Here is a 144,179-nt window from a genome sequence, read left to right as displayed (position 1 = left end):
AGGAAATCCAAACAAGAATACATACTATTCCCAAACATTTATGTTATCTGCGATGAAAATATGGTTTTTCCAAATTCATTTACAATTCCCTCGTGAAATTTTACCATCCAACCATCACATGGTTATTTGTTTTGTAGTTTGTTGTAAAAAATCCATGCGACAAACATATTACATTTTACATGCATATATCGTTATTTGTTTTGTAGTTTTGTTGTAAAAAAATCCATGTTATTAACATGTTACATGCATATTGTGATGACTTACTTCACCAAAGCAATGGATGGCTTCCTCCCTCCTTGTTCACGTTTGCAAAGTTTTCACTTTTGTTTTCCACTTAAAAGTGAAACTCTTCATAGATTCTTTATCTTTTCATCTATTTGGCACCATTTTTTTGTCAATATTATAAAATATTGTGTCAAAAAATTGAGATGGCAGAAAGTAATTAATCAGATCGCTGGAATTCAAAGGAATCTCCATCCCCCAGTCTCCAAAGATGTTGTAGACTTTGGCTGCGAATCTCCATCCCCCATTCTCAAAAGATTTGGTAGACTTTGCCTGCGAATCCACACGATTCAAATAGGCTTCTTGGGTTTTTGTTGTTTGAGAGAAATTCCCTGTTTTTATTCTTTTTAAATTTTAATCTTTATTAGTGTATTTATTATATTAGTTATAATTCACGTCATCATTCATGTCATTTGATAACTAAAAGTCTTCACAACACTCTTAATTAGAATCTTTGGATATTGTAAAATCTAAACACTCATAAGAAATTGTTTGGGCCCAAAATATTATTGTTGGGCCGAGCAGCAGGATGTGCTCGGCCCAAGGTGATGACAAATACTATGGGCCGAATAATAAATCCCGGGCCAGCTGGCAGGGTCGGCCAAATCCTATCCTAAGTAGTCCGGATGAATAGAAAAGGTCGAGGAAGTCCTGGTGCGACCAGGATTCTCGACCGGCAAGGAATGGAGTCCCGAAAAGAAGGAAAATTCAGAATCCCAGTAGGAGTAGGTTTGTTCGAGTTAGAGGCGAAATGGGACAAGGACTCCCAATCCAAATCAGAATTGGTTTCAAGGAATGGGGCACTATAAATACAAGAAATCATGCAACAGAAAAACCCCTTCAAATCAGCATACAATTGCCCTGCGCAAAACCTCTCAAACACCTTGAGATTTTTCCTTTTCTTTTCCCGCCGACACACCTTCAGTTTGGATAAACAGCACTGTGGAAGCACCCGGCGAGCACCTTCAGTTTGGATAAACAGCATTGCTGCCGCAAAATCAGCAGACCGAGAAGCACCTTCAGTTTGGATAAACAGCACTGCGTCGAGGTCGACCGGTTATCTATCTAAGTCTCGGCCGAGAAGGGTTTTCAAACCTTTGTTGGCAGAGGTCACCTTGCTAGCTCTCTCGGCATAGTTAGGTGTTACGAATTACATTGCTCGGCGTACTGGACGCCGAGTGGTTTTATGATTGGATACTCGCAAGTGAGTTTCAGGGTTCGGCATTCCGACGGCCGAACTACGTTTACCATCAAGACATACATCACGTTTGAGTACCTGTGCCCATACAGTTTGGTCTCGATTCGACGTGCTTATACTCTTACGAATATAATCACAGTGACCGAATCGGGCTCCGACGATTTGTGAACTCCGCAGAATTAGCAGCCTTGTCTTCAGGCTGTAGAACCCAGAGACCGAGAGTGTTCCTTCCTCGGTCGCAATTGCAAGATAGAGAAGTCAACGACGCGCTCAGAGTTACATCAACAAATTTTACTCCTCGGCCAAGCTCGGCCGATGAGTTGGCACGCCCCGCATTCGACCGAAGGACGTAGTTAGCTTATTAGTTACTCGGCCTGCGCGCCACGTAGGTTTTGTAATTTTTAGAGTCAACAGAAATGTAAAAGTACTTGTCAAAAATATTTGGACATAAAAGACTGACATATCTGTTGATATCCTCGCTAATATATTTGGTGATGGTTTATTTGAATATTTTATTAATTAACAGGTGGTAGTACTTGGACATGTAAATCTAATGCCTTTCTTAATTTTCGGCACTTTGATCGAATGAATCAGAGAATATCAAATGATAGAAATATAACAAAGAGTTTGTAAGAGGTAAAAATGAGTGTATAGATAGCACCACCCTATTTTCAAATACAGACTCACATACAATGGTTTAGATCCACCTGTTTTTTGAGAATGTTTCAATAAATGCATTAGAAACAGTCTAAATCAACATCTTAAATTAATTTCAAATTTGTTGCCCTCGATCGTCAATTTAGAAATTTAGGAGTTGCCTTGAATCTGAAAGTCACCAAAAGCATTACAAACGAGAAACTTTGGGGGGTTTCTTCATTTATTTTTTTACCTAACAGTGAGAAGGCGTGTTAGAACATACGTCTAGTACCTTTTCACATTAGAGTTTAAGATTTTGATACAAATGCATAAGTAGTTCTAGAAAACTAATTATTGTTACTGATCACTGTGCACAGACTTTAAATAAACCCTAAAGTTTGTAACATTAAAATGCGGGTAAAACATCTAACATTCCGAAAAAGAAAAACGTTAAATTGCGAATGAGTATTGTGGAGTAAAAAATAATCTAAAAAATTATGGAGTTGACACGTAGATTACTTCCCAATAAAGACAAGACTGCTCTTATTAAATGAGCAGTGAGCATTCTCTTTCACCACGTGCATCTGAGATAGAGCAGGCAAAGAACCACGACTACTCAAAACACCCATGCCCATTTTGCTATACATAAAAACTAAACACTCATTCTCTTAAAGTTTATGACTAAGCATCGGAGTTCCTTTGACCAAACCCCCCTCTCATAGTGGGCGTGTGAGGCTTTTGGTCTTTAATCAAATGTGTTGATTGTTTTGTAGGTGCAGTTTCGTCAATCAAGGGAAGGCGGAAGTTTGCATTGACAAGTATGATCACATGTCCCTCTATGCCCACATCCATGTCAATTTGAGTTTTTACGATTTGTGAATGAGTTACTTTAGTGTTATTTCTATTTATTTATAAGTGAGAGATTTTAAGTTCGACTTTTATAAATAGTGAGTTTAATGTCAATTTATTCGTCATCCCATGACATAATTCACAGCAGAAAATTATCTCCTTAACTCTGAATAACAACTTGTACTAACGTTGGCCAGAAATGAACTTGAACAATAAAAACAAACCTTAAAAAAATATATATATAAAAATTAACATGGACTACCGTCGCGAGAGATCCTTAAGAAAATAAATTTAATCTTTGGCTCTATCTAGCTGGTGAAAAACGTTTACAGCGATTATATTCATTTCAAAATGATTGGACTAAATATTTTGGCCATGTGCAAACATGACGCCCACAAAAATTTACTCAAACAAAATTCTTATTTTAATTAGTAAGCATATATCAATTACAACTCCAAGCGTTCTAACGCATGTTTTGATACACATTTTGACACTTAGTTTCAAGGATTCACTTCCTAATGTGTTTTAAAGATCTAAATTGTCTATATTTTAGCACATTATTCATAGACAATCCTTGCAAAAAATTAGACAAATCCACAAACATTATGACATTCATTAGTAGTGAAGCAAATGGACGAATACGGTTTTACAAATAAACACTAATTTTAATCTAACGGTTATATGATTTTGAATTTAGGTGATTTTTTATTATATAAACATGATTTTTGAGATAAAACATAAAAGATAAACAATTTGATCATTGAAATACATAACAGTTTAAACCCCACAAAAATGTGTGCCAAAACTTTGACACTGGAATCAAAAGGCACCACGAGCGAAAAGTGTGTTTTAAGGAACTTGTTCCCTGTTAAAATAGAAAAAAAAAAAAAAAAAAACAAATCGTTTGAATTGAGTGGTTTTAGGGTTCCGGAGAGTGAATGGCAAAGGACCTTTATTTCCGTCGTCCTCCATATTACTTTGTTTTATAAATTTTTTGTTAATCCATATGCTCTTTGTATTCTATAGCCAAATTATATTATGTGTTTGATTGTTTTTGTTTTGTGGGATGCTTACAGCGCACGCAAGGAGTTGGAGAACATGCGGAAGGAAGAGGACATGCAACGCAAGTGGGAGTTGGAGAAAATGCAGAAGGAAGAGAAGAGGCAGCGAGAAGAGGAGAAGGCAAAGCAGGCAGCTGCCGCTGTCGCAAGCTTGTGGGTTGAGGAAAAGGTACAACCACTAGTATAAAAACATGTCTGCGCGACAGAAATTTGTGCGACGAAATTTGTGCGACGAAATTTGCTCCGTCGCGCTTTGCGTGACATAGATCCTGTGTCGCGCAAAACCACCTTGTGCGACATAGGTTACTTCTTCGTCGCTCCAAGGTTCTAAAAGTCGATAGGCGTTAGTCTGGTGGCGGGTTAGTGCCTAGCGCCTAGACGGCTAGGCAGGATCTAGGCGGGCGCCTAGACGGCTTAGGCGGATTTAGGTAAATTTCTTATATATTTTATGAACTAATTAAATTTACTATATCAAATGTAAATAATTATTGACTAATATGTTATTTCTTATAGAAGAACATACATATGTGAATGTTTTATGTACATATATAATATGCTTGCCTAGGATAAAAAAAACAAAATATTATCTAAATAATTTATATAACATATATATATATATATATCCCAAACTTTTAAAAATATAAAAAACCCACATAGTGGGTGGTCTTCATTATTAAAACCATTAGCACCTCACCCGTCCACCACCTTGGGTCCATGGTTTCAATATAAAATATATATTTGAGATCCCAGTCCATCAAAACCATCAGCGTCCATGGTTTTGATAATTAAAACCAGTGTTCTAAAAATCGGCCTAGGCAGCCGCCTAGGCGCTGGGCGGAGGAGCTCCGGCCCGATTTAGACCAAAATGTTCAGTTAGGCGGCCACCTAGGCGTCTGAGATGGGCTAGGCGGCAATCTAGGCGGTTTAAATCTCGCTGCAAATCCCAAACTTGTTGCAATTTTCGCAACGGATCTACAACTTTCGATCTCGTACGTAGCAGCAGAGCCCTGGCAAATTTTCCTTGATTTGAGATCCCAGTCCTCACCCTCACATATTGAAATGTTTCAGACTTTCAATCTCTCTCTCTCTCTCTTCCCTCATCTTCACAGATGAGCTGCAGAACAGACCACAAATTGAAATGTTTAATTGTCTCTTTCTCTCTCTTTTCGCACTCTCTTCCCTCATTTTCACAGAGACGAGTTGCATAAATTCGCCGGTAATCTCTCTCTCTCTCTCTTTTCGCACTTTCTCTTCCCTCATCTTCACACAGACAAGCTGTAGAAATTTGTCGTGGCTCTGCTTCTACGTATGAGATTGGAAGTTATAGATTCGTTGCGAAAATTGCAGCAAGTTTAGGATTTGCAACGAGATTCAAACCGCCTAGACTGCCGCCTAGCCCGCCTCAGACGCCTAGCAAGCGCCTAGGCAACTGCTTAAGTCCACCTCGCCTAACTGAACGTTTTGGTCTAAATTGAGTTAGAGCTCCTCCGCCCAGCGCCTAGGCCAATTTTTAGAACATTGCGTCATGTAAACCCAACTTTCACTGCCTTGTTGCAACGAAAGTTTGTTGGGCTAATTTTTGTGCGACGTTTTTTAACTTTGCGCGACGAAGGATCCGCGTTGCGCAAAGTGTTTTTAGTACTTGTGAACTGAAGAAGGTGATATATATTGATTTGTTGTTGAAGAAATCAGAAGCATTTGCGAAGGAAGCACATAGATTTAAGGAACAATTGCAATATCAGATTAGAAGTCTCAGAAGGTTTTTTTGTGGCTAGTACAATTTTTGTTTAGGTTGGCCAAGGTATAACCCATCGCACCATTTGATAACGAGACCTCTTGATTAGAAGTAGATGGATGAACAAATTCTGGTTCAACAATGGATGAACCATTTTGACACAGAAGAATTGGTTTGCAGAATCTGGAAATATTGTATTTTCCAGTAAAAAAGTTTGACATTTCAATCAAAGACCAAAGATTGTCTGAGGAGATGCAACTGTTTGACAATTCCATATACATGTTCCCATGGGAATTTGGGAAATTATGTCGCGAAGTTTTGGAATAAGAGCATATTACGGGACTGTGGTGTCTCGACATGCTGATGCAAATTCATGTACTGTAAGAATTGCTAGGTTTGGTATGCTATCAAACTTCACTCATTCATTCTTCTAACGTGGTACAAATAGTGAAATAATACAAAACGTTGAAGAATTGCATCAAGCTTTTCTCCACGATAGTGTGATGGTTTATTCTTGTATCTTTCCATATATTTTAAAAGGTTATATGGACATGATTCATTCATTTGTACAGTCGTCCAAATTTAAAAGAAGTGAGCGATGTTGTGGACACTAAAAGTATTTGAGTAAGTGTAGAAATGCATTTGTCCCTTTTAGGACTAATCTGTATTACGTACACTACAAACGTATTTGAAATGTGTCTACAAGGCAATAGCCATGAGAACTTGGAGAGTTTAAAGTGCTAAGAACCATGAAGGTGCCTCTAAATAAAGTGCCAAGTTTTCCTAATTAGAAGGGCTGATGAGGCTAAAAGGCTTGGCAAGTGAAGATAGACGGAGAACTTATCTATCACATGTTCTTACTTCTTAAAGTATGAAAGTGAATTATTAATAGCATTAAAAAGCAACCACAAAGTGAGTGAATTGTGGGGGAGTGACATAGTTATCTTTGGATTATATGTCAATTTAAGTAGAATGAAAAAGTAATTTGCTTCTAGAAAGAGATAAAGATTATCTCTTGCAATTAATGGTATTTTTAAGGTATTGAAGGGTTATAGGCTTTTCAATAATAAATACCTTAAATGTGGGGGGAGTTTACCCAAGCATAGGCAAATTACTTAGTAAGTCCCAATATATGTTTGAAAAACTTAACATTGGAAAACAACTACTCTCAAAGGAAATAATTTCCATGCATGGATATAAAGTTTGTAATGGCCATAGAATGAGTAGTCAACCTAGTGGTACCAATTTTTAAAGGTTTGACTAGAGAGTAAGTTGTATCATCGAGGGGAATGGGTGAAAGCCTACGTCTTAAAAATTTCCATAATGGCAACCCAACCTAGCTGATTGGAGATCCCAAGATCTAGGTTCAAAGGGACAACCGAATTGTGGATGATTCAATGGGAGCGCTGCGAAGATAATCTCCTACCATATCTTATGATGAAACAGTGTTATTTGCAGCATATTTAGGATAAGCTTTGATTTTAATGATTCATATACTTGGAAATAACAAGTGGGATATTGCAGGGCTTAGTTCTCTAAAAGCATTAATGAGAAACCAAGAATTATTCAGGGCCAAAATGAACACAACCGAGCAACCACGGGGTGTCTAAAAGGGTATTGTATGATTACTATTGTCTTGGTTTACACAAATGGTTGAGCAGTTCAAGACATCGCGTTCACTGATTAGCCAAGTGAATCCAATAGTAATCAGTACAGAAGGTTCAAAGACAAAAGCCACATATCCCAATGCAGTACTTTTCCTACTGAATTCTCTCTCTAGTGTCTACATTGTCATTTGGTTGGTATTGAGTCAATTTCCATTCATGTAGGGAATTGTTGGAAAATTTAATAATAATATTATTATATTAAATTTATTAATTGAATGGAAATTAGAAGTGGATCCATTTGGTAAAAAGATGTGTCTACTCAAATAAAGAGTTGCAACTTTTGACTCTTTACAAATAGTCACATGCTTTCCAAAGAGGTATTTCACATTCTATAAATAGGGAAGTCCCCTATAATCACAAAAAAAACCTTTCATTTGTTTTAAATAATTATACATAGAATGCACTAAATATTAGAGAGTCTCATTGAGTCCATTTGAGAGGGTTTTCAACACAATTGTGGTACATGGAGCCTTGTGATTTGGAGTGCTATTATTATAAGGATGTGGTCGTTGTATCTTGGGAGACATGCGCCGATTAACCATGAGCACCATAATGGGACATAAACTTGTGTTAAGGATAAAGTGTCCAACACTTACCTCGACCATATTTCCAAGTTTTTTTAATCCATTATGTCATGTTCATTCAACATTGATTACTCATGTGCATGCATTAATTTTGATATATAATTGCATGAATTATTTCTTAGTTTTCTATGTGATTTAATATAGCAATTAGACCATATTTTTCTAACAACAACAACCCCAACGTTTCAAGAATGGTACGTACCCACACACACACACACACGAGATACCGACGGGCAATTGGTCGGTTGATCAGTCCGACACGAATCAGCTGTCGTTTTAATTGGACCAAGAATAAATGTATCAACTAGTCTTTGCTGACTGCCGCAACAACCAAAGCAGAATCGCCTTCAGTTTCCACCTTCCACCTTCTCCAAATAACTCCTCCATCGATTGCCCAGCTCATCTAGCAACCTATACATACCAGCATGTAAAGGGGACTATATAATATAATCCGTTATTGTTTCTAGTCAAAGCAGGAACATAAAATAAAAGGTGGAAGAAAAAAAAAGGAAAATAGAGTCATGGAAAAAGTAAGGGTTAAGCAAGATAGTTTTCCCAACGAAATCAGGAGTAGACTCGTATAAATAAATCTTCGGCTCTTCAAACTACCAAAACATTCACCCAACCTGCCTATACACTCAAACGAATACTAAAACCCCAATTTGCATGCCTTAGCTAGTTATCACACAAAAAATCCTCATACCTAGCCGCTGCAATGGCAGGCCAGGATTACGAAACATCCAAAGCGGCCTCTGATTCGACACTGGAATCGGAAGCAACTATGAGCAAAATGTACGTTTCAAAGAAATCATTTTTGGTGTTGTTAGAGAATAGAGCTTTGCGTCATAGATATAACAAAATAATATACAATTTATATATAAGAAAGATTCACTACTAATATCGCGGAGACCTTTTACTAGTTGGTTAAGTTGAAGACATGGTGGTTTTCCATTTCTAAAATAAAAATATAAGTTTTTATGCAATTGTTTGTAGTATAAAAAGGTAAAACCAAGAAAAGTATAATATGGCTATTTTAGAATAGGATTTTTATTACAAATGGTCCTTGAAATTGACCCACACCATCAAGATAGTCTTTGAAATTGAAAATCGATCAAGAGTATAGCATCAAAACGCGTTGATGGTCAGTCGGTGCAGATCCAAAAATATATGGAGTCGAGGACTGTTGGAACCAGGTGGGAAGGGTCGGAAAAGGAGAGGGAAGAAAACCATGGATATGGCAATAATGCTATTCTTACCACAATTTTATACCACATTTATTTACCATCTTAGGTGGCAAATGAGTTGATTAAGCTACATCATTTAATTTCAGTCTTTTTATTAATTAAAATACTTAAATAATCTTAGGTGGAAGAATGAGACTCCTTATATACCACAATCATCATTTAATTAACAATATTTTTATTAATTATTGTTTAACATTTTGATTAAATGCTAATTAATTTAGATGATATGACTGTCTAACTCATTTGGCACCTAAGATGGTAAATAAATGTGGTATAAAATTGTGGTAAGAATAGCATTATTGTGGATATGGAGGATGACTGTAACCACAAACGATTATTTAATCAATAGGGCTTGACTTGAAACACTAATAACTGAAAATCCTTGGTTTATTACTTTATTTCTTAATAAAAATACTGACAGAATTAGGGTTAGCACAATCTTCATCTCCAAAGAGATTAAAGCGGCTGAAATACTATTGGCAATCCATAGGAAGGCCTCATTGTCAGCATAATACAAGGAGAATGGCAATATGTCGGAGAGATGGTAAAAGAAAACCTAGATAGAATTAGGGTTAGGACAACCTTCATCTCCAAAAGGTTAAATTTCGACCAGTGCACATTCTTCCTCCAAACCCAAAAGATAAGTACCCCATCTTGTGCTTGCAACCTCCATGGATGCCGTCCTTGAACCTCTCTGGCTTGAACTTGTTGACGTCGTCGCCCCATAGGGCTGGGTCGTGGATCATGCCGACTATGTCGATCCACATATATGTTGGTTCCAATGGGGTCTGTTAGGTCATCATTCACTCGGATGTTTCCTCTTGCTTGCCGTTGGGAATTTGGTGCTGAGGGATACAGTCTAAGTACCTCACTTTTCACCCATCCCAACTGCAAGTTAATTACACGATAAATAAACAGATAGAAGCGATTTTATTGAATCAAATCGGAAAGAAAATAAAAGAGGGAGCAAAAATTGTCTTGGGTTACTTCAACTCTATCACTATACGAGGAGAAAACTCAAAATAGCTGTCGACACTAGTTGTGCAGAAAAAGGTGAGTAAAAGGCGTATCAGTAGGTAATGGTTCAGAGTAAAGGCATATCAGCAGCTAATGAAGTTGTTGAGAATGAATCCTATATTGATGTGGGAAGGAATTTTGCATGAGCTTATAGGTAAGTTGGGGTAGTTCCATATTGCCAATTGGTTATATGGTCGAACTTCAATTTTTCTTATGGTATTGGAGCAAGTTGTTCCGTGCATGAAGCTCAACTGCCATGCACACGTGCCCCACATTACCCGATTTGTGTTGTTCACATTCTAGGCTTGAGTGTGTTGAGAATGAATATCACCCTAATATCACCTTAATGGAAGACCTTGTATAAGCTTAGAAGTAAATTAGGTTACTTCCCATATTTTTAGTTGATTTTATAATGAAACCTCTACTTTTTCCGAAGTTATTAGCCAACGATGAGTGTTCTACCCATCTCATTTTGCATTTAATATCTTTGCCTAATAATTGTCTAGTTTTTATTAGTATATTTCATAGATGGTCCCTAGTCTTTACACCAGAGACTCGCATGCATACACGCACCGTAGAGCTCTGGTACATGACACAACTAGCAAGTACTGATGCATTGATGCATGCATGTAAACAATTGATTCGATATAATTAATCGTTAATTAATTAGTTATGGAATACCTTCTTTAGTCCAGCAAGCCTGTCCACGTCAACTTCAATATCTCCAATCACTTCCCTAATATCTTGTCTCAATTGGTTTTGCCACTCCGGATGCATAGCCAGAAGTAGCATCGACCATGTGATTGCCAATGCTGTTGTGTCATGACCACCAAAGAAGAAGGTCTTGCACTCATCCACCAGTTCCTCCGTCGTTAAACCCTTGTTCCTAAAGACGGCGCTTCCTATTGATTCTTCTTCACTACTCTCTTTAAGCAATAACCCAAGCAAATTGGAACGCGGCTGAGACTCAGATGATTCTCTTATCAACTATTACAAGTAGAGTTGTGAGTGTAATGTCTTTGTCCAGTGGTTATTTTGATATAAAGAATATAAATACAAAAGCAGCTTTGCTTCTACTTCCTCTTCTTCCATAGCCATTTCTATTACTGCTTGCAGGTTGAATAGGGTCCTGAGATTTGTGATCCTATCAACGGCGGATTCTTTCTCGGGTAAGTCCGATTCAAATTTTACAAAATTTGAGATTCTGAAACCCTAGTTTCTACTGTATTTGGTATTTGGGGCATGTGTGGGATTGGATTGCAATGTCAACGTCAAACCCCTGCGAATTTAGGGTTTTAGGTGGATTAGCTTGCAATTTTTTCTTAATTGTGTTGTTAGTGTGTTTATGTGCAATTACTAGCACTAATATGAAAAAATGAATTGGTTTAGTTGTTTTTCTTTTAGGGTTTTGGTTGAAATTGTGTGTGAAGCACTCTCTTATTGCAAAAGAAAAAAGCTTGAATTGGATTTTTGGTAATTCAGTTTGATTGTTGGTTAAGTCAATCGAATTGGGTTCGGGGTTAATTGTGATTTGTTTATAGCTCTCTTATTTTTAAGTGGATTCGTTGACTTGTGTTGATTTTGTGTTTTACATCTGGACTGGATCCAGGATCATTTCGTTACTAGGCTTTCCAGTATCTGCTCCTGATGTAAGCACATCAGGCAAATCAGAAATAATAGTAATAATTATTATGTTTGTTAGTTTGAAGGCTTTAGGGTTTTGATGGATTCTCCCGAACGTAGTTGAAGTCATGTGAAACGAGAGTTGGCGGATAGCTCAGATTTGAGGAGTGATAAGGCTGGAGACGATGAAGAGTGGGAGGGCAGTGATAAGAGGGAGCACAGGTCAAGCCGATGAATAAAGTCTGGCAATGCATAAGACACGGGAGGAATAGAGAGCGGTGGAAGAAGGAGAAGTTATGGGGACAGAAGTGAGAGCCGAAAGAGATCAGGCGGCTCTAGCATTGTAGATAGTGATGAAGATGATTATGACTCAAGGAAAGAGTCGCGTTCTAAGAAGATGAAGCAAAACAAGAGAGCAGTTTAGAAAAGTTCAGCAGTTGGTATCAGGACGGCGGATTAGAGAACAGGCAAGATGGCGGAGATAAGTCGGGAAGTAGAGGGTCAATTCGAGCTGAAGAAGGTGATAGAAGGAAAACGAGCTCAAAGCTTACACATCATGAGGATACTCAGAGTGAAAGTAGGAGTAAAGAGGAAAACCCCATGAAGAAGAGCCCGAAAAGACACTTGGTAGAGATTCCAGGCATTCAGAGAGCAAGGAAAGCGGGGCGAGAGGACGCATGGTTCTTCTGAACAGGTGAAAACCTCAAGAAGAAGATGGGATGAATCAGAAGTTGGGAGAAAGGCAGAAGAAAGTCATTATGAAAAATCTGATTCAAGAAGCAGTATGCCTTCTGATCCTAAGTATGAGAGTTCTAAAGAGAAGAGTGTCTCTGCGAGAAATGAACCCAGTGACAGGAGAATCCGTGGTGTGGATTCAAACAGTGATAGGCCTACCAAATCTAACAGGGAAGAGAGAAAACCTGATGTGCAAAAGAGTAAGAGCAAAAGCAGGACAGAAACACTGGAAGAAGACAACAGGGATAGTCCTGCCACCTGTGAAGATAGATCAGGCAGGGAGAAAACTGAAGGGCATAGACAGCAGAGAACTCCAACTGGTCGGGATGTTGCTGAAAGCAAGGAGAGGTCTTTGAATGCAGATGAAGAAACAAATGGGGGGACGAAAGACAAGGGTCCTAGAGAAGTAGGAAGTACCACCAGGTTGAGGACATCTGATAGGAGTGGGATGTTGGAAATTCAAATCAAAACAAGTTGCTATTGTTGAAAATCAATGTCAAAGTTAGGCATTGAAAGTTAGGCAATGTTAGGTATGGTTGAATAAAAATTATTAGGTGCAATTAATGTGTTTTGTGTGGTAATAAATAATTTTAGTTTAATCATTTGGTTTGCTATAAATACCCAAGTTCTCAAGCATTGTAAATCATCCCATCCAAATCCCACTTCCAATTGTGAAGAAGCTTGTAAGCTTTTTTATTCCAACAATTTGTAAACCTTTTCATATATCAAAGTCCAAGTGTTTTGCCAAAGCTTTTGCTTCCCTCCTTTCTCTATTTCTTTCTTTGTCCAATTTTATTTGAGAGTGCAAAGTGAAAGAGGTGTGATAGAGTTTGTAAACTTATCACCCACATATTTTGGTATTGAGTTAGTAAACTGTCAAATACTAACAATTGGTATCAGAGCCAGAATACCATTCTGGCAGGTGCAGCAGTTATGGCGTCCAACTTAGTGCAACTCCAAGTTCCCACATTGAAGAAAGAAAATTATGAAAGATGGTGCATCCAATTCAAAGCATTGTTTGGATCACAGGAGCTATGGGAAGTTGTCAGTAGTGGGTATGTTGTACCCACTGCCGAGCAAGAAGCCGTATATACTGCGGATCAAAGGAACACTCTCAAGGACTTACGAAAGAAGGACCAAAAGGCGATGTATCTTCTATACCAGGGTTTGGAAGATTCAACGTTCGAGAAGGTTGCAGAAGCAACAACGAGCAAGCAAGTATGGGATACACTCAGTACAATCTACAAAGGAGTAGATCGAGTCAAGAAAGTGAGGTTACAATCACTTCGAGCAGATTTTGAAACTGCTCATATGAATGAAGGGGAGAGTATCTCCGACTATCACTCAAGGCTCATTGTGATAGTAAATCAGATGAGGAGAAATGGCGAGAGACTCGATGAAGTACGAGTTGTGGAGAAGATACTCCGGTCACTCACATCTAAGTTTGAGCATGTGGTGACTGCCATTGAGGAATCCAAGGATTTGGAGGTGATGAGCGCAGAAGAGCTACTAGGATCCCTCCTAGTTCACGAGCAACGCATTCAGAAGAATGCAAGCCCCACAACGCTAGAGCAAGCTTTGGAGTCAAAGTTGAATATTGACAAACCAAATAAAGGTCGTGGGCAGTGGAACTCACGTCGTGGGAGCTCATCCAACCGTAGCCGAGGACGAGCCCGAGGAAGAGGTCGAGGCTATGCACAAAATCAAGGTCAGTCTCAGGAGTGGAGATCTACTCGAGGAAAGGCGCATATCCAGTGTCACAACTGTAAGCAATATGGACATTATGCCAATGAATGTTCACATAAAAATGGTGAGCATGTCAACATGGCAGAATCAAGTGGAAATACTGATGAAGAACTTACAGTCTTACTAGCACACCATGATTCCAGTAGCCAACAAGATGTTTGGTATTTGGACTCTGGTGCAAGCAATCACATGTGTGGAAAGAATGAGTTTTTTGCCGAACTCAAAAAAGGGGCCTATGGATCTGTAAGTCTTGGTGACTCCTCAAAGTTGCCAGTTGAAGGCAAAGGGAAGATCAAGATCATCCAGAAGGATGGAAGAGAAGAATACATCTCCGATACCTACTACATACCAGGTATGAAGAGCAACATTCTGAGCATTGGTCAACTGCTCCAGAAAGGGTACATTATACATATGGAGAACATGCTTCTCACTCTCAGGAATGCAAGGAGAAAGCTTATTGCACGTGTTCGAATGTCAAAGAACCGGATGTTTCCGTTGAATTTGAACACAAAGATTGGAAGCTGCAACATCGGTGTAATGGAAGATGAGTCATGGAAATGGCATCTTCGATTTGGCCATCTTAATTTCAATGGCCTAAAGTTGCTGTCAAGTGGAGGAATGGTTCGTGGTCTACCCCAGATTGAAGCCACACGCCAAGTATGTGAAGGTTGTGTGCTTGGTAAGCAAGCACGACTATCGTTCCCTGTTGGTGATACATGGAGAGCAAAGGCACCACTGCAGTTGGTGCACACAGATATATGTGGTCGATTGGATCCCATGTCTTATGGAGGTAATATGTATTTTATTACCTTCATTGATGATTTCAGTAGAAAGACTTGGGTCTATTTTCTCAAGGAGAAGTCAGCTGCCCTAAAAATTTTCAAGGAGTTCAAGGCACTCACAGAGGCAGAAAGTAACCACAAGCTTGTGGCTGTGAGATCAGATAGAGGTGGAGAGTACACCTCCAATGCTTTCCAAGCATACTGCAAGGAGCAAGGAATTAGGCATCAACTTACTGCTGCCTATACCCCACAGCAAAATGGGATAGTCGAAAGAAAGAATCGAACCATCCTTGACATGACAAGGTCCATGCTTAAGGAGAAGAATTTGCCAAAAGAGTTATGGGCAGAAGCTGTAGCTTGTTCGATTTATTTGTTGAATCGATGTCCAACAAAGAGTGTCAAGAGGATGACACCACAAGAGGCTTGGAGTGGATACAAGCCGAATGTTACACACCTAAGAATTTTTGGGTGTGTTGCATATGCTCAAGTTCCAGAAGCCAAGAGGAGGAAACTTGATGATAGAGGTGAGAAGTGTGTGTTTGTGGGCTATAGTGAAGAGTCCAAGGCATACAAGCTTTACAACCCACTAACTGGCAAACTAGTGGTTAGTAGAGATGTCATCTTCAGTGAGGAAGAGACATAGACGTGGAACAACAAAGAAGTCAGTAAAGAGAAGATCGTCTCCACTGATTTTGAAGAACCAGAAGTTGTACCACCGATTGAGCAACAGCCGGCTCAAACAATCACAACAACTCCAGTGCACAGAATTGCAAGGAGTGGTCCTACATCTAGTGAGGAAAGCAGCTCCTCAACTCCAGTGAGGTTAAGGAGTCTCACAGAGATTTATGGACAAGAAGAAGAAGAAGAAACCAACCTTTTCTGCTTGTATGCAGACCACGAGCCTTTCTCATTCAATGAAGCTGTGGAAGAAGATTGTTGGAAGAAAGCCATGGAAGAAGAGATCCATGCCATCGAGAAGAATGACACTTGGGAGCTGACAAAGCTCCCACCAAATCAGAAGGCTATTGGTGTCAAGTGGGTTTACAAGATCAAACGCACTGCAGATGGGAGTGTGGATCGATACAAATCAAGGCTTGTAGCAAAGGGCTACAAACAGAAGTATGGAGTGGACTATGATGAAGTCTATGCTCCAGTTGCGAGACTTGACACGGTAAGATTGTTAATCTCTCTTGCCGCACATCATAAATGGAAAATTTATCAACTAGATGTCAAGTCAGCCTTCCTTAATGGAGTACTTGAGGAAGAAGTGTACGTGGAACAACCGGAAGGCTTCCAAGTACAAGGAGAAGAAGATAAGGTGTATCGTTTGAAGAAGGCTTTGTACGGCCTCAAGCAAGCACCACGAGCTTGGAACTCAAGGATCGACAACTACCTTCACCAAAATGGATTTCAGAAATGTCCATACGAGCATTCAGTTTACATGAAGAATGGTGAAAAAGGGGAGTTCTTAATTATTTGTCTCTATGTAGATGATTTATTGTTTACAGGAAACAATAAGGCAATGTTCCATGAGTTCAAGCAATCCATGTTCAGTGAATTTGAGATGACTGACAATGGATTAATGTCATACTTTCTTGGCATAGAAGTGAAGCAAGAAAGTGATGGTATCTACATCTCTCAACAAAGGTACATGAGAGACATATTGAAGAAGTTCAATATGGACAAGTGCAACACTGTCAATACCCCAGTCGCAACTGGATTGAAGCTGTCCAAAGGAGGAGAGGGTGAGTTTGTAAACTCAACAGTGTACAAAAGCCTCGTTGGAAGCCTAAGGTACCTTACAATCACAAGACCTGATATAGTTTATGGTGTTGGACTCGTGAGTCGATACATGGAAACACCAAGGGAGTCTCATTGGCTGGCCGCCAAGAGAATTTTGAGGTACATAAGAGGTACTCTAAACTATGGTCTATTTTATAATTTTGGTGAAGATGCAAAATTATTTGGTTATTCAGATAGTGATTGGGGAGGTGACCAAGATGAAAGGAAAAGCACAACTGGCTATGTGTTTTTTCTAGGATCAACAGCTTTCTCATGGACTTCAAAGAAGCAATCAATTGTTGCTTTGTCATCATGTGAAGCCGAGTATGTTGTTGTAGCCTCAACCGTGTGTGAGGCAATTTGGTTAAGAAATCTGTTGAAGTTAGTGTGTCATCCACAAGTGGAATCGACTGTGATTCACGTAGATAACGTGTCTGCAATCAAACTTGCAAAAAATCCTGTTCAACATGGAAGGAGCAAGCACATTGATATTAGGTTCCATTTTCTAAGGGACCATGTGAAGCAAAAGACAATTGAACTTATCTACTGTCACACCAAGGAACAAGTGGCAGACATCTTCACAAAGCCATTGCCAATTGAAACATTCCGGCTACTGCGTGAAATGCTAGGAATGAAGGCGTTTTGATTTGAGGAGGTGTGTTGGAAATTCAAATCAAAACAAGTTGCTATTGTTGAAAATCAATGTCAAAGTTAGGCATTGAAAGTTAGGCAATGTTAGGTATGGTTGAATAAAAATTATTAGGTGCAATTAATGTGTTTTGTGTGGTAATAAATAATCTTAGTTTAATCATTTGGTTTGCTATAAATACCCAAGTTCTCAAGCATTGTAAATCATCCCATCCAAATCCCACTTCCAATTGTGAAGAAGCTTGTAAGCTTTCTTATTCCAACAATTTGTAAACCTTTTCATATATCAAAGTCCAAGTGTTTTGCCAAAGCTTGTTGCTTCCCTCCTTTCTCTATTTCTTTCTTTGTCCAATTTTATTTGAGAGTGCAAAGTGAAAGAGGTGTGATAGAGTTTGTAAACTTATCACCCACATATTTTGATATTGAGTTAGTAAACTGTCAAATACCAACATGGGAGGCGTTATCAGGATTCGGAATACTTTAAGATGGATTATGACAGGAATTTTAATCTTAAGCGGAAGGAACTGGAAAAAGATGGTTATAGGAATGATCGACCTAAAGGCAGAGATGATAAGTGGACTGGCAGGAGTAAGGACCAGGAAGGTTCCAAAAATGGGGACATCAATTATGATCATGGTAGGGAGTGAGAGCTGCCACGACGCGGTCGTGAGAGGACTGACAATGAAAGGCCTCACGGTTGGTCTAGTAATAGGAAAGATGGAAGATATGGTGGAGCTGTGAAGACCTCATCAAATTTTGGAATTTTAAATGAAAGTTACGATGTGAATGAGATCCAAACTACACCTATAGATTAAGGAAGAGCAGAATCAGTATCCTACTTTGCTAGGAGGACCGAAGCTGGTCAGCAGTCTGATGGGAAATCAGCACCGAGTGATGAAGAGTTGGCATATCTGCAGGATGACAGGACAAGGAGTGATGTATGGATCCGGGCCACCTAGGGAAGATTCAAAGGAAAGATATACAGATGATATTAACTCCTTGCGAGATCAGAATTCATGGAGGAAGGACTCTGATGCCCATGGAGGCAAAGGAAGAGGACAGAAAGGTTCCATGCCTGGGTACGGTACTGGTGGCCAAAGTTCTGGGGGGTAGTTCACAGCCTCCATATGGAAATGCGGAGCCAGGTTCCTTCAATAGAAATGTTTCGCAAGGGATGAAAGTGGGGAGAGTTGGTAGAGGAGGAAGGGGTAGGCTTACTGGAAGAGATAGCCAACCGGTAGGAATCCCACTTCCAATAATGGGATCGCCGTTTGGCCCTCTTGGAATGCCACCACCTGGACCTATGCAGCCACTTACACCTAGCATGTCACCTGTTCCAGGTCCACCGATGTCCCATGGTGTCTTCATTCCTTCATTTTCTCCCACCGTGTGGCCTGGGGCTCGGGGAGTTGACATGAATATGTTAGGTGTCCCACCTGGTCTCTCCTCAGTCCCTCCTGGATCATCAGGCCCAAGATTTCCTCCTAACAGGGGTACTCTGACAAACCCTGCCATGTTTTTTAACCAATCTGGCCATGGAAGGGGAGTTCCTCCAAACATATGTGGCCCTGGTTTTAATCCTGCAGGACCAATGGGACCAGGAACTCCGGCTGATAAAAATCAAGGTGGGTGGGTTCCTCATAAAAGTGGTGGACCTCCTGGTAAAGCTCCATCCAGAGGAGAGCAGAATGATCACTCTCAAAATTTTGTCGATACTGGTATGCGACCCCAGAATTTCGTCAGGGAGCTAGAGCTTACAAATGTTGTGGAGGATTACCCCAAGCCGAGGGATCTTATACAGAAAAAGGATGAGATTGTGACCAACTCTGCTTCACATCCCATGTATTACGAGTGTGACCTGAATTTCTTATTCAGGAGGTCAAGGAATGTGCTATATCTTGCATGGGTCTAGTTGTGTCAACATTCGGGGATAACCTTGATGTTGAGTTACCTGTATGCCTTCCTGTGCTTGTTGATCGAATGGGAAACGAGATCACTCGACTTTGAGCTGTGAAGGTAATTATTTTGCTCACTTTTGTGATTCTGCGCATGTTCATTTTTTTTTGGGCTTTCTTTTCTCAAGGCAAAAACACGGGACTCTCTATTTCAATGTTTATGTGTTTAGTTTTTAAGGTCTTAAGTGCTTTGCTTCCAGGCATTTTCCGTCATTGCTGCTTCTCCACTGAAAATAGATCTGTCCTGTGTGTTGGAGCAATTGATTGTGGAGTTGACTGCATTCCTAAGGAAGGTGCGGTAATTTGCTTAATTTGATGTTGAATTGATACTTTGTACAAATATTTTTTATGACATTTGTTTTAGAACCCCTCAAACATGTATGGAATTTTTTCTAACATTCTTTGCCTTTGTGGAAATCAGGCCAATCGGCCCTTAAGACAGGCCAAATTGGGGACCTTGAATTCCCTAATTATTGCTTACGGCAACAAAATTGGTTCAGCAGCTTATGAAGTTATTATTGTAGAGCTTGCTACACTGATAAGGTTCTTTTGCTGCTTCAACCTTTTTTTCTTTTTGTTCTATTCATAGTATTGTCTGATCAGTAGCTGGGTGGTTTAGTTTCTGAACCCTAATTTCCTTTCAATACCCCTTTACAGTGATTCGGACTTGCATATGACGGCCCTTGCCCTGGAACTCTGTTGCACCTTGATGGCTGACAGGTCAAGCCCAGTTGTTGGTTTGGCTCTTAGAAGCAAAGTTCTTCTGCAAGCACTAACGTTAATTAGAAGCTCATTGCTGCAGGGGCAAGCCCCTTCGGTAAAAAATTTCTATCTAGCGGGTGTTTTGTTATGATATTGAAACTTTGCACATGTTTGAGAACATACTTTGTTGAATAATGCAGGCTTTGCAAAACTTTTTTGCTTCCTTGGTGTATTCTGCAAATACAAGTTTTGATGCCTTGCTAGACTCTCTTCTTTTGAGTGCTAAACCATCTCCTCAGCTGGGTGGGATTGCAAAGCAAGCTTTGTATTCAATAGCTCAATGTGTGGCCGTCCTTTGCCTTGCTGCTGGTGACCAGCAATGTTCATCTACCGTGAAAACGCTCACTGAAATTCTCAAAGATGACAGCACTACAAATTCAGTAAGTCGTCCTGTTCGGAAAAAAGATGAAATCAACCCAATTATGATTATATTCACGGATGACAGGATTTGGTGGTGTAAGCAAACTGTCATTGTACAGTTGAGGTAGCCTAATAGATTTTAGAAGAGATTAAATCCACTACCACGACCATATAGAGAATCAACGTTAGTTCTTAGGCTGAAAAAAAATAAATAAATAAATAAAAGTTGCATGTAGGGTTGATGTTTTTATTCTTAACACATTAATACATCAATGTTAATTGTATAAATATAAAGTCTTCTACGATAATATTTTCTACATTAACCTCTACTTCTTCAAGAAAAATATATGAGTGAGGTTTCGCAATGCAGACTTGTGTACATATCTTTTTCACCAAAGTGAAAAGACTTTAGGAATTGGATTATGTAAATTATGGTTTTAAAAATTCATAACATGTCAATATTCTTTTCCAAAGAGAGGAATGTATGAATGGGTTGAGATGGGTATAACATTTTTAAGAGAATTAAGTTGACTGTTTTCTTGTCCAAAGACTTGAAATCTCGGTTGTTTTCTTAATCTTTTACATGACTGTTATACGATAAGGTTACATAATCTATTATCAAATTATGGCTGTTTATGTTTCTTGCCCAAAGGTGTAACATAATCATGCATGAATAATGAAAATTAATATATAGTGGAGCAGATGAAGAAGGCGAAATTCATAGTTTTTGGGTATGTTTTCTGTACCAATGATTCTGCTGTTTTGGGGATCAATTTTATTGGAAGCATGACATAGAAACTGCATTCGGTATGATACTAGATACCGACCCCTGAAATATGTTTGCATCTAGTTTTCACTCAATGATTCATGGTAATAATATGTTTTGACCCTGTGTGCCATGAGTTTTCAGTAGAACTCCACACCCCTGTTCCATTTGGGTACAAACTCTTCCAAAACTCAGTGTAGCTCTTGACAATGTGTTACCACTGGTGCAAGTTTTTTCAGCACCGTACTTCCTGCTACTCTCTGATAATTTAGTACCTATTGAATATGTATTTCATGAGTAATTTTGGTGAAGGAGTGTTTTCCCAAGTGGGAGAATAAAAGTAAAAAGTTTTGGGCTACATACTCATTAAATTGTTCCATAGGCATTGTGTTCTAATTGTATGTGGGAGTTGTTTTTGTATCGTCCTAACACATGAAAATGAACTAAAGTTTTACCATATGTATTAAGGTTTCCTTCTATGTTGAATGTATGTGTAATACATTAGCAACTAATTGTTGATAGCAACTGATTGTTGAAAGAATTACCGTTAAATCATGCTTCTGACAATGACAACATGATTAAGTTGCATAAGTATATGATGTATGTGTGCATTGTCAAACTTCTGTCTCTTGCATATGGTTGCCTTGGATGGTTGCATGTTGATCTTTAATAACGAGTATGATGTTAATAAGACCTAAAATTAATACCTATATCTCTGTAGGTCTAATTATCCCTTACTGTTTGATTATATATTTTGGGTATCCATCGTACATGTTGAAACGAATGCCAACAAATAGATGAGATATCTTGTGAAGGACAGACCGTGATATTCTTTTATTGAGATTGTGATTAATTTGCATGCTTAGGAAATTTTATGGTAATATGCTTATGTATAAACTGATTGACGTAGTAAAGTGGCTAGTAAAGCGTACATGTTTCAAAATTTTATCAAAAGTGTTGTTCTGCAATCAAGTTATGATGTTGTAGATTAAGATAATTCTATATTGTTTTGCATTATATCTTGCATATTAACCTAATGTACGCTTATGCAGTAAGGATTCCTTTGGTTTATTTAAAGGATGTGTGCAATAAAGAATCATTGTGGCTAACCAGTTAGAAATTGGCTAATTCTACTGCTATAAGAAAGTCTTTTAGACATTAAGTTGTTGATATGCTAAATTAGTGGGAGTGTTGTTTGCCCTATGTTATTTCTGTTTAAGACTATTGTGTTTTCAATTCAATTCATAGTTGCATGTCACGGTTATTCGTTGAATAACTAGTTTAATTGTGTATGGAAGAATTTGTTCTTCACTGGAAGTATATTGGCAAACTCATTGGAGTTTGATAAAGGACCAAAGTAACAATGTTTAAAGAGCACGTTGCAAAGATGGGAGTACCGGAATCATTTGATTTAGTATATATGTGGGAGTGAACTTCCAATCTTGTTTGTTTACTTTATAGCTGTTTGCTGCCAATGAATGGAACTTGGTGTTTGTTTCTCATATAACAAAATATTCGTTAATTTTTTTTAATCAAATTAGAAGTTATTTATAATTGAACAAAAGTGAGGACGAAAGAAGGTCTACTTCTTTTTTAGAGTTGAAAAAGCACTTCTGGAACCATGAAGTAAAAGAAGAAAAGGTAGACAACTCATACTAAGAACCTAACATAACAAGTAATGCCCCATGCCTTTCTTTGAGAGAGTTTTTTTTTTAATCCAATTAGATGTCTTAAATATTTTCGATTTGGTTAATGTTTTACAAGAATGATCTATAAGGTACAATTTGAAAAATAAACGGTTCGGGTAGTTAAAATTCAATATGATGTGTATCCCACAACTAATCCCCATTAAAAAAAAAAAAAAAAAATTAGAAATCTCCTCCCTTAAAGGTTTCCTTTCGTCACGTTTTCTGCAGTCAGCACCAAACCAGTCTATTATGGGGTGACGACGGAGGCATATTGAAGCAGCAACAATCGATCGGGAGGCGCTAATCTGGCTATAACGAGTGAGTTTTCTGATCAGAGTGAGTTTGTCCGTTTTCATGATACACACATTGCTGCTACAATTTTGGGAGATCAGTTATGAAATAAGAACTTTGCTTTTTATGCGATCCAATTTGGAATGGATCAAAAGTGTTCTTTAACAACTAAAAACGCTTTTGATTAAGTCATGTTTTCGAGTCATATTAATAAGAGTTACAATTAGTGTAGAATCAGAAGTCATGGAAGAGCATGATAGCATCATCAATCTTCAATTGGGATGCGTGCATAACATAAACCACATTTCTAAATCTTTGCCATTGTTTCCCCAATGGCCCCGTTCGCTTGTGCGCTGGGAGAAGTTGTACCTGCAAATATGAGACAACTTCGATTGTTCAGAATCCGAACGTGAGCCGTTTCCGAACTGAACATACTAGAACCATAACATTGTGTGTTTTTACGAACCTCTTTAATCTGTTCGTCCTCGTATGCCAGTCGAAGACTCAGATTCAGCGCTGCGTGGAACATCTCATCTAAAACATGTTTCCAAACAATGGGCCTGTCTACCTTCCACACCAAGAACTGTGCCTGTCTGGCTCCCGTCACAGCTAATCTCTGCAACGAGATGACACATTGTCGTAGAGAGCAAAAGTAAGAACACTAGCACGGCTGCGTGTGCGTGTGCATGTGGTACATATAACAGGGAAGTGCTTTACCTCCATAAGCAAGTACTCATCCTTCCACAGCTTATAGAGAATTGTAGGAGTTTCCTTCTTTTCAACAAGTGTCATATCTGAAATCTATAAAGTATTGGGGTAAGTATTCGAAATATCAAATGTGCTATTCTAACAACAACAAAAACCTTGACTTGCTCCAAACACGTTAAATTCTGTGGTCATGCTACCAACGCTCATGATAAACTGAATAATTCATCGTACAGATGCGAGCGGTGGAACTCATAACAAAGTTATTACCTTATCCGTCTCAAGTGCACGACTTGAAGTCGACAGTAGCCTAAACATTTTATAAGCATCTCTCCCATATCTTTTCAAAACAATTGACTCCACCTGCAGAAAAGAAAAGGTACTTAGACATCGGTCCTGGTGAATAAAAATGATTGAAAGAACAAAATCAGATAAAACCTCATCATTCTGAGCCAGCTCCAGAATTTTCTTCAAGTCTGTACAAGAAATAAATGCGTCAATGAAAACTCAGTGCAAATCTGTTACTATGTTATCCATAAGAAAGATAAAGGAAAAATAAAAACCAGAAATCAATTGTATGAGAAGAAGCGAATTGTACCAACACTATAGGACTCATCCTCATCTACATCTCTTTCATCGCACAACAGGCTGAGGGAAGCTTTGACGCGATCACATGTCAAATTACGACCAGCTTCACTGTTTATCACCTCCTCATAAATAGTACTGAATGATACAGGAACTGCAAAATCAATCAGCAAAACAATCAACGAAACTATTCCTTCGTTTCATTTATTAAGGTTTCACGTTATTTCTAAAATAATTATTATTTGTATTTGTTGGTTTAATTTATTAAGGTTATTCCTTGGCTAATTTTCGAACTTTTCTTTTTTGTTTGATCATACTCCTCCCCAATTACTATTGTTAAATTGTTTGTATTTTAAGTAGTTCTGAATCAACACTGTCTTGGCCTATAGAAATTATTAACGTATCATGTTATTTCTAAATTCATCAACATTTTCTTGGCCGAATAATTGAACTGAAAATAACCAATTCACCACGCAATAATCCACACTTCAAGTTTACCTGAATTTTCCATCTTTACTTTCTTCTCTGCAGTTCTAGTTGACTTAAGCATTGCTCTTAAGACAAGTGCAGCTCCGTCATCCAGACGTGCTCTCACATTCTCGACGCAAGCCTAGACCACAAAACAAAAATTTACTTTCACCTCAGGCAGACCATGCAGAACCATATCAAAAGATAAAGGAATGCATCTCGTAAAATGATAAGGTTACGTATAGGAACACAATTAATAATGCAGAGAAAGAACTCAGGTAGTATTTGGACATTCCACGGAGGATTTCCCTTTCCCTTGCATAATTAATTCTTTTTTGTCAACCAAGCAATGCCCATTTGGATGTTCAGTCTACTCTAAGGTTCATTTCAATGAACCAAACTCTATACTTACAAAAGAGGGAAATGTTTGAACTTTGAACTCAAATGGAAACCCAACATGTAGTTTCTGAAAAGCATGGCAATATTTAACTCACTCTTGACCTTCTTCTAGTCATCGAAAACTGAACTATCTCTACCAGTTAGTATCAATAGAGCATACAGAGCATCCGCATAAACAAATCCAGATTATGCCAAAACATACGCAACATATAATGTTTAACCAGAAAATCCAACTGCTCTCATTAGTATGAATGGATAATTATAATTCAAAAGAAAGCAGACAGAAAACTGACCTTGTGCCTTAGGCAGCGAATGAATTCCTCAAAATTAGCACGCCAAATAACCACTTCATTATTAGCAAATTCTTCATCCAACTCCAAAGCATCATGCTTTCGCTGTAAATGCAGAAAATAGCACATTAGGATAGAGTAGCTTTTCAAGAACTTCTATATTAGAACAAACTATCCCTGGTGTCTAAAAATGACCATACTTATACCAACCTTGTCCCCAGTACTCATACTAGAAGAACTACCCCCATGAGCATCGCTTTCAGAATCAGTCAGGATTGAAAATCTCATAGCTGCTGAAGGTGCTGCTGCTGCTACAACACGTTGTTCTATAGTCTCCGGTACTTCAACAATCTGTTAAAATTCCAAAAATGATTTATAAAGATACACTTTTGAAAAAACAAAGTAAAAAATGTGCAACTTAAGGAGGTGCATAACTAAAGATCTCTTTTCTTAATTTTCAAGCATACAAGTGGAGTCTTTACCTTGGAAGACTTAGGACCTCGCTTCTTTGGAGCATCTTTACTTGCTTCTTCAAGAACTGCTTCAGGAGCAGGGCAGCGTTCCACAAAATGAGCGTTCACAAGTTTAAGAAAGCTTTTCTCAACAGTATCCTTAACTGCATATTCTCCTGCTTTGAAAAATAAAACAAAAACCTATAATTTACAAAACAAAAACATAGCAAGTTATGGGAACTGATACTAGTTGTACGCTCAAACGCAAGAACCCAAATAGCTGTAAATTCAAGCAAAACCAGTCAACAAAAAATGCAATCAAACGCTGAGAAAAGGGTTACCTTCAGTTATTTGTTTTAGTGTAAGCCTACCATTCTCAAGCAAATCCTTAATAATTAGTTCACACTGCAAAACAATGAGCAAAAGGAAGTAATCTGAGAATTGATCAATTAAAAACAACAAACCAAAGTCAAAACCAAAAGAGGCAAAAAACTAGCCTCTTTATCGAATTCCTGGGAAACAACCGTCATGAATTTGGCAAACCTCCATCGATGGAGTATGTTATCGAACAGCGCTACATACTGAGTGACTTTCGGGCCCTCTGAATCACATTCACAAACCAAGTCACTCACTTTATCATGCACATTGATCAAATCAATCAAATCCCAAAAGGGGTCACAAAATTTTCAACAAACACTAAGATTGTTAGGGTTAGGGTGTGAGAGAAGTACCTGCTTGGTCGACGGAGAAGGGCTGAACGCAATTGTGCTGGATTAGGATGAGGAGGGAGTTCTTGCCTTGCTGAGGGGTGAGCTCCGTGAACCCAATTAGGAGTCTCAGTGTTAGGGGTCCTCGTTTCAAAAGATTTTCACACACATTCTGCATCCGTAAACACATTAATTAGTAATCATTACAGAAAAATTAGGAAAAAAGAGGGGGGAAAGGTGGAAGCTTTAGAGAGAGAGAGAGAGAGTACAGCGACAAGATTGCCGAAGTGGGAGGTGATGATGTGTACGGCGTACTTGACGCCGAAGTGGGTCGCCGGCATCTTCTTCTTCTCAGTTGAGGAGCGGCAAAGATAGGCGGGAAATGATCAGAAAACTGCACAGGCGAGAGTTGCAGGCTCTCAGGGTTTTTTTTTTTTTTTTTTTTTTTTTTTTTTCTTTAATTCAAACACAGCCGATTGAACCCTATTAAGCTAATACGGGCCGATTAACAAGGACCAAATTTTAGCCCTTAGTAGGCCTGGTCCATAATTTGGGCCGAATGGCAACCTCTAGACTGGATTTGTTAAGAGAAACATCATCTCTTTGTTTGAAACAGGAGAAACATCACCTCAATCCGTTAAATTTAAAAATGATATTATCCGGTAAAGAGTTTGTAACTCAATTGGTTAAGAGCATTCGTGCCTAAATATGAGATTTTTAGATTCTCCCTTCATTCAATATCGATTGTAAGAAAGAAAAAAACTACCGATCACCTTGAGAATTGTTGAAAAGTTCAATTGGTTTACTTCAAGGAACGTATTGAGATTACGTCGTTTATATATTTTTATTTTACTTGACACACTAAAACTTGTGTATACGATCAAAAATATATATAATTTTCCGTATTTATGAATGATTGAAACGAAAATATGTCATATTCAATGTTGAGACTTGAGAGGGGTATGGTCATGGTTAAGCTGCAAATTAAACTATGCACTTGCTAGTGGTAGTTGGCTTCCTTAATTTTGTCTTAATATAAATGTCTTTTCGATCACATTCAAATCAACCCCAATGCAATTAAACATTTGTTCATGTGACATCTAGGTTAACAACATTAATTTCTTTTACTATAAATAAAGTCGTGTATGTATACGTGTGAACATGCGTGGACAATGTTAAATATACTAAAATAATTAAAACTCTCTATATATGAAGGGAGAAGGCAAATTGGTAACTCATTCATAGTACCAAAATGCCCCTCCCTTCTTACAACTCTGAACAAGAATAGTTTAATTAAATAAGACAAATTAGTAAAATAATCAAAAGAAAACAACCCGACGTAAAGAGAGTTACTAACCTTTATTTTTCAAATTATAGACAGTAAATTAATTTTTTAATACAATTAAATATTTAAAATAATAAAAATTAAATTTAAAAAGAGAAAATTACACGCGTGTAAAGCAAAATGTCATTTTCTATATAGGGAATAATGCTGAGTTTTTTGGTGGCAAGAATAGATATTTGATTACAACTTTTACCTGCTTTATATGAACATGCAAATGCAATTATGCAGTTGCCCCCATATTATCTTGTCGGTTCCCTTTACTACTACTATACCCCGTTTAGAGATTGATTACTTTTGAACCGATTGAATGCCGTAGGCCACATATGTTCATATATGATGTGGTATTCATTCGTTATTACATACATAATACCCCCCATTAATTAATTGCCCAAATAATCGATACATACAACTTACTTATGGTATATGAAGAAATATTTGAAAAGAAAGTATTAGCGAGATCATATTTTTGTATTGCATGGCATTGTCGCTATATGTCATATTATTTAAGAAAAACTAATCAAAAGGTTTTGAAAATTTTGAGTTTTAACGATAAAGACAAAAAAAATGATAAGGTGAATAGTACCAGAATTGACATTTTAGTGTAACAATGTGATTTTTCGTTAAAGTAAATAATACCAGGAGTTTTTTGTTAAGTTCCCTATTATTTAAGAGGAACGGATACATGACACCATTTCTTTACACATATTTTTGTAGGACCCACTTCGTAATGTATTTAAATGATCCGAATCGTCTATCGTTTAGATATTTCCTAAAATATCATGTCTACAAAAAATCACATAAATCTAAAACTCTTAAGAGTTTAGGGTTTCTTTGTAGAACTGTATTCGTCTATTTTTTTTACTACAAATGAATATCTAAATGGTAATGAATTTGTCTAATTTTTTTCAAGGATGACCTAGGCTATGAATGATCTTCTAAAAGATAAAAGACTCAGATCGTTAAAATACATTACGAAGTAAGTTCCATAAAAACTTATATAAAAAAATGATATCATGGATCCGTCCTCTTATTTAAGAGGATTTATCTCTTTAAATATTAATTGTATGCATCATTGATCACGTACGTAGCTAATATATTATTGAAATGTGGTTTGAAAGCGTGTGGATTCTGACAGTACTTGTTGAGAAAAGTAGTTGGCTGACCTTTAGTAACTAGGTAGATTGGAAAAGATAGACTGATAGGAAAATAAGCATCTCGATTCTCATGACTCATACGCAAATGAACTTTCCCATCACACGAAATGCATGAACAGAACAAAAAGGGCTTAGCTTGTGCATTTAAAAGACAGCTAACCTTCTCATCAAGAACCCAAATAACCAGTTCCTGAGACTTGAATCACCATATACGCCATATGCATATTTCTTTTGAGAGCTAGGATTTTGAAGAATATATATCTAGTGCAGGTGGAGGCTTCCAAAGGGATCGCATTGATCTAATTGATCATATATGTCAAACATCGTCAATACAGACATGGCGGGTTATGTTTTCGTCTATGTAAATAGTTGGATCATGCAATCCCTTCGGACGTTTCCATCATCTGCTCTAAACTTCTAACTCATGTGATAATCGGTTTATCCAGGTATGAAATCAAAAGTAAACCCTCGTTACTTTGCGAATTAATTTGATGAATTTTTTTAGAGCTTATTAACTTCATGATTATAATTTAGTTAATTTAGTTAATTCGCAGCTGGTTATTATAGGGTGAAGCATGAAATGTTTGCAGAAACTTCACTGGCTAGGTTTTTTTTAACTGGAAAATAGTTGCAAATAATATATCCACCTAAGTGCTAGATTGATCATAAGCATATAGCTGATGAGTATATCACTCGTCAATATTATTTATGGAATTATATGTGTGTGTGTGTGTGTGTGTGTGGTTACTTGTTCTTGTGCTAATTTCTTGATAGGGTTCGTTCTTAGTTTGATAATGGTTGTTCCATTATCATCGGAGTCTCCGTGCAATTCAGTTCACCATGCGCCTGCTGTGATCACGCAGGGCAAAAAGATGGATCATTTCATCATCCATTTTTTTTGTAGAAATTCATCCATATTTTTATAGAAATTCATAGCCATGCATATTATCATTGTCAAGAAACTGTGATGTTTTAAATCACTGGATTCAAATAAAATAAGATTAAGAACAGTCTTCTTACACTACAAAATCCTGCACGAGATATTTTATCAGACAAATGTCGAAGTCAACGTCTCATCAAGAAATTTAGTATCAAAGCAGTAATTATTGTCGGATATTTTCTTGCCTCATGGAGCCATGGGGCCTCGCTGATCGACACACACACACATATGTTATTTATGCGTATGCATGAGAGCTGAACTACTACTCTGATCCCTTCATTTTTTTTGTTTCATTTTTTTTGTCGTTCTGGAATCAGGGCCACATATATGAACATGTACTCAAAGACATGGCAGGTGTGAAGGAACCCCGCATGATTAATGAACGAATAATCATCAATAAAAAAACAAGTTAAAGCAACAGGAACACCATTATACTGGATATTTATTTATCACTGTCTTTCGCTAGCTACTAGTTTCTACCAATCCGTACAGAGCATCATATTCCCATGTTCGAATTGCTGAGCTATAAGCTCTGTTGGTGCAAGATCGAAGAATTGAAGCTTTGAAGAATCAGTTTCTGGGTTCTTAGTTAGAAATGTTCTTAAGTTTTTATGTTTGTTCTTATTTGTAATGGATGCCCAAGATTAAAACATTAAAGGGTGTATATTGTGTCATCTGTCAAATTAATTGATGTAAGTAAGTGGTCATGTCTCTAGCACATCATCAAAGCTCACGCTGAAAGTGTGAAGGATTGGAATGGTGGCTAATTCCCTCATGCTTGCAGTGTGAGGTTTAATCGATTCAGATCAAATCTAAGGGAGCAACGTACTCACTTTTCTTCATCCACGGTCTCTGATAGTAATTTGTGTAGAAATGTTAATATATATGGTTATTTAAAACATTCATAAAGTAAATACTTTTATATATACACATCATAAGCCTTGGACGTCAAGAAATAGAATCTCGGAGAGTAAGAAGGCGATGCATGATCACTCTTGAGGATCCATAGATTTGTAACCTAATGTTCATTGCAATAATGGATATTATAACTGCCTGCTACTAACCAGGGGTGCGTATTTCATTTTTCTTGTTTTTGAGAATAAAGAGAAATGCATATTTATTGGAAAAAAATAATTACAAAAATGTTTGAAAAATTGCAATTGGATCTCATGGAAAATGAAATGGTTAAGAAGCCCAAAGTCCCCAAACCCTCTTAACGATAGCTCTTAACAGAAGCCCAAACCATGTCTAAAAGTCACAGACTCACAGTTCGATGCATGGAAGTCAATTACGATTCAATACCTCAAGTCCCATGCATGGAAATCCTCTTCCGCACATCATTTTTAACGAGTGAGCGTTTAGATTTAACCAAATGAACAGGAGAGCATGTTTCATGTCATGCAAACAAAGGCGAAATATTAAGTCTTCCAAATCAATTATCATATCTTATTAAATTAAATTGAGACTAAAGTCCAAAGCAATTTAATATTACTCAGTACTACAATCTATTAGTATTCCTCTTATAAGTTAAAGGTCTTAAGTCTGAATCTCGTAAATGATGAGTTTGATACCAATTTATTCTATCCACCCTTTAATTAAAAATATCATTTGTATTAAAAACAAAGCCAAATTTTTTTTTCTTGATCCCTGTGGTGACACGGCACTTTCAATGTGACTCTTGTGGTGAAAAAGTTATTAATTAAACCTCCGTGGTGAGCCCTGTTAGCAATTGAGGTCCAAATCCAAACTTTTGTTAATGATCCGTTAAATAAACTCATGTGACTATCATGTGGATGAATCAAATTCATCATTTCAATTCAAATTACATCCTATTCCATGGACATCTAGCATGACTTAGGTATACCGTATACATGTGCTCTTTCTGGGTGAGTTATGACATGCACTTGTTTCTCTTGTGAGTTGGCATTTGATTCCAATGTACAAAGCAAATTGAAACAAAGGGGAGATAATTTACATTAACCATTCATGAAAGTCATCATTTCTCATACCATAATGTATTTTGCACACTAATGACAAAAGCATATATCCAACCCAAAAAAAAAACACACACACACACACACACAAAGACAAAAGTATGTCTTCCACAATATATTGTGGTTCATCATAACAAAAAGTCATTAAAAATATTTTCCACAAAATAAACAAATAAAAAGTCAATCCTAGTATTATTCATTTTACCCTTTATTTTGTCCTTATTATTAAAACTCAAAGTTTTCAAGCATTTTTTATTAGTTTTCCTTTTATTTGAATGAAGAATAATGGAAGTTTGAATTGGACCTCAATTGCTAACAAGGCTCACTACGAGGGTTTAATTAACAACTTTTTCACCACAAGAGTCACATTAAAAGTATCGTGTCACCACATGAATCATGAAAAAAATTTGGCCTAAAAACAATGTCCGAATCAATAAATGTGCAATATACTATATATTGTGTCGCATACAGTACATTCCACTTCGTCCGCAAACGCAGAAACTAGGAGCTACTGTTTGTGGGACAATTTTTCTCGTTCCCATGAGTTAATTATGACTTAATACTTAACGTAATCATTTGAGTTTAAGTGCTTGACAAGAAATTCAAAAGAAAGTTAGGTCTAATCACACTTTTGTTCCGACACCCGGAGTTAATTTCGGGGTAACAAAAATTCAAAGAATTGAGGAAAGCATGGCTCCCCAGACATTAAAATGGGCATGGAATTAATAGGCAAAAAGGAATTCAGACTTGAATGTCTAAACTGATGTCTCAGTCGGTTAACAACTATTTCTGCGCCTTAGTCCATGCCCTAACAACAGCAATCTCAAACCATTGTTTAGTCAAAGCTTTGACTCCGCAAACCACGGGGGAGAGCATTCCATGTTATATGGAGGTAGTTTTTCGTCAACATTTATAATAAATTTATTTTCATGTAACTGGAATCACGTCATATTAGTATACTACTCAAATTATAATATGGATATTTATGAATCAGTAATGTTATTCATACCATATTTTTATATCATATTTTTATACCATCTTATGTCGCATTTGATGTGAACAGCCACATCATTTAAATTAATCAGAATTTAATTTAAATTAAAAACATTTAATAAACCAATAATTAAAAAAAAAAAAGCTAGAATTAAATGGTGATTGTGGCATGCGAGGAGTCTTCTCCTTCCTTCTCCGTTCAATCCTGCTTCTTCTCCCGTTTCTTCTTCCACTATTGAATCAAAGAACTTGCTGGAATGATCTTCCATTTTTTTTCCTTGGTGGGGTGGTCTCTGCTCTGTGAATAGCTCTGGTGTGGTGAGTCTACTTATTTATATATTTAGGTGAATAAGAATAATATTTCTTACTGTTTTAGACACTTTGTACTGTTTGATTTGATCTTTTTGGCGCCAAGTTAACTTCTTTTCCAGTTAAGTTAAGGGAAGTAGATTACTTGTTGCAAAGTTTCAATCTTTGGTTAAAACGATGGAGATTGGATATATCTGCCTAAAGGGTTGAAAAGTCAGAATTTTTAAATGTGATTTTGTTTCTGGTGTACCGTCGTTTCTTTATTTGGGGTTTAGTGAAAGCTTTTTGTGATGTTTAATGTTGTAGAGTTTGATCAAAACTAGTTTATTATGGTGTTGTTAGAAAGCCATCGATATAAATCTTCAATATTTAATTTGGAAAATAAAGATTTGATTAATCCTGAAAGAAAAGAAGGAACTTGGGATTTATCTACAATATGAAAAATTCGCATTTTTGAATGCCATTCTGATTTTGGTGTTTTGTTTAGTTGGGGTTTAATGTAAGATTTTTGTGATGTTTGATGTGGTAGGGTTTCAATGAAGGTCATAGAAAGAGAAAAGCTTTTCAAAGGTGGGGAAGTAAGCACGTCGGAGAAGTTTCTTCCAATGGAGGTGAAGTTGTACTGGAAGTTCGAAGCGAAGAGATAAATGCAGCAAAAGGATCTCCCTCCAAAGGCTCAGAATATGCAGCTCCCAAGCAAAGCAAAGTGGACTCACCCGCCAAAGCATCGGCTGAGTCCAGCTTTTTTTTTTTTTTTTTTTTTTTAATTATTGATTTATTAAATGATTCTTAATTTAAATTAAGTTCTAATTAATTTAAATGATGTGGCTGTCTCCGTCAAATGCCACATAAGATGATATATAACTGTAGTATAAAAACATGTTGAATATTCGAGACGTACAACCAACGGTTTTTACATGTATAAAATTCTAACAGACCACCTTATTGTGTTAAAAAAATAAAAATAAAAATTAAAGATTGTAGTTTTTCTTGTATATAATGTTCAACAAGGTCTTACGGAAGCCGGTCTACGTTTTACTTTTCAATAATTTCTTCCAAATACCAGTAATTGCCATGGCCCATGAAATAGGGAAACGTATGTTTTATTCCGATATAATGTGTTAGTTTTCTCTCCACCAAGCTGACCAAGAATTGACGAAAGACCGGCTTTAAGATCTGTCCATAAAACATAGACCTGCTGCCCTATGAAATATGAATCATCTGAAATTAATCAGGACAAAAACAAGAATCATCATTTTAAATGAGATGTTTTAGATGCGATTCTCATTAAAAACGAATTTAAACCATATTATTATTATCTAATTGTGAGGTTTAGCCTACTTCCTTGCTCTCTTAATGTAGATAATATTGTTAGTAAAAAAAAATTAAAAAAAAAAAAAAAAGAATCATCACAGAAATCAACATCAAATCAAATGTAATATGTTTATGACATTGCGCATATGCGTACAACGTGGTAGATCATGCAATTTCGTACACAACTTTGCATGCATACGCCTAATTAATTAAGACTTTTCGTTAATTAATCCATATATAATATTGTCATATTTGTAAAATGGTCGAGATTTGTGGGTTGGCGCCATAACTTTTAGCCATGCATATTATATTTATACGGTACAACTGAAAGTTGGGCTGATAGATCGAACTAAATTATTAATTGGTTTACCATACATCATAACGTTTAAGACAAACTTTATGCCTTTTCTTGTTTATTTGTTGGTATAAAATTTCGTTTTTAATTAGTACTTTTTTGTTAGTTAGTAGTATTGTCTAGTTGTGTTTTTCTTCACTTGTAATTGAGAAGTCTTATATTTGATTTTTGTCATAGGCGAAGTTAAATCATATTATTATGACAAGTTCATTGTAAGGCTTAACTCACTCTCCTACTTCCTTAATGTAGATACTATGTTTGTTAAAAAAAAATAATAATAATAAAATACTCTTTTTTGTGATTGTGTTCGTTGGAACTGGAACTATTGCTGAAAGGAAAAGAAAGTATCGATTGGTTTTACATGGGATGCCTTTTGCCATTTAGGCGTCGTTATCAAATAGTGTGGAACGTTAGCTCCATTGACTTCACTAATACAATCATAGAAACCTTTTCGTCAAAATGAATTTTGAAATTGCATAACTCTTTATTTTAGTTAGTAGTATTTAAAATCGATAGAAGGGTTTTTTATTTTGTTCACCATAAATTATTTTGATCTGTCTGTGAAAAATCTGTCAATATCATCGTTAAGTGAATGGGTTAGTTTGACAAAAATAATCTTAAAAATGTGGTCATGTCGTTCATGTGACAATTTAAAATAATCACATAGTCCTTCATGTGATAATTTAACGAGAATATTAACAGATTTTTCACAGACAAATCAAAATGATTTACAGTGGACAAACTCAGCGACCACTTTTACTGATTTTCATTATCAAGGATCAGAATGAGGAGTTATACGAATCTCAAATAGCATTTTGACGAAAAAGCCTTTGAAATATAAAATTATGTTGAGGTGAATTTCTTCGTTACATTGAAAATGAGGTTGGTTAAGTTGATAAAATAACATGCATTAGTTTTGAACCAAAATTCAAAGAAAATGAGTGTGTAATGGAGGACAAAATTTTGGGGTGTAATTAGAGTATAATAGACAAAAGGAAAAGTCACTTAGTACTACGGTATAGTAGTATTTCTCTCTACTTGTATGTGAGAAGTCTTACGTTCGATTCTCAAAGACGAAGTTGAACCACATTATTATGGCAAACTCATTGTAAGGCTTAGCCTGCTCTGTCGCATCCCGGCCCAGGGCGGATCACTTCCCGGGCCCGCTCTACCACCGTAGCACGATATTGTCCGCTTTGGGCCCCTACCACGCCCTCACGGTTTTGTTTCTGGGAACTCACACAATAAATTCCCGATGGGTCACCCGTCTTGAGAATGCTATTGCGCGCTACTTGCTTAACTTTGGAGTTCCTACGGAACCCAAAGCCAGTGAGCTCCCAAAAGGCATCGTGCTAGGTAGGGATGGAAATATACATATAAGGATCACTACCCTGGACGATGTGGGATGTTATATACTCTCTCACTTTCTTAGGGTAGATACTATTATTTGTTCAAAAAACAAAAAAATAGACAGAAAGAGAGAGATACGTCTGATTACATGGTGGAATTTTTTTTATTTTTTTTTAATACCATAATTTTTTACTTTTTGGATTGACTGATGTTATTTGAACAAATAATTCATTTTGTTGTTTTCCATTAAATGACCATAATGATTAGCAAAGTAGGTTAAGTAAAACAGCATAAATTAATTTGGTTTTTTTTTTCCACTAGAAGAAGCATAACATAGATTATATCACCAGCATAACTGATTAACTTAAAAAACAACAGAGCGTTCAATTAATTAGCATTTCCAATCATGAGTCATGCTACATGTACCAATAGTATAAGTATATTTATGGGTACAAAATATGGCATATATAATATACACTAGTGATTATGAAACTCTGTGTTAAGCGAGAGATTTTTTAGTGTGCCAGGAATATTGTTTGGGACATTATTTGTCATAATATAAGTGGTTGAATATTTGAAAAAGAATTTTTAACCACTTGTATTATGACATTTGGTGTATTAGCCTGTATTTCCGGCACACTGAAAAATTATCTTATGTTAATTAAGGATATACCTACACAATCTCTCATGACCTGACTACAGCAACTGGTATATTGATATACATATATACAAAACCATGCATTTACGCCACTGATAACGGAGGAAAGAAGTTGCGACATATACAATTTGACTTGTAAGTTAAAATTGTTGTTAAGGTCAATATAGAGAAACCCCTCGAACACGGGGTTCGCTCGTGGAGTCCTCTATCTCACCACTAAAATCTAAAGTAGGGTTCACGTGTATTTTTTCACATATTCAAAGTCGACCACCATCTGTAAATTAATATTTTAACTATATATTTCTCTTCCTATATACTACAGTAAACATACGATTATATAAAATGGCTCTCCCCACCATGCATTTTTACAACATACAATACAAGTTTCTCCTCCTCTTCATCTCTCTAGCTCAAGTTCACAAACCCTAGCTTCTTCTGTTCTAATTATAGATGGCTTCTACCATGTGCTTGAAGAACATCGCAGTGTTGGCTCTTTCCCTTGCCGTTTGTGTCCAAGCCACTCTAGGTTTGTTTGTGTTAATTACTAGATCATTTTTTTTTTTTGGTAAAAATTACTAGATCGTTTGATATTAATTTGTTTTCAGTTTTCAATTTTGTTTTTTTTGAAAATTGAAAACTTGTTTAGTAAATATTGTCGGTTTTTAACTTTCTTGAAAACCAACAATATTTATCAAACATGCTGTTATCTATCGAATATTTATCGAGATAACTAGCCAATTATGTGCAAAAAATATGTAATACATTGCATGCTTGCAGGAGGAATAACATGTGAGAATCTAGACCACGATGCATGCGCATTCGCGGTGTCATCGTCCGGCAAACGCTGTGTGCTTGAGAAGCACGTGAGAAGAAGCGGGGAGGAAGCATACACGTGCCGAACATCGGAAATTGAGGCCGATAAGTTAAAGGACTGGATCGAGAGCGAGACGTGCATCAAGTCTTGTGGGCTTGACCGCAAATCCTACGGCATCTCATCAGACTCTCTCCTGGAGTCTCGCTTCACACAAAAACTTTGCTCCCCTCAGTGCTACGGCAGTTGCCCCAACATTGTTGACCTTTACTTCAATCTTGCTGCTGGTGAAGGTAACTATATATTGTTAATTAAGACTGTAAATTCAAACTGCGTATTCGTACATATCAACGTGAATAATTTTTCAATTCACAATCTAATAACATAAGTCAAGCAACGAAACATTTTCGAAAAATCTTAATAGGAATAACATTTTGGTTGTAGGTGTATTTCTACCAACACTATGTGCAGCACAAGGATCAAATGCTCGTCGAGAGTTGTCGGAGATTCGTAGCTCTGGATATGTCGCACCAGGACCAATCAATGCGAAATTGACAGCACCAGGACCAATCAACTCAGGGAAGTTGGCAACTGCTTATCCACCAGTGGAGGTTGCCCCAGCACAGGCTCCTTGCTAAGTACACCAGCATGCATGCACTAAGGGCTCTGAGTTTCCGGCCGGGCTTGATAATTTACACCAGAATATCATTATGTGTTATTTAAATTATATATACGGAACTCAGAATTCAGAAATACAACTTAGATTAATTAGGTGAGATATATATGTGTGTATGTGTGTATTTGTGTATGCAAGACTGTGTTCTAGCTTGTGTATGCTTTAATATCCGGATGGATTTGATAATAAAGATATTTTTCTACAACTTTTATGTGCTTTGTTTGTTCCTTGAGTTGGCGTCATTTTTGGGAGGACAAAATGTAATTTTTAGTTTGGTATATGGAAAGCTAAAACTTAAAAATAAAATACAGTACTGAGGCATAAGTCAACATTTAAATTTAATTTGAAAACGGCAAGTGATAGACTACCTTGATGGTTAGAACATTTTTTTACTATGACTCTGGTTCAAATTCTTCCTCTCCCTTTAGAGTATTTAAGAAGTAGAGCGATAGTATGTATTTAAGAAAAATTAATTTGAAAACTAAAAGTATTCAAAAGAAAATATGTATCGATTAACTTAGCGGACACACCAATAGCTTTGTAGTTTGATCGTCCTAAACGTTGGACAAATTGATATCACAATATTATTAAGAGGTGGAGATGATTCGAAATTATTGTAATAATTTAAAGCAAAGAAAATTTTAAATCCGTTAACTGTTACAATAATTTAGTGAATTTTACTGGTTTAATTTTCTCTTCTACAATCGTTCTCTTATTTTTTTCATTAATGCCTCCTCGAATGTAATTTTAAAATAAAAATCAAGAGTACAAAAATCACCCCTTCATAAAAATAGTCCATCAGAGCCCAAGAGACTAAGTTGTGAAGAAAATTAGCCCACCAAATTCCATGTAGGTACACACCTTAAATAAAAAAATAATTCAACTATTTGTATTATGATATTTGGTGTATTAAATCGTATTTTATGCTCACTGAATAAGACATTGCCCAAGCATATGCTTTTGAGCACGTCAGTTTGTCTGTCAAATTGTGTTCATTGATAAGCATTGGCATTTTGGTGGGTTTAGGGTTTGGCCCCCAGGGACCCGGACGATAGAGACATCCAACTGAAAGCACACATTAGTATTTAGTATGATGGCTTTAATTTTAACTTACTCCTCCATCACCACTCAGACTCCATTCAAAGGAGGACCACTCAGATTCAACCATCCAAAGGAGCAACAGTCCACAATAAATTAATTAACGTTGACGAGGAAATAGAAAGTATGGCTGAATGACTATGACAACGCTGGCGTTGAGTAAAATCACATGGCACCAGACCAATAAGAATTTTTTTTTTTGTGCCAAAATGTTGGACGAAGTAGGTTGACCTCGGTTTAGGTACATACCATAATGCAAATGCTAGACCGTCTGTTGTGGTTTGAAGTTTGAACAGTCTACTTGATCCGACCATCACGAAAAATTTTTCCAAGTGACGGGAACACCATGACACGTGGTGTTCCCTCACACATTAGGATTTAGTTTTATTTATTTATTGAAATATAAAATTGAAAAATATTCAAGATGTCAAATCCTAATGTGTGAGGGAACACCACGTGTCATGGTGTTCCCATCACTTGTAAAAATTTCTCGACCATCACACACAAAATTTTATTGACACCAAAGTATAAAAAAGTTTCGTACTTTTTTGAAAAATGTATGTAATCTGAAAACCCTATCTAGAAGGAACCCAGCAGCCTTTCTTTCATCCCACAGCACCCGCTTGCCTCAGTGAGCACATGCAAACAAATCCGGAAATTAGTACTTTTCCAGAATTTCACATGTTGTCTATCTTTTTCTTTTTGCTTTTCGTACTTTCTATCAATTCATGAATACAATGCAAAATATGGTACTAATAAATGCATGATAAATAGGTCGTGTTCGTATTATTTTTGTGTTATATTTATTATTTGAACCGGTTGTATCGTGTCAAACTAGTTATCTTAACAAATGATTTAATAACAACTCGATTCATTAATAAATCGTATCGTTTTGTGTCCGATTACGGATCCTGCAAAAAATTATCATACCTAATGTCAAAATCTGATAAGATATCGTTTGTAGATTTTTAATGAATGACCTAATAACAATCCAACTGATTAACAGTTTTTTAACAAGTGGCTCAATAATGACCAAACTTATTAACAAATTGACCCCAAACCTGTTACATTATGTCATTTTGTGGCGAGTTAACTGAGTCATCAAGAAATTTTGAAGCCCTTAAATGTAAAACAAAGATTAAAAGAGGCCATGAAATAAACCCACCATCAAACAAAATGCACTTTTAATCATCACAATGTTTACTTAACACCAACCTCATATCACAGACTCGATTAACAGATTCAATAAACATATTTTCAGACCACTGAACTGCTACCATCTAAAAACTAAGAAAAATGAAAAAAACCAAACAGGTGAATAATGGCCGAAGAACTGACGAGAATCCAGCAATCCAAACCCCAAATAAGGAATTAAGAAACAAAACCATAATTAAATCCACAACATAACTGAAGCAAAACAGAGAACAGATGAGAATCGAGATCCGAGATCAAGCCTCCTCCTGAACTTCCTCCTCTTCTTCATAGTCGTACCCCTCCTCATCGGCTGTAGCATCCTGGTACTGCTGGTACTCTGAAACGAGGTCGTTCATGTTGCTCTCTGCCTCGGTGAACTCCATCTCATCCATTCCCTCTCCGGTGTACCAATGCAAGAAAGCCTTTCTTCGGAACATAGCAGTGAACTGCTCACTCACCCTCCTGAACATTTCCTGAATGGAGGTGGAGTTGCCAATGAAGGTCGAGGCCATCTTCAGACCGGTTGGTGGAATATCACAAACAGTGGACTTGACATTGTTTGGGATCCACTCAACAAAGTAGGATGAGTTCTTGTTTTGCACATTGATCATCTGTTCGTCAACTTCCTTGGTGCTCATCTTGCCACGGAACATGGCTGAAGCAGTCAAATACCGTCCATGACGTGGATCAGCAGCGCACATCATGTTCTTTGCATCCCACATCTGTTGAGTGAGCTCTGGAACAGTAAGGGCCCTGTACTGCTGTGATCCACGGGATGTGAGTGGAGCAAACCCAACCATGAAGAAGTGCAGTCGGGGGAATGGGACGAGATTAACAGCAAGCTTGCGAAGATCTGAGTTGAGTTGACCAGGGAAACGAAGGCAGCAAGTTACGCCGCTCATGGTAGCAGATATAAGATGATTGAGGTCGCCAACTGAACCAAGAAGGAATCATTGGTTAGATTATGTAATGTTTCACAATTTAGCAGCAGGAACAAAAAAATACAAACATTTATAGGATATAAATGTAACAACAGAGCCATTTTAAGGCCAATTTCAAAAGGCATTTGAAAAATGGTGCATCAAAGAGTGAAACAGTGCCTAAGAAGTTACGGAATACAAGTGAAGGAAAATTTCAAAGGCGCCAAGTAATTAGTGTTCCACCTATAAGCACAAGGCTACAGGCTTCTGTGTTTATAAGCAGGACCAATTAGTCCAATTGCATAACTTATAAAATGGTGACCCGAAAGAAAAGGACCAGCAAGATAACCTTACCAATGCAAGGGGACTCAACCACAATTTGTCAATATAAAAAAAAGGGCAACCCCTAGCCAACAATGCTTCTTGCTCTGCAAGGGTCAGGGGGAATGTCTATCTTACGCAGCCTTACTCTTACTTTGCAAAGAGTGTCTCAAAGACTCGAACCTATGACCTTTTTGTCACAAAAGGAGCAACCTTTTGGTTGCGCCATGTGCATAACTATTGCTGCATACAATTTGAATCTTCTGCACTTTGGATACGGATACAAACAAAGATAATATGAACAATTCACTCTCGAAACCCAAAGTAATAATCACTATTCAACCAAGTCAAAATTCAACTCCTTTTTACTTGACATAAGCATACTAAACACAATATCGAATCCCACATACTAATGCCGAATCCAAGATAGTATAGCATAAACATATTCAAATTCAACTAGGTAAATTTCAATTACGATTCAACAGGATATATTATACAAACAAAAGAAAAGAAAACTCACAGCTGGGAGTAGTGAGCTTCAGTGTCCGGAAGCAAATGTCGTAGAGAGCTTCGTTGTCCAAAACCATACACTCATCTGCATTTTCAACAAGCTGGTGAACAGAGAGAGTTGCATTGTATGGCTCAACGACGGTGTCAGACACCTTTGGCGACGGAAACACGGAGAATGTGAGCATCATTCGGTCCGGATACTCCTCTCGGATCTTGGAAATGAGAAGAGTTCCCATTCCGGACCCGGTCCCGCCTCCCAAAGAGTGACAAACCTGAAATCCTGTTGCCAAACAAGTCATAAACCTCACAATTCGGACACTGTAACGCAGAAATTGTATCCAAAAACTCGAAATTTTGGAAAATGCACACTGATCTAATGATCTAGCAACTAAAATCGAACTCGAATTATACCTTGCAAGCAATCACAGTTCTCGGCCTCCTTCCTGACGACGTCGAGAACGGAGTCGATCAACTCGGCGCCTTCGGTGTAGTGACCCTTGGCCCAGTTGTTTCCGGCGCCGGACTGGCCGAAAACGAAGTTATCTGGGCGGAAAATCTGGCCGTATGGCCCAGATCTGACGCTGTCCATGGTTCCCGGCTCGAGATCCATGAGGACGGCGCGTGGGACAAACCTCCCACAACTGGCCTCGTTGTAGTAGACATTGACGCGCTCGAGCTGGAGCTCGTTGTCGCCCTGGTATCGGCCGGTGGAGTCGATGCCGTGCTCGGCGCAGACGACCTCCCAGAACTTGGCGCCGATCTGGTTGCCGCACTGGCCTCCCTGGATGTGGAGAATCTCACGCATTTTGGAGAGCGGTGGAGGAGAGAGAGAGACTGCAGAGAGAGAGAGGGGGAGAGAGAGAAGAATGTTCTCGTCGAGAGAAACGGTCAGGGAAGAAGACGAAGGGTTTGGGGAAGTGAGGGACTGTCGTCTGGGGATTTATAGCGGGGTGAGATGACGGACGAGTTTGACGGCGCCGTTTGGTTTGAGTGGGAATTTAAATTTTGAAAAGCGAACCTGTAATTTTGGGAGGCAGAAGTCTGCCACACTCTTGCATTCATGATAGGTACATGATTTTATGTAAGCCGTTGATATGGTTGGTTATGTGGGAGTCAACTGTGATTGACGGTTTAGATGATAGGAAATACGGATGGATTGGTGTGGTTGCAGGGACGCGGTGTTTAACGCTTGAGAAACGACTGCAGAGATTGCTATCTACGCGCTGAGGTGGATGACGGGTACGCGCCAGCGGTAGTGTGGGGTATGTCGGATTGGTTTGGATGGTGCACAGAGAAAGTCTTGCGGAGTCGCACATGAGTCTCTCACCGGGACACGTGACTGGAAGTAATAGGCCATGTGAGTGGCACCTTCTTCTTCTTCTTCTTCTTCTTTTTTTTTTTTTTTTTTTTTTTTTTTTTTTAACGAAAACTATTAGCGACAAGTTACAGATTATTCATTCTTTTCGGAGATTAGGAAGACTCGTAAAAGCATTTCAACTTCTCCATAGCCACAAGCCTGACTTCCACATCAGCAGCGGACTTCGAACCTGAAACCTCTAATTTTTAGTTTTTTGTTTTTAGTTTTAAGAAAATTTAGTATGTGTTTATGTTGTTAAACTTGGAGAGGGTGCTTTTTAAGTAAGTGTTTTTCTCTTTTTTCTCAAAACTTTGGATACATCACAAAGCATGTGTTTATATTTATAGGATCATGTCTTAGTTCTTAGATTGACTTATATTATGTGGTTATTGGGTCACACATACAAGACATATTTTTTTTTTTTTTTTCATATTATGGTTTCATCCTCCTTTCTTTTATATCTCACTCTTAGTGACCGTTACACTTATACGGTCATCTGAGCACAAGAAATTGTGTTCTCTTCTTTATAAGGTGTTATCATTTGTGATATTAGTACTAGAACATATCTTTGATGGTAACCACTTATAAACTAACTCTAAGAAAGTCTAATCATATTACTCATTCTAAAATTGTACTAGGTTTTAAGTTCGAATCTCTCTTCTTATTAATAATAAATAACAATAGGTATTTAAAAAAATTTAGAACAAATCGTGGATAACTATATGAATCGTGATTCGGACTCTCACATCATCTATTAGATATAAAATCAATTACATTAAGTGTGGTCTATGCTTGTTTATCAACACTTCAACAACTTTGGGATGTTATATGGTTTAGATGTCACATATCAAGCTTTTTCCTTAATATATCTTTGGGCCACAAGTGACGTGAGATACTTAGTTGGAGACGAAAATAATGATGGCCTATACCAACTGCACATTTCACTCAATGTTAGATTAGTGAAAAGTGGCCCAAAAGAGAAAGAAGCAATGTCGTCATCATCGTAATCATAGCAAGATCGAGTATACCCATCACTCAACCCTTCGTGCCAAAGCTAAAAAACTCCATCATTTCTAATTTTATAGGTCAAGCTACTAATAAGATATGGCAAACCCATCAAACCAACTTACTTGTCACATGTTTCATCTCCATGTGTTCTACGTGATGAAAGACGCAGAGAGATGAAGTTGTAAAACTTGTTATATGCATGTTATTCCTTACAATTTGAGGCATATGTGTGTTTAAGTGATGAAAAATGTAAAGGGATGAGGTTGTAAAACTCGTTACATGCAAATTATTCTTTATAATTTGATGACAAAAATTTATAACAATATTCAAAATTCAATTATGTCTTGTCATCCATTTTAACTTTATCGCATTACATTGTGTGATTGATTTGAGATACCAAAAAAGTAATTGACTACTGAGGAGAGGTTGACCTATAATGAGAATACCACAATCATCGTATTCGAGCGAGTCCTACATTAATCATGCGTTTTAACTTTTCAACTCTAACAACAATATAAACTTAATTTGCGATCATGTAAAACTGCCAAAATGACACTATCGTTTCATAAAGGTATTCGCCGGTTTTAGAGAGGGCTTATTGGCTTAGCAGGAGGTCAGTGGCAGAGAGCAGAAAAGTTATGACTCCGACAAGGATTCAGTTTGCGACAACCTTACGCTTTAGTTTGCTGACATTCCAAGCAAACCCAACATTCATGTTCTTGAGTTTAGTATAATGTAACTGCTTTTGGTGGGGGAGGGGGTCGTCACGTAAGTTGATCAATATCTATAAGGATCCTCGCGGATCCTCTTCCTGGAGATTTGGGGGATCCCATGATCGTGTCCGTTTATCGTATATCATGCGGTCAATTTTCGTTAGGTACTATTTATATTTGAAGTTAAAATTTTAAATAATTTATTATCGCATGATGTACAATGAACGAACATGATTATGGAATCCTCCGGATCCCCAGAAAAATGATCATTTTCCAATCAATATGATAGGATGGTCTTTATACTTGAGATTGACCAAGGCTGAAACTGTATTGGACCATAAGCCCAATAGAAATGTTCTGAAGTTCGAATTCTCGGCCCATTTAGTGATCATCCCTATCGGGCTAACACGAACGCCTCAAAGCCCATGAGGCAATGAGACCATGAGGCCTGGAGCCCAAGTCAATAACTCATTACGATGAATTCCATATTGCACATTGAAATGTCGGCCTTAATTTACAATTAATGTTTGTTTAGTTGTTTAATACTCCAATTAAATTAGCAACGTGAATAACGTGAGAGTCGTTTATGAAAGTGCATAAAACTCACACTTGCACATAAGGATGGGCAATGGTTATGGCGGGTAGGTAACCGCGGTTATTTACCAATAATCATTTAAGCTCTTACCTGCGTAATCCTTTACTCATTAGGTAATTGTATAAACGGTTATACCTATACCCATAACCGTTTATAAACAGTTAACCATACACATAACCGCGTACCCATTTAACCGTAACTATTTACCCGTTTTAAACTCGTTTACCCTTTTTTACTCATTTTACCCCTTTTTTTTTTCACCCGTCACATTTTTTTAACAACTTGAAAATTAAAATAGAAATTTGTCATAATTTTTTTTTCCTGACAATTAAACACCGTTATTGGTATATTTAACATGTATTTTCGCATTTTAATATTTTAAGTCCTCAAAAAACTTATACTTATTGTTGTATCATTGATGAAAAATGTTACGATTGCCGTATGCTCACGTCATGCAAGTCGTTCTCGTTACCAAACTTGTGTGGTTGGCAATCAATTAATATTATAAGAAAAAAAGAAAATAAAACAAATACAGAGACATTCAAAATAGCAACTCGGTGTCCATGAAAATAAATTAGGAAGCAGTCTAGGACTCCCGCATGGAGATTAGTCAGCGGCACCACAAACAATTGCTTCCCTTCCTCAATTATTTATCACATGTCAGACCAATCCAAATCTCCAATCGAATTAATCCAAAATATAAATCATGGAATTTTGAATAAAAATAAAAAGAGAAAACTGGGTTTTGTAGTTGATGGAAGTCAGAACGAGGCGGAGATGTGAGACAGAGAGAGAGAGAGAGAGAGAGATGAGCGGCAGAAGTATGGGAGAGGTCGAACTATTTAGAGTTTTTAGTTTTTTTTCATTTACATATATTAAAATGAACGGTTAAATGGGTACCCGTGGGTAATAATCATATTCACTCACTGAAATTTCACAAGTAAATGGTTATACCCATAAGTATTTATTTGTTTTAAACAGTTACCTATAACCATAACCGTGAGTTTCAAATGAACGGGTAACCACGCTTACCCATGCCTGAGGTTATTTTGCCCATCCCTACTTGCACTATTAGAATTTTAATTGCCGCATCCATAGTCTAGCTAGGCGAATTTTATGCATCATTGTTTGATACAGTAATATACTACACTAAGAGATGATAAATTTGATTAAGTTTCACAACCGGCGAGTCATTATAAATAAGAATCGAACTCTTACTAGTCGATTGGTTGTAATTTTCTACAAGTGGAGCCACTGACTTTCCTTTAGGAGGCTATCTTGTGTAAGGAGGCAAAAGCCATGTTGGTTTTTATTGTGTATTCCTTGCGGATGTTTTAAACACCCACACACTCCATCCAAGGATGATACTATAGGAGAGTCCAAGCTGCTCAGAGAAAAAACAGGCACAAATAGTAATAATATAGCAGATCAAAAGTAAATGATTGGTGCAGCAAATCTTGATGGGGACCAACCTCACAACAAAGTACCAGTAGTTCTGGCAAATGGCAATAGCCATAGCAACTGATGATGCTTTCATTGCTTTGGATGATGATTTTTTAATTACTGCAGCTGCAGGTTAATGAATTTACTCTTTCTTCTTTCTTGTTTGCTGCAGCTGGAATCCATCAATCCAGTTGGATTTTATCATTTGAAGATTTTCTTTTAAACTTGATATAACAACATATTACATTTAAGCGTGGAGCGGTTTAAGTTAAGTTATGTAATGGACGAGTAGTAGTGAATCAGAATTGATCTCGTCATTTATAAAAGTCGTATATAAAGTTTCTCATTTACTAGTTTAGGAATACCACTAAAAATACTTAAAAGGGTATTTGGTCGATTATAAGAATCGAGAGGGACATTCGTTTCACTTCCGAGAGATGTCTACTTTCTAGACTTAAGAGCAAAGAACCCAAGGTTATGATTGTCTTACATGCATGGTTTGTTTGTGGGTGGGTGGTTGCATTGGGTGTGTGTAAATAGAGAACAATTAAATTGGATGAGAACAAATAAATTACATTTGGTATAATATTTTGGTGGGTATGAGTGTTAGGTTTCTACCCATACGTCTCGTCTCGTGCTTGAAACTCTCTTTTCTTTTAAATTATTGTAATAGTTTCAACATTGAACATTCACACTTGGTTATAATTTGTAGAAAATTTATGTTTATTTCAAGGGTAACAATCTTCCTAAAATCACTTGTTTGTTGGAAAATTAACTAATCTCATTGTCAACGAGCTCAGCTAGTAATGTCTATATGGTATTATAAAAAATTATAAAAAAAAAGATCAGATGATCGCTAAGCCACGATTGTTCACTATTTTGGAGACGGAAAAGACTCCAATAGGCATATACATGTGGTACTTGGTGACATTAGTTTAAAGGGTGTGATATTCACACACCTTTTTTTACTTCTCACACACCTTTTTAATTTTCCGCAGTCGGATCGATTGAATTGAAGAAGATCAATGGACAGAAATTAATAAAGGGTGTGAGAAGTAAAAAGGGATATGTGGATAGCACATTACTACTAGGCTTTACTTTACTTGTACATAGCAACAGTACTTAATTATGTGGACTGCACTCTGAAATTTTATTTATCACAAATGAAGATTACACATGATATATGGACCCTTTATGAAATGCTCATTTCACTTAACGATTCCCTAAAAGAAAAACAAAAAACTTAACCTAATTAATAATTTTTTATAATGCTTAATTAATGATGTTTTTATGCATGGTTGAGGTGCCTAACCAAAACAAGCTTTACCATGTTTGTAATGACTAGTGCACCCAAAATATCAATTCGTGAATTGTGAAGCAAAACAAAAACATTATACACTATCGGACATATATGATATGCACATTTGTTGCCACAAAACCAATGAAGCAATGAGAATATGAGGCCCGGTGCCCAAGTCAATAACTCATTACGATGAAATCCGTTGACTTTTAGTTAAACGTAAGAACTAACTCCATTTTACTCCCTCTTTAGTTTTAATTTTCTCCATATTGCACATTGAAATATCCACCTTAATTTATGATTAATGTTTGTTTAGTTGTTTAATACTGCAATTAAATTAGCAACGTGACATATGTAAGAGTCGTTTATGAAAGTACATAAAAATCACACTTGCACCGATATAATTTTAATTACCGCATAAAAATCATACTTCCCACCTTAATTTTAATTACCGTCATTGTTTGATACAATGATATATTGCACATAGTGATAAATTTGAGTAAGTTGCAAACCGAGTGAGTCATTATAAATTAGAATTAAATTCGTGTCATCTACAAGAGTCAAAAATAAAATATTTTATTAAAAAAATATTACTGGTAATAGATTATCACATAATCTTATTCTTATTAGAAGATTTTTTGTAAAAATATATATATATATATTATTGGTAGAATGGTTTTAATTTTCTACAAGTGGGTCACCTAAGACTTCTAACTTATCAATAAAGAAGAATATCACTAGATTGTTATACTAAGTGATATTCCTTGCGAATGTTAGTATCTCTGAACATCTTGAACTCATCCTGATCTTGAACTCATCCTAACTAGGGTGTGATTCAAACATTCCTCAAGATGAGTTCAATACGTTCAAAGATACTTGGTACTGTCAAAGAACGAGCCTTGGACCTAATATAATGATTCATATTAGTGCAGCAAATTTGGAGGGACCTACCTCACAACAATGTATATGGTTCAGCTTGGGGATTTTCATCGTTGTTTCGGAGTATGATACTTTTGTTTTTTTTTCACTGTTAAATCTTTAATAAAAAAACATAGATTATGCTTCGACGGTTAAAACGCACGAAATATAAAATGCTTGAAGCACCATGGAATTTTTGCTCAGCTTGTTCTTGCAATAGGCATATCGGATTTTAACTAGCAAGTGATACTATTTCGAAACATTCGTTTGGGAGAAGGTGCTTCTTGGATTAGGATAGCAAACCTCTGGTGATACATACTAATGTATCTACAGAACCTCATACCTTATTTATATTATATATAAATTTGCAGAGCATATTGTTACAATATGCATCATTATACTTTCAATTTCAGTTGATATAATTCCGTTCGCCCTAAGGCATTCACTTAAATTCAAGAACGACATTGATCGTAGTTGAACTGAATGACCAAAGTAAGCGAACGGGTCAATTTTAGAAACTATTTGTAATAAAAAATCCTTAAAGAATAAAAACATCGAACAAACTTGATGTCAGTAACATAAGTTGAGGGAAGTTTCATTTTTCAAGTGTTCGTCCACTTATATAATAACGTATGTTGTACCACCCGGTATTCCGGGTACTTGAAAAATATCTCCATTCCTTACGGATGTTTTAAACACCCACACACTCCACCGAGGGATGATAATATAGGAGTGATCAAGCTGTTTAGAGAAAAAGACTGGTACAAGCAACAATAATATAGCAGATAAAAAATAAATGATTTCTGAAGCAAATCTTGAAGGGGACCAACCTCACACAAACTACCTGTTCTGGCAAAGTGGCAATAGCCTTAGCAAGTAATGATGCTTTGGGTGCTGATCTTTTAATTACTGCAGGTTAATGAATTCACTCTTTCTTCTGTTCTTGCTTGCTGCAGAGCTGGAGGACACAATGTATTACTGCATCCATAATTTAGGTGGATTTTCTCATTTGAAGATTTTCTTTTTAGCTCGATACAATAATATATTTCATTTAAGTGTGAGCTATTTAGGTTAAGTTATGTAATGGAATTATTGTAGTGAATTAAAATTAATTTAGTCACTTATAAAAGTCATATATCAAAATTTTCATTTACAAGTTTAGGATATCACAAAAAATAATTAAAGGGTATTTTGGTCGATTACAAAAATCGAAAGCGACATTCATTTCACTTTCAAGAGACATCTACTTCCTAGACTTAAGAGCAAAGAACCCAAGGTTATGATTATATGCATGCTTTGTGGGTAGGTGGTTGCATTGGTTGTGTGTAAATAGAGAGTTAATAAATTTGAAGAGAACAAATAAATTGTAGATGGTCTAATATCTTAATAGATAAGGTGTTAATTTTTCACTCATACGTCTCGAATTCGAAACTCTCATTTTTCCTAAATTATTGCAATAGTTTCAACTCTTCTCTCCCCCTCTTAATAATAAGAATAATTTATAAAAATAAAATAAAATGGATGAGAACAACATTGAACTTTCACACTTAATTATAATTTACAGAATGTATATGTCTATTTAAGGGTAACGATCTTCCTAAAATCACTTGTTAGAAATTAACTATTGGCATTGTCAATGAACTCAGCTAGTAATGTATGTATCCTAGTTTTTTTTAAAAATATTAGCAGATGGTTATGCCATGATAATTCACTCATTTGAAAACCGGAAATACTCAAGCCATAATATTTATATGGTAGGTTGGACATATAAATACTTAATTATGGGACTGCGCTATGATACTTTATTTATTACAAAAGTCGTTTTTCATTCCATTTTGGATATATATTTTATTTTTTTTACATTTTTTCCAAGTATCCTTGCCCTATAAAAATATACCTCCATCTCTCCATGTACTCTAAGTCCCTCGATCTGTTTTCTTTACCCTAAAAGAAACTCCTTTGTTCTAGTTTCTCTCTCCCAAAACTCTAAATTTTATACGTCCAAAATGTCTCAAACATTTCGTTGCCATGGCTGTACCAATCAAAGCAAGATCTTCGGAACAATTGAAGGCTTGAGGATCCATGTTCATGACAGGCACCTTGCAACACATTGCGTTTGCTCTAAGAAACCGGTGTGTGCTTACCCAGTGTACTCCAAGCACCACACACACGAATGTGTTGCCACGCATGTACGGAATCCAACCAAGAACGAGCTGAAGAAGAAGAGGAGGTCAAAGGAGGAGGAGGGCGTAGGTACTTCTGAAGCGTAGATCCGCCAGGTCGTAGAGACTCCGAGTGTGTAGGAACCTCTTATTCTAGGTACAAGTAATAATTCCCCAGCACTTGTGGTCACTCGGTGAGGCAGGCATGGCTCGTAAAGTTGTGGAATCCAGAGGCTCTAAGTTATTTAGGAAATGCTATAAAGCTTGCTGAAGCTCATGATCGACGTAACAATATGTAGCTCCACAGTATCTTAGATAATTACTCCATATATATATTTAAACTGCAGTTTTTAAGTGTGTTGCTTTGTTGTGTGTTGCACTTATGCTGTGATTAAACATGTTACGAGAAGTGGCAACGCTCGCATTAGAACATAGATAGAGTACTGGAGGGTTCACTTAGTATTTGAAACTCACACCCTGCCCCCTTGCACTCACCACCACCTCTCTTTCGGCTTCCCTGCTCTCTCTTTTCATGTTATTTTTGTAATCTTCCTGGGGTTCACAAACCAACACATATGCAAGCACCCAGAGATAGATTCTCATCAGGTTCATAAAACTAGACACGTGCACGCGCACAGGTAGTTTACAGCAGGTGACCACATATGCATAGCTGCATATATTTTAGTATCTAGTAACGTGAATTCGACGCAATAGGCGGACTGACAGTTTGATGAATCAACCATTCGGTTGGAACGCACAACGCAGTGAGGAGTGCATTCTATTCCTGGAACTCAGTTGCTTTCAGTTATGAGTTGCTGCAAGCGCTATATATCTTGTTTAATTTCCCTTCGCATGTAATTGTTTCCTAGGACAGTAAGCTCTTTACTCTTCTAGATCAGCTATATATATTGATAAATTGACAGACAAGTCTCCACCAAAGAGGAACCTTACAATGGATGCCATTTCCTGAACTCATTTTCCCCCTTTCTAATTCATCCACTGAACCTCCCGACCCCTCCCTCCCTCCCCAACATCTTGTAATTTATCAGCTGATTATCTTGAATTGTACTTCATCTTGTAATTTTTTTAACAAACAAAAAATATATATCAACTATCAACTAGGTCCTGTAGCTATATACGTTCCAAACAAGACCTCATATATTAACTTTAAAATAATAGTCTGAGGGACAAATAATAAATTGTTACATGTAAACAATTGGTTGAAACATAAATGGAGGGTACCTCGTCCTCTTCACTGGGTTCCTCAAACATGTAGGTTTTGTAACACTTTGACTTTTGACATTATACACCCCGAAATCATCAAATGTATGCCAACAATGTATACCTTCATTGTCATTAACGAAGTATATGCAGTTTGACTGACATCCATAATGCATTGAAGCAACCACGGATACTGAATCATTATCACCCACAAACAAAGCAATATCACCTAAGTCGTTGTTCTCAATCCATTCGTCATTAGAATTCAATTCAAAAATGCTGAACTTCCTCGACTCGCGGGTAAACCGTCGATACTCACTAAATCTGTAAATCATCAGTAGTCCTTTCTTCTTTGAACCGACAAGATAAATCTTCTGAGGTCGATCTACTATTCCAGTAGCAACCAATTGTACATCTACGGTGGATTTGGACGTAGATTCAAAAGCCCAAAGTTTGCTCTGACTATCGACAGCGTAAATCTTATCTTCAATTAGAACAACATCTTTAATCCATGGATAGATTTCATCACCATGCTTATCAATATAAGTCCATCTTGTGTCTTTACCAAGTCTAATAAAAGCCAATTGACTAAGAGGCTCATACAGAACCATAACAATGCAATCTTTGGAGTTTGAGATCGGGTCTGCTGACATCGTAACCTTGACGACAAAATAGTCAGAATGAGCTTTAGCATAACCTCGTATTTTGTAATTAATTTGAGGTTTTAGCGGAGGAAGACGAATGATTGAAGGCCTCCTTGTCCTCCCTTTAACATCATATTGTGGATTCCTTAGGGTTACAACAAAGTTCTCCACTGTTATTATCCATCCGTTGGAAGCCCCACAAAATCGCGTCTTTGGTAATTTTAATTGAAAACCGAGGACTTGATTGTTCACGATATCATATGCATTCCATGTATTTTCTTTCCTCTCAGAAACGAAGACCATTGGAGTTGTCAACCTAGCACGTTTATATTTTCTGTCTTTTTTCATACAACCCCATGACCTGCAAACGGCCATGAATTGTACGCAATCTGATGCAACAGACAACCTGTCGTAAATCAAAGACAAAACATCTGTTGGCAAGTTCGCCCAATCTGACAAGCAAAAAAGAAAAAACATCAGAGATCAGTTGACGATGATAAAAAAAGTTACAGTTTTTTTGTGGAATGATATAATAAGAAACTAGGAAAAGATTGAGCGTTTTAGCCTATGTAAAAAAACGTAAGAACAACATAAAATAGCATATACCTGATCGCATGATGTCAAAAGTAGAAGAGGTGTATTTTTTTACAGAAGAATTGAAAAGTTTGATGTTTTCTGGTTTTCTGGGTTGAGACTTGAGATAGAGAAGATATCGATACTTTATCAGAAGACCAATTGAAGGTTGAAAAGATGTGCCTTAGAAAACAGGTCAAACCCTTTTATTTATAGGTGTACCGTATGCTCAATTACTTGTTCCTATTTCCCAAGGGAAATAAGGAAATAGGAATATATGTTCCAACTTCCATGAAGAATGAGGAAACTAATGAGTGGTTTTCCTAAATGACGAGAAATTTTGGAATTGAAAACATGATGGGATTTTAGGAACTACCATAATAGGTAACTGCAATTTATTTTTGGATTTGATTCTTCACCGATGGGATGTTGTGGGGGCGTGATTTGGGGGAGATAGGGGAGGGGGTTGGGTGCAGAGAGAGCGTGAGGGCAGGTGCACGATTAGGGGGACAGAAAGAGAGTTGATTGGGTCCACCATGAGCGGAGCTCCTTTGAAGTTCGGAAGCCCGATCCGAGATGCAATTTCCATAATCCGGTTCGCCCTGAAATCCGACAACGTCCTCATCTCCTCTCGCGACCTGTAAGTGTTACACCACTTTGGTTCTCGGCAATTTGGAATTTGTAGCACTTTTGGCTTTTCAATCGTAAAAATTGATTCTTTAAATATTCTTTTTGCAGATCTTAAGATTGTACGACCCAGAAGCGACGGGCAGACCAAATGGAAGAAGACTCATGTCAGCCGCCAAGCTACCCGAAAAGTAAGGCTTCAAATTTGAGTTGTCTTGCATATCTGTGTGATTTTGATTTCTTTGGTTCTGGATGGGTTTTGATTTCTTTGATTCTGGGTGGATTTTGATTTCCTTGATTTCTGGTTTGGCTAATTTACATGAAGTGTGGCGGTGTTTCGACATTAGTAAAAGTGAAACCTAGGCATTTCCTTAGAGCTAGGAAGCAACGAGATGGTTAATTTTTACCTTGAGTAATGGATATTCTTTTCTTTGGTTTTGAATTATTGTTCTAACTTCGTGTTTTTCAAATAATTCATGCAGGTTTTCGAAAGACCTGAATTTGGATTTAAACAATTGTGCAGATTTTTGGTATGATAGATGAGGAGATGGAATACAGGGTTGAGTTGTCCAACGAGCAAGTTTTTTGCATGCCATTGTTAATTTGTTGTATGACTATGTTTACTTTTCGTTTTAATTATTCACTTCAACATCATTAATATGGTTAAAAGTTATAATACTAGACTAAAATAGGTTTCATATACAACTTTCATTTGATCCCATAAGGAACTGTAGAGTTCAATTTGGTGGAATTAGAGTTTAACAACTTAACTGCGATTAATATGTAAACATTTTAAATTCAATCAGGTGCATAGACTTGAATTGCAAGTTTACATTTCCACTGTAATTTATAATTGCACCATAGAGAACCACTATAATTGTTAATGTTGTTATGTTAATTAAATGCTTAATAAAATTTGTAAAATAAAATAATCTGTATATGGTTCCCACAAATTTAGAATGTGCAAGAAGCTAGGAAAAGGAATTTGTATACATTGTTTGTTCATTTGATTTTGCTAAATATTAATTTTACTGTAATTGTTTGCTTTGTGTTTTAGGTTTTTGGAATTTTGATTTTTGGTGGTTATTTTATGTTTCGATTAAAACCTTTGGAGTTTAAGATCGTGTCTGCAGATATCGTAGCGTGGAAGACAAAATGGTCATGATTTGTAGCCCAACAACCAGTTTTAGGCTTCAGTGAAGGAGCCCTTCTTCTACGTTGAACCCAAATTAATAAATTTATTAGAGTTACTACAGAATTTTCATCTATTGTTATTAACCATCCTCTTGAAAATCCACAAAATCGCTTTTCTAGAAAGTCTTAAATGCATGGACTTTATTCCGTGTATCCTTTTTATTGTCTGAAATCTATGAGAGATTTTTCAATGTGACCGTCATATGAGGTAGTACACTATGTGTCCTTATATAAATGGTGTGTTATGTGTGTTAAAAGGTTAATAACTTAAAAATTAAAATTTTCCACCATTTGCATAAAAACACGTTGTGTATCATCCGTATTTCTGTCACAAGTAAAAAATTCTCAAAACCTAGAGCAATGGAGTCGTCAACTTAGCACGTTTACATTTTCCGTTCTTTATCAGACAATGCCATGACTTATGCAAATGGCCATGAATCGTCTACAGACGGTCAAAATTAATCATATACAAGTAACATATTCCTTAAGGGGGTAAATTCAGAGGGAAGAACAACAAGACCCCTTATTCCATAAGTCCAAGTAACTTAACTCTAAAATAATATTCTAAGGGACATAATAAATTGTTACATGTAAACAGTTGGTTGAAACATAAATGGAGGTACCTCGTCCTCTTCACTGGGTTCCTCAAACGTGCAAATTTTGTAACGTTTTGATTTTTGACATTATACATTACAAAATCATCAAATGTATGCTGACAATGTATACCATCGTTGTCATTGACAAGGTATATGGAGTTTGACTGACATCTTGAATGCATTGAAGCAACCACAGATACTGAATCGTTATCACCCACAAACAAAGCAATATCACCTAAGTCATTTTTCTCAATCTACTCGTCATTAGAATTCAATTAAAAAATTCTATACTTCCTTGACTCGCGGGTAAACCGTCGATACTCACTAAATTTGTAAATCATCAATCGTCCCTTCTTCTTTTGAGGTCGATCTGCTATTCCAGTAGCAACCAATTGTACATCTACGGTGGATTTGGACGTAGATTCAAAAGCCCAAAGTTTGCTCCGACTATCGACGGGTTAAATCTTATCTTCAATTAGAACAACATCTTTAATCCATGGATAGATTTCATCACCATGCTTATCAATATAAGTCCACCTTGTGTCTTTACCAAGTCTAATAAAAGCCAATTGACTAAGAGGCTCATACAGAACCATAACAATGCAATCGTTGGAGTTTGAGATCGGGTCTGCTGACATCGTAGCCTTGACGACAAAATAGTCAGAATGAGCTTTAGCATAACCTCGTATTTTGTAATTAATTTGTGGTTTTAGTGGAGGAAGGTGAATGATTGAAGGCCTCTTTGTCCTCCCTTTAACATCATACTGTGGATTCCTTAGGGTTACAACAAAATTCTCCACTGTTATTATCCATCTGTCGGAAGACCCACAAAATCGCGTCTTTGGTAATTTTAATTGAAAACCAAGGAATCGTTCACAAAATCATTTGCATTCCATGTATTTTCTTTCCTCTTAGAAACAAAGACCATTGGAGTTGTCAACCTGGCACGTTTATATTTTCTGTCCTTTTTCATACAACGCCATGACCTGCAAATGGCCATGAATTGTACGCAATCTGATGCAACAGACAACCTGTCGTAAATCAAAGACAAAACATCTGTTAGCAAGTTCACCCAATCTGACAAGAAAATAAAGAAAAAACATCAGAGATCAGTTGCCGATGATAATAAAAGTTATAGTTTTTTTTGTGGAATGGTATAACAAGAAACTAGGAAAAAATTTGAGCTTTTTAGCCTTTGTGTATATAACTAGTGCACAATTCGATAATTTTGGTAAAAAAGCATAAGAACAACATAAAAAAGCACATACCTGATTGCATGATGCCAAAAATAGAAGAGGTGTATTTTTACAGAAGAATTTAAAAGATTGATGTTTTCTGGGTTGAGACTTGAGATAGAGAAGATTGAATAGATGTGCCTTAGAAAATAGGCTAAACCCTTTTATTTATAGGTGTACCGTGTACTCAATATATTTGTGAATCCAGGAGCTCTTGCAGAGAAAATGCATGCATGTGTTAAATCTTTGATTTTTCCATGAAAATAAACCCAATAGAACTAAATAGTAGCCATGAGAGATTTTTACCTTCGGGATTTAATTTTAGTCCCAAACCTCTCGTCAACCATGGCAACACTTATGCATTTGTTGGCAAATTGGAAGATTATAATATGCAAAACCCCAACAAAATAATTATAAAAAAAAAAAAAAAAAAAAACCCATTTTAATTCAGAAAATCACAATATAAATCATATTCATTTTGATTCAAAAATTACCTGTGAGATATCGAAAAATCCGGATTAGAATCTCCCAATTCGGAGGGGTTCCGATTTGAAAGGGGGGGGAGGGAAAATCATGGTTTGGAAGAAGGAATCCATGAGGAGGACAGGAGAAGATTGGAGAGAGTGATTTGGAGGAAGAGAGAGAGAGAGAGATTGAAGAAGCAAAGGCAGAGACTCAGGGAGGGAGGAAGCAGCGGAGGGGAGAGAGAGTTTGAGAAAATGTGAAAAACTGAAATGGGAGTGTAAGTGACGATTTGGGTTTGTAACTTAAGAAATTTTATGAAGTGTTAAATATTAGAAACCTATAAATATATTACCGGTACAATCATAACAACACAAAGATTATAGTCAAGTTGGCGTCAAGCAACTACCCAACCTGGAGGTCAAGGGTTCAGACCCTAACGCCAACATTTTATTGATTATTTGTATATGATTTTTCTTTTCGGTTATGTACCTTAAAAATTGAAACCGAGCTGGCCAGATTTGATTTGGTTCGGTTTTGGCAGTTTTAGTTTCATTTTTTTCGGGTTCGGTTAGGTGCGGTTTTCGATTTTTTTCAATTTTCAGTTTTTTGAACCTAGCCCTAACCAAAATTCCCAAATAAAGTCAAGATTCTCACACCCAGTTTGTTGGTGTGTAACCTCTTCAGCCGAAACCTGGAGCCAAAGAAACAATTCAAATGTTTATTTTAATGGTTGTTTTCAGTTTAAATGTAGACCCTTGGATCATAATCCATATGGCACACTCACTTGTATCTAGCTTAAGTGATAAATTAAGACATGTGGCATCATCTCATAGGATGATAGCAATTAAGGGTTGAGATTGTATCTTGGTTTGGTGAGGAAGGATCTCCATTCCTTTCCATGTATAACGGTAACAAGCACACACATGTTTTTTAGTGTGAAAAAAATCAGAAATATATTCCATCATCTTCTCTCTGAAATTCTCTATACATTTTCTGCCATTTTCAAAGGTTGCAGAAAACCTCCATTGAAATACACAGTGAACACACAAACACTAACACAGTTGGGCACCAGCCTTAGAGATTCTCACACCGACGGCTGATGGTGTGACTGACTGAAGCTGCAGTTTTGAGAGAGAGATTTGTGCCGGGCACCAGCGTGATTACAAGGGTGGCTGCTGCTGCTGCGGTGGTAGTGTGGATAGCAAGTATGTTAGTTGGATTGCCATTATCCAAATGTGTTGAATGTTACCTTAGTGGAATACTCATCAATTTCGCCTTCTTCAAGTGTGATATAACTAAATATGAGAAATTTGTGCCCAGTTTCAATGCTCCTCCCGTCCACGAAAATTTAACCAGAAATATTTGTAGTCCATTTGCTAGCTAGGGTTGCAAACTTCATTCGACAATATAAAGATATTAATGTGAAATTTTGAATGGTGTACCGGTGTTTGCCTTTTGTAGATGTACTTATAATAATAAATTAGAACAACCAAAGGATGATTTACTTGAACTTATATGATGTTAGAGGTGAATGTATTGCTAGTAGTTTCATTTGCTTTCAGAGTAAACTATCAATTCCCCCCTGAAATTTTACTTAACTTTCAATTTCCTCTCTAAACTTTTCAATTGGAAAATAAAGCACTCAAACTAATTTTTTTTGGCTGATTTTCCCCTGATGTTAGTTTTTATTCATTTCATCTGAATTTTTGCTCATTGGAAGTCTGTCCACAACATGTAACGATAGTTCAATCACTTCATTTTTAAAATTAATTGGAAACCCTAGATTTCTACAATGTCAACCTGTGCAAATATATGTGTGATTATATAGTTTTGTGTCTGAAAGTCTAGTGAAGTGATGCTTTTATCCACAAATAAGTGTCACGTGGTGTGCTTGTGATAAGAGTTAACATTTTTGGATGGAATCTATGGAAAACTAACGGTTGGGGGAAATCGGCCAAAAAAATTAGTTTAAGTCCATAATTTTACAATTAAAAAGTTTAGGAGAAAAATCGAAAGTTAAGTGAAAGTTTATGGGGGAAATTGGCAGTTTACTCTTTGCCTTAATAATAGGTGAATTAGGTTCCGTTAAGGGCTTGAGTGATATTGCAAAAAATAAAGCTATGGGTGAGTTATGATTGATTGTCCTTGTAAACAAATAAAAATCTCATGTTGCGAGAATAATTTTTCAAACCGTGATGCCACATGTTCCGAACATACATCAAATTAATTTTTTGAGTGACAAGTCAAAAGATATGATAAATTCTTTCTGCATGTTACATGTAAAAAAACTGATAGGGTCTTAACAGGTGAGTCATTGTAAGTCTTTGACATTAACATTATACCTCCCGAAATCCTTAAAATGAATACCAAGCACCTATCGCGTCGTTATCATTTTTTCGACCCATATATGGAATGCATTGACGCCACAACACATATTGAGTCGTCATCACCAAGAAATAGAGCAATTCACTATCACACCACATGCATAACCATAACAATGCAAATCTGTCGAGTTTAAGATCGGATCTGCTGATATCGCAGCGTTGAAGACAATTGGTCATAATGTGTAGCCCAACAACCAGTTTTAGTCTTCAGTGAAGGAGCCTTTCTTGTGACATCCCACATCGCCCAGGGGAGTGATCCTTAAATGTATATTCTCATTCCTACCTAGCACGAGGCCTTTTGGGAGCTCAGTGGCTTCGGGTTCCGTAGGAACTTCGAAGTTAAGCGAGAAGGGGGCTAGAGCAATCCCATGATGGGTGACCTACTGGGAAGTTGCTCGTAAGTTCCCAAAAACAAAACCATGAGGGAATGGTAAGCCCAAAGCGGACAATATCGTGCTACGGTGGAGTCGGGCCCGGGAAGTGGTCCCGCCCGGGTCGGGATGTGACAATTTGGTATCAGAGCCTAACCTTGGTGGCGTGTGTGCCGACGAGGACGTCGGGCCCCTAAGGGGGGTGGATTGTGACATTCCCATGATGGGTGACCCACTGGGAAGTTGCTCGTGAGTTCCCAAAAACAAAACCGTGAGGGAATGGTAAGCCCAAAGCGGACAATATCGTGCTACGGTGGAGTCGGGCCCGGGAAGTGGTCCCGCCCGGGCCGGGATGTGACAATTTGGTATCAGAGCCTAACCCTGGTCGTGTGTGTGCCGACGAGGACGTCGGGCCCCTAAGGGGGGGTGGATTGTTACATCCCACATCGCCCAGGGGAGTGATCCTTAAATGTATATTCTCATCCCTACCTAGCACGAGGCATTTTGGGAGCTCACTGGCTTCGGGTTCCGTAGGAACTCCGAAGTTAAGCGAGAAGGGGGCTAGAGCAATCCCATGATGGGTGACCCATTGGGAAGTTGCTCGTGAGTTCCCAAAAACAAAACCGTGAGGGAATGGTAAGCCCAAAGCGGACAATATCGTGCTACGGTGGTGGAGTCGGCCCGGGAAGTGATCCGCTCCGGGTCGGGATGTGACATTTCTTCTAATTTGAACCCAAATTAATAAATTTAGGCTTATTATATTAACACCCTATAAATTATTAAATAAATCTCACATACTTAATACATCTCACATTTACTTTTTCACTTAAAAATATCTTAATACACCCCACGTATTTTCCCATAATACTCGCACACCCCACATTCTCAATATACACCTTATATTTTGTACATACACCCCACATTTTCTATACATTCTACATTTCTCAAATCTTATAACACTCATTTTTAATTTTCAAGAACTGAATCTAACCATTTGAACATTTAGTTTGCCGAAAGATTTCAAATCATGTGAACGTTTAGTTTGCCAAATGATTTCAAAATGATGATTTGAAATCATCTTAGTATAGTTTGCGTCGACATATGTCTACCTTCGTTAAGTAGGGTAACATCAACAATGGCTTCATTGGGTATTATTGATTGATTTGTCATTGTTCTCTTATGTTGAGCTGCTTAGAGGTCAAAAAGCAGATAAAGTGGAGGTCACTATACAACCTGAAGAATTGGATGATATGGAGACTGTTTTGCCTGCAAAGTAAGTCCGAGACATGAAAAAATTGTACGTTACTTTAACAATGTACCTTATCAGCAGTAGATAGCTTATAACTAGTGTGTCGCATTTAACAAGTACGAAGAAGCAAGGGAGGAGGAGAAGCTGCGAAGTCAGACGGAAGATTTCAGTGACATGGTCGCAGAGAATGAGAAGAAGAGGAAACGTAAGCAAGACAAGGAAGGGAAAAACAAGAAGAGGGGACTTCAAGTTTTAGGCTCTATCTGTATTGTTATTACCAATTTATTGCTGGATGGGAAGCCACCCACCCTCCTGACGTTGAGATTTTGGTGCCGGTGTTTTTCCGAGAAATATGATATTTTTGCTCTGCTTGTACAGCTTTGATACACACTTAGTGATCTATGTCGTAATACAAATACTCACTTTTTGTCATGTTAATTTGTAACCCTTCAGAGTAAATCAATTCCAAAATAAATCTAGGAAGGACTCATAAAAAGTTCCTCACAAAACTTATTTTACCGAAAAACATTTTAGACAACTTTTTTTCAATATACATGAAAAATATGAAGTCTTACCTCATGTGAAACTTCCAAAACATAGATTTTGTGTTCCATTCGTCAAAAACAATTTTTCTCAATCAACATGTTTGTAGTTTTGTTCAACAATGGAGGTTGGGATGATGTTGATAGTTGAGAAGATAAATAATACGCTAAAAGTGATTTAGGGTGTATTTAGAAATTTTTATTTTTATTGTAAACCTAGTAAGGTCAAAATTGTCATTGCATAGTGGGGTAAATAAGTCATTTAATATTAAATTTTAATATGGGGTGCATTCAACATTTTTTAGGATGCTAATATAAAAAGCCTAAATTTATTAGGGTTACTAAAGAATTTTCATCTATTGTTAATAACCATCCTCTTGAAAATCCACAAAATCGGTTTTTTAGAAAGTCATAAATGCATGGACTTTATTCCGTGTATCCTTTTTATTGTCTGAAACCAAGAGCAATGGAGTCGTCAACTTAGCACGTTTACATTTTCCGTTCTTTATCAGACAACGCCATGACATGCAAATGACCATAAATCATCTACAAACTGTCAAAATTATTCATATAAAAAAGTTCAATCGCAAAGTCGCCCAATCTGATAAGACAAAGGGGGTAAACTCAGAGAGAAGAAAAACAAGACCCCTTATTCCTTAAGTCACAGTAACTTAACTTTAAAATAATTCTAAGGGACATAATAAATTGTTACATGTAAACGGTTGGTTGAAACATAAATGGAGGGTACCTCGTCCTCTTCACTGGGTTCCTCAAACGAGCATATTTTGTAACGCTTTGTCTTTTGACATTATACACCCCAAAATCGTCAAACGTATGCCGACATTGTATACCATCATTGTCATTGACAAAGTATACGCAATTTGACTGACATCCTGAATGCATTGAAGCAACCACAGATACTGAATCGTTATCACCCACAAACAAAGCAATATCACCTAAATCATTTTTCTCAATCCACTCGTCATTAGAATTCAATTCAAAAATTCTAAACTTCCTCGACTCACGAGTAAACCATTGATACTCACTAAATCTGTAAATCATCAATAGTCCTTTCTTCTTTGAACCGACAAGATACATCTTCTGAGGTCGTTCTGCTATTCCAGTAGCAACCAATTGTACATCTACGGTGGATTTGGATGTAGATTCAAAAGCCCAAAGTCTGCTCCGACTATCGACGGCGTAAATCTTATCTTCAATTAGAACAACATCTTTAATCCATGGATAGATTTCATCACCATGCTTATCAATATAAGTCCACCTTGTGTCTTTACCAAGCTGAATAAAAGCCAATTGACTAAGAGGCTCATACAGAACCATAACAATGCAATCTTTGAAGTTTGAGATCGGGTCTGCCGACATCGTAGCCTTGACAACAAAATAGTCAGAATGAGCTTTAGCATAACCTCGTATTTTGTAATTAATTTGAGGTTTTAGCGGAGGAAGACGAATGATTGAAGGCCTCTTTGTCCTCCCTTTAACATCATATTGTGGATTCCTCAGGGTTACAACAAAGTTCTCCACTGTTATTATCCATCCGTTGGAAGACCCACAAAATCGCGTCTTTGGTAATTTTAATTGAAAACCAAGGACTTGATTGTTCACGAAATCATATGCATTCCATGTATTTTCTTTCCTCTCAGAAACGAAGACCATTGGAGTTGTCAACCTAGCACGTTTATATTTTCTGTCTTTTTTCATACAACGCCATGACCTGCAAACGGCCATGAATTGTACGCAATCTGATGCAGCAGACAACCTATCGTAAATCAAAGATAAAACATCTGTTGGCAAGTTCGCCCAATCTGACAAGCAAAAAAGAAAAAACATCAAAGATCAGTTGACGATGATAAAAAAAAGTTATAGTTTTTTGGTGGAATGGTATAATAAGAAACTAGGAAAAGATTGAGCGTTTTAGCCTTTGTAAAAAAACGTAAGAACAACATAAAATAGCATATGCCTGATTGCATGATGTCAAAAGTAGAAGATATCGATGCTTTATCAGAAGACCAATTGAAGGTTGAATAGATGTGCCTTAGAAAATAGGCTAAACCCTTTTATTTATGGGTGCACCGTATACTCAATTACTTGTTCCTATTTCCTAAAGGAAATAAGGAAATAGGAATGTATGTTCCAACTTCCAAGAAGAATGAGGAAACTAATTAGGTGCACAGTACGGGTAGACAGGCTTAGTGGCTTTCCTAAATGACGAGAAATTTTGGAATTGAAAACATGATGAGATTTACTTTAGGAACTACCATAATAGTTAACTGCAATTTACTTTTGGATTTGATTCTTCACTGATGGGATGTTGTGGGGGCGTGATTTGGGAGGGAGTTGGGTGCAGAGAGAGGGTGAGGGCAGCTGCACGATTGCGGGGACAGAAAGAGAGTTGACTGGGTCCACCATGAGCGGAGCTCCCTTGAAGTTCAAAAGCCCGATCCGAGATGCAATTTCCATACTCCGGTTCGCCCTGAAATCCGACAACGTCCTCATCTCCTCTCGCGACCTGTAAGTGTTACTCCACTTTGGTTCTCGGTAATTTGGAGTTTGTAGCATTTTTGGCTTTTCAATCGTAAAAATTGATTCTTTAAATTCTTTTTGCAGATCTTAAGATTGTACGACCCAGAAGCGACGCTCAGACCAAATGGATCCATGGATGGATGAAACTCCGAAGAAGACTCATGTCAGATTTGAGTTGTCTTGCATATTTGTGTGTGATTTTGATTTCTGGGTAGCCTAATTTATGTGCTTATTTATTTCTTTATGCAGCTTTGAAATCTTGGGTGAGTTTTTCAATGACTTGCACACCTCGATTCGGTTGTTGCGGTTGAGGGGATTGAAGCCCAGTTTCAGCAACATTTACTCCCAAATCGAGTGTTTAACGGATAGGTATTTTCTTTTGCTTGGTTGTTGAGAAATGAAAGGCTGTTATGTAAATTGATCGTTTTTATCTTGATTTTTTTGTATTAATTGGACGACAGTGATCCTGACATGGCAGATCCTCTTCTTGATGTTGCCTGTTCCTCGGTTTGAATTGATTGAATAGCGAATGACTGAAAAATACTGTCCCATCACTGCAGAAAATGAGCTGTTCATTGTGAGCATAGTTCATGGAGGTAATCTCGCTGTCGAACATTTTATGAATGACTCTCCCAGTGCTAAAATTGAAAACCTGAAATATAGATGTAGAAGTTCCACCAATCAAATACAATCACTTAAATTGATAATATCCTTGCAACCCTATAACGTTATTGGAATAAAAATAAAAAATTAACTCCCTCATGCTTCAGGAAAAGGGTAAGGAAAAATCAAAGTAGCAATAAAAACTTTATTGTGTGGGGATGTCTACTGAGATGTTCCATTGTCATTGTAATGCAATGCATGCGATAAATGGCGTTTTGTTCATCTTATCATGAGCAGTAAGATCTTTAGTTATAAAGTATGAATCTGTATTCATATTAATTTGAGATCCAAGATGTTTTTTAGACTAAAAGAAAGAGTTATAAAGTAAATATGGCTGCAGGACCATTGGACCAGAGGACCACATACTCTAACAATATATGATGAAAAGTACTCATTGTTCTCTTATTCATTTTCTAATTCTTCTCTTTAAGGTATACTATGAAAATCTTATTTCAAAATTGTGTTTTTTCCCTTCAGAGAAAATTTGGGCTATAAGAGCTCGGTGCAAAGCTTCCTGTAAGCATGGGAAAAAACCAAGGCACAGTTCCACGCAAGGTAGTTCAATCTTTCATTTTCGTCTGATTAGTACTTGCCCTCCAAGTATTAGATTTCTTGTAATTTTACTTTTACAGTGTTCTTATAGTTTGCCATTTTGTTTTGAGATGCTTTTAATTCTTATCACATAGGGGAGCAGTAGTTCATGTGTGTGAATTTTTGTTTCGTTGTGTTTGGGGTTCAGAAGTGAATGCATTACGTAGGGATTGCTGGCTGTCAGCTTATCCCACGTATCCTTTATGTTTTCGCTTTATTCATGTGCTGAATTATGGTTCCTCTCTAAATTGAAAAACTAAAAATGGAAAGCAATCTAAAAAGCAATTGGTTTCTCATCGTTTCTTTGTTCTGTAATTTTCATTTATTCATCTTCTTTTGACAGTAGTTTATTCAATTGTATTTTTGGTTTTCCCTGCTTTGTTTATTTTATGCTTGCGTGTTCTTTTATATGCCTGATGTCTTTCTGTACAAGCGATGCATGAATATTTGTTGTTGTTCTTAGCTAACAGATATAATTTCACGGATTATGTTTTTAAAGTCAGACAAAATACTTCTTGAGGATAACTGGGGTTGTCGGGACCTGTTTTCACTACAAATAGGATGTATCTTTTATATAAAAGAAGAAAATGGTGAGTTGCCAAAATTTCATTCTTCATCTTGATTTCTTTCATGATGCTTTTTCTTTCATTTTGATTCTTCGATTAGCTTTGCTAATTGCTACCACTGAATTTGAAATTGAACATCAATTAAATGCTAAATGAACTTTAGAGATCAAGGAGGGAGTGGAATGAGAGGAGAAGTCGTCACTTTCTCTCAGGTCTCTCTTGACAAGGTTTCCAAATAGTTTTCCCTTATTTTTTGTAATTGGTATTTTTTTTAGTTTAATGAGATGGAATTAAATAGTTAAGTTACCATACTAATGAATGTACTTTATTGAATTTTTAGTAATAAGAATGTGACAAAATGAACACCTTTTTGTGTTTTTAATTTTTCTCACCTTTTCGAATTTAGTCCCACGCTGCCATGTCCAGCTCACTCGGTTACCATAACCGACACAAAAATTGCAAGTGCCATATACCCAGTCACATACACTTAGGATATGATGTTAGGTTTTCACTCATACGTCTCGAGTTCGAAATTCCTCATTTTTTTAAATTATTGCAATAATTTCAAATTCTCTCTCATCCTCTTAATAATAAGAACAATTTATTAAAAAAAAATTGGATATTATAATTTACAGAAAGTATATGTTTATTTTAAGGGTAACGATCTCCCTAAATAAAGTCACTTGGTTAGAAATTAACTAATGTCATTGTCAATGAGCTCAGCTAGTAATGTATGTATGGTAGTTTAAAAAAAAGATATTAGTTGATGGCTAAGTCACGATAGTTCACTTATCTGAAGACTGAAAAAGACTCAGAGCCATAATATTTATATGATAATTGGTGATTTATAAACACTTAATTATGGGATTGCACACTGAAAATTTATTTATCACAAAAAGTCGTATCACAAAGAAAGTTTACACGAGATATATGGACGATTAATGAAATGCTCGTTTCACTTAACGACACCCTAAAAGAAAAAGAAAATACGAGCAGTGCTGAAACATAATAGTATCATTGGAGAAAGAAAAAAACACTGCTTTTAGGTTTTGCTTTTACCATCTAAATTAAATTGTGTTTTTCTAGTTTGATTAATTAATTAGAAATATAAGTTGCAAAAGAAACTCACGTGGATATTAGCCTAGACGCTCCAATATGAAACGCACGTTTCATTTAACGCTTAAAAATAAGTGAAACGCGAATAATAAAGTCATGGGTGAGTTATGGTTGATTGTTCTTATAAAAAAATTAAAAAAAAATCACATGTTGCGAGACTAATATATCTATCAAACCGTGATGCCACATGTTCCCAACATAGCTCAAATTAATTTTTTTGAGTGACAAGTCAAGAAATATGATAAATTCTTTCTGCATGTTGTATGTAAACAATTGACAGAATATTAACAAGTGAGGCTTTGAAACTTTTTGACTTTAAACATTATAAATCTCAATTCCTTATATGAAATACCAACCACTTGCTGTGTCATGTCATTTTTTCGACGCACATCTGTAATCCATTGAAGCCATAACAGATATTGAATCGTTATCATCAAGAAATAGAGCAATTCACTATCACGCACATACATAACCTGTTAGAAATCAGAAACGCAACTACACAAAACAATCTAACAGAGTTCCAGAGCAATATTTTGTAAAGTTGAGAAGATGAAATGAGAGAGAGGAAAAACACTCAGAGCACATTCTGAAACAACTATCTTTGTATTTCTTACAGAGCAGTGTAGCTCGAAGAGTCACTTAACTGGTAAGAGAGAGAGAGAGAGACATATCCTCAATTCAATCTCAACCAACCATTACAACCTATCTTAAGATCAAGACACTTGTCAAATGATAAGCCCTATGAGACTTAATCAACACATCACAGATTTACACAATAGCTCAGCCTATGAGCTGAGACAACACACATAACAAACTTGTAACATTTTCTAATTAGCTCAACAACTTATATACTAACACTCCCCTTTAAGTTGTGAACTGATTTCACCCCAAGAAGATTTCTCAAATAAGTGAACTGCTCCCTTGCCAATGCTTTTGTAAAGATATCTGCTATTTGCTCCTTAGTAGGACAGTGAATCAAATCAATTACTCCTTGCTGCAGTGCTTCCTTTATGAAGTGATATCTTCTGTTTATATGTTTGGTTTTCTGATGAAAGATGGGATTCTTGGTGATGGCAATGGTTGATGTATTGTCACAATTCATTGGTGTTGCAACTATTTGCATCTCACCAAAATCCTCTAGAACAAATCTCAACCAAGTAGCCTGTGCTGTTGCTTCAGAAGCACTGATATACTCTGCTTCAGCTGTTGATAATGCAACACATTGTTGCTTGACTGAAGACCAAGAGAAAATCCCATTTCCAAATGTAAAAGCATACCCGGACGTGCTTTTCATATCATCATCTGAGCCACTCCAGTCACTGTCACAGTATCCCATTAAGAGTGTTCCTTCACCTTTCTTGTATTCCAACCCGAAATCGAGAGTTCCTTGAACATATCTCAATACTCTCTTTGCTGTTCCATAGTGCTTGTTAGTGGGGCAATGCATAAACCGAGCTAAGAGACAGGCAACATACATTATATCAGGTCTAGTTGCTGTGAGATACAACAGACTACCTACAATCTGTCTATACTGAGCTTCATCTGCATTTCCACTTCCATCTTCTTTTCTCAGTTTATCACTTGGAACCAAAGGAGTATGTACTGATTTGCAATTCTGTAATCCGAATTTCTTCAGAAGAGATAAGGCATAATTTCTCTGATGAATAAAGATACACTCCTCAGTTTGGATCACTCCCATTCCAAGAAAGTGATGTAACAGACCAAGATCTGTCATCTCATACTTATGCATCATCTCAGCTTTAAAACCATCCATTAACTCTTGACAATTTCCAGTGTATATAATGTCATCGACATAGATGGATACTATGATCAAATATGTGTCTCCCTTGTACTTGGTGTACAGAGTTGCCTCACTGATGCTTTTCTTAAATCCACAGAGCATTAGATATGAATCTATTTCACCATACCAGGCCCTAGGTGCCTGTTTTAGACCATACAAGGCTTTATGTAATCTGTAAACCTTTTCTTCCTCTCCTTGCACCACAAACCCATATGGTTGTTCAACATATACTTCCTCTTCTAATACTCCATTCAGAAAAGCTGACTTCACATCTAGTTGAAATAACTTCCATTTATTCTTTGCTGCCAGTGCAATCAAAGTTCTAACAGTGTCTAACCTTGCAACAGGTGCAAAAGTCTCATTAAAATCAATCTCAGGCTTTTGTGCATAGCCTTTTGCAACAAGTCTAGCCTTGTTCTTCTGCACTGTTCCATCCAAATTCAGCTTTGTTTTATACACCCATTTTACCCTAATCACAGGCTTATTTGAAGGTCTTCTCACCAACTCCCATGTCTGATTTTTCTCAATCATATTCATTTCATCCTGCATTGCCTTTTTCCAAGCTGCATCCTGTGCAGCTTCATCAAATGATTCAGGTTCAACAATACATAAGTGACACCTCTCATAGATCTCACTCAAGTTCCTATACTTCAGTGGAGTATTATCATACTGAGGTGAGACCAGTGAACTACTTGACTCACAAATAGCAGTACCTGAATGACTTCCAGCTTGAATTTGAGACCCATCAGATTCTTCTTGTGCATGAACATCAGTCAACTCATCAATTCTATGAAACTCTGAAGATTCAGCTGCAGATAAAGGAATACAAACTTCCTTGACTTTGTTTTTCTCCCAGTCTCATCTACCATTCTCATCAAAAATTACATCTCGAGATAACAGAACCTTTTAAGTTAAAGGATTCAGTATCCTATACCCCTTTTCACAAGTGCCATATCCAATAAAAACACCCATGACACTTGTTTCTTCTAATTTGTGTCTTAGATTCCCTGGAATAAGTGAATAACAAACTGAACCAAACACTTTCAAGTGTTTAACCCCAGGTTTTCTTCCACTAAACTTCTCAAAAGGTGTAGTGTTCTTCACTGCTTTTGTAGGACTCCTGTTTAGCAGATAAACAGATATGTTTACTGCTTCACACCAGAGACTGTATGGAAGTTCTTTCTCAAAGATCATGCATTTTGCCATCTCCACAATTGTCCTGTTTTTCCTTTCTGCTACTCCATTTTGCTGTGGAGAGTATGCAATTGTGAGCTGTCTTTCTATCCCCAAGTCTTCACAGAATTTTCCAAACTCGTTTGAGTTGAACTCTCCTCCTCTATCTGTTCTTAGCTTCTTAACATGATATCCACTTTGAAGCTCAACCATGGCTTTAAATTTCTTAAACACATAGAAAGCCTCAGATTTGTTTCTCAAGAAGTATACCCAGCACATTCTTGAATAGTCCTCTATAAATGTAATGAAGTATCGATTGCCACTCAAACTTGATGTTTGCATGGGACCACACACATCTGAGTGTATTAGCTCAAGTGGTTCCTTTGCTCTCCACATTGATTCTTTGGGAAATGGTTCCCTGTGATTTTTCCCCAGTGCACAACTTTGACACACAGTTTCACTGTCTTGGATTTCAGGCAGCCCCAAAACCATCTCTTGACTCTGTAACAATTTGAGACTTCTGAAATTTAAGTGACCAAACCTCTTGTGCCAAATTCTAACACACTCCTGCACATTTGTCCTCAATGCAAGCTCCTTGTTTGTGTTGAGAAATAAAGGAAAACATCTGTTTCCTTTCTGCTTCACACTGACCACCAGATTTTGTAAGGATCTATCATCAAACACATCCACTTTGTAATCTCCAAATAAAAGAAAGTAACCGTGCTCAGTCATTTGTCCCACACTTAACGGATTTTCTGCAAGACCAGGTACTAACATAATTTCTTTTATATATCTTCGACCCTTTACAGTTTCAATGATCAGTGTACCCTTCCCTTCAACTTCAACCAAAACTCCAGTGCCAACTTGGACTTTGGCTTTCACTTTCCTATCAATATCAACAAGTAAGTCTTCTCTGGATGTCATATGATTACTACATCCACTATCTATATACCATTCATCACTTATCTTCCTCACTTCTCCAGAATGATTTGCATAAAACAAATTTCCAGTTTCTTCAACCTGATTAGCAAAGTTCACATGCTGCACAGCCTTGTTCATATTACAATACCTTGCAATATGCCCAATTTTGTTGCACTTGTGACACTTAACTTTGTTTTTAAGCCAACACTCTCCATAGTGAAGTTTATCACAAAATTTACACTTATCCCCAGTGTTGTTTGCCTCATTCTTCACAGTGAATCCACCCTTATTACTCCAATCACCCTTGTTACTCCATTGTTTCTCTTTTGGCTTAAAATTCTTGTGATATTTGTTACTGTTTGGCTGACCACATAATCTATTAGACTTCTGGACAAGTTTCAAACTAGTGAATGCTTTCTCCATACTACTCTCTCCATGCCTATCCAACCTTTGTTCATACCCCTTCAAGATAGCTACAACATCTTGTGCATCTATGGTGTCTAAATCCTTAGTATTCTCTATCACAGCTGCTATACTATCATAGGACTTAGGTAAACTGATTAATAATTTCTGAACAACTCTTTGATTACTCAGATCCTCACCATAGCTCTTCATTTGATTAATCAGATCAAACAATTTAGCAATATACACAGAAAGAGATTCACTATCATTCATGCGAGTGTATTCAAAATCTCGCCTAAGACCTTGAAGTTTCACAGATCTTACTTGTTTATCACCAACAAACTCTTGTTTCAGAATGTCCTACGCAGCCTTCGCACTTTCCTGAGTTGCAATCCTCGGGAAAATTTGATCTGAAACCGCACCTTGAATAATACCGAGTGCTCTAGCATCCTTAACGACATTCTCACGCAGCAGCTTCCTCTCCGCCTCTGTGAGTTCCTCGTCCTTCGCCGGAGCTCTGTACCCACTCTCGACCATATTCCACAGCTCATACGATCGAAAAATGGTCTTCATTTTGATTTGCCAGAAATCAAAATTCTCGCCATTAAAAATTGGAGCCCGAAGCTCTCCTCCTCCAGATCCAGCCATACTAGACACTCAAATCACTGCAATAAGCTTTTGCTGTGATTCCGAGCTCACCCACTCGTAGAAACAACGCCCAGAAGTTTTAGATCGAACTCGGCTCTGAGGCCATGTTAGAAATCAGAAACGCAACTACACAAAACAATCTAACAGAGTTCCAGAGCAATATTTTGTAAAGTTGAGAAGATGAAATGAGAGAGAGGAAAAACACTCAGAGCACATTCTGAAACAACTATCTTTGTATTTCTTACAGAGCAGTGTAGCTCGAAGAGTCACTTAACTGGTAAGAGAGAGAGAGAGAGAGACATATCCTCAATTCAATCTCAACCAACCATTACAACCTATCTTAAGATCAAGACACTTGTCAAATGATAAGCCCTATGAGACTTAATCAACACATCACAGCTTTACACAATAGCTCAGCCTATGAGCTGAGACAACACACATAACAAACTTGTAACATTTTCTAATCAGCTCAACAACTTATATACTAACATAACCATCACAATGCTGTCATTGGAGTTTAAGATTGGGTCTGCTGAAATCGTAGCCCTGACCACAAAGCAGTCACGATGTTAAGCCCAACCACCAGTTTTAGGCTTCAGTGAAGGACCTTCTCTTTTACCTTGAACCCCAATTAATAAATTTATTAGGGTTCCTGCAGAATTTTCATCCGTTGTTATTAACCATCCTCTTGAAGATCCAAAAATTGCTTTTTTGAACTTAATTGCATGAATTGTATTCCGTGTATCCTTTTCATTGTCCGAAACTAAGAGCAATGGAGTTGTAAACTTAGCACGTTTACATTTTCTGTCATTATCATACAACGCCATGACATGCAAACGGTCATGAATCGTCTAAAATCTGATGTCCTCAACAATCTGCAGAAAATCATATACAAAAATTCCATCACAAAGTCGCCCGATCTGATAAGACCCCCGCCGGGGGGGGGTTGTGGGTGGGTGGGGTGGGGTGAGGGTGCGGGGGTAAGGTAAATTCACAGAGATTACAGAACCCTTATTCCTTAATTAGGTCCAAGTAATAATTTCCCCAGCACTTCTGGTGAGGCAGGCATGGCTAGGAAAGTTGTGGAATTCAGAGGCTGTAATCCAAATTTCACTGTGTACAGCACCTAGTAAGTTATTTACAAAATGCCGGAAAGCTTGTTGAAGCTCATGAAGCAACAATATGTAGCTCTAGGGTATCTCAGTTACACCATGTACCCACACCTTGTATCAGTTGTCTCTGAAGGTGAAGGAGAAGACCTCATATTTTTATCTAATTTATCTAGTGCGAAATGATCCTATATATAAACAGCTGTTTTTAAGTGTTTTGCTTTGTTGTGTGTTGCACTTATGCTGTGATTATACTGGTTACGAGAAGTGGCAACGCTCGCATTAGAACATAGACAGAGCACTGCAGGTTTCACTAAGACTTAGTATTCGAAACACACTCCCTGTCCCTTTGCACCCACTCGCCACCTCTCTTTTGGGCTTCCTGGTCTCTCTTTTCATGTCATTTTTGTAATCTTTCTCGGACACACGCGTACCTGCATATATATTTCATTAATAGTTACATGAAGCAATGGGCGGACAGTTTCACAGATCAAATCGTTGTTTTCCTTTCCATTTCCCACGCGTATTCTATATATTTTATATACTCTGCATTTAACTGAAACCATATTCTATTTTCTGCAGTAGTCACTCATATTTTATACAATTTAACTAAGATGATCACCACCACTCTTTTGGGCCTATTTTATTACATATAATTTTGTACGTTTCCTATTCCAGCATACGGGTAAGTATTTTATTTCCAAAAGCAAGAATCTATGGCATTGGACATGGCTGGCCACCTGCTGTTTGTAGTTATCGCATGTTACGCATCACACCGCAACAACAATGACAAACGAATACAACCCTAAAGAGTTGTTGAATTTTCGCACTATACTGCTCTCAATAACAGGATTATACACTTTTCACCTGCCCTCTTTAACAAAACCAAATATCCAAATGTATTACCTTAATTAATCAAACGCAAAACCTTTTGGCACTGGTCGTATGAAACAGGTCTCGCGTATTTGCTACAACTATAAAAATAGCGTACTCATTACTGTATGAGACTCGTTTCATGCAAGCGGTACAAAAATCGACAAACAAAATAGGCATGGCGCATGACTTCATTTCCAGCTCAACAATGATGTAAATTATATAATTCAATGCTTAATTCCACCGAAAGATTTTTCAGTGTGACCGTCACACGATGTGATACACTACGTGTCCTTATATAAATGATGGGTTATGTGTGTTAAAAGGTTAATAACTTAAAAATTAAAAATTTTTAAAATACGTGATGTACTCATGATTGTATGAGACTTGTTTCATTCAACCGGTACAAAAATCGTCAAACAAAATAGGCATGGCGCATGACTTCATTTCCAGCTCAACAATGATGTAAATTATATAATTCAATGCTTAATTCCGCCAAACCCATCTCAATAATTAATATAGCAAATAAAATACGTGCAAAACTCAGTTTTGTGCAATAATCAAATCACATTCATGCACCAAAAACAATAATTAAGTCAAATTCATGTAATTCCTTTCCAAGTGAGTGCACGGGGCGTGTACTCATGGCTTGGTAGCCGCCACAAAATATGACGCCAGCCATCATATTCTTTGCACCTTTTTCTTAATTTCAAACGCGACAAATTTGAAAATCGTATCAACTCCTTCATTGTCAGACGTGGACATAACCACATTGTTAGACCACATTTTCTTTTTTGGTCACTTGAGTTCAAATCAGAAACTACTCTCACCGTACAAATATTAAATTGAAGTAGAATATCGCTCCAAAAAATTATCCCTCCACCAAAGCCATTTGCTTCAATGCTACATTGTTTGCTTGATAATATCCAATTACATGCGTTTGCCCTTTTTATTTACAACCCCTAAATTAAACTAGCCTATTGCCACACACGGTCTGTGAAAATTGGTTTTTTTTATTTTTTTTATTTTAAAAAAAAAACAGAAAAACAAAATAATAATATATTTTTTCAAAAGATAAAGTTAGTTACGGGAATGGATTTTTTATGAATTCTTATTTTATTTAAAAATTTAATGAGAAATGGCAATTTTGGGATTATTAATGTTTCACCATTTTCACCATCTCCCTATATAGATAGATAGACAAACCATCGTACATAACTGCTAATTTACTAGAAGGAGAAAATATTACCATGAGAGATAAAATTTGGTAACTCTTTATTTACTTTTTGTCCTCCTTCTTTTCTTCTTTTTTCTCCTCCTTCTTTTCCTCTTTCTTCTCCTCTTTCTTTTCCTCTTTCTTTTCTTCTTTCTTCTCTTCCTTGGCTGGTCCGATAGATATTATGTCTACTTTCCCGACCTTCTTCAACTTCTTCACTACAGCCACTGGATCCATCATTCCTACAACTGTCAGCTTCTGGTCCTTTAGATCTGCCGCGATTGAATCAATCCCTGTTCACGAAATAACCCAAAAACAAAATAAATAAGAGAGAAATAAAGAAGCTTTAATTAGGTTTAATAACAAAAGCGCTTCGGTAATGTTTGGCAGAAAAAAGTTAAAAGTAGTTTTAGTTATTTTTTTAAATTAAAAAAAAAACCCTTGTTTTCAATGAAAGCGTTTGTGAATATAAGTGCTTTAAAGAAGAATATCCAAACAGAACCGTATAATTTTGAGAATTTCATTTTATATTATTGAACTATTGAAGATGTAAACAAAACTGAGTAAAGATAAATGAAAAGAAATACCAAAAATATCAGCGACAGCTTCAATGGCTTTCTGCTTTGTTTTGTCATCAGTCATGGTCAGGACCTTCAGGACCGCCTTCTGCTACAAAATTCACACAAAAATTACAGAAAACAAAAAGAAGGGTTATGATCTATGTTCTGAGGTGCTTGTGTATATGCATATGCTTGAAGGGTTTGTAAGCATGATAGGTGAAGTTAAATTGAATAAGAAAAAGCAAGTTAAAGTCAGAAAAGCACCTGAGCCATATTGCTGAGAGAGGAGGAATGGAAGAACACAAACAAAAAGGGGAGAGAGAGAGAGAGAGAGAGAGATTTTGTGATTTTGTGGCTTTACCCTTTTTATAAAGGTTGAAAATGTGAGGTTCAAGTGGGCTTGGACATGGGTTGGGTTTGGGTCTGAATTTGGGTGTGTCATGCATGTGGGTGAGAAGTTACATCCAACAGATATGGTTTCGGTTTGGGTCTGAATTTATGTGGGTCATGCATGTAAGAGCATTTTCAAGAGAATTTTTGAACTTTCTGTTAAACTAGTTAGTAAATGGCATCAAAAAATTATTATGTTTACTTTTTTTACTTCGAACAACAGTCTATTTTAACAAATTTTAAATGGTTTATTATTAACAATTCAAACTCAATCCGCAAATTTTTTTAAAACATCAGTCTCTCTCTTTCTTTTCTTCTTACTTAACGGTCAACTTTTGAGTTTTATTACTTTTTCAATATTTAGTTGATGAATAGTTGCTCTGTAAATTTAAAGATCGGTTTTTCATTTTATTGTTATAGAGAATCTTTTACAACATTTCGTAGAGATGAAGTTTTTGAGTTTGGCTCTTTAAAATAGAGTTTTGTTTGTTTTAGAGCATCTCTTGAAGGTGCTCTAACGTATCTTTCTTTACCATTTAAGTGGTAGGTATTTTTTTTTCTTACGATTCTCTTTGTCATAAATTGTTAATTTGAATCGTTGGATAGGTCAAAATATTTACTCACTAAAAGTGTTTTGCATTTGTTCTTTCTATTAAGTGCATTCTAAATTACTATAATTGATTGAACTACCGAACTTGAGTGTAATGAGAAGACATTACCTTGATCGCGGGAGCAAAAGTTAAGCCTCAAGTAACAAGTTAAGGCAAGATAAGAAACACGGGGTTTGGAGCCCTAGACTTCATTACTTATAAAAGAACAATTAACATTGTACAAGAAAACCTACGATATTGTTCTACTTTTTTTAAGTATATATATTTAAGCTTATGAGTGTTTTTTTTTTTTTTTTTTTTTTTTTTTTTTTTTTTTGCGCATAAACAACTTAAAATGCTATTCTCATAGTTGGGACACTTACAAATTTGAACTTTTATTCTGACTAATTAACCTAACTTACATTTGTCTCGTAGTCTTAACAATTACTTTACCATAGAGCTTATAGATGAACAATTGGTTATGTAACATCACTCTCAATAATTTGGGGCTACCGGACCCCATTTTCAAATTCATGCTTCTCCTCCCACGTTCCCATAAAGACGAAATGTTCAATCAGATTCCACTTTGGCTCGGGCACACCTACTGAAAAAAAACGATAGACTTTGGTGTTACTCTTTTTCAAGATTGTCTTCATACGCAGAACTTTTTGCTTGCTCTCAATTATCCAACTTTACTATTTCCTAGTGGTGTCGTGAATGTTCAAATTGCAAGTTGGAAGCTCAATATGTTTCTCCAAGTAATAACGTTTAATTAATCTAACTGAAATCCAGGACTTAATTACTTCGAACATATTTAGGTGGTTTAATTAGTACTACAGTATTTGTTTTTTCTTAAAAAAAAAATAGTACTACAGTAGTGATATTCATCTTCATTTGTAAATGAGAGATGTTACGTTCGATTTTTGCTAAAACCTATTCTCTTTAATTGTAGATAATATCGATTTCAAAAACGAAATTGTGCGAGTGTATATTGAATTTACTCTTGTTTTTTTTCACTTGACCGATTGAGATTAACTTTTCATATTGGGTCAAAATCCTATTGTGCCCATTATTTTCTTTACAAAACCATTGGGCCCTTTCTGACATGATACTTTGTTACTCTGTTATTCGTATAGGCTATTGTTCACACTTCAGCCCAAGAATAAAAGATAATGACCACAACATCCCAAAATTACCCTCCTACTCCACCAAGAGCATTTTCAAATAAAATGTCAAATCTTAGATGACATGTCACACAATTATTTAGGCACGAAGAAATTTTAACGGATAAGTCAAAACTACGTGGATTGATATAAGAACTTTTCGCTACCAATTTTGACTTATGAGCCGTCAATTATTTTTCTAATTGTTTTGTTGTGTGTGTCCCACTAATGCATCAATTGCAAATCATGAAAATTTATCTTTCTTGATTTCCTATTAAAAGTAGGAGATACAAATATTATCATAACAAAAACTGGAATAAGAGAAAATTTGATCATCCCAATTATTAAATTAACATTTGAAATCTCCATTAGAGATGCTCTTGCAACCTCACAAGAACATGCCTATCAAACTATGGTTACTACCCTACCATTTATCAATCCCGATGGTGCATCACCACCCCCCACGTGTCCAGGATATTTTTGTTGGATATACGAGAATATTAGGTCGTGGACCCACACAAGGATGACGAGAGACATGATAGAGATGACCAAGCAGCCCGGCTGTAGAAGGAAGATTCTCTTCTTTTTCTTATTTTTTTCATGCTCCTTTCTTTTCTCTTATTTGAACGATTACGATTAAATTACATTAATATTTTATATTAATTTTTTCTTATAGAGACAAAAGACAAAAAACAAAGTGTGAGAGGAAGAAAAGAAATGGAGGAATAGGACTTATATTTGACTACGATTAGGGCATCCATATTGGAGTGGTCTGTGTTACCATTTTTCCTTTTTTTTTTTTAAATCGAGTTTTGAACTTTTTTTTTTTAATAAATGATATTGTTTATACTAAAGGGGATGAGTGGGCTTAGCCTCATAAGGGGTTATGAATAATGTAGTTCAAATTTGTTTTTGGCAAGAATCGAACTTAAGATTTCTCACTTACAAGTGAAGACGAATAATTCAAAAATTCATGATGCATTGAAAAAGATAAAGATAGACCAGTATGCATGTGCTAAGTATCTAGTATATATGTATACATGGAATGATTAGCAAAGGAGATCTTTATGTTCCCCATTTACTTGTTTAACTAATTTGTAAAAAATAATTGTCGTTTTCCTTACCTACAATTATTTGTGATTAATATAGAAAGAACCAATATAATAAGAAGAAAAAAATGAAATAGTTGACACAGCTGGTGAAAGGCATGACGAATGTGGATGAAATCAAGGTAAAAGGAGTTGATCGTTGTGTGGATAGAATTGAGAGCAAATAGCATTCGATATTTTCCTTCAACTTTCCATAACCATGGAAATCAGACACTGTCAACGTTGAGAGCACACGGAACCTGTCGAGTATATATACGATGCATCCTTGATGTTTCAATTCACACCCACATAAAATTCTTCAAACCAACAAGCAATAGCTAGCATGAATTTGTTCACAAGAAATCTAGTGCTAGCGCTGTTTTTGCTTACAATAACCCTATGCGATGCAGGTATAAGTATTCATCGGAAAAGAAGACATGTAAGAGTAAAAAATTTATTGCAACTGAACGGAACTCTGTTCACGCTTACCCTTCACTGCAAATCCAAGAACGATGATCTTGGTGAGAAAGTGATCCCCTTCAATAGTTCATGGGAATTCGATTTTATTCCTCATTTCCTTGGCGCAACATTATACTACTGCGGTTTTACATGGCCAGGTCAATTTAAGTGGTTTAACGTATATAACGACGACAGAGATATTGACCGTGCTAGTAAGTTCCAGTGGAGTATATATCCTCCAGGCCCATGTAGGGTTAATTGGTTCAACGAGTCAATTGTCGAGGGAACATGCTACCATTGGAATGGTGAAGCTCTTTAGACGCAAAGCATGTAAACTTGACACTCTAATATGGGTGGGTTCTACTATTGTACGGAGGACCTATTTATCTGTAGTAGAGAGGGGAATGTGATCAGTTTGCGTGTCTAAATATATATCGTACAAGTATCTTCAACGAATAATCAAAAGTACGATAGTGTCCCTATTTTTGTTTTTTTTTTTCCTTTCTTTTCTTTGGTTTAATGATTCTGGATGTGTTGGATGCCGCGATAACATATTTGATGAGAACTGAAAAGATAAGATAGCTGGGGAGGATGAACGAGGAAAAGGAAGGGAGAAGAAAGAGTTGAATAGGAAAGATAGAATTAATGAAAAAGAATTAGTGAGATAGGATAGAGAATTAAAAATCTTAATTACAAGAGGTTTTTAGAATTTTGTTGCCAAACCAAAATTATTTAAATAAATTAAATTAGTTGGACTAATTAGATTGCATCTAAACCATTAAATTTGTTAGATAAAAACATTTACAATGATTTCTGACTGCATAATGTACGATGAATGAATGTGATTGGAGAATTACCCGGATTCGATGATGCTCTCTCGATAAAGACCTTTTGACTGTTTCCATAGAAGGATATATATTTATCAAGATCAAACAAATTTGATTTTGGAAATTAAACATCAAATAATTATCATACGCTCTTAAAATTTAAACTACTTAAAATAAGTAGTGAACAACTCAGACCAAAGTGTGAGATTAAGAAGCACTAAAAAACAAGTACAAAATTAACAAATTAAATAAGAACAAAATTTAAAAAAAATAATAATAATCACATGATTGCGCAAGCATGCGGATTGTCGTCGCTGAAAAGTGAAGCAATGGCCTCATCGGATGCCACGGCGACGGAATGCGACGGAGTGTGGAAGAAGGTGTGCACGCCGCTGCTGGTTTCGTTCTTGTAAGTGTCTTAGTAACGGTTGACAATGTAGGTAGGGTACTTGTAAAACGAGGCAAAAAATTATGCCTGTAAGAGCATTTTCAAGCCTATCTACTTGTAGGTAGGGTACTTGTAAAACGAGGCAAAGGGAGACCTGGTTTGGTACTGAGGTGATTTTGAAAAAAACTGGTATAAAAAAAAGCTGAGAGCTGTTTTTGTGTTTGGTAAACATTTAGCTTCAGCTTTTTTTCACAGTTTTGGGTGAAAAAAAAGTCAAAAACAAGAAGCTGCAAAACCTAGATTTGAAAAGCCAAGTTTTTTTCACATATGTTTTATATAAAAGTTTACTAAACACTATAATACTGTTTTTTTTTTTTTTTTTTTATAAAAGCACTTTTACAAAAAAGTTTATCAAACATTATGCTGCTTTATTTCACAGCTGCTTATTCTTACAGCACAACAAAAACAGTTTTTTTTCAAAGCACATCAATACCAAACCAGCCCGGAGGGTATCCAGGAAAAGGCCATGGCTCTGCTGCTTTTCCAGCTCCCTTAATTGCCTTCACCACTTTATTTTCCTCCAATGCATAACCCCTCACTATTATTTTCTGGATCTCCATTTCTACTTCCACTTTTTCTACACCTGTTCAAATAGAAAATTGCATTTTTAATAATTTGAAATTTCTGGTTTGAAATGTTGGGTGCCATCTAATATTTCAAGGAAAATATATACGAATAAAACTAGTTACGAACTTTTAATTAAAATAAAAAAATTAAGGAAGACTAAGACGTTATGAAATAGATACTAAACTGCGATTTATGTACAATACGACTTATTCTTTATTTAATGTATTTGCAGTGGAAAGAATTACATAATATGGGGCTCAAAAGCAATGAAGAAAAATACCCTGTTTATTAGTTTGTGTACCTTTGAGTTTGGAGAGAGCTTGCTTCAACTTGGAAGCACATCCTTCACAATCAAGGTTTGCAACTCTCACCTCCACAATCTGCAAAACATCCACACTTTGTCAATATATTTTGTTGTGAAATTTTTACATCTAATCACGGATATGTATCAGTATCACCCTATTTCACTAATCACGTATTGAGTGAGATAAGTTAATCATGACAACGATTCTTTTCAGAAAGAAAAGGCTTTTGGTGCTAGCCCTGCTAGCTTCCATATGCAGATTCTTACATATTACCGAGGTATATTTTGTGTAAGTATAACTCTCATCATGTGACTCAAGTACGATATAACCCGTGACGGCCAAGTGCTTCCAGGCATCCCAAAGTTGCAGAAAATAAGCGTGGTTCTGGTAAAGCCAGCCCCATGTTCTGTACTATCTAGTTTCAAGACAAGGATGGTACTGTAATTTGATGAATGGCTTTATGATAATGTATTAAAAGGAGACAACTTTTGGATCCACATGTACGAAATAAAGTCCAATTTAAAAGGTGAAGAGTTTTTTTTCTTTTGGTCAAAGCTTCAGAGAGTAATATTTATTATAAAACAAAAACACAAACTTTACAAACAAAAAAAACAAACACAAACCAAGGGCCCAAAGCTAGTATATGAACAAGCAAAAAATGGGCCAAAGAAAAACAAACAAAAGCACAGCTCAAGCAACAATTTGAGCCCATAACAGGAAAAAAAAAAAAAAAAAAAAAACAGTTTGAGAAATTGACTGCAGCCACGGTTGCAACATTCTAGCACAATCCGTCCAATTTCACTGCTCCAACCTCACGTTAGCTCATCGATCGTAACATCCAACTCCAAGCACCACCAGTTACGCAACCTCAATTAAAGAAACCCAACAGCTAGATGAAGAAATCCAGCTGCTAGAAGAAAGAAGTCTGTGGGAACCCACGAACAACACAGCTGGTGAAGGCAAACAAAGATGAGAAGGTGGTGGTGTTAGGAACACCCGAGCATGTGCAAGCACTGAAGCTCTACACACCATCTCAGTAAAGCAGGATTGCAGATAGGAGTAAGGATGAACGAGGAAGAGGGACGCATGTGGGATGGGAAGAAAAGGGCAAATCGAAATAGAGAGCATGGGAAAACGCAGTTGAAGGGTGGAAAATGAGACAATGAGAGGGGAAGGGGAGAACGGCTAACCAACTTTAGCCGAAGTTAGGATTAGCGCCATTAGATCTGTACAAATTTGGAGTTCTCACATAGACAATGACAAAAACTCTCAAACTGAGAGAAAGTCTCTTACAAGGAGAGAGTCTCAACGTTCATTAAAAGGTGAAGAGTTTGCCAAAAGGCCCGTTACGCCATTTGTCTTAAGTCCGTTTTCATTTAATGTAATAATAATGGATCATAATTTATGTTTTGCCAGAATTGAAATAAAACAAATAATTGAGACTGTCAATTACCATCACACAACTAAAATTCCTAAAACAAGAACAAGATATATGTTAAAGCAAACCAACTTTTGTTTGGATTTGAAAAATTGCACTAAGAAAATAAATTTCAAGCAAACCAACTTTGTTTTGTAGCCAAAAAATGAAAATTTTCAAATAAATTAAGGGAATGTTTGGAAATACCTTTAAAATAGTTAAAAACGTTTTTTGTATAAATGTTTTTGGAATTAATAAATAGTAAAAATGTAAATAAATCATAAAATAACACTTGAAATGAATGCTTATTGTAAAGAACATTTCAAGTGCTTTTAAAATCCAAAAATATTTTATCTAAAAACGTTTTTAATCATTTTTAAAAACACTTTCAAACGAGCTTTAAAACAAATTGCATAAACGGTTTGCAAAATGATTTATGCATAATTTTTTTTCTTTTTCTTCTACCCTTTATTTATTTACCCTACAAATTATGGTGAAAAATGAAAATAGATACTAATAGAGAGTTGGGTACTAAATTGGTAAATTTAGAAAGTTTTGTAAATGGATCCTAATGTTGGTAAAAGAAGAATAATATGAAGCACCAAAAGAGGAGCCACATTCTACTTTGTAAAATGTATTGACCCTTCACCTTGTGTGTTCTTATTCCCCCATCTCTCCCTTTCGTCCTTTTCCGATCCAACTTTCCTTTTCTTCTCTCAGTCTCCGATCTACTATTACCAAAACAATCCTTTTCAATTTGGTCATTTTCTCCATTTTCTTAGGCAACTTCTCTCACTCCTCACGATCTACAAGACTAGATCTCATTTCATTTTCTTAGGCAAGTTCTCTGCCTCCTCCTTCTACTTCTTCTGGTATTATTTCAAATTCCACACACAGTTACCCAACAAAAACTCAACCTTTTTCCATTAGCTCCAAACCAGATGCGCCAACTTCATCTGCTCCATACCGCTTCAACCAGCCAAAATTAAACCCGACCCATTTCAGGAAACCAGCTCCTCCACCTGCCCAGTAGATCAAATCCCTGGAATCTGATTCCAACTTGGGATAAGAATCATGGTTCTCGGAGAACAAGAGGGAGGGCAAAAGAGTAATTAAGAGTGTATGCAGAGAAGATATATATGAGAGAGAACGACAGTATGCAGAGGTGCTTGTACAGTCACTTCTCCGAAGCTATCTTCTTGTTGCGGCCATTTATGAAGTCACCTGCGAGATTTTCTGCTGTCTTCGTCTTCGTCTTCCTCAGCTTGGGTGCGTTTGTCTGTACGCGCCTTCTCAACTTCCCTGTAAGTCTCTTTGCTCCACACTGTTTCTGACTCACCTGTTTCCAATATTCATTTTTTATTTCCTGCTCTTTTATTTATTTATTTATTTGTCCAAATAACTCATTCCCGGTCTTTTATTAATATTTTTATTTTTATTACTTTACTGATAGTCTGGTAGTAACCATTAAGTTGAAGAAATATTATTTTTCTTACTTAGAGAATTTAATAGATGGAAGTTGGACTGCGGTCTAATGAAGACAACAACTAGGGCTAGAAAGTACGAAAGCCAAACGAATCCATAGTACGCCGTGATATAATAATGTACCAACAGGATCCGGAGAATCGTGAAAATTCGTTCATCGTATATTATGTGATTAGTTTTTGTCAAATATTATTTATATTTAATTTTAAATAAAAATATTTAAAATGATTTCTGATCGTACGATGTACGATGAACGGACACGATTCACGAATTCTCAAGATCCTTACAAAGGGAATCCAGATTCTAATAATGTAATAATGTAGGGCTGCTCAACATGTGCCGTGAGTGTCGGTGAACGTGGTGTGGGAGTGTGCGAATTGACTACGTAGTCCAGCACGTAGAGCCCGCTGTTGTGCACCGCCTCATTTTCTTCATTTGAAATTTATGTTAATCTTAAGTTACTAATTCACCCAAAAAAGATTTATGGAATAGATTGAAAGTGCTTTTAAATGATTGAAAGTATTTTTGGTAAAAATGTTGTTCAAACCAATCATTTAGTAGAAATTCAAATGGATCTTGAAAAAACACTTGAATGCTTTCTGCAAGTGTTTTTGGAACACAATATCAATTCGACCAAAATCGCTTTTGGTGTTTATAGTTTCAGTTGTTGCTATTTAAAGTCATATACTAACCGTGACATCAAAAATGTTTTCCTAGTTATTAGGTGACAAGGGAATGCATGCTTATTTCCCATGAGTTTGATATCTAAGTTGAGATTAAAACGTTAAAAAACTTTCATTTATTCTCTGCTGTGAATCCTTGGTCACTCATCGACAGCAATTTAACTTTGTAAATGTGATAGCCATTAACTTAAGTCGTGGCAATTGAAACTGCATGAATCAAAGTGAAACTTAGCTAGTAACAAAAACTCATACTTTCTCTTTATGGCGGACAGTTTAGTGACCTATAGTCTTGATTTAGATTTAGGTAATTTTTATTTTGATACTCTTTTTTGTTGTTCAGTTAGTTTTATTCGTGACGATCGATTTGAAATGTCCTGGTCTAGATTTATTATCGAGTAGGTTTGTTTAGGCTTTTACTTTTAGCCCCCGTTTTTCAACCAAAAAAAACTCATACTTTGCCTAGAGAAAATATTGGAAGGTGACCTTTGGTGTTGTGTTTTATAGGGAACATAGTACAAATTTCTTACCTCTTTCGGTTTATTCGTCAATATACTATTGGACTATTATGTGACGTGAGTAATTTTTTTCTGTTTGGTGTGACAAATAGAATATAATTGATACTTCAGCACAAGGATCAATCGTAACGACCAGAGCATCCCAAAATTACCCTCACAAAACTCCTAATATTCCCAAAAGGCCCCCACCCAAGTTGGAATTCCCACTCAACTGCACTGCCTACGACCTGACACGAACCTGCCCATCAAACTACCCTACCACCTTCAACCCAGAGCAAGGTCCCGACAGTCCATCACCACCACCAACGTGTCCGGAGTACTTCCGTTGGATATACGAGGACCTAAGGCCATGGGCGCACACAGGGATCACGAAAGACATGGTACAGAGTGCCAAGAGTACGGCCAATTTCAAGTTGGTGATCATGAATGGCAAGGCTTACGTGGAGACATATCAGAATTCGTTTCAGACGAGAGACGTTTTTACATTGTGGGGGATCCTACAATTGTTACGGAGGTATCCTGGGAAAGTGCCTGATTTGGAGCTCATGTTTGACTGCGTTGACTGGCCCGTCATTTTATCAAGGTTCTATAGCTGGCCCAATTCCACTGCTCCGCCACCCTTGTTTCGCTACTGCGGTGATGACAGTTCACTCGATATTGTCTTCCCTGATTGGTCATTTTGGGGATGGTAAGACTTCCTGACCTTTTCTTTTGCTTTTGAAATCATGTTTCTCATTGATATCATAATTCATAGCTTGTGCTACAAGTTAAGTGAACATATCGCTATTTTGGTAGTGATGCGAATGAATTTGTCCAATTGGGTACACGGTCGCTCATTGTGTATCAGTCCTCTTTGTGCACTCATTGTAGATTCCTGTGTTCGTTTTGTAGGTCTGAGATCAATATAAAGCCATGGGAGCTTTTGTTAAAGGACCTAGAGGAAGGCAACAAGAGGAGCAAATGGATAGACAGAGAACCGTATGCTTATTGGAAGGGAAATCCATCTGTTGCTGAAACCAGGAAAGACCTCGTCAAATGTAATGTTTCCGACCAGATGGACTGGAATGCTCGTATTTATGCTCAGGTACCATTAACCAATTCCTCCTTCATTTAACTGTTCCTAACTTCCTATTGCACCTCTAATCTGCCTTTTATAGCAACAGTTTCGTTAACCAATTTCTTCTTTGGTTAACTGTTCCTACAGTTTGCAGCTTAGTAGAAAAATTCTGACAATATGTAGCAATAGTTCAGAGTCTGACAGTATTCTTCATAAATAAATTGCAGGATTGGTTAAAAGAATTAAAGGAAGGTTTCAAGCAATCGGATTTGGCAAGCCAATGTGTTCATAGGTAGAAACATCCCACTATCAGTAGGAGTTTAATTTGGCGTACTATGTACAACCACCTGCTTTAATTATAGTCAACATCTATGATCCACTATACTAATTGCCTGACTTTTTTTTCTTTTCGATGCACAATCGTTGCAGGTATAAGATCTACATAGAAGGGTCTGCTTGGTCTGTGAGTGAAAAATACATTCTTGCATGTGATTCTGTTACCTTTATAGTAAAACCCCGTTACTATGATTTCTTCACGAGAGGTTTGATGCCAGTGCACCACTACTGGCCCATAAAAGATGATGACAAGTGCAGATCTATTAAGTTTGCTGTTGATTGGGGCAACAGTCATAAGAAGAAGGTAATAATTTCGAGTATTAGGCTCTTTCTGCAGATTTCTGTGTTCGTTTTTCTTATTGCATTGGTTTTCTGTGGTTTCTTCAGGCACAATCCATTGGAAAGGCAGCAAGAAAAATGATTCACGAGGATTTGAAGATGGACTATGTGTACGACTACATGTTTCATCTATTAAGCGAATACTCAAAGCTCTTACAGTTCAAGCCCACCATACCTCGAAAAGCGGTTGAGCTCTGCTCGGAGGCAATGGTTTGCCAAGCGCAAGGATTAGAGAAGAAATTGCAAGGATTAGAGAAGAAATTTATGATGGAATCTCTGGTGAAGGGTCCTGCCGAGAGGAATCCATGCGCCATGCCTCCGCCTTATGATCCAGCAACTCTTTTTGCAGTACTTAGGAGACAATCAAACTCAATCAAACAAGTAGAAACGTGGGAGAGAAGTTACTGGGAGAATCAGAGTAAGCAATCATAGAGATAGGGTTATATAGACTGATGTATGCTGATGATTTTCCACTATTTTTGTTGTGTAATTACTTTCTACGGATAGCAGAAATATTTTTCACTAAAAAATATCATATTTTAATCATATCACCTTATTCCGAGTTTGTATAGAATCCCATGTGTAATGCTGCAACAAAGAAAAGAAAGAAGACGGGAACTGAAAGAAAAATAGAAATACTCGTTACCACTCTCCTTTGATGTCAGGGCAATGCCGGCCCTGAGGAGAGCCGGAAGAGGCGATCGCCTAGGGCGCGCATTGCGTGACGCTGCACAAAAAAAACACTGCTCACGTTCTCCTGCATCTTCTTCTTCCTCTTGAATTAATTCGAAGTACAAACTGAATTAACCAATAAAAATTCAAACTTTGAGTTTCATCAGGAGCAGTCATAGAGAGGGTTATATGCACGCACATGTATATGTATTGGTGTAGACGACCAGTTCTGGGTACTTACAACTTAACTTATTTCTAAGGTATTACTCCTTTCTGGATGTTATTAGCAGAAAGATTTTCCACTAAAAACACATCAAAATTTAATTTTCTTTTCTTGTGAGGATCTTGTCATCTTGATCTCAATTGTGAATTTTCGACCGCTTGAATTTGTACTTTGAGATTTCTGAAGCATAAATAAAACATCGTATTGACTAGATTAAACACAATGATGTAAGAAGTTGCAAATTGATAAAAGAATCCATAATATTACATTAAACTACATGGTTGGTATTGAACCCATACAACAAATAAAAAAGAAGAAAAAAGTATAAACACAAAATGTCTTCTCAGAAAAATAGACAAATGTAATTGTCAAGGAAGGGTCGAAGATCTGCTGCTTAAACTTAAAGAGCTCGGCCTTTAATAATGTCGAGGCTCATTTCGCTCGGATCAGTTGCCTGCAACTCGACTTGAATGCCGTCGAGTTCCCTCTTGAATCGATCTTTAGAGCTTGCATACACCATCTTCATTCTCACCTTTGATGTCTCAGGAGACCTGAGAAAATAAAGTTTCATGCATAACATTAGCACCTTAGAAAATGAAGGTTAATTAAGGAAGGAACTAAACAAATTAGCCGAGTCAGTTGATTACCATGCAATGAAGAAAATCTTGCTTTTCTGGCAGTTCTCAGCAGTGGTGAAATCAAAATCAAAGACAGCATAGCGGCACTCATCAGCAGGCAGCGACGCCGCGAAATCCTCGTATGTTTCATCTGGGCTGCCAACTTTCTCTACCACCACTTCTTGTTTGTCAATCTTGAATACGATGAATCGATAGTTTCTCTTCGCTTTTAGCTCCACGAACTTGAGCTTGCATTCATCATTCACGGCCATGCCGGACGCCTACCCCAAACCAAACCAACCAAACAACCTTTCATAAAAAACCTTGTACGTAATACATATTTGAGGGAAACGACGTAAAATTCAATTCAGATCATCCCCGCTAAAGAATTGTAACGTGCATCTTGACCATTTTAAGTCATTAATTTGTTTTGAGAGAGAGAGAGAGAGTTGAGACATACCATTTTGTCGTCGGAAAAGAGACGGAGTGTAGTGCGAAATGAAGAAGAAGGCCGGAAAAGAAAGAGAGATGGAAAGTTTAGCAGCAGAAGGAGAAATCCTTGTTTTTGGGGGGAAAGGCTGAGACCAGAAAATTGCGGAGGGGAAGAGAATTTTAAGGGGCAAAACAAAGGCTGAGAATTCTCTAAAGCTTCTGTGGCTGATCATGTCCACAACTAATCGTCTCCATAACTACGTTTATACACCAAAGAAATGAAAAGTCATTATCTTAGGCAAAATAACTCGAAACAAATTACGGTAAATAGATTAACGATTCAAGGTATTTTACATTTAGAACTACAAAAATCATTTCTCAACACTGTCAGACTATTTTAGACCTACGGCAAAATCGTGGACGGTGCCATACAAGGGAAAGACTGAAAATTGACATGAATTTCTTCTACATATGTGAAACATCCCTATCCAACGAAATTCACTACTTTGGGTCCTTGTTTCTTCTTTGATTTTACAGTGCTTTCTTGTGAAAGAGAAGCAGGACAGACTGTACCAGCGGACTTGTCTTGTGTAACGCCATTTTTCTTCTCATCTATGAAACTGAAATCATCCTCAAGATCGTCTCCACTCAGAAATTTGGTAACCTTTCCTCTTGGAAGATCACTTTCTTTCCCTGAAAAAGAAAAGGCACTAAACTAAGAACACTGCCAGATCATCACGATGAAAAGCTTGAAACATATGCCTCAATTTGAGCATTTATGTCAAATTAGTCTACTACTAATTTCTTGGTGAGAAGATTAGACACTGAACAAGTAAATTGAAAACTCCCAGGAACTCCAAGGAAAAACAAAGGAATTCGGATGGAAAACTTACATGAGTGAGCAGATCTACCAGCGGACATTGAACTGCTGCTTTTGTTTGGACAATCCTTCGCCAAATGTGTTACACCTCCACACATTTTGCAACTACCACCCTGAGAGATGAAAATCATATCGGAAAGTGTCATATTTCATTCACGGAGGACATTGGCTTGGATGGCCCAAACATAAGGGATAATCCGAAATCAAATCACAGGTGTTAATCAAATTACCTTTGGATAAATCCCATGAGTATTTTGAGGGCAGTTCTTGCTCAAGTGACCAGTCCCATTACAGATGAAGCACTTGGCAAATTTAGTTCCTCCTGCATTACCAAATAAACAAAATGAATAACGCAGCGATGACATAAAGTAAAAACGTTCAAATCACCAGATTGACTTATGTCCTATGTGTAACCGGATCCTCATTAGAGCCATCAAACCCAATTGATGATAAATTTGGTTGATAATCAAATGTGCTTCAACATGACATATACAATTTGAAATATAAAAAATACGATAAACAAATATCCCATTTGTATTTATCTGGATAACAAAAAATAACACACAATGAAAGACTTCTCTTCGGTAGCATGCAGTTCCGGATAACAATAATTCACTTAAAACCTCCAAACTATTCAAGTTCCTGTTTCTTCAAGCTTCCATTCAAATAACTTAGCGCGGGGATTACCAAATTCAGTAAAGGTAAATGATTTTAGCTGGAAATTGTTCAAACTTAGTGCTTGCTAATAAAGTACGTCCGGTAATGCTATGTAAACCTTTGCATTGCTCATGTAAACTTCAAATGCATGCTGTCATGCAGAGTATAAAGCGGTTGAGCGAGATGTGTGATACACTACTACACAAACACACCACATAACACAGTTTTCTGCACGAATCATCCGAGTAATAAACCTATTTGATGCACTCTAAATGATTAGAAGGGTTACCGTCTTCAAGAGGATAGGGGCAATTAGAAAGCGAATGCCCATTTTCCCCACAATTATAACATAACTTCTCAGCCACGGATGTTAAAGTTGTTGGCTTAGGTTTCCTTGTTTCTAGGGCTACTCACGTAGTTGGTTTTGTAGCTGTTAATAAATGCCTGATTCTTAGGAACAGGTTTGTTGCACTTTCAGTTTCAAGCTTAGTCAAATACCACGATTCTAGGAGCTGTAAAATCGTGGGCTGTTGCATTTACATTCCTTTATCTTGTAAAGCCTTTTAAAAGGCCATTATCATCTTTGAATTAATTAGCAAATCCTTCCTGAAAATAGTGTGCATCAGTTTTTCTCCTTGCTCAGGTTTCTTGTGGTTCTTTGGGTTTTAACATCTGGTATCAGAGCCCCACCACGGGGCCTGATCAAAGTCTTAAATCAAACACGAGTTCAGTGAGAAGGAGTAACAATATGGCTGGTGAAAGCAGTTTCGTGCAGCCAGCCATTCCTAAGTTTGATGGGCACTATGATCATTGGAGCATGCTCATGGAGAATTTTCTGCGATCCAAAGAGTACTGGGGTCTGGTGGAAGTTGGGATTCCTGCAGCAGCAGAAGGAGTGGATCCTACAGAGACACAGAAGAAGGCGATCGAGGAGCACAGGCTTAAAGATCTAAAGGCGAAGAATTATCTGTTTCAAGCTATCGATCGATCGATATTGGAGACAATCTTGAAGAAGGACACATCGAAGGACATTTGGGACTCCTTGAAGCAAAAATATCAAGGCACGGCTCGTGTAAAACGTGCACAACTGCAAGCTCTTCGTAAAGAGTTTGAGGTACTTCACATGAAGACAGGAGAGTCAGTGAATGACTATTTTGCAAGAACACTCACCATTGCCAACAAGATGAGATTTCATGGAGAACAGATGGGTGATGTGGTGGTCATTGAGAAGATTTTACGGTCCATGACGCCTAAATTTGATTATGTTGTGTGCTCCATAGAGGAGTCCAATGATATTGACATTCTGTCCATTGACGAATTTCAAAGTAGTTTACTCGTCCATGAACAACGAATGAGTAGGCATACCATGGATGAACAAGCACTGAAGAATATGAGGACAGTGGTGAAACTGAAGACAGTGAAGATGTCGAAGAGGTGGATCATGGTGCTCAAGAAGATTCACCTCATGAGGCACGGACACGAAGACCGCCAACATGGATGAATGATTATGAGAGTGGGCAAGGCCTTTCTGAGGAAGAAGACTTTGTCAACTTGGCTTTGTTCATTGACAGTGATCCCATGTTTTATGAAGATGCAGTAAAAAATGAGAAATGGAGGGCAGCCATGAACGTGGAGATCGAGGCAATAGAAAGAAACGATACGTGGGAACTTACAGAGTTACCAACTGGCAGTAAAGTTATCGGGGTGAAGTGGGTCTACAAGACGAAACTCAATGAGAATGGAGAAGTCGACAAATACAAGGCGCGACTCGTTGCAAAAGGGTACAGCCAAAAGTATGGGATAGATTATGATGAGGTATTTGCACCTGTAGCGAGACTAGACACGATTCGAGTTGTGATTTCGATGGCTGCTCAAAAGGGATGGGAGATCTATCAACTAGACGTCAAGTCTGCATTTTTGCATGGAGAGATAAATGAGGAAGTCTTTGTTGCTCAGCCTCCTGGCTATGAAAAAACGGGACAAGAACACAAAGTGTACAAGCTTAAGAAAGCCTTGTACGGTCTTAAACAAGCTCCACGAGCTTGGTACAGCCGTATAGAGACTTACTTTATTAATGAAGGTTTCAAGAAGTGTCTATATGAACATACTTTGTTCATCAAAGCAGCAGAGGGAGGTAAAGTTTTGATTATTTGTCTATATGTTGATGATCTCATATTTACTGGAAATGATGAAGTTATGTTCAAAGATTTCAAACAGTCTATGATGATAGAATTTGATATGACGGATCTTGGAAAGATGAAGTACTTTCTTGGCATTGAGGTATCGCAGAGATCTGATGGTATCTTCATTGGGCAACGAAAATATGCGCAGGAGGTGCTCGACAGGTTCAGAATGGATCAATGCAATCCAGTGAATAATCCAGTAGTTCCTGGATTCAAGCTGGTGAAGGACGAAGGTGGAGTTAGGGTAGACAGCACTTTTTACAAACAAATTGTTGGAAGTCTTATGTATCTGATTGCTACACGTCCGGATATGACATATGTAGTGAGTTTGATCAGTAGGTACATGGAGAGGCCTACTGAAATGCATTTACAGGCAGCAAAAAGAGTATTGAGATATGTGAAGGGGACTATTGGTTTCGGGGTGTTCTATAAGAAGGGAGGAAATGAAGAGCTTCTGGGATACATGGATAGTGATTATGCAGGTGATCAAGATGACAGGAAGAGCACTTCGGGGTATGTGTTTTTAATGAGCTCAGGTGCTGTATCTTGGTCCTCGAAGAAACAGCCAGTGGTCACTCTTTCCACCACTGAGGCTGAGTTCATTGCTGCAGCGTCTGGTGCTTGTCAAGCTATCTGGCTAAGAAGAGTTCTAAGGGAACTAGGTTATGATCAAAGCAAGGCTACGGTGTTGTTCTGTGACAACGTATCAACCATCAAACTCTCAAGAAATCCAATCTTGCATGGTCGTAGCAAACACATTGATGTTCGCTTTCATTTTCTTCGTGATCTTACGAAGGAGGGAACTGTGGAATTGGTTCAGTGTTCAACCCAGGAGCAAGTTGCAGATATTCTTACAAAGCCCTTGAAGTTTGATGTGTTCGTGAAATTGCGAAGTTTGATGGGTGTTGGTTCTTATCCAACAGTAAACTGAATAACTTGGTATTCAGTTTAAGGGAGGATGTTAAAGTTGTTGGCTTAGGTTTCCTTGTTTCTAGGGCTACTCACGTAGTTGGTTTTGTAGCTGTTAATAAATGCCTGATTCTTAGGAACAGGTTTGTTGCACTTTCAGTTTCAAGCTTAGTCAAATACCACGATTCTAGGAGCTGTAAAATCGTGGGCTGTTGCATTTACATTCCTTTATCTTGTAAAGCCTTTTAAAAGGCCATTATCATCTTTGAATTAATTAGCAAATCCTTCCTGAAAATAGTGTGCATCAGTTTTTCTCCTTGCTCAGGTTTCTTGTGGTTCTTTGGGTTTTAACAACGGAATCGTCTTTCTTGTTAAGGCAATTCTTGATGCTATGCCCACGTTGGCGACAATATAAACATATCTGCAAGAATCAGATAATCACAACAATATCAAAACGGGAATTTCATCCACTCCACAGTCCAGTCTCCACACCATAAATAACCATATTTCAAATAAAAAAACACCAATTCCACTATTTTCTGCAAAAAACCAAATTCGATTCGAGCGCCCACCACCATTTCCAATCACTAAGAGCTAAAACAAAACATACCCACAAAGTCATATGCATTTATAATCCATTTTCCCAGTTACCCACATGAATTTCGATTTGACAACATATTCCAAGTTTCATCAATCGGAGATATACCCAGATAAAGAAAACTCGAACTAAATCAGAAAATTGAAAAAAGACCACACCTTGTGCTTGTCCCACTGAACTTTCTCGGGGCAGAGCTTGGCGATATGTTCGGTGGATTTACAGATGAAGCAGCTATCTCCAGGCTTCATGCCGGGCACTCTGAGGGGGTGTTTTCTATGGGGGTTTTTGCTGGATTTGGCTGGGTCGCTGGGTGCCTTCTTGCGCTTGAAGGAGCTCTTCTTCTCTTTCTTCTTGGTTGGGTCTTTTGGGGGCGTTGGCTGTTTAGCCAGTTCTGGGTGTTCTGCTCTGAATTTCCTGCGAGCTTCTCTCTGTCTCTTGCTCACCATTTTTGTGAGACGCCGAAACGAGAGCGTTGGGGGGTCGGGAGGGTTTTGGGAGAAGCAGGAAAGGGTTCAAGGGGACGGGAGATCAGCTGCGGCCACAACCACCGTAAGTTTCTTAGGTATAATATGTAATCACATTTTACACCCCGTTATTTTTGTTGGTTTTTAAAATCAGCCCTAGAGTCTCAGTTTTTACATTTTTATACCTTTGATTAGCCGTGACGGTGACCGGTGACTAGTGACCAGGACAACATGCTTCATATACCGAAACAAAACAATAACAAGTTGGATGATTTTGAGAGTTAAAAACTGAACATCTGTTCATTTTACAAATTAGATATTTGTTAATTTGCTCTTGAATTTGTACAGAGCTATCAATTTTTCTTCTAAACTTTAATTTTAGCTGATTATCTTTTTAAACTTTTGTAATTAGTAAATTTCTCTTTGAACTTTAATTTTAGCCAATTCCCATCGGAACTTTTATAAATAGTCAATTCTCCCTATGGCATTTAGATTTTAAAAACTTTCATTCAATTTTCCATTATTTTGCCCTTATACAGTTGTCATGAGTTGTTTCCGTGATCAAGATGAATGAAATTTTGGATGAATATTTTTAAAATCTAACGTCAAGGGGTAATGAGCTATTTATAGAAGTTTATGGGGATAATGGGTTTAAATTAAAATTTCAAAGGAGTAATCGATTAATTATAAAAGTTAAAGAGTGTAATCGGTTAAAATTAAAGTTAAATGAGAATTGACAACTTCATACAAGTTCATTAAATGGAATGCATATGATTTCATGAACAACCAAGTCCCTTGTTTGCAATTAGAATCACCAAAGAAGCGATTTTGTGGGTCTTCCAAAGGATGGATAATGAATCCACAACTTAATGTCGAATGGAGGACAAAGAGGCGAGATTCAATCATTTGTCTCCCTTTCTATAATTAAAGACTGAATACACGGGCCGAGATGCGGACAATAAACGCAATGAACTTTCCTATGTCGAAGTTCATTCTGACTATTTTGTCGTCAAGGCTACAATTTCAGTGGTTCTGTATGAGCTCTTAGGGTTGGTTTGGTATTACTGTGTTTTAAAAAAAAACTGTTTTTCTTGTGCTGTGAGAATAAACTTATTTTTGCTGTTTCACGTTTTTAGCTTTTTTTTTTCCACCAAAAACCGTGAAAATAATCTGTTTTTAAGTGTTTACCAAACATTTTTTTTGGCTCAACTTTTTTTTTTTATACTCACTTTTTATAAAAGTACTTCAGTATCAAACTAGTACTTAGTCAATTGGCTTTTATTATTAGACTTGGTAAAGGCACAAGATGGACTTACATTATGGCTTTTATTCATATTTCATATAAATTGATCTGGCTCTTTAGAGCAAATTATATTTACTTGATGATGCCATCCCAGCAATGATACAAAAGTTGTATATTCGTATTATAAAAGTCATTTTCTTTAACAAATATAAAAGTCATTCTTAGCAAATAAAAAAAGTAAAACTAATATGAAATGGGTAGATATATAGTTACTGTAATGTTTTGATCTAATAATATAATATTATGTGACACTTAGTACTACAATATAAGTGAAAGGTCTTAGGTTCGATTCTCATTAATGTAGATATTATCACTTGTTTAAAAAAAATATATCGTGCATAATTTCTTTCCATAAAATATTACGTTATTAAATAGGAATTTCACCCGACATTTAACCTGTTTCCCATAAACTGCTTTAGAGAAGCAAGCATATTTAAGGAAGAGTGACTTTCTTGGTTCTCTAGATTATTTAATATTTTAAGTGTTTTAACTGTTAAATTTTTGTTTAAAAACTACATAAATCAAGATCTTATAGTAAAAACACCGAAAATACTGATAATCGGAGCACCTAAGAATTTTTGTTTGAATTGTTATCTTTTTCTGTTGGATCAAATACTTTGAATTGACATCTCAATCGTAAAGATACATGAGTACATTGCTTTATCTGAGAAAGGTCTTCCAAACGAAATCTCTCCTCATAAATTTGAAATCTTTATATGGAGATTCATCCTATTCACTTTTGGCGTTGCTAGACTTAATTCAAGGGTGGTGTTATTTTATTTTTATTTATTTATCTATAACTTTACGCCTTTACGGTTTCTGATGAAATGGCTTCGACTCAACGAGGATGACTACCCATTTCTTTCTCCCTGTCGTACAAAATGACTTGGTTTTTGTACCCGTGGTACCTCGACTTTGAGAGAGGATTTTCACCGGATTTTTTAATGAAGATCTTGAGAGTTATTTAATCATATTCCTTTATCGTGCAACATGCAACGTATAGTCAGCTTTCATCAAATATTTTTTATATTTAATTTTAAATAAAAAATTACAATAAGTTATTATCACAATGTAAAATGAATAACTATGATTTAAGAATTTTCAGAATCTTCGCAAATAGGATCCGACGAGTATCCTCACTGCTCCACCTTTGCTGCCCGCTGTTTCTGTGGCCACCCAGAGTTGGCACTATCACCCACGTTGCCCTCTGCGCAACCCGTGCCTCTTGCTGATGGGACTACACCGGAGACTGATGACAAAGCTCCATCGCTACAGGGCTGTCATCTTTGGGCAAGAGTCCTTGCTGGAAGACTTGACCAACCAAGTTTGCGCTGTAGCATTAGGTGCACCACGTAGGTTGGATGAATCGAGTGTGAATTTACGAAAATGCTTCTATTATTAGTTTGGTAACTTTGTAAAAGGATCCGTGATATGACATTATTTTTTAAATTTAATTAAATAGGATTTGACTCTGTAGAAATAGAAATTTGTCAATGTATTGAAAATACAGTCTGATATATTAAATTTATAATATACAAAATAATTAATTAAATATTAAAAAAATGAATATATGAATAACTTTACCTTATATAATACATAGAAATAAATCATGTTACTTTCTACAAAAAAGCGGCAAGCCACGTATTCTATAGTAGCGATGGGATCGTATTCAGTCACATGATTTCTCCGTCTAAAAGTGTAATGTGAAGTGTCTGTTTTTGGTCTTTCACGTAATAATATATTATTAAATTGTGACATCATTATGACGATTATCATGGCTCTTTACAGCAAATTATATTCACTTAACATCATTTTGAATAGGATTTTCTTCCATCCTAATTTCTCCTCCTTCTATCCCTCCTATTTAAATGGTTATGATTATACCATGTTTGCATTTTGTTTTGAATTTTTTTATAGGGTTGTGATATCCACACACCCTATTTTACTTCTCATACACTTTTTTAATTTTCGACCGTCGGATCAGATGAATTGAGGAAGATCAACGGACATAAATTATTAAGAGGTGTGTGAGAAGTAAAATGAGATGTGTGGATAGCACACCCCTTTTTATATAGAGAATAAGATATAAAAAAAAGTGTGAGAGGAGGGGATAGAAGAGGATGGTAATAGGAATGGAAAGAATCCTACTTTGCCGTCAATGATACAAAAGTTGTGTAATCGTACTATAAAAGTTATTATTAGCAAATAAAAAAAGAATAAGTTATATGGAATGGGTGGATATTGCTGTCACTATCGCGTTTTTATCTAATAATATAATATTATGTATAAATTTTATTGCATTATTGGATCAGAACTTCACCCCATTTGAAATCGTTCTATGGAGATTCTTTCTATTCTAGGGTGGTTTTATTTTTTCTATTCCTATTTATTTTTGTTGGAAAATAACAACGAAAGTTCTATTTATTTAGGTTTATTTGCCTGTGTGGATTGAGAAAAATGATTCGGGTGATATTACTTTGTTTGTCAAGTTCCTAGTTTTAAATGATATGGCACACTACAAAAGCAAAACAAAATCACAAAATTGAACTAATTAGTTCTAGATTTCATCTACATATTGTTAACCAAGCTAAATCAATTAATTTCTTCATGCAAGATTGCAAGTAAATAATGCAAATAAAAGAATTTACCGTTTTAATATGTCTTGTATCCTTTGAATTTTGAAAGTAGATGGACATATTGCCTTTTCTCCATCATATGTGTTATTACTTTATGAGATTCAGCAAGCTTTTCAACATTTTGCAAATAACTTATAGATGTTGAACACGGTAAAATTTGGATTGGAGCCTCTGGATTCCATAACCTTGAGCATGGAGCACACTTCCTCAAACTTTCTTGCCATACAAATCGTCAAACTTTCTTGCCATCCACCTCCTCAAACTTTCTTGCCTCTGGATTGGAGCCTGTGTCACCACAAGTGCGTATCAAAATGTTGAACGTATATGCAGTAGTTGCATACCCTTTTCTCAATCATCTCATCAACCAACCTCCACATATGTGTTTGCTGTGTGCTTGTAATTTTACTCCCATAATCCATCTGCTTCAAAAAATTCAAACAGAATTTCCGTCAGAGGAAGCCCTGAAACCTCTATACGCAACTCACCCACAGCCACCTTTGTATCAACACCAGGGCCATCTTCTCGAAGAACTTTAAGAACCCTGCTGGTATCAATCTTCGAATTCTCAAAATCTACTAGTAATATTTTTTTTAACCATAAATCTTCTAGTAAGTGTAATATTAGGTGATAATCAATTACCAGTAATATTTTGTTAAGGAAATATCTTAATTTTTCACTCCCATAGATAACGTGAGTTCAATTCTAATTTATAAGGACTCGCGATTGTGCAACTTAATTATATCTATCACTTGTTATTGTCAAGAGGAGTTTTGCTGTTGCAAACAAGACTACGAGATAATAAGAATATTATTAAATAAACAAAAAAGGCGAAACGGCTACAAAATTTCAAGAAGTTATATCGTGACTAATCTATTATTCATACTAAACTATAAGCTATATTTATAAAGAGCAAAACCTAGAAACCCTAATTCGAATGAGCTAGCTCCATATATTAAACTAACAAGCAAACTCAAATAATCAAATAACTATAAAATAATAGTATTTTTCAACACCGTTAACGTAACTCGAGGAGTTTTGCTTCACTTGGAACTCTTATCTTTTCAGTTATTCCATGTTTGTAGGACTTGTTTTCAAATGTTTGTTATAAGCTAAAGCGTATAATCCTTTGTTTGATTTTTGTTTGTATTTTGAATTTCAAATGTTCAATGTAATTAGAGTTTTTTCAAACTCTGAATGTAATCTTGAAACCATTAATATAAATATATGCATCATGCCATTCAGTACGATGGTCAGATAATATTTCTCTTTACTTGTAAATAAAAGATCTTCGGTTTGAATATCGTGAAGTGCGAATTTGATACCAAATTAGATTGCTCATTGTGTGGCTTAGACGAACTCCTCTTCATCCTCCAACAGGTATGCCATTGAAGTGAAATCTTGTGTTCTTAAGTTTTACATGGTTTCTAGAGCAATCCTTGTTTTTTTCGCTTCCAAAAACAACGGCAATCCTTCTCAAACCATCAACTCTACACACCCCCAACAACAAGAAGTTATATGGAATGGGTGGATGACACACCCCGACCCAGAAAGTCCACTCGGACTCTGAATCGAGCTGTGCTGGCCGACACCTGGAAGGTGACGAAGCCATAAAATGTGATAGTGCATAAAAAGTGAATAAATTTGAATCTAAAAGTGTCTAAGTACCAGAGTGCGCTACGAGTGGGAGTGAACCCATTTCACACGCGATGTCAGAGCATAAGTAAGGTGCAGTAATGTGGGTAAGAATCATACCCTCAAAAATATCCATCAATACTAAGATTCGCCATAGATTCTTGTCAATACAAACTCAGCAGCTAAAACCTGGAGGGCACCAAACAGAAGGTGTGAGTAAGCAATAAAACCAAGCTTCCCAAAGTTACTACCTCTCAAAAAGTAATGCCCCTAAATGTAAAACCCGTATCGTTTTCCATAAGACAGTACAACATATATACATATATCCAAACCATACTTGGAAATGACCAAAACCACGGTTTGCCATCACATCCACCATACATTAATAAGTAGGCCAAATGAACTAAATCAATACAAAGTGATATATCAGTCAGAGTCAGCTAAAATGACATGTACAACTTATCCGTATCTCATCAATCATGGCTAGTATATAAGTCGGAGTCACCTATAGTGACCTGTACAACTTATCCATATCTCGTCAATCCTGACTAGCATATAAGTCGGAGTCACCTATAGTGACCTGTACGACTTATCCATATCTCATCAATCCTGGCTAGCATATAAGTCGGAGTCACCTATAGTGACCTGTACGACTTATCCATATCTCGTCAATCCTGACTAGCATATAAGTCGGAGTCACCTATAGTGACTTGTACGACTTATCCATATCTCGTCAATCCTGGCTAGCATATAAGTCGGAGTCACCTATAGTGACCTGTACGACTTATCCATATCTCGTCAATCCTGGCTAGCCAATAGCTCAATAAGTATACCTGCACACGAGTCGAAACCACCTAAAGTGGTCTGTACGACAGGACTAGGTGTAAATAAATACGCTCAAGTGCTACGATCACGTGAAGACTGGGCGAATAATCGCGGGTCACCTACAAGTCGGAACCACCTAAAGTGGTCTGTACGATAGAACTGTGCACCTACCTTGGATCCAAGGTGAGTGTAAGGTGCGGGAGGTGAACATCACGTGAAGGACTGTGCCCTGTCCACGGGCGGGAGCACTAACACCGAGGTGCAGGTTTATGAGCTCTCAATGCATCTCAATATAACATGTGCAACTCATGGCAACCAGACGACCGTATTGAAGTTGCCTAACTCATAACTGTAGTCATGCTATAACGCAATCGATTCAACTAGTACCATAAACTCACCTCAACTTACCTGGGTGTCCTGAGTTCACCTTTGCACTTGAAAGCATTCCCAATAATTATATGCAAGTAATATACATATGGATATATCATGATGCAAACTACCACTCAACCATGTCATAGCATTTTCAATTATAAACAATATAGTGTGAAGTGTACAATCAATAACGCCCTACTCCCAAACTACTTATTTTCAAGGATAATTATTCATGACAACCCAATTAACACTAATTTAACTAACTAATTCAAAAAAACTAAAACTTGCCTTAATCAATTTCCTTCGCATTACTCAATTTCCCAAGCAAGGCTTTTGTCTCAAATATTTTATGGCTGCATCTAACGTCTCGTTAGACTGCCTACGTACCCTAAACAGGGATCAAGTCATTCGTAGTTCACATAGTACTTCAAGCATTCACAATAATTATATATGAAAGTAATATGCCTAATCAATTTAAAGATGTCGATAGAACTCTCAATAATATGTACGATAAAAAGGAAAAGATGCACTCACCTGGAGTCCACGCTATGATTCTCTAGCGCACGCATCGAGGCATCCTGAATGATTGGTCCCTGTGACCAATTATCAAATCACATCTCAGAACTCTTATCCGTAGAATATGTAATTCACATAAAACACAACCTCAACGACATTCTAAAATAGTTTGAGACCCATTGACCACAAGTCAACCGTCGATCAAAGATTGACGGTAGGGTTTACAACCCTGTATAACCTGACCCGGAAGATCCGCATATCAGATTTCCAATCAGCAACTTCCAACGATCCACAATATGTTTCTAGAATAACATATTAAAATTTCATTACGATCCAACGGTCAGATCTCCGTCAATTGCCTAAAACAAGTGGCCGTGAACATTTATTTTACTAACTTACAAATCCAATTCGGGAAGATCCGTACATCGGATTCCCGATCCATAAATTCCTATGATCTTTAAATATTACGTATTATAATGTACCCAAGTTTGGTGACGATCCAACGATCAGATCGTCGATTCACATTTTCATCAAACAATGTATCGTAACGAATTTAGGTTCCAACGATCAACCTATGTCATTCTAATAACAAAACTGAATTCAAGACATTCGACATAGCCTAAAAATAGCATTGGCGGCCCACTGGCCACGCGCCGCCGCGGGTGGCGGTCGGCCGCCCCGATTCGCCGGAAAATCCAACTATTTCCAAAAATTCTCAAACTTCACAGAAATAAAGATCTCAGTGAGTAGAGCAACTTTCATACCTGCCACGAAGTCCAAAAGTGGACGGAAGATGGTCAATTTTGCCCACGAAGCCGGCGGGTGCCTAAAACTTCCCGACGTCGATTCGTCGTCTACGGTGGTCCAACGGGGTCAAGGTTGGTTGGGTTTTGCTCCTGGGATGATGGGCTACAAAGCCCAAGTGGTGGCATCGGCCATTGCTTTGCCGATTTGCCGGAAAATCGAAAAGGGTGGCCGGAGCACCATTGATTTTCGTCAACTTTCGTGGCCTCAAACCTCCACATCCCATGGTTAATCAAGGTGGTTCTTGGGTGGGTTTTGTAGAGGGGAATGAGAGCTTCAAGATGGTGGTGGTGGCATTGAAAAAATCCACCGGAGTTGGCCGGAATCGGCCTTGGAAAATGGGTGGTCGTGAGTGGGAAAACCCACGGGAAATGCTGGGAATTTTTTTTTTTTTTTCTTTCTTTTTCTTTCTTTCATTTTTCTGATTGGGCTTCACCTTAAATAACCAATTTCGAACGTCCGTAATTATACCGTTATAATCCGGACTCGCAAACGGCTTTCGCCTATGCGTTCACATCCACGAGTATTACGAGAATATGTTAAAAGAATAAGTCATACGTCTCTCTAGACGATGGTCAACAGAAGTCAAAGTCCTTGCCTCTAGGGCAATTTCGTAAATTCACGCTTTTAAAATAAAATAAAAACGTAAAATTTGGAACGGGTTGTCACAGTGGATATTACTGTCACTATAGCGTTTTAATCTAATAATATAATATCATGCATAAATTTTTTCTATATGGTATTGCATTATTGGATCGGAACTTCACCCCATTTGAAATCTTTATATGGAGATTCTTTCTATTCAAGGGTGGTTTTATTTTTATGTATATTCTTTCTATTCCTATTTATTTTTGTTGGAAAATAACAACGAAAGTTCTATTTATTTAGGTTTATTTGTCTGTGTGGATTGAGAAAAATGATTCGGGTGATATTACTCTGTTTGTCAAGTTCATAGTTATAAATGAAATGGCAGACACTATAGAAGCACAACAAAATCACAAAATTGAACTAATTAGTTCTAGATTTCATCTGCATATTGTTAACCAAGCTAAATCAATTAATTTCTTCATGCAAGATTGCAAGTAAATAATGCAAATAAAAGAATTTACCGTTTTAATTTAATGTCTTGTACCCTTTGCATTTTGAAAGTAGATGGACATATTGCCTTTTCTTCATCATATGTGTTATTACTTTATGAGCTTCAGCAAGCTTTTCAACATTTCGCAAATAACTTATAGATGTTGTGCACGGTAAAATTTGGATTGGAGCCTCTGGATTCCATAACCTTGAGTTGAGCACGAAGCACACTTCCTCAAACTTTCTTGCCATACAAATCCCACGAATGATAGCATTGTATATAAATACATTCGGAAGCTGCCCATTAGCGATCATCTCATCAAACACTCCTTGGGCCGTCTCAAGCTCCCCAGCCACAATATAACCGGTGAGCATTACAGTGTAACAAACAACATCCGGCATGCAGTCGTGCTTTGTCATCCGTTGATAGACCCATTCAATCAACATGTACTGCTTCACCACAAGAAGGGAATGCAAAATTGCATTGTATGAGTGTTTAAATGGCCTATAGTTAATCGTCTTCGATTTGATGAATCTTTCCACAACTTTCCTAGCCAAGCCTGCCTCACCACAACCACAAGTGCGTATCAAAATGTTGAACGTATGTGCTGTAGTTGGATACCCTTTTCTCAATCATCTCATCAACCAACCTGCACATATGTGTTTGCTGTCTGCTTGTAATTTTACTCCCATATTCCATCTTCCCTCACAGGAAGCCCTGAAACCTCTATACGCAACTCAACCACAGCCGCCTTTGTATCAAAACCAGGGCCATCTTCTCGAAAAACTTTAAGAACCCTGCTGGTATCAATCTTCGAATTCTCAAAATCTACTAGTAATATTTTTTTTTAACCATAAATCTTCTAGCAAGTGTAATATTAGGTGATAATCAATTACCAGTAATATTTTGTTAATGAAATATCTTAATTTTTCACTCCCAAGATGATGCGAGTTCAATTCTAATTTATAAGGACTCGCGATTGTGCAACTTAATTATATCTATCACTTGTTATTAGTGTCAAGTGGAGTTTTGATGTTGCAAACAAGATTACGAGATAATAAGAATATTATTAAATAAATAATAATACCGAAACGGCTACAAAATCCCAATAGGGTACATCATGACTAATTATTATTCATACTAAACTATATTTATAAAGAGCTTATAGTTTTTACATCATTACACTCAAATTTACATAGAAAAACGAAGTAATAAATTAAAAAGAATATAAATACTCAGCCGCTGACACTAATTTGCAGCTAGTAAAATACACTTACACTTTTTGTATATTGCTTCTTGACCCATAAAAGTTTCTCCTTCTCTTTCCACTAATGAAACAAAAACTGGCATGTGAGGTACACCAGACAAGCTTTCCTTCTGCATCAGTTCTTGTAAAAGGTTTTTAAACAAACCAGAATTATCCTATGAAAAGAAAAAGAAAGAGATATTTAGAGATGCTCAAAATTATCACATTTTCCAGTTTCTAGCAAGCTAGCTCCAAAATGGGGATGAAAAATGTTATTTCTAGGCTCGGTTTCCACCAATATATAAGTTCAGACAGAAGCTTCTCCAAGATATCTTTTATATTTGTGAAATATGTTGGATAGTGGCCAAATTAGTGCCATGTTTTGTGGCTTTTTGAAAGCAATGTTTTGTGGCTTTTTCAAAGCCATGTTTTGTGGCTTTTTCAAAGCAATGTTTTGTGGCTTTCGGATGGATGAAAGGAGGAGAAGAAAAGTGGGTTGTTTTTATTTAAATGACTTGCCAAAGGAGAAGGAAAGGATGAAGGTGAAAAAGAGCATCCAAGGGGGAGAGCATTCGGCTCTCCCATGGAAAAGGTTGAACATGGGTTGAGAGAAAATCAAGAGAGTTAGAGTGAAAAGTATTCTAGTGAAAGAACTCTTGGGGTAGAGTGAGGCTCTTGGGAAAATTCTGTGAGTGGGTGTACAAGGGATATGAGATTGGGTTATGTCGATTTAACTCATGTATACTTGTACTGTTATTCTCATAGTGAAGAGCAATATCTCTCCGGGGACGTAGGCAGTTTTTTGCCGAACCTCGTAAATTTCTATGTGTCTTTATTTCTTGTATTTTATTTTGTTCAACTGTGTGTGATTTTGGTGAGGTTGTAATCTGAATCTCGGTTCCGCACTAACGAACGGGCCAAGGCACAACAATTGGTATCAGAGCATCGTTGGGGGCTTTGGTTCGTTGGAGGTCCAGATTTGTTGTTCACCATGGAATTTTCAGTTGAGCAGTTTAAAGGGAGAGGCGGTTTTGCTCTTGGTAAAGGAGAGTAATGGAAGCCTGAAGAAATGGAAGCCGTGTTTAGGGATGCTTGGATCAACTGCGAAAGTTGATGTTGAGGAAGAAGACAAAGGCCTCTTTCTTCTTACCTCACTTTCAGATTTGTACGAGAACCTTGTGAAACTTTACTGCAAGGAAAGAAACAGTAAGTTTGGAGCAAGTGCAAGCTTCTTTGGTGTGGAATGATACACACAAGAGACCATGGATGATGGTGGGCACAAGACTGCTTAAGCTATTCAAGGTTGAAATCGTGGAAGAAAATTGGAAAGAGGATCTGAGAGAGACAGCAGGTTCGGATCCGGTTCCGGAGGCAAGGGTCCACAGTGCTACGGGTGCAAGGCCGGGTTAGCAAGTTTGTGGTGGAAGACTTTGAGTATGCCCTCTAGGTACTCGAAGCAACACTTCTCCTGGTGATGTTTAGTCTCAAGTGTTGCAGGGGTTTTGCAGCAGGTGGAGCTATGGGATTCACAGGTGATGAGAAGGTCCTGAGGTAGGAGGAAGTGTGGGAATGTTTGTCTGGCTCGACGGGTGTTGCTGGAAATGGGTGCACTGACAAGTTTCCAAGTTGCAGACAATGAAGAGGAGGAAAACCTGCTGGAGGAGACGAGGATGTGTCGAGATCCTGTCTGAAGCTAAATGTTTTTTTTGCTTGCAGCAGCTGCACATGCATTGGCAGTGACTGAATCGGAACAGGACCAACGAGGTTAATTCAGAGTGTGCATGCTGGTACGTAAGGCCAATGGACTTTGGTACAATTTGGCCAAGGTGGAGATTGTTGGATAGTGGCCAAATTAGTGCCATGTTTTGTGGCTTTTTTCAAAGCCATGTTTTGTGGCTTTTTGAAAGCAATGTTTTGTGGCTTTTTCAAAGCCATGTTTTGTGGCTTTTTCAAAGCAATGTTTTGTGGCTTTCGGATAGATGAAAGGAGGAGAAGAAAAGTGGGTTGATTTTATTTAAATGACTTGCCAAAGGAGAAGGAAAGGATGAAGGTGAAAAAGAGCATCCAAGGGGGAGAGCATTCGGCTCTCCCATGGAAAAGGTTGAACATGGGTTGAGAGAAAATCAAGAGAGCTAGAGTGAAAAGTATTCTAGTGAAAGAACTCTTGGGGTAGAGTGAGGCTCTTGGGAAAATTCTGTGAGTGGGTGTACAAGGGATATGAGATTGGGTTATGTCGATTTAACTCATGTATACTTGTACTGTTATTCTCATAGTGAAGAGCAATATCTCTCCGGGGACGTAGACAGTTTTTTGCCGAACCTCGTAAATTTCTCTGTGTCTTTATTTCTTGTATTTTATTTTGTTCAACTGTGTGTGATTTTGGTGAGGTTGTAATCTGAATCTCGGTTCCGCACTAACGAACGGGCCAAGGCACAACAAAATAATCTTCAAAACGTTTACTGTCTGAATGAGAAATGATCTCCTAGATAATTAAACAAAGTGCTTACAAACATAGTTGATAACATTTACACAAGTTTCAAATTTCGAATGAGACATAAATTATCTCCTAGATAATTAAATACAAATGGTGACTAACATAGTTGATCAACATTCACTCAAGTTCCGAATTTCGAATGAGACATTAATTATCTCCTAAATAATTAAACACAAATGGTAACTAACATACTTAATCAACATTCCACGAGTTTTGATTTTCTATTGAGACACAAATTATATCCGAGATAATCAAATACAAGTAGTAAGTAGTTATTCAACATTCTCACAAGTTTCGAATTTCGGCATTCAATTCAGGTCCTGAAAGTTTGAAACTATAAGACGTAATGTAGAAATTCAGAAATCTTTAGGAAAAGAAAATAATACAAAACGAATAGCAAAAATCCTTGAATGATATACCTGAAATCTTTTTCTTTCCTATCCCTTCCATTCCAAAAAGCTTTGTAGTTGAAGACATCTCTCCAGATACATCCTTTTTTAATTCGTTCATCGCAAAATCTGGACATATGGTATAAATATTAAGTAAAACTTAACATTGAATTTAAAACTAAACTTTGAAATAGCAAGTCGATAGAATCAACAGAACGTTTAGCAAAAAAGCAGACTTGGACATGGTGATTAAAACTGCTGATTATCATAGAGATTTTAGAAAAAAATAATTGAATATTCTAACCTCGAACAGCAACAGACGAGCCCTGTATAATATAAATGAAAATAATTGATTATCTGAGGGAGTCTGCAGCTGTAGAGACTGATGTGAAAGCTCCATCCCTGCAGAGTTGTTATATATAATCGATTTTCACAGCAGTGGTTTTTATCTGGATAAGGATTGTCTGCCCTTCGTGCCCCTTCTGTTTTGTGTGATTACGGTTAAGGCACGTTAATAGTTTATATTGTTTTTTTTTTATTTATAGAGATAATAAGACAAAAATGAATAGTAATATAAAATGTTGACATGGCTTAACCTTGACCACACAAACAGGAGGGCACCGGAAATGGAAGGGCAGACAACCCTTGTCCTTTTTATCTTGGGTAAGAGTCCTTGGGATCGAATGTAGCAGAGAAGGTTCGAGGGGAAGTGGAAGGGCTCGGATTCCTAGGTTTGGGTTGGGGATGATCAGATAGGTGGTTGAAGGCGAGATACTGGACAATGTAGAAGTCGAGGCCGTTGATGGTGACAGCGACAGAGAAGCAAGGGATGTGGTCGAGGCCAACCTTGGTAGTCTCATACTGAGGGATGTGGTCGAGATCAACCTTAGTAGTGTTGTACTCAGGCAACTACCGGCAGGTCTCCTGAAAGTCTGAAACTATAAGACGTTAATGTAGAAATCAAGACAAAAAATCTTCAAGAAAAATAGAAGATACAAAACAAAATAGCAAAATTTTTTGATGAGATACCTGAAGTGTTTTTTCTTTCCTACCCCTCCCATTCCAAAAAACTTCGTAGTTGAAGACTTCACACCAAATATAGCATTTCTTAATTCGTTTGTCGCAAAATCTAGAGATATGGTATAAATATTAAGTAAAACTTAACATCGAATTTAAAAATAGAAAAATTAGAATGTCTTACATCTTCTTTATAGTTGTTAGATTAAACATTCATCCATTTTAAAGATTTGATTAAGGTGCTTTGATCAATTGCCACCTCAATAATTTTCTTTTTATTTAATTTCCGTGTTATTAATTTAAATGCATTTATATAGAGGCATAAGGTAGCTTAGCAACCAATTGCCTATAATATAGGAATTTAATTTCGAATCCCCTTCTACGCATTAAATGATATTTTTTAATAAAATAAAATAAAAAATTAATTAACTAATCCCTCATTTCCTTATTATTAGTATTTAAAAAAAATATATCTTTCTATTAAAAATGTCTTAATAAAAAATCCTTAATACATATTTTTTTCATGCATAGATATATATAAAAAATATACTTAAAACTTATGGTACATTTAAGAACAAAAGTATCAACTTTTGGTACGTTTATATTTCAAATGTACTGAGAAACCAAATGTACCCATAAAACCAAATGTGCCCATTGTCAGGTAACCATTTTGGTACGTTTAGATTCCAAATGTACTAAAAGACCAAATGAACAAAAAATCCCAAATGTACCACAAAATCAAATGTCTCTATTAGATAACCCTTTTTGGTACATTTACATTCCAAATGTACCGAGAAATACAAAAAATCAAATCCACTATAAAATTAAATGTGTCCATATTATAGGTAACTAGACGTAGCTATATAATCAAACAAATCTTTATTATGTGTTGGGTCTTCTAAATAATAAAATCTGACAATTTTTTATTATAAATATTCTACTATATTCACAAAAAAGTAAAAATTATAACAAAAAATAAAAAAAAATGCATAGAAATGGATAATAAATGCATAAATATAGGGATAATAGGAAAAGGAAAAAAAAAAAAAAACGAAATGTCCAAGAGAAGTCGTGAAAAATTAAAATTCTAAACAAAATTGAACTTATGTGAAAAACTAAAATTAATAACAAAAAATTTAGAAAAACTTTTGATCAAATTTTCAAAAGAAATGTATGTTTAATCTAAAAAACTAAAAAACGAAGCGTCTATATCAAAACGTCCCTTTAAAAATTATACTTTGAAATAGCAAGTCTATAAAATCAAGAGAACATTTAGCGAAAAAAAAGAGACTTGGACATGGTGATTGAAACTGCTGATTGAGATAATAGAATAAAATTATTGAATATTCTAACCTTGAACGAGCCCCATATAATATATAGAAAATAAATGATCATCTGAGAAAGTCTGCAGCTACAGGGACAGATGAGAAAGCTCCACCCCTATAGGGCTGTTATATATAAACAGATAGTGGCAAGTGACGGATCGGGATTGGTTAAAAATTTTATTGGAAATCTATCCACAAAATGGTACATTCGGAAAATGACCTGTGGCTTGACAAGATCGGTTGAAAATATGATCGAAATCTTGGCTAAATTATTGTAAAAAGATAGTGACACGTGGCGCATTGAGATTGGTTGAAAATCTTATCAGACATATATCCACAAAATAGTATTTTCAGATAATGACATGTGGCATGACAAGATTGTTTAAAAATCCTATCCGAAATTAAAACTAATTTTTTTTAATATTATTTTATAAAAAATTTAATAATATTTTAAATAGGTTAGGTGCAAGCGCATTTTATAAGGATGTAAATCGTTTGTGCCAGCATAATTTTTAGACTTTGTGCCAATGCATTTTTTAGGGGTAGAGATACTTTTAGCCAATTACTGTTCATTGAATCTATCAGTATTCACTGAGTAGATTAAATGAACTGGTGCTGACGCATTTTGTTAGGGGTGGAGTTGCTTTCCCTATTCGAACTCAGATCAGTGGATTTTATCTTGGAGTAGGAGTCCTAGCTGGAAGACGTGAGTAATGGAAACTCTGCATGTGGTTTCGGCTTGTCATTGGCGTGTGGTGGCTGGGACATGGATACCCTTTGGATCCATTAGTCCTAATCCGCCAAATCCTGTAATTCGGATTACAATGACTGTTAGATCAAATTTCAATGGTTCGGATTACAAAATTTGATGGAATAGGATCACTAGATCCGGGAGAATCAATGTCTTGGTGGCTGTATCTTCTTGGGCGCTCACTGAAGTTTACGCTGCAGCAATTGGGTGAGTCACATAGGTTGGATGAATCGAGTCTAAGTTTACGGAAATGCCCCTATTACTAGTTTGGTAACTTCGTAAAAGTCTGTGAGGAATATTAATGACGTTATCTTTAAATTTAATTAAATGAGAATGGTTTTCTAGAAAATAAAAGTTAGCGGTGTGATGAAAATACGATATAGTACATTAAGTGTTATAATATAAAAATAATTAAATATTAAAAAAAAAAAAGGGTGAGTAACCGTATCCTATGTATTATATAGAGATAAATGAGAGAGAATAATCGAGTGTAGGAAGAAGTCAAGGCTGGAGGGAAATTGATGTTACTTTTTTGTCATGTAGATTGCTTTTCTTTTCTACAAGGGTAGGTGTGGTAAATGAAAATCATGTTATTTCCTGCAAAAAGCAGGCAACCCACGCGTTCTAATTCTATAGTAGCAATGGAATCGTATTTACAGTCGCATGAAGTCTCGGTTTAAAGTCCAATGTGAAGTGTCAATTTTCTGTCTTTCACGTCATAACATACTATTAAATCGTGACTCTACTATTTTTAGTGGAACAAGGATTGTCTGTTCTCCTACTTCTCGTGCCCTCATGTTTGTGTGGTCATGGTTAAGCTACGTCAACATTTTATATTACTATTCATTTTCGTCTTATTATCTCTGTAAAAAAAAAAAAAATATATATATATATATATATATATAAAATGTTGACGTGGCTTAACCGTGATCACACAAAATAGGATAAGACGGAAGGACACATGAAGTGGGAGGGCATACAATCCTTGTCCTTTTTAGTGGTTAAAAAAGATGACACTAGTGTTTTATAATTGAAATGTCAATTCTTATGCGACATGACATAAAATGATAGTAGAAGAGTTGTTGTTAAATTTAACAGCACCTGCAAATATATTTTTAGTGAATCATAATTGCTTTTTGTAAAATTTTTTATTATCTTTTGTTTTAAAAATACTAATTACAATTATGAAAAGTAAATAATGCGATTAATAATATTTTAAATTTGGCATAGCGGGCGAAAAACAAAATTTATAAAAAGATCAATGTGCCACATAAGCCTTCAAATTTAAATTTTGTGTTTAAAATTTGACATTTCCTTATGAGGTTAAGCTCAACACCCTTTTCTTAATGTAGATAATATCGATTGTTCAAAATTTTTTTTTTTTTGACATTTCCTTTGATGATGGTCTTATATAAGATAACCTCCCAAAGTAAAGTCAGTGGCCCACTTGTAGAAAATTACAACTAATCTACTAGTAATAATTTTTGGGTGATGCTATCTACCCACCTCTTTTTACCTCTCACACATTTTCTCAATTTTGGACGTCGGAACGAATGAATTGAATAAGATCAAAAAAGAGAAATTAAGAAGAGGTGTGTCAGAAGTAAAAATAAGTGTGTGAATAGCATAATCTAATTTTTTTTACCGCAAATCCACTAGAAAGAGTAATATATTAGGTGATAATCTATTACCAAAAATAAAAATAGATTTTTTTTTTTTGTCGAATCATTTTAAATTCCGTATCATGATATACAGTATTCTAAATTTTAAAGATTTCTCGTATTGTCGTAGTACTTGTACTGTAACACCGGTCCTTAGTTTTCAAAAAAAAAAAAAAAATGTTGATGAATTTTTGAAAAAAAATGTCACGAAAACAAAGGAAATTACGCCACAATTTTGAGTAAGAAAATTAAGTTAATAGTTCAGCTTACTCTTTCAATTTTGAACTAGTGACGGGAAACCACATTAAAAACGTAGACAAAATAAAAAAAGAATAATAAATATGTGTGCGTGTATAAATTAGTGACCAATTGCCAAATGTAAAACTATCATAACAATTGAACAAATAGATGGTTGCGTGATAGGAGTTATCTTCGGTTGAGTGAAAGACCAAAGGAGGACCTCAAACCGACAAAGTTCTCTGCTTTGAGAGAAGACTAATCTCTAAATATTTGAGAAATGTTATGAGAGACAACTTTTCTAATATTCTTATTTCTTTTTGTTGGAAAATAAAGACGAAAGTTTTATTTATTTAGGTTTATTTGTCTTCGTGGATTGAGAAAAACAAATTGGGTGATATTGCTTTGTTTGTGGAGGATAACGATTCAATATATATCCGTGGTGGCTTCAATGCATTAAGGATGTAAGTCAAACTGCATATACTTTGTTAATGACAATGAAGGTATACATTGTTCGCATACATTTGACGATTTGCATCGTAGGAAGAGAAATGCAATGCGGTCGAGTTGCATCCCCTCACAGCCTTCCAACAAAATGGTGCAACAGTATGCTACTAAGCATTAGAAACGAAAGTGTTGATTTATCAGTCAGTCCGCCTATTGCTTCATGTAACTAGAAACGAAAATGCATGCTGCTATGCATATGTGCGCACCTGTAATGTATCTAGGCGCACATTTTATGACCCTGATGAGTGTTTATGCTAAAGTGACAAGAAAAGAGTGGCCGTGAAGCCGAAAGAGAGGTGGTGAGTGTATCATGATGAGAATGTTTGCGGTTCAACACTCCCCCTTCTTCCTAGGGATGACAATTCTAACCGTTAAACCCGATAATTATAGATAACCGACCAAGCATCGGTTTTGATTACGATTGAAATTTTGCTTTAATATGCAATTAATTATCCATTCAAGCATCAGTTTTGATTACGGTTTCAGTTGTTGCTTTAATCTGCAATTGATTCTCCATGCAGACATCAGTTTTCGTATTTGAGACATTGTATTAGCGTCATTCAAAGAAATATGAAGACAAGGCCCTGCTCGCTCATGAATTGAAGAAATTTTGGGGTTTGTGTCTTCACTAATTTCGTGTAATTTGAGAATTAAAATGGTTAAATTTTGGAGCGTAAATTTTGGGTGGTTTGACTTGAACATGTAGGGGAGTGCAAATTTTTTCATACGGAGGTATTCCTTATTTTTGTTTAAGGTACTGAATCAGAAGATGTTTTTTGGTGGAGAAAACATCACAGTGCAGAGGAAAATCAGGTTTTCTTTTGCAATTTGCACTACCAAAATATGTATGACTATTCATCTTCGTACGGTTGTCTGTGTAAAAATATATTGTGACCTCTTTACATTTGTTTCTCTTTCTGCAGTTTTTCACCAAACAAACAGATTATAAGCAACTTTTTTTTCCAATTTTTTCTTGCTTTTAATGATCATGAGGTTTGTAGATTGATGGTATAAGAGTTTGCTCTTTTGTAACTGTTGACTCTAAAAATTACAAAACCTACGTGGCGCGCAGGCCGAGTAACTAATAAGCTCACTACGTCCTTCGGTTGAATGCGGGACGTGCCAACTCGTCGGCCTAGCTTGGCCGAGGAGTAAAATTTGTTGATGTCGCTTTGAGCGCGTCGTTGACTTCTCTATCTTGCGATTGCGACCGAGGAAGGAACGCTCTCGGTCTCTGGGTTCTACAGCCTGAAGACAAGGCTGCTAATTCTGCGGAGTTCACAAGTCGTCGGAACCCGATTCGGTCACTGTGATTATATTCGTAAGAGTATAAGCACGTCGAATCGAGACCAAACTATATGGGCACAGGTACTCAAACGTGATATATGTCTTGATGGTGAACGTAGTTCGGCCGTCGGAATGCCGAACCCTGAAACTCACTTGCGAGTATCCAATCATAAAACCACTCGGCGTCCAGTACGCCGAGTAATGCAATTCGTAACACCTAACTATGCCGAGAAGGCTAGTAAGGTGACCTCTGCCAACAAAGGTTCGAAAACCCTTCTCGACAGAGACTTAGATAGATAACCGGTCGACCTCGACGCAGTGCTGTTTATCCAAACTGAAGGTGCTTCTTGGTCGGCTGATTCTGTGGCAGCAGTGCTGTTTATCCAAACTGAAGATGCTTGCCGGGTGCTTCCACAGTGCTGTTTATCCAAACTGAAGGTGTGTCGGCAGGAAAAGAAAAGGAAAAAATCTCAAGGTGTTTGAGAGGTTTTGCGCAGGGCAATTGTATGCTGATTTTTGAAGGGTCTTTCTGTTGTATGATTTCTTGTATTTATAGTGCTCAGTTCCTTGAAACCAATTCTGATTTGGATTGGGAGTCCTTGTCCTATTTCGCCTCTAACTCGAACAAACCTACTCCTACTGGGATTCTGATTTTTCTTTCTTTTCGGGACTCCATTCCTTGCCGGTCGAGAATCCTGGTCGCACCAGGACTTCCTCGACCTTTTCTATTCATCCGGACTACTTAGGATAGGATTTGGCCGACCCTGCCAGCTGGCCCGGGATTTATTATTCGGCCCATAGTATTTATCATTACCTTGGGCCGAGCACATCCTGCTGCTTCGGCCCAACAATAATATTTTGGGCCCAAACATTGCCCCCTCGCTTCTGAGGTCGCCGACTATTAACTCTTGGTCGGGCCTCGGCCTTGAAGAAGCGAAAACATTTATTGCCTTTTTTGGACTTTACTTCCTTAATGACCATTATTCCTGTGCATTTATGAGACATGATTGCACTTTCCACGTTGCCCCCGACGCGTGGCCACATGTCGATTCTCTGCCGCTCTTAAAAGCTTTCAATCATGGGCCTCGAAACCGTGCACTAACTGAAACGCCTTATCCTCATTAATGCATTAAAACTGACGCCGCACGCAATCGTGCGTCCTGGATTTTCGACTCCTCGATTCCATCTTCGCAGGTTCCCAAAATATCCGAAATGATTGGAGACTTTCCCGGTTAAATTTCCCCCCAATTTGAACCAGTGCTTTTCGAATTCCATTGCTTTTTCGAATTCCAGACATTTGATCTGCACTCTGAAAAGCCTATAAATACCCACACTTTTGTCATTTGCATCTTACGCTTTCAGAAATCCCAAAATCTCAAATTCATCATCCTTGTTCGTTCAAACCAAACCTTCTAGTTCTTCCTTCTGCAATATTTTCCCCAGTTCTTCTCTCTGCAATATCCTCTTCTTCCAAATTATCTCCTATCATCTCTACTAATGGCCTCCTTTATCTCGAAACTCTCTAAATTTAAAGATATTCTCATATTTTAAACTTTAAAAATCAATAAAAAATAGTTTTAGGAAAAAAAATTCAATGGAAAAGAAATTCAATGGAAAAAGAAAAAGAAAAAAAGAAGGGGTAAAAATGTTACGATCGGTACTTTTCTTCCTATGGTCCTTGAAGGGAGTTGCTAGTCCGCTAGCGATCCTTTGGAATAACGATTGCTATCAAACTAGCAATTCAACTGAAATAAAGTCCCTAATTTCATACCGATCCCCCTCTTTTCAATTTTTTTATTTTTTTTATTTCTCTTACCATAACTACAAACTATCATATTCATGTTCTTCAAAATATATTTTCCCATGCTAAATCTATTATAATTAATATTTAAACAATTGATATTAATTATTTAAAACCTAAATTTAAAGATATTCTCATATTTTCAACTTTCAAAATCAATAAAAAATAGTTTTAGGAAAAAAAATTCAATGGAAAAGAAATTCAATGGTAAAAGAAAAAGAAAAAAAGAAGGGGTAAAAATGTTACGATCGGTACTTTTCTTCCTATTGTCCATGAAGGGAGTTGCTAGTACCCTAGCGATCCTGTGTAATACGATCGCTATCTAACTAGCAATTCAACAAACAACAAGTCGCTAATTTAATACCGATCCTCCACTTTTCAATTTTTTTATTTTTTTTATTTCTCTTACCATAACTACAAACTATCATATTCATGTTCTTCAAAATATATTTTCCCACGCTAAATCTATTATAATTAATATTTAAACAATTGAAATTAATGATTTAAAACCTAAATTTAAAGATATTCTCATATTTTCACCTTTAAAAATCAATAAAAATAGTTTTAAGAAAAAAAATTCAATGGAAAAGAAATTTAATGGAAAAAGAAAAAGAAAAAAAGGAGGGGTAAAAATGTTACGATCGGTACTTTTCTTCCTATTGTCCATCAAGGGAGCTGCTACTATGCTAGCGATAGTGTGCAATCACGATCGCTATCTAACTAGCAATTTAACTAACATAAAGTCGCTAATTTCATACCGATCCTCCACTTTTCAATTTTTTTATTTTTTTTATTTCTCTTACCATAACTACAAACTATCATATTCATGTTCTTCAAAATATATTTTCCCATGCTAAATCTATTATAATTAATATTTAAACAATTGAAATTAATTATTTAAAACCTAAATTTAAAGATATTCTCATATTTTCAACTTTAAAAATAAAAAAAAAATAGTTGTAGGAAAAAAAATTCAATGGAAAAGAAATTCAATGGAAAAAGAAAAAGAAAAAAAGAAGGGGTAAAAATGTTACGATCGGTACTTTTCTTCCTATGGTCCTTGAAGGGAGTTCCTAGTCCGCTAGCGATCCTTTGGAATAACGATCGCTATCTAACTAGCAATTCAACTGAAATAAAGTCCCTAATTTCATACCGATCCCCCTCTTTTCAATTTTTTTATTTTTTTTATTTCTCTTACCATAACTACAAACTATCATATTCATGTTCTTCAAAATATATTTTCCCATGCTAAATCTATTATAATTAATATTCAAACAATTGAAATTAATTATTTAAAACCTACATTTAAAGATATTCTCATATTTTCAACTTTCAAAATCAATAAAAAATAGTTTTAGGAAAAAAAATTCAATGGAAAAGAAATTCAATGGTAAAAGAAAAAGAAAAAAAGAAGGGGTAAAAATGTTACGATCGGTACTTTTCTTCCTATTGTCCTTGAAGGGAGTTGCTAGTACGCTAGCGATCCTTTGTAATCACGATCGCTATCTAACTAGCAATTCAAAAAAAATCAAGTCGCTAATTTCATACCGATCCTCCACTTATCAATTTTTTTATTTTTTTTATTTCTCTTACCATAACTACAAACTATCATATTCATGTTCTTCAAAATATATTTTCCCACGCTAAATCTATTATAATTAATATTTAAACAATTGAAATTAATGATTTAAAACCTAAATTTAAAGATATTCTCATATTTTCACCTTTAAAAATCAATAAAAATAGTTTTAGGAAAAAAAATTCAATGGAAAAGAAATTCAATGGAAAAAGAAAAAGAAAAAAAGGAGGGGTAAAAATGTTAAGATCGGTACTTTTCTTCCTATTGTCCATCAAGGGAGTTGCTAGTATGCTAGCGATCCTTTGGAATAACGATCGCTATCTAACTAGCAGTTCAACTGAAATAAAGTCCCTAATTTCATACCGATCCCCCTCTTTTAAATTTTTTTATTTTTTTTATTTCTCTTACCATAACTACAAACTATCATATTCATGTTCTTCAAAATATATTTTCCCATGCTAAATCTATTATAATTAATATTTAAACAATTGAAATTAATGATTTAAAACCTAAATTTAAAGATATTCTCATATTTTCAACATTCAAAATCAATAAAAAACAGTTTTAGGAAAAAAAATTCAATGGAAAAAGAAAAAGAAAAAAAGAAGGGGTAAAAATGTTACGATCGGTACTTTTCTTCCTATTGTCCTTGAAGGGAGTTGCTAGTACGCTAGCGATCCTATGAAATTACGATCGGTAGCTAACTAGCAATTCAACTGAAATAAAGTCCCTAATTTCATACCGATCCCCCTCTTTTCAATTTTTTTTATTTTTTTTATTTCTCTTACCATAACTACAAACTATCATATTCATGTTCTTCAAAATATATTTTCCCATGCTAAATCTATTATAATTAATATTTAAACAATTGAAATTAATGATTTAAAACCTAAATTTAAAGATATTCTCATATTATCAACTTTAAAAATCAATAAAAAATAGTTTTAGGAAAAAAAATTCAATGGAAAAGAAATTCAACGGAAAAAGAAAAAGAAAAAAAGGAGGGGTAAAAATGTTACGATCGGTACTTTTCTTCCTATTGTCCTTGAAGGGAGTTGCTAGTACGCTAGCGATCGTATGAAATTACGATCGCTAGCTAACTAGCAATTCAACTGAAATAAAGTCCCTAATTTCATACCGATCCCCCTCTTTTCAATTTTTTTATTTTTTTTATTTCTCTTACCATAACTACAAAATATCATATTCATGTTCTTCAAAATATAATTTCCCATGCTAAATCTATTATAATTAATATTTAAACAATTGAAATTAATGATTTAAAACCTAAATTTAAAGATATTCTCATATTTTCACCTTTAAAAATCAATAAAAAATAGTTTTAGGAAAAAAAATTCAATGGAAAAAGAAAAAGAAAAAAAAGGAGGGGTAAAAATGTTACGATCGGTACTTTTCTTCCTATTGTCCTTGAAGAGAGTTGCTAATAGGCTAGCGATCCTGTGTAGCCACGATCGCTATCTAACTAGCAATTCAACCTACATAAAGTCGCTAATTTAATACCGATCCTCCACTTTTCAATTTTTTTATTTTTTTTATTTCTCTTACCATAACTACAAACTATCATATTCATGTTCTTCAAAATATATTTTCCCATGCTAAATCTATTATAATTAATATTTAAACAATTGAAATTAATGATTTTAACCTTAAATTTAAAGATATTCTCATATTTTCAACTTTAAATATCAATAAAAAATAGTTTTAGGAAAAAAATTTCAATGGAAAAGAAATTCAATGGAAAAAGAAAAAGAAAAAAAGGAGGGGTAAAAATGTTACGATCGGTACTTTTCTTCCTATGGTCCTTGAAGGGAGTTGCTAGTACGCTAGCGATCCTCTGGAATAATGATCGCTATCTAACTAGCAATTCAACTGAAATAAAGTCCCTAATTTCATACCGATCCCCCTCTTTTCAATTTTTTTATTTTTTTTATTTTTTTTATTTCTCTTACCGTAACTACAAACTATCATATTCATGTTCTTCAAAATATATTTTCCCATGCAAAATCTATTATAATTCATATTTAAACAATTGACATTAATGATTTAAAACCTAAATTTAAAGATATTCTCATATTTTCAACTTGAAAAATCAATAAAAAATAGTTTTAGGAAAAAAAATTCAATGGAAAAGAAATTCAATGGAAAAAGGAAAAGAAAAAAAGGAGGGGTAAAAATGTTACGATCGGTACTTTTCTTCCTATGGTCCTTGAAGGGAGTTGCTAGTACGCTAGCGATCCTCTGGAATAAAGATCGCTATCTAACTAGCAATTCAACTGAAATAAAGTCCCTAATTTCATACCGATCCCCCTCTTTTCAATTTTTTTATTTTTTTTATTTCTCTGACCATAACTACAAACTATCATATTCATGTTCTTCAAAATATATTTTCCCATGCTAAATCTATTATAATTCATATTTAAACAATTGAAATTAATGATTTAAAACCTAAATTTAAAGATATTCTCATATTTTCAACTTGAAAAATGAATAACAAATAGTTTTAGGAAAAAAAATTCAATGGAAAAGAAATTCAATGGAAAAAGAAAAAGAAAAAAAGGAGGGGTAAAAATGTTACGATCGGTACTTTTCTTCCTATGGTCCTTGAAGGGAGTTGCTAGTACGCTAGCGATCCTCTGGAATAACGATCGCTATCTAACTAGCAATTCAACTGAAATAAAGTCCCTAATTTCATACCGATCCCCCTCTTTTCAATTTTTTTATTTATTTTATTTCTCTTACCATAACTACAAACTATCATATTCATGTTCTTCAAAATATATTTTCACATGCTAAATCTATTATAATTAATATTTAAACAATTGAAATTAATGATTTAAAACCTAAATTTAAAGATATTCTCATATTTTCAACTTTAAAAATCAATAAAAAATAGTTGTAGGAAAAAAAATTCAATGGAAAAGAAATTCAATGGAAAAAGAAAAAGAAAAAAAGAATGGGTAAAAATGTTACGATCGGTACTTTTCTTCCTATTGTCCTTGAAGGGAGTTGCTGGTACGCTAGCTATCCTTTGTAATCAAGATCGCTATCTAACTAGCAATTCAACAAAAATCAAGTCGCTAATTTCTTACCGATCCTCCACTTTTCAATTTTTTTATTTTTTTTATTTCTCTTACCATAACTACAAACTATCATATTCATGTTCTTCAAAATATATTTTCCCATGCTAAATCTATTATAATTCATATTTAAACAATTGAAATTAATGATTTAAAACCTAAATTTAAAGATATTCTCATATTTTCAACTTGAAAAATCAATAACAAATAGTTTTAGGAAAAAAAATTCAATGGAAAAGAAATTCAATGGAAAAAGAAAAAGAAAAAAAGAAGGGGTAAAAATGTTACGATCGGTACTTTTCTTCCTATGGTCCTTGAAGGGAGTTCCTAGTCCGCTAGCGATCCTTTGGAATAACGGTCGCTATCTAACTAGCAATTCAACTGAAATAAAGTCCCTAATTTCATACCGATCCCCCTCTTTTCAATTTTTTTATTTTTTTTATTTCTCTTACCATAACTACAAACTATCATATTCATGTTCTTCAAAATATATTTTCCCATGCTAAATCTATTATAATTAATATTTAAACAATTGAAATTAATGATTTAAAACCTAAATTTAAAGATATTCTCATATTTTCACCTTTAAAAATCAATAAAAAATAGTTTTAGGAAAAAAAATTCAATGGAAAAAGAAAAAGAAAAAAAAGGAGGGGTAAAAATGTTACGATCGGTACTTTTCTTCCTATTGTCCTTGAAGTGAGTTGCTAATAGGCTAGCAATCCTGTGTAGCCACGATCGCTATCTAACTAGCAATTCAACCTACATAAAGTCGCTAATTTAATACCGATCCTCCACTTTTCAATTTTTTTATTTTTTTTATTTCTCTTACCATAACTACAAACTATCATTTTCATGTTCTTCAAAATATATTTTCCCATGCTAAATCTATTATAATTAATATTTAAACAATTGAAATTAATGATTTTAACCTTAAATTTAAAGATATTCTCATATTTTCAACTTTAAATATCAATAAAAAATAGTTTTAGGAAAAAAATTTCAATGGAAAAGAAATTCAATGGAAAAAGAAAAAGAAAAAAAGGAGGGGTAAAAATGTTACGATCGGTACTTTTCTTCCTATGGTCCTTGAAGGGAGTTGCTAGTACGCTAGCGATCCTCTGGAATAATGATCGCTATCTAACTAGCAATTCAACTGAAATAAAGTCCCTAATTTCATACCGATCCCCCTCTTTTCAATTTTTTTATTTTTTTTATTTTTTTTATTTCTCTTACCGTAACTACAAACTATCATATTCATGTTCTTCAAAATATATTTTCCCATGCAAAATCTATTATAATTCATATTTAAACAATTGACATTAATGATTTAAAACCTAAATTTAAAGATATTCTCATATTTTCAACTTGAAAAATCAATAAAAAATAGTTTTAGGAAAAAAAATTCAATGGAAAAGAAATTCAATGGAAAAAGGAAAAGAAAAAAAGGAGGGGTAAAAATGTTACGATCGGTACTTTTCTTCCTATGGTCCTTGAAGGGAGTTGCTAGTACGCTAGCGATCCTCTGGAATAAAGATCGCTATCTAACTAGCAATTCAACTGAAATAAAGTCCCTAATTTCATACCGATCCCCCTCTTTTCAATTTTTTTATTTTTTTTATTTCTCTGACCATAACTACAAACTATCATATTCATGTTCTTCAAAATATATTTTCCCATGCTAAATCTATTATAATTCATATTTAAACAATTGAAATTAATGATTTAAAACCTAAATTTAAAGATATTCTCATATTTTCAACTTGAAAAATCAATAACAAATAGTTTTAGGAAAAAAAATTCAATGGAAAAGAAATTCAATGGAAAAAGAAAAAGAAAAAAAGGAGGGGTAAAAATGTTACGATCGGTACTTTTCTTCCTATGGTCCTTGAAGGGACTTGCTAGTACGCTAGCGATCCTCTGGAATAACGATCGCTATCTAACTAGCAATTCAACTGAAATAAAGTCCCTAATTTCATACCGATCCCCCTCTTTTCAATTTTTTTATTTATTTTATTTCTCTTACCATAACTACAAACTATCATATTCATGTTCTTCAAAATATATTTTCACATGCTAAATCTATTATAATTAATATTTAAACAATTGAAATTAATGATTTAAAACCTAAATTTAAAGATATTCTCATATTTTCAACTTTAAAAATCAATAAAAAATAGTTGTAGGAAAAAAAATTCAATGGAAAAGAAATTCAATGGAAAAAGAAAAAGAAAAAAAGAATGGGTAAAAATGTTACGATCGGTACTTTTCTTCCTATTGTCCTTGAAGGGAGTTGCTGGTACGCTAGCTATCCTTTGTAATCAAGATCGCTATCTAACTAGCAATTCAACTGAAATAAAGTCCCTAATTTCATACCGATCCTCCACTTTTCAATTTTTTTATTTTTTTTATTTCTCTTACCATAACTACAAACTATCATATTCATGTTCTTCAAAATATATTTTCCCATGCTAAATCTATTATAATTCATATTTAAACAATTGAAATTAATGATTTAAAACCTAAATTTAAAGATATTCTCATATTTTCAACTTGAAAAATCAATAACAAATAGTTTTAGGAAAAAAAATTCAATGGAAAAGAAATTCAATGGAAAAAGAAAAAGAAAAAAAGAAGGGGTAAAAATGTTACGATCGGTACTTTTCTTCCTATGGTCCTTGAAGGGAATTCCTAGTCCGCTAGCGATCCTTTGGAATAACGATCGCTATCTAACTAGCAATTCAACTGAAATAAAGTCCCTAATTTCATACCGATCCCCCTCTTTTCAATTTTTTTATTTTTTTTATTTCTCTTACCATAACTACAAACTATCATATTCATGTTCTTCAAAATATATTTTCCCATGCTAAATCTATTATAATTAATATTTAAACAATTGAAATTAATTATTTAAAACCTAAATTTAAAGATATTCTCATATTTTCAACTTTCAAAATCAATAAAAAATAGTTTTAGGAAAAAAAATTCAATGGAAAAGAAAAAGAAAAAAAGAAGGGGTAAAAATGTTACGATCGGTACTTTTCTTCCTATTGTCCTTGAAGGGAGTTGCTAGTACGCTAGCGATCCTATGAAATTACGATCGGTAGCTAACTAGCAATTCAACTGAAATAAAGTCCCTAATTTCATACCGATCCCCCTCTTTTCAATTTTTTTATTTTTTTTATTTCTCTTACCATAACTACAAACTATCATATTCATGTTCTTCAAAATATATTTTCCCATGCTAAATCTATTATAATTAATATTTAAACAATTGAAATTAATGATTTAAAACCTAGCAATTCAATAAAAATAAAGTCGCTAATTTCTTACCGATCCTCCACTTTTCAATTTTTTTATTTTTTTTATTTTTCTTACCATAACTACAAACTATCATATTCATGTTCTTCAAAATATATTTTCCCGCGCTAAATCTATTATAATTAATATTTAAACAATTGAAATTAATGATTTAAAACCTAAATTTAAAGATATTCTCATATTTTCACCTTTAAAAATCAATAAAAAATAGTTTTAGGAAAAAAAATTCAATTGAAAAGAAATTCAATGGAAAAAGAAAAAGAAAAAAAGGAGGGGTAAAAATGTTACGATCGGTACTTTTCTTCCTATTGTCCCTGAAGGGAGTTGCTAGTACGCTAGCGATCCTCTGGAATAACGATCGCTATCTAACTAGCAATTCAACTGAAATAAAGTCCCTAATTTCATACCGATCCCCCTCTTTTCAATTTTTTTATTTTTTTTATTTCTCTTACCATAACTACAAACTATCATATTCATGTTCTTCAAAATATATTTTCCCATGCTAAATCTATTATAATTAATATTTAAACAATTGAAATTAATGATTTAAAACCTAAATTTAAAGATATTCTCATATTTTCAACTTTCAAAATCAATAAAAAACAGTTTTAGGAAAAAAAATTCAATGGAAAAGAAATTCAAAGGTAAAAGAAAAAGAAAAAAAGAAGGGGTAAAAATGTTACGATCGGTACTTTTCTTCGTATTGCCCTGAAGGGAGTTGCTAAAACCCTAGCGATCCTTTCTAAACATAATCGGTATGTAACTAGCAATTCAACAAACACGAAGTCGCTACTTTTATACCGATCCTCCACTTTTCAATTTTTTTAATTTTTTTTGATTTCTCTTACCATAACTACAAACTATCATATTCATGTTCTTCAAAATATATTTTCCCACGCTAAATCTATTATAATTAATATTTAAACAATTGAAATTAATGATTTAAAACCTAAATTTAAATATATTCTCATATTTTCAACTTTAAAGATCAATAAAAAATAGTTTTAGGAAAAGAAATTCAATGGAAAAAGAAAAAGAAAAAAGGGAGGGGTAAAAATGTTACGATCGGTACTTTTCTTCCTATGGTCCTTGAAGGGAGCAGCTAGTCTGCTAGCGATCCTTTGGAATAACGATCGCTATCTAACTAGCAATTCAACTGAAATAAAGTCCCTAATTTCATACCGATCCCCCTCTTTTCAATTTTTTTATTTTTTTTATTTCTCTTACCATAACTACAAACTATCATATTCATGTTCTTCAAAATATATTTTCCCATGCTAAATCTATTATAATTAATATTTAAACAATTGAAATTAATGATTTAAAACCTAAATTTAAAGATATTCTCATATTTTCAACTTTCAAAATCAATAAAAAACAGTTTTAGGAAAAAAAATTCAATGGAAAAAGAAAAAGAAAAAAAGAAGGGGTAAAAATGTTACGATCGGTACTTTTCTTCCTATTGTCCTTGAAGGGAGTTGCTAGTACGCTAGCGATCCTATGAAATTACGATCGGTAGCTAACTAGCAATTCAACTGAAATAAAGTCCCTAATTTCATACCGATCCCCCTCTTTTCAATTTTTTTATTTTTTTTATTTATCTTACCATAACTACAAACTATCATATTCATGTTCTTCAAAATATATTTTCCCATGCTAAATCTATTATAATTAATATTTAAACAATTGAAATTAATGATTTAAAACATAAATTTAAAGATATTCTCATATTATCAACTTTAAAAATCAATAAAAAATAGTTTTAGGAAAAAAAATTCAATGGAAAAGAAATTCAACGGAAAAAGAAAAAGAAAAAAAGGAGGGGTAAAAATGTTACGATCGGTACTTTTCTTCCTATTGTCCTTGAAGGGAGTTGCTAGTACGCTAGCGATCCTATGAAATTACGATCGGTAGCTAACTAGCAATTCAACTGAAATAAAGTCCCTAATTTCATACCGATCCCCCTCTTTTCAATTTTTTTATTTTTTTTATTTCTCTTACCATAACTACAAACTATCATATTCATGTTCTTCAAAATATATTTTCCCATGCTAAATCTATTATAATTAATATTTAAACAATTGAAATTAATTATTTAAAACCTAAATTTAAAGATATTCTCATATTTTCAACTTTCAAAATCAATAAAAAATAGTTTTAGGAAAAAAAATTCAATGGAAAAGAAAAAGAAAAAAAGAAGGGGTAAAAATGTTACGATCGGTACTTTTCTTCCTATTGTCCTTGAAGGGAGTTGCTAGTACGCTAGCGATCCTATGAAATTACGATCGGTAGCTAACTAGCAATTCAACTGAAATAAAGTCCCTAATTTCATACCGATCCCCCTCTTTTCAATTTTTTTATTTTTTTTATTTCTCTTACCATAACTACAAACTATCATATTCATGTTCTTCAAAATATATTTTCCCATGCTAAATCTATTATAATTAATATTTAAACAATTGAAATTAATGATTTAAAACCTAGCAATTCAATAAAAATAAAGTCGCTAATTTCTTACCGATCCTCCACTTTTCAATTTTTTTATTTTTTTTATTTTTCTTACCATAACTACAAACTATCATATTCATGTTCTTCAAAATATATTTTCCCGCGCTAAATCTATTATAATTAATATTTAAACAATTGAAATTAATGATTTAAAACCTAAATTTAAAGATATTCTCATATTTTCACCTTTAAAAATCAATAAAAAATAGTTTTAGGAAAAAAAATTCAATTGAAAAGAAATTCAATGGAAAAAGAAAAAGAAAAAAAGGAGGGGTAAAAATGTTACGATCGGTACTTTTCTTCCTATTGTCCCTGAAGGGAGTTGCTAGTACGCTAGCGATCCTCTGGAATAACGATCGCTATCTAACTAGCAATTCAACTGAAATAAAGTCCCTAATTTCATACCGATCCCCCTCTTTTCAATTTTTTTATTTTTTTTATTTCTCTTACCATAACTACAAACTATCATATTCATGTTCTTCAAAATATATTTTCCCATGCTAAATCTATTATAATTAATATTTAAACAATTGAAATTAATGATTTAAAACCTAAATTTAAAGATATTCTCATATTTTCAACTTTCAAAATCAATAAAAAACAGTTTTAGGAAAAAAAATTCAATGGAAAAGAAATTCAAAGGTAAAAGAAAAAGAAAAAAAGAAGGGGTAAAAATGTTACGATCGGTACTTTTCTTCGTATTGTCCTTGAAGGGAGTTGCTAGTACTCTAGCGATCCTTTATGATCGTAATCGGTATCTAACTAGCAATTCAACAAACATGAAGTCGCTAGTTTTATACCGATCCTCCACTTTTCAATTTTTTTAATTTTTTTTGATTTCTCTTACCATAACTACAAACTATCATATTCATGTTCTTCAAAATATATTTTCCCACGCTAAATCTATTATAATTAATATTTAAACAATTGAAATTAATGATTTAAAACCTAAATTTAAATATATTCTCATATTTTCAACTTTAAAGATCAATAAAAAATAGTTTTAGGAAAAGAAATTCAATGGAAAAAGAAAAAGAAAAAAGGGAGGGGTAAAAATGTTACGATCGGTACTTTTCTTCCTATGGTCCTTGAAGGGAGCAGCTAGTCTGCTAGCGATCCTTTGGAATAACGATCGCTATCTAACTAGCAATTCAACTGAAATAAAGTCCCTAATTTCATACCGATCCCCCTCTTTTCAATTTTTTTATTTTTTTTATTTCTCTTACCATAACTACAAACTATCATATTCATGTTCTTCAAAATATATTTTCCCATGCTAAATCTATTATAATTCATATTTAAACAATTGAAATTAATGATTTAAAACCTAAATTTAAAGATATTCTCATATTTTCAACTTGAAAAATCAATAACAAATAGTTTTAGGAAAAAAAATTCAATGGAAAAGAAATTCAATGGAAAAAGAAAAAGAAAAAAAGAAGGGGTAAAAATGTTACGATCGGTACTTTTCTTCCTATGGTCCTTGAAGGGAATTCCTAGTCCGCTAGCGATCCTTTGGAATAACGATCGCTATCTAACTAGCAATTCAACTGAAATAAAGTCCCTAATTTCATACCGATCCCCCTCTTTTCAATTTTTTTATTTTTTTTATTTCTCTTACCATAACTACAAACTATCATATTCATGTTCTTCAAAATATATTTTCCCATGCTAAATCTATTATAATTAATATTTAAACAATTGAAATTAATTATTTAAAACCTAAATTTAAAGATATTCTCATATTTTCAACTTTCAAAATCAATAAAAAATAGTTTTAGGAAAAAAAATTCAATGGAAAAGAAAAAGAAAAAAAGAAGGGGTAAAAATGTTACGATCGGTACTTTTCTTCCTATTGTCCTTGAAGGGAGTTGCTAGTACGCTAGCGATCCTATGAAATTACGATCGGTAGCTAACTAGCAATTCAACTGAAATAAAGTCCCTAATTTCATACCGATCCCCCTCTTTTCAATTTTTTTATTTTTTTTATTTCTCTTACCATAACTACAAACTATCATATTCATGTTCTTCAAAATATATTTTCCCATGCTAAATCTATTATAATTAATATTTAAACAATTGAAATTAATGATTTAAAACCTAGAAATTCAATAAAAATAAAGTCGCTAATTTCTTACCGATCCTCCACTTTTCAATTTTTTTATTTTTTTTATTTTTCTTACCATAACTACAAACTATCATATTCATGTTCTTCAAAATATATTTTCCCGCGCTAAATCTATTATAATTAATATTTAAACAATTGAAATTAATGATTTAAAACCTAAGTTTAAAGATATTCTCATATTTTCACCTTTAAAAATCAATAAAAAATAGTTTTGGGAAAAAAAATTCAATTGAAAAGAAATTCAATGGAAAAAGAAAAAGAAAAAAAGGAGGGGTAAAAATGTTATGATCGGTACTTTTCTTCCTATTGTCCTTGAAGGGAGTTGCTAGTACGCTAGCGATCCTCTGGAATAACGATCGCTATCTAACTAGCAATTCAACTGAAATAAAGTCCCTAATTTCATACCGATCCCCCTCTTTTCAATTTTTTTATTTTTTTTATTTCTCTTACCATAACTACAAACTATCATATTCATGTTCTTCAAAATATATTTTCCCATGCTAAATCTATTATAATTAATATTTAAACAATTGAAATTAATGATTTAAAACCTAAATTTAAAGATATTCTCATATTTTCAACTTTCAAAATCAATAAAAAACAGTTTTAGGAAAAAAAATTCAATGGAAAAGAAATTCAAAGGTAAAAGAAAAAGAAAAAAAGAAGGGGTAAAAATGTTACGATCGGTACATTTCTTCGTATTGTCCTTGAAGGGAGTTGCTAGCACGCTAGCGATCCTTTTTGAACATAATCGGTATCTAACTAGCAATTCAACAAACATGAAGTCGCTAGTTTTATACCGATCCTCCACTTTTCAATTTTTTTAATTTTTTTTGATTTCTCTTACCATAACTACAAACTATCATATTCATGTTCTTCAAAATATATTTTCCCACGCTAAATCTATTATAATTAATATTTAAACAATTGAAATTAATGATTTAAAACCTAAATTTAAATATATTCTCATATTTTCAACTTTAAAGATCAATAAAAAATAGTTTTAGGAAAAGAAATTCAATGGAAAAAGAAAAAGAAAACAGGGAGGGGTAAAAATGTTACGATCGGTACTTTTCTTCCTATGGTCCTTGAAGGGAGCAGCTAGTCTGCTAGCGATCCTTTGGAATAACGATCGCTATCTAACTAGCAATTCAACTGAAATAAAGTCCCTAATTTCATACCGATCCCCCTCTTTTCAATTTTTTTATTTTTTTTATTTCTCTTACCATAACTACAAACTATCATATTCATGTTCTTCAAAATATATTTTCCCATGCTAAATCTATTATAATTCATATTTAAACAATTGAAATTAATGATTTAAAACCTAAATTTAAAGATATTCTCATATTTTCAACTTGAAAAATCAATAACAAATAGTTTTAGGAAAAAAAATTCAATGGAAAAGAAATTCAATGGAAAAAGAAAAAGAAAAAAAGAAGGGGTAAAAATGTTACGATCGGTACTTTTCTTCCTATGGTCCTTGAAGGGAATTCCTAGTCCGCTAGCGATCCTTTGGAATAACGATCGCTATCTAACTAGCAATTCAACTGAAATAAAGTCCCTAATTTCATACCGATCCCCCTCTTTTCAATTTTTTTATTTTTTTTATTTCTCTTACCATAACTACAAACTATCATATTCATGTTCTTCAAAATATATTTTCCCATGCTAAATCTATTATAATTAATATTTAAACAATTGAAATTAATTATTTAAAACCTAAATTTAAAGATATTCTCATATTTTCAACTTTCAAAATCAATAAAAAATAGTTTTAGGAAAAAAAATTCAATGGAAAAGAAAAAGAAAAAAAGAAGGGGTAAAAATGTTACGATCGGTACTTTTCTTCCTATTGTCCTTGAAGGGAGTTGCTAGTACGCTAGCGATCCTATGAAATTACGATCGGTAGCTAACTAGCAATTCAACTGAAATAAAGTCCCTAATTTCATACCGATCCCCCTCTTTTCAATTTTTTTATTTTTTTTATTTCTCTTACCATAACTACAAACTATCATATTCATGTTCTTCAAAATATATTTTCCCATGCTAAATCTATTATAATTAATATTTAAACAATTGAAATTAATGATTTAAAACCTAGAAATTCAATAAAAATAAAGTCGCTAATTTCTTACCGATCCTCCACTTTTCAATTTTTTTATTTTTTTTATTTTTCTTACCATAACTACAAACTATCATATTCATGTTCTTCAAAATATATTTTCCCGCGCTAAATCTATTATAATTAATATTTAAACAATTGAAATTAATGATTTAAAACCTAAGTTTAAAGATATTCTCATATTTTCACCTTTAAAAATCAATAAAAAATAGTTTTGGGAAAAAAAATTCAATTGAAAAGAAATTCAATGGAAAAAGAAAAAGAAAAAAAGGAGGGGTAAAAATGTTATGATCGGTACTTTTCTTCCTATTGTCCTTGAAGGGAGTTGCTAGTACGCTAGCGATCCTCTGGAATAACGATCGCTATCTAACTAGCAATTCAACTGAAATAAAGTCCCTAATTTCATACCGATCCCCCTCTTTTCAATTTTTTTATTTTTTTTATTTCTCTTACCATAACTACAAACTATCATATTCATGTTCTTCAAAATATATTTTCCCATGCTAAATCTATTATAATTAATATTTAAACAATTGAAATTAATGATTTAAAACCTAAATTTAAAGATATTCTCATATTTTCAACTTTCAAAATCAATAAAAAACAGTTTTAGGAAAAAAAATTCAATGGAAAAGAAATTCAAAGGTAAAAGAAAAAGAAAAAAAGAAGGGGTAAAAATGTTACGATCGGTACATTTCTTCGTATTGTCCTTGAAGGGAGTTGCTAGCACGCTAGCGATCCTTTTTGAACATAATCGGTATCTAACTAGCAATTCAACAAACATGAAGTCGCTAGTTTTTACCGATCCTCCACTTTTCAATTTTTTTAATTTTTTTTGATTTCTCTTACCATAACTACAAACTATCATATTCATGTTCTTCAAAATATATTTTCCCATGCTAAATCTATTATAATTAATATTTAAACAATTGAAATTAATGATTTAAAACATAAATTTAAAGATATTCTCATATTATCAACTTTAAAAATCAATAAAAAATAGTTTTAGGAAAAAAAATTCAATGGAAAAGAAATTCAACGGAAAAAGAAAAAGAAAAAAAGGAGGGGTAAAAATGTTACGATCGGTACTTTTCTTCCTATTGTCCTTGAAGGGAGTTGCTAGTACGCTAGCGATCCTATGAAATTACGATCGCTAGCTAACTAGCAATTCAACTGAAATAAAGTCCCTAATTTCATACCGATCCCCCAATTTTCAATTTTTTTATTTTTTTTATTTCTCTTACCATAACTACAAAATATCATATTCATGTTCTTCAAAATATATTTTCCCATGCTAAATCTATTATAATTAATATTTAAACAATTGAAATTAATGATTTAAAACCTAAATTTAAAGATATTCTCATATTTTCACCTTTAAAAATCAATAAAAAATAGTTTTAGGAAAAAAATTTCAATGGAAAAAGAAAAAGAAAAAAAGGAGGGGTAAAAATGTTACGATCGGTATTTTTCTTCCTATGGTCCTTGAAGGGAGTTGCTAGTACGCTAGCGATCCTCTGGAATAACGATCGCTATCTAACTAGCAATTCAACTGAAATAAAGTCCCTAATTTCATACCGATCCCCCTCTTTTCAATTTTTTTATTTTTTTTATTTTTTTTATTTCTCTTACCATAACTACAAACTATCATATTCATGTTCTTCAAAATATATTTTCCCATGCAAAATCTATTATAATTCATATTTAAACAATTGAAATTAATGATTTAAAACCTAAATTTAAAGATATTCTCATATTTTCAACTTGAAAAATCAATAAAAAATAGTTTTAGGAAAAAAAATTCAAAGGAAAAGAAATTCAATGGAAAAAGGAAAAGAAAAAAAGGAGGGGTAAAAATGTTACGATCGGTACTTTTCTTCCTATGGTCCTTGAAGGGAGTTGCTAGTACGCTAGCGATCCTCTGGAATAACGATCGCTATCGAACTAGCAATTCAATAAAAATAAAGTTGCTAATTTCTTACCGATCCTCCACTTTTCAATTTTTTTATTTTTTTTATTTTTCTTACCATAACTACAAACTATCATATTCATGTTCTTCAAAATATATTTTCCCGCGCTAAATCTATTATAATTAATATTTAAACAATTGAAATTAATGATTTAAAACCTAAATTTAAAGATATTCTCATATTTTCACCTTTAAAAATCAATAAAAAATAGTTTTAGGAAAAAAAATTCAATTGAAAAGAAATTCAATGGAAAAAGAAAAAGAAAAAAAAGAGGGGTAAAAATGTTACGATCGGTACTTTTCTTCCTATTGTCCTTGAAGGGAGTTGCTAGTACGCTAGCGATCCTCTGGAATAACGATCGCTATCTAACTAGCAATTCAACTGAAATAAAGTCCCTAATTTCATACCGATCCCCTCTTTTCAATTTTTTTATTTTTTTTATTTCTCTTACCATAACTACAAACTATCATATTCATGTTCTTCAAAATATATTTTCCCATGCTAAATCTATTATAATTAATATTTAAACAATTGAAATTAATGATTTAAAACCTAAATTTAAAGATATTCCTATATTTTCAACTTTAAAGATCAATAAAAAATAGTTTTAGGAAAAGAAATTCAATGGAAAAAGAAAAAGAAAAAAGGGAGGGGTAAAAATGTTACGATCGGTACTTTTCTTCCTATGGTCCTTGAAGGGAGCAGCTAGTCTGCTAGCGATCCTTTGGAATAACGATCGCTATCTAACTAGCAATTCAACTGAAATAAAGTCCCTAATTTCATACCGATCCCCCTCTTTTCAATTTTTTTATTTTTTTTATTTCTCTTACCATAACTACAAACTATCATATTCATGTTCTTCAAAATATATTTTCCCATGCTAAATCTATTATAATTAATATTTAAACAATTGAAATTAATGATTTAAAACCAAAATTTAAAGATATTCTCATATTTTCAACTTTCAAAATCAATAAAAAACAGTTTTAGGAAAAAAAATTCAATGGAAAAAGAAAAAGAAAAAAAGAAGGGGTAAAAATGTTACGATCGGTACTTTTCTTCCTATTGTCCTTGAAGGGAGTTGCTAGTACGCTAGCGATCCTATGAAATTACGATCGGTAGCTAACTAGCAATTCAACTGAAATAAAGTCCCTAATTTCATACCGATCCCCCTCTTTTCAATTTTTTTCTTTTTTTTATTTCTCTTACCATAACTACAAACAATCATATTCATGTTCTTCAAAATATATTTTCCCATGCTAAATCTATTATAATTAATATTTAAACAATTGAAATTAATGATTTAAAACCTAAATTTAAAGATATTCCTATATTTTCAACTTTAAAGATCAATAAAAAATAGTTTTAGGAAAAGAAATTCAATGGAAAAAGAAAAAGAAAAAAGGGAGGGGTAAAAATGTTACGATCGGTACTTTTCTTCCTATGGTCCTTGAAGGGAGCAGCTAGTCTGCTAGCGATCCTTTGGAATAATGATCGCTATCTAACTAGCAATTCAACTGAAATAAAGTCCCTAATTTCATACCGATCCCCCTCTTTTCAATTTTTTTATTTTTTTTATTTCTCTTACCATAACTACAAACTATCATATTCATGTTCTTCAAAATATATTTTCCCATGCTAAATCTATTATAATTAATATTTAAACAATTGAAATTAATGATTTAAAACATAAATTTAAAGATATTCTCATATTATCAACTTTAAAAATCAATAAAAAATAGTTTTAGGAAAAAAAATTCAAAGGAAAAGAAATTCAACGGAAAAAGAAAAAGAAAAAAAGGAGGGGTAAAAATGTTACGATCGGTACTTTTCTTCCTATTGTCCTTGAAAGGAGTTGCTAGTACGCTAGCGATCCTATGAAATTACGATCGCTAGCTAACTAGCAATTCAACTGAAATAAAGTCCCTAATTTCATACCGATCCCCCTCTTTTCAATTTTTTTATTTTTTTTATTTCTCTTACCATAACTACAAAATATCATATTCATGTTCTTCAAAATATATTTTCCCATGCTAAATCTATTATAATTAATATTTAAACAATTGAAATTAATGATTTAAAACCTAAATTTAAAGATATTCTCATATTTTCACCTGTAAAAATCAATAAAAAATAGTTTTAGGAAAAAAATTTCAATGGAAAAGAAATTCAATGGAAAAAGAAAAAGAAAAAAAGGAGGGGTAAAAATGTTACGATCGGTATTTTTCTTCCTATGGTCCTTGAAGGGAGTTGCTAGTACGCTAGCGATCCTCTGGAATAACGATCGCTATCTAACTAGCAATTCAACTGAAATAAAGTCCCTAATTTCATACCGATCCCCCTCTTTTCAATTTTTTTATTTTTTTTATTTTTTTTATTTCTCTTACCATAACTACAAACTATCATATTCATGTTCTTCAAAATATATTTTCCCATGCAAAATCTATTATAATTCATATTTAAACAATTGAAATTAATGATTTAAAACCTAAATTTAAAGATATTCTCATATTTTCAACTTGAAAAATCAATAAAAAATAGTTTTAGGAAAAAAAATTCAAAGGAAAAGAAATTCAATGGAAAAAGGAAAAGAAAAAAAGGAGGGGTAAAAATGTTACGATCGGTACTTTTCTTCCTATGGTCCTTGAAGGGAGTTGCTAGTACGCTAGCGATCCTCTGGAATAACGATCGCTATCGAACTAGCAATTCAATAAAAATAAAGTTGCTAATTTCTTACCGATCCTCCACTTTTCAATTTTTTTATTTTTTTTATTTTTCTTACCATAACTACAAACTATCATATTCATGTTCTTCAAAATATATTTTCCCGCGCTAAATCTATTATAATTAATATTTAAACAATTGAAATTAATGATTTAAAACCTAAATTTAAAGATATTCTCATATTTTCACCTTTAAAAATCAATAAAAAATAGTTTTAGGAAAAAAAATTCAATTGAAAAGAAATTCAATGGAAAAAGAAAAAGAAAAAAAGGAAGGGTAAAAATGTTACGATCGGTACTTTTCTTCCTATTGTCCTTGAAGGGAGTTGCAAGTACGCTAGCGATCCTCTGGAATAATGATCGCTGTCAAACTAGCAATTCAACTGAAATAAAGTCCCTAATTTCATACCGATCCCCTCTTTTCAATTTTTTTATTTTTTTTATTTCTCTTACCATAACTACAAACTATCATATTCATGTTCTTCAAAATATATTTTCCCATGCTAAATCTATTATAATTAATATTTAAACAATTGAAATTAATGATTTAAAACCTAAATTTAAAGATATTCTCATATTTTCAACTTTAAAGATCAATAAAAAATAGTTTTAGGAAAAGAAATTCAATGGAAAAAGAAAAAGAAAAAAGGGAGGGGTAAAAATGTTACGATCGGTACTTTTCTTCCTATGGTCCTTGAAGGGAGCAGCTAGTCTGCTAGCGATCCTTTGGAATAACGATCGCTATGTAACTAGCAATTCAGCTGAAATAAAGTCCCTAATTTCATACCGATCCCCCTCTTTTCAATTTTTTTATTTTTTTTATTTCTCTTACCATAACTACAAACTATCATATTCATGTTCTTCAAAATATATTTTCCCATGCTAAATCTATTATAATTAATATTTAAACAATTGAAATTAATGATTTAAAACATAAATTTAAAGATATTCTCATATTATCAACTTTAAAAATCAATAAAAAATAGTTTTAGGAAAAAAAATTCAATGGAAAAGAAATTCAACGGAAAAAGAAAAAGAAAAAAAGGAGGGGTAAAAATGTTACGATCGGTACTTTTCTTCCTATTGTCCTTGAAGGGAGTTGCTAGTACGCTAGCGATCCTATGAAATTACGATCGCTAGCTAACTAGCAATTCAACTGAAATAAAGTCCCTAATTTCATACCGATCCCCCTCTTTTCAATTTTTTTATTTTTTTTATTTCTCTTACCATAACTACAAAATATCATATTCATGTTCTTCAAAATATATTTTCCCATGCTAAATCTATTATAATTAATATTTAAACAATTGAAATTAATGATTTAAAACCTAAATTTAAAGATATTCTCATATTTTCACCTTTAAAAATCAATAAAAAATAGTTTTAGGAAAAAAATTTCAATGGAAAAGAAATTCAATGGAAAAAGAAAAAGAAAAAAAGGAGGGGTAAAAATGTTACGATCGGTATTTTTCTTCCTATGGTCCTTGAAGGGAGTTGCTAGTACGCTAGCGATCCTCTGGAATAACGATCGCTATCTAACTAGCAATTCAACTGAAATAAAGTCCCTAATTTCATACCGATCCCCCTCTTTTCAATTTTTTTATTTTTTTTATTTTTTTTATTTCTCTTACCATAACTACAAACTATCATATTCATGTTCTTCAAAATATATTTTCCCATGCAAAATCTATTATAATTCATATTTAAACAATTGAAATTAATGATTTAAAACCTAAATTTAAAGATATTCTCATATTTTCAACTTGAAAAATCAATAAAAAATAGTTTTAGGAAAAAAAATTCAATGGAAAAGAAATTCAATGGAAAAAGGAAAAGAAAAAAAGGAGGGTTAAAAATGTTACGATCGGTACTTTTCTTCCTATGGTCCTTGAAGGGAGTTGCTAGTACGCTAGCGATCGTCTGGAATAACGATCGCTATCGAACTAGCAATTCAATAAAAATAAAGTCGCTAATTTCTTACCGATCCTCCACTTTTCAATTTTTTTATTTTTTTTATTTTTCTTACCATAACTACAAACTATCATATTCATGTTCTTCAAAAAATATTTTCCCGCGCTAAATCTATTATAATTAATATTTAAACAATTGAAATTAATGATTTAAAACCTAAATTTAAAGATATTCTCATATTTTCACCTTTAAAAATCAATAAAAAATAGTTTTAGGAAAAAAAATTCAATTGAAAAGAAATTCAATGGAAAAAGAAAAAGAAAAAAAGGAGGGGTAAAAATGTTACGATCGGTACTTTTCTTCCTATTGTCCTTGAAGGGAGTTGCTAGTACGCTAGCGATCCTCTGGAATAACGATCGCTATCTAACTAGCAATTCAACTGAAATAAAGTCCCTAATTTCATACCGATCCCCTCTTTTCAATTTTTTTATTTTTTTTATTTCTCTTACCATAACTACAAACTATCATATTCATGTTCTTCAAAATATATTTTCCCATGCTAAATCTATTATAATTAATATTTAAACAATTGAAATTAATGATTTAAAACCTAAATTTAAAGATATTCTCATATTTTCAACTTTAAAGATCAATAAAAAATAGTTTTAGGAAAAGAAATTCAATGGAAAAAGAAAAAGAAAAAAGGGAGGGGTAAAAATGTTACGATCGGTACTTTTCTTCCTATGGTCCTTGAAGGGAGCAGCTAGTCTGCTAGCGATCCTTTGGAATAACGATCGCTATCTAACTAGCAATTCAACTGGAATAAAGTCCCTAATTTCATACCGATCCCCCTCTTATCAATTTTTTTATTTTTTTTATTTCTCTTACCATAACTACAATCTATCATATTCATGTTCTTCAAAATATATTTTCCCATGCTAAATCTATTATAATTCATATTCAAACAATTGAAATTAATGATTTAAAACGTAAATTTATAGATATTCTCATATTTTCAACTTGAAAAATCAATAAAAAATAGTTTTAGGAAAAAAAATTCAATGGAAAAAGAAAAAGAAAAAAGGGAGGGGTAAAAATGTTACGATCGGTACTTGTCTTCCTATGGTCTTTGAAGGGAGTTGCTAGTACGCTAGCGATCCTCTGGAATAACGATCGCTATCTAACTAGCAATTCAACTGAAATAAAGTCTCTAATTTCATACCGATCCCCCTCTTTTCAATTTTCTTATTTTTTTTATTTCTCTTACAATAACTACAAACTATCATATTCATGTTCTTCAAAATATATTTTCCCATGCTAAATCTATTATAATTCATATTTAAACAATTGAAATTAATGATTTAAAACCTAAATTTAAAGATATTCTCATATTTTCAACTTGAAAAATCATTAAAAAATAGTTTTAGGAAAAAAAATTCAATGGAAAAGAAATTCAATGGAGAAAGAAAAAGAAAAAAAGGAGGGGTAAAAATGTTACGATCGGTACTTTTCTTCCTATGGTCCTTGAAGGGAGTTGCTAACAAGGTAGAGATTTTGTGAAATAACGATCACTATCTAACTAGCAATTGAACTAAAATAAAGTCGCTAATTTCATACCGATCCTCCACTTTTCAATTTTTTTATTTTTTTTATTTCTCTTACCATAACTACAAACTATCATATTCATGTTCTTCAAAATATATTTTCCCATGCTAAATCTATTATAATTAATATTTAAACAATTGAAATTAATGATTTAAAACCTAAATTTAAAGATATTCTCATATTTTCAACTTTAAAAATCAATAAAAAATAGTTTTAGGAAAAAAAATTCAATGGAAAAGAAATTCATTGGAAAAAGAAAAAGAAAAAAAGAAGGGGTAAAAATGTTACGATCGGTACTTTTCTTCCTATGGTCCTTGAAGGGAGCTGCTACTCCGCTAGCGATCCTTTTGAATAACGATCGCTATCTAACTAGCAATTCAACTGAAATAAAGTCCCTAATTTCATACCGATCCCCCTCTTTTCAATTTTTTTTATTTTTTTTATTTCTCTTACCATAACTACAAACTATCATATTCATGTTCTTCAAAATATATTTTCCCATGCTAAATCTATTATAATTGATATTTAAACAATTGAAATTAATGATTTAAAACCTAAATTTAAAGATATTCTCATATTTTCAATTTGAAAAATCAATAAAAAATAGTTTTAGGAAAAAAAATTCAATGGAAAAGAAATTCAATGGAAAAAGAAAAAGAAAAAAAGGAGGGGTAAAAATGTTACGATCGGTACTTTTGTTCCTATGGTCCTTGAAGGGAGTTGCTAGTATGCTAGCGATCCTCTGGAATAACGATCGCTATCTGATACGAGCATTATACGCATACAAATTAACTTAAAAATATTTAAAACAACAAGGAACAACACTTGAAGTTATGGGTGATAAAATTCAACGAATTTGCATCAACATACTAAGTTACCACAAAATTTGATACGAGCATTATACGCATACAAATTAAACCCTATTTGTGACAAATGTAGTAATGATGTAAGTAGGGATCGTTCTAACCGGGGATTAACTAGGGATGCTAAACACTTGACTTAAATAAATAAAACTAACTTTTAAAACACTAAGACAAACTTAAAAGACTCAAAACAAGTTCAAAAGATTCCAAATACTTTAAAAACATAAAATAAGACAAATCAAATGATTAAGACTTAACAAAATAAGGGGGGGGGAAGTTTGATTTGACGAAAATTGAAATAACAAAACAAGTTAATAAACTAAGCAAATTGTAAAACGAATAAACGTAAATATGAATGTGATGAAAATATGGATGATGGAATAGCCAAGGGGTTCTTCTCCACACATGTTACACTTGTAATACAAGATTGATTTTCGGTTGGTCTTTCGATAAATTATGAAACTCAATGCTCCAAGTTAATTAGGTTCGCTTAAATTAACTTTCAGATTTCCCTAGATTCATTGGATTGAATGGAATACGCATTACAACCAAATTATTCTTTAATCAAAGTCCCTAACTATGGAATACGCATGATAGAGACATTCAACAAAGATCATTAAGTCCAACGGAAATCATAAACATTGACGAGGCATTCGTTACTATGGAATACGCATGAAACTTATGCCAAGAATTCGTTTAACGCGATTCTTTATAAGCGTCATATTCATGCATGAAAATTAAGCTTGCAATCTCAATGAACATACATAAATACGTTATCAATCAAACAGTTAAACGAATTGAATCCACAACTTATGAAATTCCAACCAAAAGTAATCAATTCATATTGCAAATATAAACATAGTTTCGAATCACCCCCTAGCTAAAGGGGGTTTAGTTCCTCATAACCTTGAAATCAAAGAGACAACTAAACATTCCAACAACTCAAACTTGAATTGTATGAACGTTTAGGCACTCTTCTCTTCCATTACAAAACAAAGAAAATTGAATTTAAACTTTGAAATCAAAGAAACACCTAAACATTCCAACAACTCAAACTTGAATTGTATGAACGTTTAGACACTCTTCTTCTTCGTTATTATGGCACAAGGTCTAAGGGATGTTGTTGGTGTGTTGAATGGATTGGGGAATTATGGAAATGGATGAGGAAAGATAGAAAATGGAAAGAAACCCACGGCAAGGCTTGGAATTTCAGGATGTAAAGATGGTGTGTGTTTGTGTTGTGGTGTGAGAAATGGAGAGATATGTAATGGGGAGTGAATGAGAATGAATTGAGGTGTATTTATGAATGAGAATGCAAGGGTTTTTATAGGAGGAATGGAGGTGTGAATTAGTATTTGTTTAAGCATGCATGTGGATGGTTAATGATGAAAAACAACAAGGGAAGCATGTGAAAATGGAATTGCATGTGA

General features: G+C 35.1%; 9 protein-coding genes, 1 long non-coding RNA gene and 4 pseudogenes across 14 annotated transcripts; 4 read left to right on the top strand and 10 right to left on the bottom strand.

The window, feature by feature from the left end:
- Positions 1–9,712: 9,712 nt before the first annotated feature.
- LOC137734535 (cytochrome P450 734A6-like) lies at positions 9,713–11,371 on the bottom strand (annotated as a pseudogene).
- A 174-nt stretch (positions 11,372–11,545) lies between these two features.
- LOC137734881 (N6-adenosine-methyltransferase non-catalytic subunit MTB-like) lies at positions 11,546–21,014 on the top strand (annotated as a pseudogene).
- A 2,554-nt stretch (positions 21,015–23,568) lies between these two features.
- LOC137734880 (uncharacterized) lies at positions 23,569–27,463 on the bottom strand. Of its 2 annotated transcripts, none has more exons than XM_068474193.1 (14): positions 27,287–27,463; positions 27,042–27,189; positions 26,808–26,911; positions 26,652–26,715; positions 26,341–26,489; positions 26,069–26,209; positions 25,862–25,963; positions 25,200–25,311; positions 24,715–24,855; positions 24,555–24,592; positions 24,387–24,479; positions 24,129–24,212; positions 23,878–24,027; positions 23,569–23,780 (listed from the first exon to the last, which is right to left on the bottom strand). In XM_068474193.1, the coding sequence occupies exons 1-14, from the start codon at positions 27,356–27,358 to the stop codon at positions 23,646–23,648; spliced, it is 1,533 nt and encodes a 510-aa protein (XP_068330294.1). In that variant the 5' UTR covers positions 27,359–27,463; the 3' UTR covers positions 23,569–23,645. The 2 variants fall into 2 exon arrangements, with proteins under 2 accessions (XP_068330294.1, XP_068330295.1); XM_068474194.1 differs by having other exon boundaries at positions 26,341–26,486.
- Positions 27,464–37,788: 10,325 nt separating this feature from the next.
- LOC137735565 (uncharacterized) lies at positions 37,789–39,125 on the top strand. The gene is made up of 3 exons (XM_068474988.1): positions 37,789–37,955; positions 38,207–38,533; positions 38,685–39,125. The coding sequence occupies exons 1-3, from the start codon at positions 37,880–37,882 to the stop codon at positions 38,876–38,878; spliced, it is 597 nt and encodes a 198-aa protein (XP_068331089.1). The 5' UTR covers positions 37,789–37,879; the 3' UTR covers positions 38,879–39,125.
- Positions 39,126–41,170: 2,045 nt separating this feature from the next.
- Positions 41,171–43,855, bottom strand: LOC137733758 (tubulin beta-1 chain-like). The gene is made up of 3 exons (XM_068472937.1): positions 43,371–43,855; positions 42,970–43,239; positions 41,171–42,142 (listed from the first exon to the last, which is right to left on the bottom strand). Exons 1-3 carry the CDS (start codon positions 43,762–43,764, stop codon positions 41,463–41,465), a joined length of 1,344 nt encoding a protein of 447 aa, XP_068329038.1. The 5' UTR covers positions 43,765–43,855; the 3' UTR covers positions 41,171–41,462.
- A 9,802-nt stretch (positions 43,856–53,657) lies between these two features.
- LOC137734534 (probable F-box protein At1g44080) lies at positions 53,658–54,936 on the bottom strand. The gene is made up of 2 exons (XM_068473779.1): positions 54,927–54,936; positions 53,658–54,772 (listed from the first exon to the last, which is right to left on the bottom strand). Exons 1-2 carry the CDS (start codon positions 54,934–54,936, stop codon positions 53,658–53,660), a joined length of 1,125 nt encoding a protein of 374 aa, XP_068329880.1.
- Positions 54,937–55,674: 738 nt separating this feature from the next.
- Positions 55,675–68,106, top strand: LOC137733200 (uncharacterized). 3 transcript variants are annotated; one of them, XR_011068423.1, is made up of 5 exons: positions 65,935–66,085; positions 66,182–66,260; positions 66,347–66,466; positions 66,576–66,693; positions 67,238–68,106. It is a non-coding gene; the product is annotated as an uncharacterized lncRNA (long non-coding RNA). The 3 variants fall into 3 exon arrangements; XR_011068422.1 differs by having other exon boundaries at positions 66,559–66,693; XR_011068424.1 differs by lacking the exons at positions 65,935–66,085; positions 66,182–66,260 and adding an exon at positions 55,675–55,711 and having other exon boundaries at positions 66,559–66,693.
- Positions 57,299–58,588, bottom strand: LOC137733474 (putative F-box protein At5g60060; annotated as a pseudogene).
- Positions 64,265–65,544, bottom strand: LOC137733473 (probable F-box protein At1g44080). The gene is made up of 2 exons (XM_068472623.1): positions 65,535–65,544; positions 64,265–65,379 (listed from the first exon to the last, which is right to left on the bottom strand). The coding sequence occupies exons 1-2, from the start codon at positions 65,542–65,544 to the stop codon at positions 64,265–64,267; spliced, it is 1,125 nt and encodes a 374-aa protein (XP_068328724.1).
- Positions 68,107–77,057: 8,951 nt separating the features above from the next.
- LOC137734600 (heavy metal-associated isoprenylated plant protein 39-like) lies at positions 77,058–78,086 on the bottom strand. Of its 2 annotated transcripts, none has more exons than XM_068473839.1 (3): positions 78,001–78,086; positions 77,764–77,842; positions 77,058–77,469 (listed from the first exon to the last, which is right to left on the bottom strand). In XM_068473839.1, the coding sequence occupies exons 1-3, from the start codon at positions 78,007–78,009 to the stop codon at positions 77,240–77,242; spliced, it is 318 nt and encodes a 105-aa protein (XP_068329940.1). In that variant the 5' UTR covers positions 78,010–78,086; the 3' UTR covers positions 77,058–77,239. The 2 variants fall into 2 exon arrangements, with proteins under 2 accessions (XP_068329940.1, XP_068329939.1); XM_068473838.1 differs by having other exon boundaries at positions 77,764–77,845; positions 78,001–78,069.
- Positions 78,087–82,533: 4,447 nt separating this feature from the next.
- Positions 82,534–83,976, bottom strand: LOC137734533 (heavy metal-associated isoprenylated plant protein 31-like; annotated as a pseudogene).
- A 1,631-nt stretch (positions 83,977–85,607) lies between these two features.
- Positions 85,608–89,953, top strand: LOC137734817 (uncharacterized). The gene is made up of 6 exons (XM_068474108.1): positions 85,608–86,294; positions 87,766–88,361; positions 88,565–88,757; positions 88,958–89,022; positions 89,160–89,370; positions 89,454–89,953. The coding sequence occupies exons 1-6, from the start codon at positions 86,130–86,132 to the stop codon at positions 89,835–89,837; spliced, it is 1,614 nt and encodes a 537-aa protein (XP_068330209.1). The 5' UTR covers positions 85,608–86,129; the 3' UTR covers positions 89,838–89,953.
- Positions 89,954–90,563: 610 nt separating this feature from the next.
- Positions 90,564–91,557, bottom strand: LOC137734766 (actin-depolymerizing factor 7). Its single transcript, XM_068474051.1, has 3 exons — positions 91,378–91,557; positions 90,948–91,198; positions 90,564–90,851 (listed from the first exon to the last, which is right to left on the bottom strand). The coding sequence occupies exons 1-3, from the start codon at positions 91,378–91,380 to the stop codon at positions 90,701–90,703; spliced, it is 405 nt and encodes a 134-aa protein (XP_068330152.1). The 5' UTR covers positions 91,381–91,557; the 3' UTR covers positions 90,564–90,700.
- Positions 91,558–91,657: 100 nt separating this feature from the next.
- On the bottom strand, positions 91,658–97,096 carry LOC137734765 (uncharacterized protein C683.02c-like). Its single transcript, XM_068474050.1, has 6 exons — positions 96,735–97,096; positions 96,337–96,399; positions 93,176–93,254; positions 92,460–92,551; positions 92,243–92,342; positions 91,658–92,042 (listed from the first exon to the last, which is right to left on the bottom strand). Exons 1-6 carry the CDS (start codon positions 97,020–97,022, stop codon positions 91,834–91,836), a joined length of 831 nt encoding a protein of 276 aa, XP_068330151.1. The 5' UTR covers positions 97,023–97,096; the 3' UTR covers positions 91,658–91,833.
- Between the last annotated feature and the right edge of the window lie 47,083 nt (positions 97,097–144,179).

Source organism: Pyrus communis, chromosome 5, assembly GCF_963583255.1.
Source record: "Pyrus communis chromosome 5, drPyrComm1.1, whole genome shotgun sequence".
Classification (NCBI taxonomy): domain Eukaryota; kingdom Viridiplantae; phylum Streptophyta; class Magnoliopsida; order Rosales; family Rosaceae; genus Pyrus; species Pyrus communis.
The sequence above is the reverse complement of the archived record's forward strand: the minus strand, read 5'-3'. Positions and strand labels throughout refer to the sequence as shown.

What these genes read in the sequence shown, in the direction of transcription:
- LOC137734766 (XM_068474051.1), bottom strand. An exon ending in AAGATTTTCTTCATTGCATG is followed by an intron (nt 90,852 to 90,947) that starts GTAATCAACTGA and finishes TTATTTTCTCAG; the next exon opens with GTCTCCTGAGACATCAAAGG.
- LOC137735565 (XM_068474988.1), top strand. Translation starts at nt 37,880, where the DNA reads ATGGCTTCTACCATGTGCTTGAAGAACATCGCAGTGTTGGCTCTTTCC. An exon ending in TTGTGTCCAAGCCACTCTAG is followed by an intron (nt 37,956 to 38,206) that starts GTTTGTTTGTGT and finishes GCATGCTTGCAG; the next exon opens with GAGGAATAACATGTGAGAAT. An exon ending in CAATCTTGCTGCTGGTGAAG is followed by an intron (nt 38,534 to 38,684) that starts GTAACTATATAT and finishes TTTTGGTTGTAG; the next exon opens with GTGTATTTCTACCAACACTA.
- LOC137734765 (XM_068474050.1), bottom strand. Translation starts at nt 97,022, where the DNA reads ATGGTGAGCAAGAGACAGAGAGAAGCTCGCAGGAAATTCAGAGCAGAA. An exon ending in TTCAGTGGGACAAGCACAAG is followed by an intron (nt 96,400 to 96,734) that starts GTGTGGTCTTTT and finishes TGATTCTTGCAG; the next exon opens with ATATGTTTATATTGTCGCCA. An exon ending in CTCATGGGATTTATCCAAAG is followed by an intron (nt 92,343 to 92,459) that starts GTAATTTGATTA and finishes TTCATCTCTCAG; the next exon opens with GGTGGTAGTTGCAAAATGTG.
- LOC137734880 (XM_068474193.1), bottom strand. Translation starts at nt 27,358, where the DNA reads ATGCCGGCGACCCACTTCGGCGTCAAGTACGCCGTACACATCATCACC. An exon ending in ACTAAAACAAATAACTGAAG is followed by an intron (nt 26,490 to 26,651) that starts GTAACCCTTTTC and finishes TATTTTTCAAAG; the next exon opens with CAGGAGAATATGCAGTTAAG. An exon ending in GGATGAGTCCTATAGTGTTG is followed by an intron (nt 24,593 to 24,714) that starts GTACAATTCGCT and finishes TTTCTTGTACAG; the next exon opens with ACTTGAAGAAAATTCTGGAG.
- LOC137733758 (XM_068472937.1), bottom strand. Translation starts at nt 43,764, where the DNA reads ATGCGTGAGATTCTCCACATCCAGGGAGGCCAGTGCGGCAACCAGATC. An exon ending in GAACTGTGATTGCTTGCAAG is followed by an intron (nt 43,240 to 43,370) that starts GTATAATTCGAG and finishes GTTTGGCAACAG; the next exon opens with GATTTCAGGTTTGTCACTCT. An exon ending in GAAGCTCACTACTCCCAGCT is followed by an intron (nt 42,143 to 42,969) that starts GTGAGTTTTCTT and finishes TTCTTGGTTCAG; the next exon opens with TTGGCGACCTCAATCATCTT.
- LOC137734600 (XM_068473838.1), bottom strand. An exon ending in AGCTGTCGCTGATATTTTTG is followed by an intron (nt 77,470 to 77,763) that starts GTATTTCTTTTC and finishes TTTCGTGAACAG; the next exon opens with GGATTGATTCAATCGCGGCA.
- LOC137734817 (XM_068474108.1), top strand. Translation starts at nt 86,130, where the DNA reads ATGAGAGAGAACGACAGTATGCAGAGGTGCTTGTACAGTCACTTCTCC. An exon ending in GCAAGCCAATGTGTTCATAG is followed by an intron (nt 89,023 to 89,159) that starts GTAGAAACATCC and finishes CAATCGTTGCAG; the next exon opens with GTATAAGATCTACATAGAAG. An exon ending in GCAACAGTCATAAGAAGAAG is followed by an intron (nt 89,371 to 89,453) that starts GTAATAATTTCG and finishes TGGTTTCTTCAG; the next exon opens with GCACAATCCATTGGAAAGGC.